This window comes from Coffea arabica, chromosome 9e, assembly GCF_036785885.1.
Source record: "Coffea arabica cultivar ET-39 chromosome 9e, Coffea Arabica ET-39 HiFi, whole genome shotgun sequence".
Taxonomy (NCBI): domain Eukaryota; kingdom Viridiplantae; phylum Streptophyta; class Magnoliopsida; order Gentianales; family Rubiaceae; genus Coffea; species Coffea arabica.
The window spans coordinates 31,214,625-31,358,803 of record NC_092327.1 but is presented as its reverse complement, the minus strand read 5'-3'; the positions used below and the strand labels follow the sequence as shown (position 1 = coordinate 31,358,803).

Here is a 144,179-nt window from a genome sequence, read left to right as displayed (position 1 = left end):
GGAGCCCCAACTCAGACCTTCTTTTCCTTTAAAACATCCAACTCAGTTGATTTGGGGTGACTCGACTAATGGTGAATGTGTTGGGAGCAGGATTTGATGGCTTATTGGTGGCCCTTTTGAGGCAAATTGTTGGTGGTGATTTTAGCTATCGAAAATTTGTGGCTGTGTTTTGAGATGGTTAGTCTCTTTAAGGACAAATGGGATTGTTTGTTGGAGGATAAACCTCTAGTTTTGACCAATGCTTATATGTGTTTCTTTGTTTTTTGGCTGATCATTGTAGGTTGCCAAATGACTCAAAACTCGAAACCTTGAAGAGGTCTAAAATTGATTTTTGGCAAGGTACTAAAATGGTTGGCTTAGGTGTCAATTTTTTAAGTGCTGAGCAAATTTGCATGCTTTGTTTAAGCCATTTAGTGCTTTTTTGTTGGTACTCTCTTTTGCTTTCATTTTGTCAGCTATTTTGCTTTCATTTCAGTAATATAGTTTGCATGTTGTTTAGGTATTAAAGTATATATATTTTCTCTATTTCGCTGCTCTGCTTTCCAGTTGCTCTATGCCAAGTTTGACGACTGTTGGTAAGTTGCTCTCTTATTTATTATTCATTATTGTTTCCGTTTGCATTTGTTTATTCGTTGTTTTCATTTGGCTATGCATTCCTTTGCTAATATTTGTGCTTCGGTTGTTTCCTTTGCTACATTTGTCCATTCCTTTGCTGATATTGGCTAATTCTGTTGTTTCCTTTGCTACATTTGTTTATTCAGCTATCTATTCATTGATATTTCTGAAAAAAGATAGCTCCCCTTTGGATGGAAGTTTTTTCAATTGAAAAATAATGTAAAGTCATCCACAGAAGTCAAAAAAATCCATGAGGAGCACAATTTAAAATGTAAAAAAAATGTCAAAACATGCTCGAAGGTCCCAAGCCAGTCCAAATTACATATCACCGAAAAAAAATCCACACGTACATTTCTTTAGCATACTTTTTCTCGCTTACAATGAACAACTTCCTATGGTTTTCTAATAACATACATGTGAAAGTATTTATGGCAAGCAAATGTGAATTTTCAATATCTGTGATAGTGGTTGCTAGGTTTCCACAATTAACCCAAGCTAGTTTTTGGTAGCTCTTAAGAAAGTAGAAAAATTCTGGCCCCTTAGCATGGAATTTCTGACCCAAAGCACTTATTAACCACTACATAATACTTGATGAACTTGATAAATGAGTATTGACTCGATAAATAAGATGGTATTAATTGCTATTTGTGCCTCCATGACACATGATGTACAAATACTATTTCCTCCATCTCACTTTGTGTCTTGCATGTTTAGTGTTGTTGTCCTAAAATTAAATGCTAAGTAAAAGTTTTCTTGATGAGTTTCAATTGGCTAGTTTATGCATGCTTTCAACTAGTTTGCTTTCATCAAACAGTTTTTGCGTGATCTTTGCATAGATAACTGGGTGAGTTTAAGATGGCATTTCACCAAAGGGACATTTCTTGTGACGGCCCCACCTCCCCCTAAGGCGAACCAAAGGGTTTAGCGGACTGCCTTTCCAGCTCTCGCCGGGACTCACTCACTTACTACATTCCTCAAGTAAATTACAAGGTACAACTCAAATAATACATCCAATTCTCCAAAAATTACATATCATAAGCGAAGCGGAAACTAGTTCTAAGCGTAGAATGTAGATATACATCCGATTCAATTCCAAATATTTATACAGGCCCAAAAGTACATAAACCAAAACCAAATCTAACCACTATCTAAGATGTACGCCATCCAGCCACACAGAGATCCAAATACAAGTTCTTCCTTTACTTCAATCCCTGTGGGGAGAAGAAGATAATAGGGGGTGAGCTAGAAGCTCAGTGAGTGACCAGTAAAATCAACAGCCAAGTATATTTCACAATAAAACATTGATATGATGTCATGATGCAGTAATCAAATGTTCATTTATTGCTCATGTGAGCCAGTGAAGTTCTTGTACTTAAATATCCAACGCTCGTTTGGATCAGGTAACCGTGAAACAGAAGTAAGGAGCCATCGTGCCCCAAAGAATGTGTAATCAATAGTGGAGACATTGGTTCTAAGCACAAGACTTTCCAGGAACTCATTGGAGCCAAATTATGTCATGGCACACACCCAAACCCAAATGATATGCAATGGAGTAATAAATGCAAGAATTAGTTCAAAAGTAACTTTGGAAATAGTTGAGGGATCACTCACCAACCATGACTCACGAACCTCATCCATCATTTATTATTGTCTTGCTCAAGTCCAAGCCCTAGATCACAAATGGAAATAAGGACTAAAACGATCAAAGAGGAAAAACAGTAAAGGAATGCATCGGGCGTGCGCGGAAATGAAAATGGTACAAAACGGGTTACACGATTTTGCCCATAACTGGAGCTGTGGTTATCAGATCAAAATGTACTAGGTAGGGTCTTGAAGCTTAGACAAAGAGTTACAACTTTCATGAAGACACCTCAACCTAGTTTTCAGTGTATCCAAGTCAAATTTGCCAAATATAGAACTAGAACTCCAAAGGCTAGTTTATCTTTCTCGTAAAAATTTGGCAGCATGCCCCTTGTGTTTACCCATTTTTTCAGCCATTTATGGCTTCATTATTTTTCCTCAGCCAATCCCAAAGTCATACATAGATTCAAGTAAATAGCCGTTCCATAGGCTCATAACAACATAAGAACAAAAATCAAAGTGATAACAAGTGCGGAAATGTAATCTAGCAAAAGACAGATTTGACATGTGGTTGCGGAAAGAACACATCCGAGGCTACGCTTATCGGATTGTGGCGCAACTTATACCGTTTCGAAGCTAAGACACAGGGATACAATTTTCATGAAGATCACTTAGTCCAGTTTCCAATGCAACCTAGTCAAATTCCCAATTTACAGAACCAAAATCCAACTAGTCGGCTAATTAACCGCACTGCACTGGAATGGTCATATCTTAGGTTACCAAGGTCCGATTAAGGTATTCTTGGAGGCGTTTAAAATCTCAGACAAAATACTAAAACTTTCATGTTTTGTCAAAAGGCTAAATCCCAACGGATTATAGTGAATAAACACAACCAAATAGACTAAACTGTTCACGCGGAACTCTGGAATGTAACCTAGAACAGCGAGGGTATTTTTGACTTTTCACAAGCTACATAGCTCAGATTGAGCTGAAATTTTTTAGACACCTATAAAATACCATTCTCTACAACTTTCATGTTTTAGGCCAAGCCTAATTTGGCCTCTAAATATGAGTTCCAAAACCGGGCAGAACTGAATTAGGAAATTTCCAGAAATCTGAAATTTTTGGTCTTCAATGAAACTTTCTTAAATTCCTTGTTCCAATCACTACCAAAGCCCCTTATATACTCTTATATACAACATCTATCAACCATACAATAAGTTTAGGCAGAAATTAATCAAACCCTAACTTGCTTAAATCATCCAAAATTCATCACAACAACTTGCATATCTTGTAATCAAGCCAAAACATGAACTAGATAGCATCTTAAACCAAAATAAAAGAATCAAAGCCATAAATCAGACTTTATACCTCAAGAACAAAGCTTGAAAGAGTGATTCTTCACCTCCTTTAGAAATCTTTTGGTTCCACAAGCTTCCCAACTCACAACCCACTCTTTAATCGGTTTGGAATTTCAATTTCTTACTTGGATGATTCAACTCAAGAAGAAGGAAATTGTTTTCTTGCTCTCTTTCTCTCCTCTCTTTGTTCGGCCAAGCTGCTGAAATAATGAAGGGAAATGAGCAAAAATTGGGCTAAAAAGGAAGACCATCTCTCTTGGTCAAGAAACCCTTAGGTGGCGACACTTGTCGCCACCACCACCTTTCATTTTTTTTCTCTTTCTTTCTTGCATTTCTAGCCTCCAATTTCGGTTAAGCTAGCTGGAAATTGAGAAGATATTTTGCTCAAATATCAAAAAGCTTGTATGGTAAAAAAAAGTTGTGGTCAAGTGGTGCGTTCAATCGGTAGTGCGCGGTACCCGTCGGTTCGCGCCGTTTTTCTTAAAAACACACGTACTAGGGTTTTTACTTCCTATTCACTAACCTTATATCATTGCTCCTAATCACATATTATTTTTCACTTAAAAGTCACTTTTAATCACCAAATTTGATCCTTGCTCCGTACCGAAAATTCATTCGGCGAAAATCGCGAAAACCCTAATTTTTCTCCAATCTTGAAACCAAAAGTGAAACCCTACTTTCTAGGTTCATTGGCACTTATTGTGGGGTGATTGAGTAGTAGGGCCATTATAAAGTGGTATTTGTCAAAGAAAAGGAAATTTTTAAGAAAAATATAAGGAATTTTGCACGGCTTCTGGCCGGATTCTCCACAAAACACTATTCACCAGAAATTTTTCCCTTTTCTTCTGCCTCAGGGCGTCACATTTCTAGCATCAAGGGGCACTAAGCCCTGCCCCCTTTTGAACCTTGCTATTAAAGGGGGCAGGGCTTAGTGCCCCTTTTGATCTTTGCATAGATAACTGGGTGTGTTTCTTTGTGTCTTTCATTTTGATTAGAACCTTGCTCTGATGTTATGCCATACTCGCACTTGCAATCAGCTCCCGAATTTGGAGCTTTATGTCTTAGCCTTGGTTTGTATAGTTTTAGGAAGTAAGTGCCCTGCTAGACCAGCAATGGCATCTACCATAAAAAGCAAACAATAATCACACTACTTTATCATCCCTTCTCTTTTTCCTTTGCTTCGCTTCGTCATGGGTGTAATTCAACCTTTTCTTGTCTAGGTCACTATTTGCTGGTTTAGTTTTGGAAGCAAGCCTTTAGATTATGTGCTCTAAATCGGTTTCGGAGACAGAGTTCAGATTTATGTGTTAAAACTAATACATTTTGCATAATTTGTATTCACACTTCCACCAACTAAAACTTACTACATGTTCTTTTGACATAGAATCAATGCAATTGCAATCAAGTCTTTACTTTTTCTACTAATGATAGTTCTATCACGAATAAAGATCTTATATTAGTTCTTTTAGCATCTTAGCTTTGCTATTAAAACATGTTGCCAAAGAGATGAAGTAAATAATGGGCCCGCTTAGTTTCATGGGATAATTGGGCCTGTTTGTAGCATTGCTTTCTTAAACTTTTAGAAGTTCAAAGTGAAACTGATACCTTAGATTGTTGGAAGAAGCAAAAAAAAAAAGAGCTCTATTTAGACAACCAGTTTTACTCCAAACTGATTAAGAACTTGTAGGGGCAGCAACTTGAAACAAGAGGGCTATATGAGGATTTGATTGCCCAAATGAAAGAGTTATGCAAATGACAAACTCCTATACAAGCTATGCAAATATGTCTAACAAATAAGTTGTTTGGAAATAATTGATGATATTCTCTTTATTTTGGCTGAAACTCTATTTTGACCGACTCTTTTACTTCTTATCTAGTTGCTAGTAGTTGGAGTCTTGTTTTGTATGACTATTCATTCAAATTCAATAGTGTAAGGTTGCAATAGCATATTTTCTTACTAAAGTCTATTCTAATGCATGTAATACTTTATTTTCAATGCAGTCCAGCTTGATATATTTTTCATGAGGAAGCTATTGGATATGATAATAGAGATGGTTGAAGTCTAACATTGGTGCTACAATCTTTGCCTTAGTTTAGAAATCTAGTACTCTGTTTTTGGGAAGGACATGTATTGGCCATTAGCGCTTGAACTGATTATGTGGGCTTTGAGATCCAATATTTTTCGTTGACTTCTATTTTGATGAATTTACAGATGTTTATGGCCATATATATAAATTTGTGGTTTCATTCTGCGTTAATTTTGCCTTTTGTCAAATTGAATGTTCTATTATAATTTGTTGGAAATGCTATGGCAATGCTATATTTGTAATGGTCAATTTCATCTCTTCAAAAGAAAGCTCAGTGACAAAGGTTATCACTGACATGCAAGTTCACTAAGTGACGACTATTGTTGTCATTGAACAATAGGATTGATAGTGACAAGCTCAGGTCGTCACTGTAGGCCTCAGGTCGTCATTGTAGGCCTCAAATTTGTGACGACTTTTGTGACAGCCCCACCTTCCCCTAAGACGTACCAAAGGGGTTAGTGAACTGCCTGCCCAACCCTCACTAGGACTACTAAGACGGTAATATCCAAACTAAAACGTTCTGAAATAGATATATTAGCGCTCCTAAATGATTCAACAATCACAAAACGGAAAAACGAAAATCGAAACTGAAAGTGAATAGCGACTGCCACGTCACAATCCGGCCGGAACTCAATCGAATACAGATAACGTTATATAACTCTAGAGAATGAACATTTCCAAACCAAATATAATGCATGAACATGATTAAACAGTTTTATATACATACGTTTGTAATTTACAAAACAAAAGGAAAATATTTGAATTAAGATACATTTAGGATTTTCCAACACCTGAGGAGCTATACAAAAGAGTATTTATACTAGCTCAATTCATTCTTCAAATGATCATTGGTCCAAATGATGGTTCCCTGTAAGGAAAACAAAGTTAACGTGGTGAGCTTTCGCCCAATGAGGTACCATCACTCAAGCATTCAAGGATCACCAAAATACAATGCTACTTATGTCAAATACACTCAGCAAATGAACAGGAACAACCATCGTTCATCATTTAGAGAGTAAAAAGATACGGACGGCTCTCAAGAGCCCTCTTCCTCTTTTGCCGCACTTGATCTCACCTCGTTGACTCTCCGTCAACGCTTAAAAGTAACCATTACTGTAGACCCCACTTTACTCCGATTTTCATCCACCACACATACCCCTTACCGGGGCCGAACACCAATCAGAACAGAAATGGTAATATTCGAGTATACCGGAATCAAGAGTCTCATACCCAAAGATCCTCAAAACAGTCCCCATGGCTTGTCAATTTCCCTCAACCAACCCCTTGCTGGCTCGAGTCAATTGACTACCAGTGAGATTGAGCTCAGAATTAACAGTAAAGGTCGTTGGATACACGTCCAAACGACACCAAATCAAGTACAATCAAGAGAATTCCAAGTGATACAGTAAATGGTCAAATAAGCCATAGAGTACGAGAGTGGTAAAGTACACTCTCGTCTCATCTAGCACAAACAGTAATCACAAGTAGTCCAATCGCACATTTCAAGTACAATAAAGCCACGGAATAACAACATGTGAGTAGTACACTCACCAAGTCAACCAAAGCAATTTCACAAGTTTTCGCCCGACGTAAGCCTCGGATCACCGGCACGCCCTATAACAATCAAGAAAGCACAATTGAGACTCGGACACGAGCCGAATACCTCTTAAATGAACTATTAAGGCAAAACCAAATATAGCTTGGAATGGAAAATACATAACATTTAGGGCTAAAAGTAGAAACTAACACCAAAATCTTTCATTTCTATCCAACCTCAACCTAAACTCACAAGAATCCAATATCCTCAACATTTGGACAGTATTTCCCCTAAAATTTCAGATTTTTCATTTTACAAACAACCATTTAAATTCATCCAAAACAACCACAAATACACAAACAATTCATAGGCCATTCAACACACTTCATTAGGGTTACAATACCCCTCAATCATAGCCAATTAGAAGCTCAACAACCAACCATAGTAAAGCCCTAATTAGAAGCCCTAAATCTGAAATTTTTTGCACAAGCTGAAATTTTTTGCAAATAACCGCAATTAAAGCACAAAAGCTCCATTTTACACAATTTAAAGCTATCATTCCAAGCCCAACCATAACCATCATATGAAAAGAGAAAAATTTCCCAAAAAATCAGAAATTTCTCTAACTCCACTCTAATCCATGAAATCTTCCATAAAACAACCTACTTAGCCACCATAAGTCACTAATTTACCATTATGAGGAACAAAGAATGAGTTTCCAAGCAAAATACCTTGACACCTCAAGAAAGGTAGTAGCTTAGGGTTTTCTCCTCCAAAACAACTCCACCAATATCTTCAAGCTTCCTTAGCAAGTCACTTTTATGGAGGAATTTGCAAATTAATCGGTTGAAACTCAAGATTTGGACAAGAATTTGAAGTTACAAGATGAAGTCTTCTTTCCTTTCTTCTCTCAAAGGGTTCGGCCAAGGGAGGAAATAAAATGAAGAAAGCTTGTTCAAAATTAATGTTTTAGTAAAGGTAAAGAAAGTTAGGCAAGTCCAACTTTGAATAGGAACGCGACACGTGGTACTTTTTTATGCTTAAAGTTATCTTCTTGTCTCCCCATGGTTAATCCATCTAGGTAACTTCTAAGTATCTCCTAACACCTAGTAATTTAATTCCTTTGTGCAAAATTTAGTCTAATTGGTCGAATTTCTCTCACTTAACGCACTAGCGGGTCCCACGTCCAATATACACTCCTAATTTCTCATGAACTAACTTATACTAGAAAAATGATTTAAAACTATATTTACTTATAAAAATATCTATAAAATGAATATAATAAAGAAAATATAGAAAACGTGTGCAAAGGAATAAAATAATGCCAAAAATAAAGAATTTTTTTCGGGTTCTCACAACTTTTGCTACATTTATGACAAAAACGTAGGTGAAACAGTGACAATAAAAGTCGTCACATAATGATATCCATTAGTGACGAATTTCTCTCCGTCATTGAATAACAAGATTCTGTAACATAGAATTCATTTGTGACATAGAATCTGTGACAATCATGTGACAATAGAAAAAGTCGTCACTATATCCATATAATGACTACTTTTTGGCTTTCAGTGACGACTTTTTATTGTCACAAAAGGCTGATTTTCTTCTTGTGGAATTTTCTCTTGTTTGGTAACACTCTTCCAAACCCACTTCTTTGATAGTTGTAGTTTTTGAAGGTGATTTTGTAGCGATTTAACTTGGTTGATATTAATGATATTATTGTTATCAAGATGTTTCAAATAGACCTGTATATTCCTATTATTGTGATAATGGAGATTTTTTTACTGGATTAGATCCCGTGATTTTTTTCAATTTGGATTTTTCACGTAAAAATCCCGGTGTCCTATACCTTTTATTTTTCTGCATTTTATTATTACTGTTGACATCGTTGCTTGGTAATTTGATTTATTCCGATTTTAACTAGTACTTGGCGAAAGAGTAATTTGTCTTGGATTAACTCTGATATTGTGTGTTTATACCAGTACCCCTTTCCCAACACATTGTTAGGGCGTAAGGGTGGTCACGTGGTATAAAATCCCGTGTTAGTAGTAGTAGTAATAGTTGTAATAGAAGTCAGCTGCATAAGCGATTAGAATTGTGGCCTTTGCATCAGTTTTGTTTTAAGAATCAGTAGCCTCCATAGTCCAGTTTCGTTTCTTAGTATATTTTGTAATGGTCGCAGCTTTGTTTGAATGGTAGAGAAAATTTCCTTTTAAGAGTCAGTAGCCTCTATAGTCCAGTTTCGTTTCTTTGTATATTTTGTAATGGTCGCAGCTTCGTTTGAATAGTAGAGAAAAATTCCTGTGAATTTACGTGTGTTTATCTATTTGGGACCATCATTCCAACATCATTTCAATTTGATTATGTCGATCTAAGATTTCTGACAAGAAAAAAAAAAAGGAAAATTGATTGTGTATAGCCCGTTGAACTATCGAGGAATGGGCTTGTTGTTTTTGACTTAAACCCTGTATTGATGTAACAATAATCTTTGTGCTAGGGATAACAGAATACAGACAAGTATAGCAAAACAACAACGAATCGCTGTCCTACCGCACCAAATGCGCTAATGTGTATGATCATTTTCCCATTCTAATTAAAAAAAAAAAAGTCTAATCCTCCTTAGAAATTGATATTAACATGGAGGTGCAAAATTGGTAAAGATTGACTTGATGAATTATATAAGGGTAACAGGAACGTTCATGTGACCATGGCTCGCCATCTCGGACTCGAACTGGAACGGGGAGGACCGTACCAATCTCCGAATTGTAGATAATTTCATATCCACGGTGACTCGTTTTGATTCCAACAAATATTGGCCGATTCGCATTCATGATATATGGAATCGGCTAAAATATCTGAGTCAACTCGGATATTTTTTTTTTCAAATTGTTCATTTTTTTATCTTTTCTATTTTTAATAAATTTTCAAAATATTTGAAAATTTTTATATTCTATAATATACGTATCACCTCAATATTTAACCGATATGTCGTGAAGGATGTGGAATGACCGCAACTGCCATACAATCGCAACCCGCGACCGCAGACCATGCATGTGACTATGTTCATGTGACTTTCACAGTTAATAAAATGCAACTCTTCCTTTCTGGTGAAAATTTATAAATCAGGTACTAAGTTCCAACAATCTCTCCCTCTTTCTCTCTTTTTCTTTTTGGGTTGGAACTGCATTGGCGTAATGAAGAAACTCTCGAGACTAAAATTGCCGTTCTCCCAGGAAAATAAATCCATGTGATGAGATATATCATAGTGGATGGTGAGATAAAAATAGGATATGAGTTATCACAGGCTACACCAAAACACATTATCAACTGAAAATTTCCTTCATAGATGCAAACATTTCATTCAATAATTCTTCAAAAATACACCATGGAGTAGTACAACAAATTGAATTAAAGAATATATAGGAACATACAATGACACTGGGGAAACCCAAGGAATAATCAATCACAGAAGCAGGGAATGAATGACGCATTTCTGAATTAATGTTTCAATAAGATTAATCTAGAATCGGGATTGTATCTGATTGATTATGTTTCCGTCAACTTGGAAGGCCTTTGCAAGAATATCACTACCAATAGCTGGTTTCGAACCAAAAACTGCATTTCCAATGGTGATGACTCCAGGATTCTGGCTGCTAAGGGCAGCAATGGCAACAGCATTCTTATACCCGACATTGTGCTGGAAATGTATGAGACCTGCTGGGAACACGAACACATCTCCCTTTTGCAAAACTTTGGTTAAGAGACGATTTTCAGGGTTCGAGGTGACAAAACCTACTAGAAGAGTACCCTCTAGGACAGTTAAAATTTCAGTAGCTCGAGGATGAGTATGTGGAGGGTTAAGACCCCAAGATGCATAATCCAATCGTGCCAAAGATATTCCTAAAGTGTTGAGCCCTGGAATTTGGGCAACACTTACAGGAGTTGCTCTTGATCCAACTGCATTTGATATGTTGCCAGCTAGGTGAAGGCCACTAAAGAAAAAATCATTTGCTTGCACAAGTTTTGGATCCTTGCAAGCAAAGCCGTTCACTATAACTGCCATAATCAATGAAATTGAAAAAGGTTAAGACAAAGAAAAAGGAAAGCATTAAGTAGTTGGTATTAACTTTTTTATTTTTGGGCAAATTATGTACAAGTTTGAAGATTATCATACCTGGGCTATTCGGGATTGAAACACAGAAGTCCTGCAGAGGGCTGGGATCTGATGCTAAAGCAACCGAAATGAGTACAAACGATATGCAAAGAACAGGAAAATACCAAGCCATGTTGGGATTATATCAAGACTAAAATGTCAGAGAGATAAGGAAATAGTGAATTAATGATTTCTGTGGAATATTGCTGGATTTGAGTTGCAAATAAGCTCCATTAGAGGCTCTTTTTATAGACCTAAAGGCTTGACAAAGTAATCCTCTTTGCCGTCCTACCACTCGAAGAGATATTGCTTAAATTTCATACCAAACCGTGTTGAACTAGTGAAGAGATATTGCTTCACGCACGACAAAAACATGCCAACATAGAATAGAGTGACAATGGACAGATGGAGGGGTTTTCTTTCGAAGGCAAATGGCTTTTGAATTTTGATATAACGAAGCTAGTTATCTCTTACAAATATAATAAGGATTTATGATCTAGTCATCCTTACATTTTTTATTTTGATTTAATAATTGTAAATTGTTTATGCCTTCCACCTTTGATTTAGCTTGGTCAACCACAATATTGATCATTTAATTTGCGCAAATCTGTATTCTTTGCCGTATCCAAATCATAATACTCCAAAACTAATTTTAGCTGGAGTTCTCCTATTTTTGTTATAGAGGATCAACAATAAAACTTCACTTGCAATTTTGATGAATGGGTTTTTCCAACTATAATGAAATGAATAATGTAACATGTATAGTAAACGGCTGTAAGTACAGCAAAGAGACAAGAAAAGAAGAAATTTATTACTGCCCAAATTCATTTTCCATGCTTTTGTTGTCTGTGTTGGTTGACACAATGATTTTCAACATAGCCATAATTCAGAACTTCTACAAGCCACTTATATTAATTTATATTGCATATGCAGGTACACAATTAAGAGGGTGGTTTGAAAGCAAAAATAAAGTTTATTCATGTGATTTGGGTACTTTCTCAAGCCAGTGACGGAAGATAATTAGTGGAGAAAGTAAAAACAATGATAGGATTTTCAATACTGAAGCAGTCTCTCTATCATATCTGGTTATTAAAATTTCAATTGAAATTAGAAAATAATAGTTTTTAGGTGAACATATTACCAATTTAAGTTACTTGTACACTATCCCCAAAACTTAGGCTTCTTGGCAAGGATATTAGTTAGGAAATTTTGATGTCCCCAAGACTTAAGTTCCTTAGTAAGGACATTAGTTAGGCAATTTTAATGTCTCTGATTCGACTTTCAAAATCTCTCATTTCCCCTTATATGATTTGGAATCTCTTCTTAGATAAAAAAAAGTAAGTTACTTGTACGTTTGAGTGATATTGGTCATTTACTTAATTTCACTGGGCTTATGATGATACATGATATTCTAAAACATGGTGGTGTAACGTGAGTGCAATGTCAAAAGCACTAAATCACAAGGAAATATAAGATATTTCCCAAGCGGAGAAAAACAGAAAGGAACTAAAAGGTTAAAACAAAAAGGTACTAGAATGTTAAATCGCCCTCAATTGTTTTCGTTTTTGGGCTTTGGCCTTTTCTAACTTTTGACTTGATCGGAGACCAAAGCATCAAGTCTTTGCAGCAGCATAATGACGCATTACGAATGGTCCAGCGGTAGCACCTCCCATCGATGACCGAGAGGTCCCAAGTTCGAGTTTCTGCTCTGCTGGATTCCTCCGCACACATATCGTGTTTGGGCTGGGCTAGGGCGCCTGGCTGGGCCGCAGGGGATTAGTCGGGCCCCGTAAAAATTGACTCGGACACTCCTGTGTAGACAAAAAAATCATCTATTTCAAAATTAACTAAATTTAAAATGAGATGATGAAATTAATGCAAAACTTGTTGGTTCGATTTCAACCCGTCCACAATACAATCTGGGTCTCCATGCAACAATAGATCGAAAAAAATGTCGTTAGATTTACAATTCAAATTACTTTCAACATTCCTGTTTGAAGTTGATAATCAAGACAAACTTGAACTCATCTATTTTACAAACAAATTAAGGCAAAAATAGTCACGTGATTATACATGAGGTCGGAAAGGAACCCTATCTCTACAATCGCACTTGAAATTACAAGGACCAATTAATTATTTAGATCCGGCTTTATTTTTTGAGAAAAAAAAAAAGAAATTTAGTAATGAAATTGCTAGAATTCGGACAGCATCAATTGTTTTATAAAGATCGGAGGATTATTCCATAGAGATTCAAATTGATTAGTAGTTTTAGCAATGTGTGCTAAGTTATACGCGACCTTGTTTGCCTCTCTAGAAATCCAAGCTACATTTAATGTATTTTGATCTAATAGAGCTAGGCGAACGTCTTCAATTACCGAACCAATATCAGAGAGTATATCTTCAGAACTGCATATTAGCTTAATAACTGAGGATGAATTGAAAAACACAAAAATATGAATTCTAGAACTAACGACTCGATTCGAACCACACTATAAATCTGAACCTAATTTCAACCACTAATTGTTGTCCGCTATAACTGGAAGCTATTTAATTCCCAAACTCTGTATCGTCGTAGGACCAAGCAATTGTTCGTGCCCTGGCGGCTCCGCCAATGAATTCAGGCGGCGAAGGCGCATACCGACTCCTTACTTCCGACCACATGTGCCCAATATCAGTCGTTATACTTCAAATGCATGGCCACTTGTAAGCTAGCCGGGCTTCATGCATGCACAGTGAAAATTCTTGAACAATCCAGTTCAACATTTTAAGTCCCACAGGTTAAAATCAAATGGTACGTAGGATTTTCTCAATCCCTTGAAGCTCATCCTCTTAATATTGAAGTAACTAAGAAGCTGAAAAATGGATGGCACTGATTTTTTCAGAGGAAAGGTATAATCCGAAGTTCTATTCAGTTCTATTTTATTTTTTTTCAATAGTTGAAAAGTATCAAATAGTTTATTCTCTTTGAATATGAATGCAAATGTTGATTAAAAGGATCGTAATACTACAATGCATATATCTCAAGAGGTTCTTAAAATCTTTTTTTTTTTTTTTTTACCAATTAAACAACATTTGATATAACTATATTAAGTTTAAGGATGTCAAAATGGTCCAGTGGAGGCATAGATGGTTGCTTCAAATTAAATTATTTCGGGAAAACAAACTTATGAGTGATAAGATTGAAAATGTCGAATATAATGACATAGTTTTACCTGCAAAGGAGAAGATCAAATGGTGAAGCAGACATTATCAAGAATAAGGTACATATGTTGTAATCTCCTTAAATTTATGTATCAAGTTCTTTTTTCTTCAATATTTTACCTTCTTTTTTCAAATACATTTCTCCTGTATGATGGGTGAACACTATGATTGAATCTTCAGTTTTTGGAGCAACAAAGTCAATTTTAAAAAATACTATTAACCCACTTCTAAATCACCATAGGTTCTAGATTGGTGGAATTAATCGTTAACTAGATTCACTTTATCTTTTGCTTTCTGATTATCACAAGAAAACTGCTTTATAGAATTTAAATTTTATCACCAATATTGGAAGTCACAGCTGGATTCACTTTCTAAATTTCTCCTGGCTGACATTTTTGTCAATTTTGTGGAGCTCAAGATTGGCTAGTCTATTTTACTGGAAATTACTGAAATTCCTTTTGTTTTTTCCTTTTGGTATGAATTAATTAAAGTTCTAGTTTTCAGATCTAATAGTTGACTTGCTATATCCACTGCTCTTAGTTTGCTCATTTGGTCTATTTTAATTGGAACTGCAATGTCTAGAGAACTTTACAAACAAAAGGGTAAATGGTTTTTTTTTAAAAAAAAGAAAAAAATGAAGTGGACCCTTAAAATGGTAAAACAAACAATTCAACCTGAACTCATAGAAATTGACTAAAAATTATCCGAATTTGAAGTCAAATTCATATTCCTGCAATATATTTTCTTGCCAGACTACGTTCGCCATGCTTATTAATCCAATCCTGCTTTTGCCTCTTTTTTAAGAAATTTCTTTTCTCTGCAAAACTGAACGAAGAGTAGCAGGATCATAAGGAGGAGGCATAGTACATGGAGGCACCCCAGAGGGACCAGCAGCAAAAGAATCCATCATGTACTTCTTACTGAATCCCTCCGCTGGGCAGGCCATACACTCTGAACACAGTTCTACAGCTTGTCGAGGAACAGTTGGCTTGTATTAGATGGTCGCTGTTTTCTTTGATCACAAGCTAATCTAATGATTAATTTAGGACAAGGCAAGGTTCTCTGATGCAGCAGATGATGATTAAAAAGATGACTACACAAAGGAAGATGATGACACGAGGGGCGAGGACGAAGACCACGATGAAGATAATGGAGAAGATGACCAACAGGACGAGGACGATGAAGATGGTTTAGATACAGAAACCAAGCAAGGGAAAATTCGACGGGTCACACATGGTAGAAGGAAACATGGGACATGACATGGAGGATTGTCTAGTAGCAGAAGGAAGGAAAATCAATGGTCATCAATTAGGCCTTTATGCAATTTTTGATGGTCACGCTGATCGTGAGGTTGCTGAATATTTGCATAACCATCTTTTTGACAATATCTTGAATGAGGTATTCATATACTGAAATAGGCGTAATAAAGTTAATTAATGAAGAAAGTGTAACTTTGAACTATAAAAATATTGCAGAGGTTGTGACTTTATTAGGGACAGATTATGACTAGTTTTCATATATCTAACGTTCTTCTATATCTTCATACCTATATTTCAAGTATTTTCACCTCTGATTCTATAACACATTTTTGCGAGTTTTTTAAAATTCCAAGTGATTCAAAGTAACAATTAGAGAGTTCTATACATGTATGTAAGTTTCAGAAGTTGCAATGTCTGTGTTGCTACTAGACTCTATGCCTTGCACAATATATATTATCTACGTTTTGTTACAGGTTTGGGCACATAATGTAGAGTTCAAAATTAATCCTCTATAATAAATAATCCTCCTGGAGCACTCTTTCCAGAAAATTTTCCTTGACATAATTGTGACAATGCTTCATTTCTTAATTATAATCTCGATCTAATCAGCCTGCTGTGTGTTGATTTGTAGCCTGATTTCTGGAAAAAATCCAATTTCATCTGTCAAGAAGGCTTGTAAAGAAACTGATGATGATATCTTAGAGAATGTGGTTGGATTTTGAGGAGGATCAACGGCAGTAACTGCAATACTGGTCAATGGGAGGAAGCTTGTGGTAGCAAATGTGGGAGATTCTCGCGCTGTGCTATGCAGGAACGGTAAAGCTAAACAAATTACAGTTGATCATGATCCTAAGAGGGAAAAAAGACTGGTTGAGAGCAAAGGTGGATTTGTATCACAAAAGCAAGGTTGGTGTCTTTTTTTAAGACCCTTTAGCACATTCGACTGATAATTTTTTTTTTAAAAAAAAAAAAAAAAGGGGTTAAATTAACTTGTGTTAGACTTCTGCGTATAAATATATTTTTGAAGCATAGAATGATCTTCCTTCCATTTATTTTTTACTGCAATATACCAAATTTTACGTTTTGTCTGTGCAATAAAAAAGTGAAGAAACTGCCCAGCTGTTAATTGTACTTGGATATCATTTATTGCAAAGAGCTGAGGTTCTTGTTTAATCAAATTACTTTGGCATTAAAACAACAGTAAATGGAATGTTGCATTTGAATCTGAGGCTTTACCATAGATTGTTCTTTCGCTGAATTTAGGTTTCTTTTTTCTTTTCTTTTTTTTATTTAAGAAGGACCATACTATCCAAACAGGCAATGTTTCACGCGTTGATGACCAGCTTGCAATGACTAGAGCATTTGGAGATGGGAGACTGAAAAATCACATTACAGCTGAGCCTGATGTGTTTATTGAGAAGATTGAAGAAGATGTTGAGTTCATAATCTTGGCAAGTGATGGCCTCTGGAAGGTACTAAACATGAGCTAATTGTAATTCTTGTATATATTGTTTGTTTGTTTTTTTAATTAGGTAATTCTTGTATATTTTGTTATCATTACTTTTCTTGTCACCTTGTTCTTTATAAATGATGCTTTGGGGATGTACAGTTTCTAGTATTAGCATCTTGAAAATTAATTATGACAAACAAGCCATACAGGATTTCTTAACCACGTGAGATCTAAAGATGTCCAATCCGAATCATGTCACACTCAGTTTAGAGTCAAAGAACTCCCTCCCCTTGTGGTTATAAACAAAAAATGAGCTGCTACAGAATCTGATTGAGTCCAAACATGCCCAAATAAGTACGAGGTAACTTGAATATTCTTCTGAAATTGAGGATGTTCTAGCTAATTTTTTTAGAATTTCTAGCACCCCTCTTGCTGCCTTTGATGTAAACTACTCAAGTTTTGTTACTGTTGACAAATGGATTTCATTCCTGATATTCTGGTTTCTGCGCTGCAGGTGATGTCTAACCAGGAGGCCTCTGATTGCATCAGAGGAGTAAAAGATGGCTGAGAAGCAGCCAAGGAACTGGTCGAAGCAGCACTTGAAAGGGGAAGTCGAGATGACCTTTCATCTATTGTCGTAATGTTTGTAGGAGTCCATAATTTCTGGTTGGACTCTAGCAGCTTGTAACATCCCATATGCTATATTAGTTGCTAGTATTTCTCCTTGAGCCAGTTTAAAATGTGCAACTTTCATGTTGTTGACAGGCTCATACTCCTTGTCACGTACATCCCAAACGGGATTGCAGATTTGCATGGTTTTCAGATCAAAAATCTTGGAATGTCTTGATTCTTAGAAGTGTCACATTGCATTCCTAACAAATCACACACCACAGACACCCTTCCCCTTGTTAATGAGGAGAAAATTGCTAAGAGGAGGAGAATTGGATCCACATTCCCTTTGGGTGACGCTCACAAGGGGAAGTTCTTGTATTTACCACGAACAGGAAGGGAAGAGAGGGGTCGAGATACCAAATTCTTAAAGCTAATCCAAGCAAATAATTCAACTGTAGAAAAGATAAAACAGATACCTTTATTGTCTCGGGACAGAAGCTACGTTATCTACTGACAACGTCAAGGCTTTTATATCAGCTCACAGAGTAAAGGATATATACATCTAATATCCAAGCAGCAAGAAAATATCCAAGCAGCAAGAAGAGGCACATCCATTAGCTTTGCTTTTGTATTATACAAGGAAATGTCTAGACAGCACATGGGCTTGGGGAAGGAGAGGCAGGGCATGTTGCATTCCCAACAGTACTCTGAAAAGCTAGTAACTTCAGAATCTTTTAATTCAATAGCGCTAGGAGTAAAATGAGAGCCACTACCTATATATATATATAAGAAGCTCTCTATCACTACAGATGTTCTCAGTAGGCTGTTATCACCCTTTTATCTCTCAATCAAACTGGTCAACAGAGGGTGATGATTTGACCAGGACAATTCACAATCAACCCCACTATTACTGCCATCAGTCTCTGCTAATCATGTTACAGTTGGCAAATGAAGAAGCCCTCGCCTATCGTCTTTTTTGCTAGATCTCACCCCTTAAGCACCACATGAAATATCATACCAACTCTACAGAATGTACACAGCCTTCTAAAACCTGTACACTGAAGCCTGCTTGAAATAGCTCCCCTGCAAAGCACAACTCGAATGGTCAAGCTGCTCAATTTGCAAATTTTCTGTTATTTATTCCGGATTCTGTGCTACATGGTTTTCCTGCTGGGGAGATCCAGTGAAAACTTGGCCCTGATCTCTTAAATCTCGAAATATAGACAGGAAAGAATTAAGGCCTTCAGAAGAAGCCCCTCCTAGAATCCATAACAACAAAGAACTGAAGGAATTCATTGACCCAGGGTTACCACCGGCTTCTGATTGGCGAAGATCCTGCTGCCCATCTAGCTGGAGAGGATTGCCCAACCTGTCTGGGTTTCCATTATCTGGACGTTCTTGAAATTCAGAAAATTCAGCTGGACCATTTACAGGCACTGCTGGGCCCACACCAGCTCGAAGCCCGGGCCCAGAAGCCAACTCCGAATTAATTGCTCCTGAGTTCCTTGTGTTTAATCTTGTGATATGAAGTGTTGAAGCAAGAATTGTGGAGGACGTAATGTGAAAGTCTGGATGCTGCTGAAAGTGTGACCTCCGGTTTTGTACAAACCTTTGCAGGGCTGGAACCTTTGCATGTTATAGTGTGGAAAAAAGTAAGGAAAAAAGAATATTACACATCTAAACCACTATAAAGTTAACATGAATTATTCATCACGAGGTTTGCAATATTTTCTGCTAAATTCATTCTGTTGTTGTTTGCATCATTATGGCTGGTGCAACAGATCCAATATGTAGCCATTCTGTTGTCCATTATTTATTTCCTTATTAAATTAAACCTATCATAATTATATGTCACCTATCACAATTTGTATATTCAAATGCACATTGTGTTGAGTAAAGCAATGTATTACACCTATTTACGGTTAAGTTGCTATTTGAATTATGAAGAATATATTACCTCAAAACGATTCCAGAAGTAGAGGATAAGGTGTTGCATAAAAGCTGCTGTTGTTGAAAGCGCTAGATATGAAAAACCTTGCAAAAAAAGATACACCAAATAAGAAGAAGTGCACTGGAGCAAAAGCCAAATCCAGTTAAATAATGCGTTCCAGCCATACCATAGGTATATGAGAAGAAGTATATGTGAAACACCAGAAAATAGAGTAGAAAGAAGCGAGGAAAGAATTTCATTGATATTGGTGTGCGGACACTGCAAGGAAAAAGAAACCAGAATTGTCTTAGAAAACGAATTTAAAGGTAGATCAAGTCAGACATGCAAATGTCTATTTGTCCAAATTATTATCTCAACTAGACATTTTAAGAATGAAAGCAAAACTAATAAAATGCTAAGCGTAATAACCTTCCATCTGTGCAAGGTTCTAACATGGTTAAATTTCTGCTAAAGAAGCTGCAATAGTACTAAACCTTCAGACATAATTGAAACTTGGACCACCATTTCATTATCACAGGATCTTATTGTACAACATGCTTAGTGATTTAACTACTTGTGCAGAGAGAGAGAGAGAGAGAAAGAGAGAGAGAGAGAGAGAAGAAGGGTGGGGAACCTGATCAAGGTGAAAAGTTCACAGAGCCAAACAAGAATCAAAACCATAAAAGCCAATAGTTGATCATCGTAAAATTCAAACAGGAAGAATAGGATGCCAATCATTATCTGCAAAAAGTAAAATGATTTCTAATTTAGCACATCAAAATTCCCAAATAAAGAATACAAAAGGAGAAATTCAACCAATAAAATAATTTCATAAGCTGCACTTACTGGTACAAAAACAAGGGATTCAATCACGTGGACAAATATCAATTGGAATGTTGGAAGCCTATGTCGAGCATGATGCTGGAGTTGCACTGCAGGATGAAAGAAAATTCATAAATGATGGAAGACGGGGACTAAAATATGAGCACTCTGACCGTTATCCATATGTTGAGGGGTTCAAAGTAATTAGAATGCTACCAAGCTTTGACATTCAACTCTTGATACAAATCCTTGGTCAACAATGAACAGGACATTATTAATTGATCAAAAGTGCAATCTGGTGCTCCAAATTGGAAAGCACCAAAGCCAACCAAGTTTTTAAGACAACAGATAATGGATCAAAAAGAAACCTGTGAACTTCAGCATGCGGGTTTGTGTCTCTCTCAATGTAAAGGAAACTGACATTGTAGTTGTGAAGAAAACAAAAAGTGACATCATCAGCACACCACATTTGGTAACAAGATAATCTGCAGGAAACAGAGAGCAGCCAACCAAAAATTTTAGATATCGGAAAGTGTGAACTGAGAATAATACTGATATTTCAAAGATTTGCAGCTTCATATATTTGATGTCTCACATCTAAGTCAACAAGATGGATATATTCTCCATTACAATTCACACCTTCAACAGGCGAGTGCTAACACAATAGCAACACCATTGACTGAAGAGCTCCAAAACAAGATTGTCAAGCTGATTTTCCTGCAGCCTAGCCTTAATTTTTAATTTTGAGGGTGATGTTCATCCCTACGAACTAACTAATCAGCTTAGAAACCTTTCAGGAAAATTTGTTGCTCATATATTATAAAGGACATGCAAATTAATTTAGCAGATCTTTAACTGTCAGAACAAGAGCAACGCATGAATTATCACAGGAGAATGGCTTAAGTAACCAACCTCCAAATCTTGCAGAACTTTCTGGTTGCTTGTGAGCATAAGTAAGATTATAGAACTCATTTGTTTGGTAATTGTAAATATATCCTGCATTAAAATTGTAAAATAATTGTCAGAATGTCCAGAAGCAATCCAGCACCTGTTATGCTTTCAATACTAAACACTGAACAAATCTCAGACAAATGAGAAAACAAGAAACATTACTTTCAGAATCTAAAGTCTACCAAGGTTTCGAAATTAAAAGGAATAAAAAATTGCAATTAAATATTTACAGAAGGAGAGTCATTTGATACACAGACCATCCACCTTAAGACAAACAGAAGATAGAAATATGACTTTTCACTTGTTTTCTTAGTCACATATCACTGAGTTAACAAGAAGCTAAAAGCCAGGATCTATAAGGTGCAGAGAACAATAAATTCTTGTGGAAAACAGAAAGAAACTGAGGAGATTTAGAGAAAACAAGTTTGAGATCATTTATTACCTTGACCAGGAGAGTTCAATAGACTATTCATTAGAATAGTATCATATCCTACCAGTCTGTTAATCAAAAGTTGCTGCCACCTGAAAGGAACAGAAAAAAAAATTACATAAAAGTATACTGGTGGGAATTTTTGTGCGCATATGCTTCACAGTACAAATCAGGCTTAACAAAATAAACAGTTGTTTATTTGTATCTAGGTCTGTTCTCTTTTTGTCCGCTCAGAGTAAGAGTATTCAAGATCTTCAAACCAAAAGTTGACTCAATATGATATACGCTCTTGACATCTTTTTCTAGCTTTTTCTACACTTAGAATAAGAAAAACAAAAATGCTCATTCTACAAGCTCTACAGGGCTACTAATACATTCAAATTTTCTTATGGACAACAGATTTTAATTTCCAGAACATTCAAAGAAAAATATCCTTTCAAATTTTGAACAGGTTTACCAAGAATCACCTGTTTTAAGTGGCTTTAGAATAGTTAAAGAAAGTTAAAGAAAAACATTTTTTTTCATAAACGCCTCATATGTTAATGCATCTAGAAAACATATTAAGCAGAGAATTTCTCACTTGTTGCACATAAATTAGTAACTTTTTAGTCAACACTACTGCATAAGGCACAGAATTAATCATATATCAGCTGCTTGTAGCATATGACATAAATTTTAGAACTGCTATATGAAATCCATCTATAAACAAGAGCAACTGACAAACCTTTCTGAGTTCCCAATAAGAGGTTCATAAATATTACAAAACAAAAGGAAAAGAAAAACAATCTATATATATATACATTTTACAGGGTTAGCATTTTCTCTCAAAAGTTTGGTGGCTTGACCCAAACCATGACTATGATTTACCAGAATTCAATACATAGATAAAACTTCATCATAAATGATATCCTTGCCCCAAAATGGCCAACCACTAGCTATTCTTCTTATGAAAAGAAAGGACTGAAAGTTCAAATGATATCACCAAAGAAGTGACCAAGGAACAAGAAGACATATTAAAGATCTTACCTGTTTCCAAAGCAGGGATGCCATGCTGAGATGCTAACATTTATGGTGCGTATGTTGTGCCTTATTCTGGCTTCTTCAGGCAGCAAAAAGTACCCCTAAAGCAACAAATCATCCAACTTTTTAAATAAAATGGGAAGGACTTTAGAACTTTAGTTAACCTCATATACAGTCAGTATATTTAATTGTGAGGAACTAAACAGTAATGAGGATTACCTTCTCCATCGTGTATAAATAAGTTGGTTCGAATACATTGCTTCTTTTTCCAAGCCAATGCACTGATATTTCAAAAACAAGCAAAAGCTAAGGCATGAAAGATATTACCAAAATGCTAGAAGACAAGAACTTCATTACAATATACATATCTGTATATATGCATATGTATGGATGTATATGCATATGCACATCCATGCATATGCATACGTACATTGTAAAAAAGAGACACATAATGGTTTAATGGTTTTAACATTTCTTAGCTTCAGTGATGTAATATCCAAACAGAATTGAGAAGCTAATAGTTGACTAAGAGAACTATTAAGACCAAGTAGGCTAAGTATAAAAAGGGATTCACTACTAAAGACTTCAGAAAACAAAGTTAACTGACTACACATGGCAAAAGACAGCCGTGTGGAATATCATAGGTATCTCTGTAGTCTATACCCAACTTGTCGTGGTGTGGATTCTGTAGTAAATTGGAAAGCATTCATCTACATAACATTGTAAATACACAATTAGGCAACTTTCCTTCTATCCATGCAGATATTATATTTTATAAATACTTCTGTCTCCCACATCCAATGAGTTTTTTCTTTCCTCAAAACCCCACAATCTCACATTTAATTTGTAGATCTTCTTGTCTACTTGATCTTACAGAATTTCTTTCATTGAAAAAATCTCTTTCTGTCCTATCACTGATCCAGTCAACCTGTTCCCCCCCCCCGGCCCCCACAATCTCTCTCCTCCTACTACTGGTGTCATCAGAAAAGGTAAACATCATATATTCGATGCATTAGGCAGTCAAATCCAGAAATCAAGCTAAAGATTCGCCCAATTACCAAACCAAGATTCATACCTGTTATGTTTTAGGTGCTTTGTCCTTGCACCTGAAAAGAAATTCTCCTAAATCACTTTACATATTAGTCACTTGGGTAAAGTGGATTCTAACATCTAAAGCATATTTTTTAATATTCTCCTGCAAAAGTAAAGTGAACTATAATCTTCACTAGTGAAGATTTATTCTCTTCAATTCACTCTCATTATTTCCTATTATTCTTTCTTCCAAGCCCTCTCTTTTCAACTTTACTTCTCTTCAAATCAGTCATACTCTTTCTACTTCTTTCCCTTCTCTTCTCTTCCCCCCTCAGTCCCTCACATACACATAAAACCCCACACACGGAGAAACGGTTAATTCCCATCCTGTTTCAGATGCATTTGTTTCTCAAGTTTTTTTGTCGATATAGTTGTACTCCAATTATAAACTTCTCAGTGAATATAAGGGTACATATATTTCACGAATCAAAATAGAATATGAATTTGATAGAATATTAGGCTTCTCCACTCTCACATTGTATTTGCATTCCCAATAAATATTGCAGGTCCTTCAAATTAAATTTCAGCTTCTTCATTTTAACAGCCTTGGAAGTTCATCTCTCTCTCTTTTCCATACCCAAGACATAGAACGCCTCAAAGAGGGAGAGCTTGATTGGTAGGAAGGGGAAAGAAAACCGATTTAGAGTGTACATGCAAGGTATTTTCTCCATTTAAATTTCTTCATAATTTATATGATGCAGTATATGTCTTACTGCTTACTAGGTCACTGTTTTTTACTAGTATTTTTCTTATCGTTTTCTTTATGGATTGGAACCACGGCAGTTGATCAAATACCAAAAGAAACAAGAAGCAACAAGTGAAAAGAAAGATAAACAAATTTGTAAGACTCCAGCCAACCTAGAGGTGCAGAAAGAAATCATGAATACCTATGTGTTTAGCTCAAGCAACAAAAGACCCCATTCTAGACTTTTAATCAAGAATTCGTAATGCATAATCTAACCCAAAAATGGCCTCATTTTCTTTTCTCTGTTTGAGTGAGATGGAGGCCAGCATAACTGTCCTTCATAATTGGAGGCGTACTTTGTGATATCCACACTAATTACATTTTCATCTTGGAGATTAATAGAAAGTTATACCAAGAAAACACTCGCTTCAGGAAGAATCTTAACTCTTCCATTATTCTCAGCAAAGGCATGCCAGATGCACCATTCCTAGCATTTTAAAACAAATGCTCTGCAACTTTGGATTGGTGACTCAAGAAGCATAGTTCTCAGGTTCATTCAGCAGGCATATTCAATCGATAGTATTTGAAGTATGTATCTTCCAGTTCCCCTTCCTTTTAAGCAATGAGGATTCCCTTTTGTCTATCCTATTGCAAGAAAGTTATACCCCACTTTTTATGTTTTTCCAAGAAATACTTTTTTTAATAGATTGCACAGACTAGCCGCAGAAAAATAAAGGCTGCCTTCCAGATGATGTGACCTTGGAATGAGCTTTCACATTTGATAATATATAAGCATCCTTGGACTATAATAATGCACAAACTAAAGAGAAAGGAAAATGTTACCTGCATACGCATTCAGCCTGTCTAAATGAAGGATTTTTAGCCACTTCGGGATATCAAGATTCAAGTTTATTCCAGATATGTCCTAAACATAGACAATGAAGCAAAGAATGTCATGTTTAGATTCAAAAAGGGGAACCTATAAATGCATTACAACATGAAGTATAACAGATATATTCAGAGTGAACCGCAGAGAGTATAGACATAATTTTTATGTCAACGCAATCAGGAACTTATGGTAAAGACAGCAACATTAAACCATAAAACTAAAAGAATTCCTATACTGTTCGTATAGCTTGACATTTCCTTCCAGTAGACTAGGATTATCACCATGCACATCTATCATAATCAGTTTAACCCCCAAATCCAACAAGTTCATCATCATCATAAGCCCAATATTAAGTTTTAGATCCCGCCTTTCAACACCCAGGGTACAAAACAGTATGACACATCTCAATAACCTTGTGCAGAAAAAATCCAACTTGACTGAGATGATACACTTGCATGCCAAACCATTGACATCCAAAACAACAGTCTTTGTAATTTAAGAGTTGGAGAGCGAACCTCCAGTGCCGCACAAGGTCAAAGCAAAAATGTAATTCATCTGACAAAAGTAATTTTGCCTTGATTATTGTCATGATGAACTGAAACTCTCAGCGCATCATACAAAGTTTTGGCAAGTAAACTCATACTGTGGACATTTTTTTCTGCCTTAAGAAAACATGAGAAAAGAAAGAGAGATTAAGGCCAAAACCTCTCTAGATCTTTACAAGACAAGACTCCCATAATTCATAACAAAGTTTCCACCAACACAAAAAATAAATAAAAAAATAAATTTTTAGTCAAAGCTCACCCATAAACCTCCAAGAATTCGTTTTACAATTCTCCAGAGGAAAGATACCCGCCCATGCCATTTTCTGCCCAGGTGAACAATTGCTGCTTTAAGTGATTCTTTTGGTGACATGTAAAACCTACTATGTGATGCATCTTTGTTGATTTTGTGGACACCATCATCTGCAGATTGTTCCAAACCTTCACCCACTGTAGAGCCTTCTGCTTGAGATTCCAAAAATTCACCATAAGTCCTCCATAACTTCAATGGAGATTTGTCCCTAATAGCACCAGAAGTAAGCCAGTCCAACCCTAACTTTGCAGATAAAATAGTAGGCTCGTCTCCATTCGCACTTTCAACTTCTGATTTTCCATCAGCATATCGGCCCTCAAGACCATTGATTTCATTGTATTCAGACTCATTCCACGTCCATAAGCCATCACTAGTGATCTGCACTAGAAACAAGAAGTGCCTTAATGATGACAACTTAACCACATATTCAACAATGGTGCACTGCCCATTAGCGGTCACAGGAGTTAACTTTATGAATATAAGTAGTGGGCAACTTCTGACTGACTCATAAATTTCATAATCCAACACTACTATGGCGAAAAATCATGCAAATGCACATGCACAAAGAGAAACACACAAAATCCAGCTTTGAGAGGGTCTCAGAATGGAGCAATATATCCTTAAACAAGCATATTAAAACCATAACTCTTTGTCAAGAAAAATGACCCTTTTCCTACAGAGTTAGTGTTGCCAAGCCAATAACCATAATCTTCCATGAAATTTTGTTCTTATATTGAAGTTTTATTTTTATGATGAATGGTGCAAATATAATGTGAATCAAGTCATCTTCCATGCTAATAAACGATTGCCAATCATTATCTTTGATTATAAATTAGATAAAAGTCAAAAACATAATCAGAATTAATAATTCTATACAATGCTGCCCCCATTTCGTTATTTTCCTATCTGTTTTAGCTTCTATTAATAAGTAGTATAAACTCATTTACTTCTGTTGACATTGGAAATTCTATTTAGTTGAGCTGCATGGCACCATTCACATGAACAACAAGCCCCAGAAAAAACAAAGTGAACTAGAAATCAAAATCCTTTCCAGCCCCTTGTAGGGCTATAGAGTCTCATGAATACTGTCTGACTGAGTTTCAAACTTAAACAATAAGGAAATAATTCCTAAGTTGATGGCTATGCAGTTACCCCTTTGCTACCTTAATTTTCATTTGAAGCAATAGGCATGCTGAAAATGCTAAACTACTCCAAACACTGCATGGTGTCTAAACACATTCTAACCAAAATAAGATTTATATATCAATCAAGATCATCAAAAAAAAATACACAATACAAAACTTTAGCTTGACCTGATCAAACCTCGAAAAACATATAATATGCTCAATGAAAGGGTATCCTAGGTCAATCCAAAGTAAGCAATATCAATCAATTTATCCACTCCAGAACCCAAAAAAAAAAAATGCAGATCAGCATTCAAGAAACTTACACATAACATTAGTGTCAGATCTCTTTTGTAGGCTTTAATCCTGTTTAGGTAAATAGAGACATTGGATTTTGTTCGGGGTTTCTAAGCTCCAACTTGGATTGCGCTTTATGAGTTATTGGAGTTTTTTTTTTCAGAAAAATAACACCAACGCTGTCTTGAGATGTAATGCGTATGAGGTAAAAAGGTGGTAGGGAAATGTGTTAAGGGAATATTCTCCCAAAAAAACCCAAAAGAACTTTCCTCCAAAAATGCAAACTATACAAGGCATATGCCTCATAAGGAATCTAGTTAGAGCAAAACAACATGGTTTAGTATTTAAACTACAATGCTTATACTATTGTTTCTACCTTATTCAGTATGCAAAAGTACCCTTGCAGCTTTAATCTTCACAAAGATGCTAAATAAATGTTACTGATTTTCATGGTACAACACTCATACTGAACCATTCAACCAAGACTGAGGTTGATTTAATTTACATATGCAAGATTTTAAGGGAAGATTTTGTTGAAAGAAAATCCACTTGAAGTGAATTTACTAGAAACACAGCCTTATATGCATAAGAGATCAACCACTCACTGTGCACCCCTTAAATAAAACAAGAGGAGCAAGATGTCCAGAAAATAGATACACCAAATTCTTAATTACAAATTGTCATTGCACCCAAATCCTTTTAAGCATATATAATTAGATTCAATAAATAAGGAAATCTGAAGACCACTTTATCTTCTTCATTTTTCTCTAGTTTAGTGGACCATCAACATGCCACTTCAACCTATTGACATCAATCCAAAAATCTAATCAGACTAGTATAAATCAAGTACTTCAAGAATCCAATGAATGAATCCTACATAGGTAGCCCCGACGAACAAGCTAGTAATCAAAAAGACCAAAGGATTAAGAAACTGCACATAAAATCCCTGGCCACAGAAAACTACATCTGCTGTCATTTTGATTATGGTGCTATCACCGTGTTACCAGGAAAACAAGTGTAGATAGAGAGAGAGTAGAAAGATCATACCTTGATCTGAATAAGCTGAGCTTCTGACACGTTCACTTTTGGAAGTTCGCTTGAGCAACCAGGCTTCATTCAGTGGCAAAAAAAAAGGAGAAATAATGTCAACTTCCACACTTTTATTACAGGACAAGGAGGCAATTCAACTAAAAAGCACCAAACAAAAACAGCAACTCCAAAACCAACAAATCCCAGAACATAAAGAACACACAAAACACAAACATGACAAACAGACATCCTGAGACATACATAAAGATCAGTTGATTAAAAGAAAAAAAAAACTCATATCATATGTAAAAATTAAGAAATTCATACAAATCCTTGAAAAAGTATATAAGAATACCTAAGAAATTCATAACAGTTCCAAATCCTAAGTATCCCACAAGTGTGACGCAGAAAAGAAAGTGTAACTCATTGGGAAAACATCCAAAATCACAATACAAACAGCATCCATAGTAGGATATGTTATGATTACTGTATCAATAGGAGGAGGATTGGAGATACAGAAGCATTGCCATGATGCAAAGTAATTCACCGTTTATATGAATCTCAGCTGAGAGGGAAAAAAAATCCAGATTGAGAACTAAGAAAAAGGAATGGCATTCAACCTAAATCAATGCCCTATAGTTCTAAATAATTTACAACAACAGGTTTATAACTGAAAATCATTATGAAGCAGTAAATGAAATAAACTAAAGTTTTAGATCATTCAGCAAAACATACCCAGTTGTCCAAGCATATCACCGAATCTATCATTCATACATGCTACGGATAAAATATTTGCTATATTAAATCTGGTATAATTGCAATGGAAATTCACAACATTAAACATAAACGTGATTCTAAAGGATCAGTACAGTAAAAAGACAGTAGATTGTACACAATTGGGTCAGTTTGTTGTAGAGAGAATAAAAATCACTTGAGTTTAATGTGAGAGTGACAGATGAGGAAACTACAGTAATTTTCTATGTGAATCATATCATAGAATGAGGATTCACTTATGATATGTTAGATATGGAATTCCCACACTTTACTAGAGAGGACTTTTCACAAAAATGGGCCTCCCTCTTCAGCTAATAATGCCAAAGAAATAATCCAAACAGTTATGCGAGAAGGGCAGCTACATTACAGATTATCCAGACATACCAAACAAACACTAACAAGGAAAAAAAGGAGGGTAACTGAGAAAAAGGGACTGAAAGTGGCAGTTGTGATTGATAGGACTACAAAGCAATCTACTAAGCAAAAGTATTCCTGAATACAGCAATCCTATGGCATCCAATTGAGCCAAGCAAGAAATGGGATTGCTTCTAGCAACACTGATGAAACATTTGATCATATGAAGGTGGCTGGCAGCCTGAAGCCCCACTCCCCATTTCCATACAGCTGCACAACCATAATTAGTCTGCTTTGATGCTACACCAACAGAGTTTTATCTAAAGTTGGTTCTGAGAGCATTTATTGCATTTTAGATTTTTTAACCCCTCACACTCGTAAATCTTTTACAGTTCTTAACAATTCCCAACTTCCATTTGAGTAATCAACAAGGCCCTTCTGCCATTTCAACACAATAAGGTAAAAAAGCAGCTGACTTAAGAATTTGTGGGAAAAAAACTAAAAACCCGGGCAATCAACCGGTGATGATGTTAAGCATCTTAAAAATTCCCCTTTTTTATACTGTTCAACATAATTGGCCTATAACAAGTAAAAACAATAACACTCTGAAAACAAAAAGCCCCTATAATTCTTTAAAAATAAACCCCTATAATTCTATTATTCAAGAAAGTGCAATCTAAGGTTAGTTCTGATCAATTCCCATAATATCACGAGATTCCTCGAGAACCTAGCTGACAAAATAAAACCCATAAGCCCAATTTCTCAAATTAGTCACACAAAAGAACAAATATTCACTTCTCCAACACTTCTTACCTAATCAAACAATCCAAAAATCAAGCAAAAGATCCCCCAAAAAAAGTTTTAAAATAAAAAAAATCATAAAATAAAAGGGTTTACCTGCTGAACATAATTGGCGTGCATGACAACGAGAATACAGAAGAGAGTGACTGCGATGAAGAGGTACAAGTACTCAAGAAAGTCTCTAATTTTGGGAGTCAGCATTTCAGAAAAGCGTTCTTGAACCCTGATAAATGTCTGCTCTGGATCCATTATTTTCCCTTTTTTCTGCTATAAATAATAGTAGCAAAAATAACAGCAGTAGTAGCAAGAATACATCACACCATAAGAATCAATTTAAATGGGAAGATTTTTGTTCGATTGATAATATGGAAGGATAATTTGTTGTGATATAGTTGGGGTTTTTGTGGGCTAGGGATTTTGGAGTTGGGATTTGATATGCTGATTTTTGGCAGTAATTTGGGAGATTTTTTTCTTTTTTCTTTTTGTTTTGGTAAACTTTTGTGGGGCTCAAAGTTCAAAGATGTCTACTTAATTTGAAAAGATTAATTTAAATAGTTTAATTGGTTGTTGGATTGATTGACCATGTTTTGTTGATGACAAAGATGACTAAGTTTTGAAGTTTTGTTTATTGAGATGATTAATTGACTTGGTTATCTGAAAAAAAACTTTTGGGCTAATTATGAATGGACCCTTGACAGCTGATTTGATTATCAGAATGTTGAAGTTGTGATTTTCAAACCGGAAATGAGTTTTTTTTTTTTTTTTTTTGGATTGGTAGGTTAGACACAATGAAAAATTCATTCCCTTATCCTCAAGATCCAGTGTAATTAATAGGGATATTTGATCAGGTAATCAGGTAATTGTGAGAATTTTTGTTGGACTCTTAAACCGGTCCTTTCCTGGATCGATTTTGTGCAAAATACACAAGATATAATTTTGTATGCACACGATATAATTCACTTTCAATAACGTGTAACTATAGAATAAAAATTTGTAGGCTCTGTACATAGTGTAAAAATGATGTATAAGATGTAATCTGAATCTTACATTTTTTTTTTTGTCAAATCTTAACCATCAATCTTTCGGAACGATTGCAGGAAACTGCCCCTCCTCCCCCTTTACTCCTTTTCCATTTGCAAGGCTTAATCAAAAAATAATAATAATAACCTTAGGAATTAAAAATCTAAACTATACCTACTCTCTCTTTTTCTGTCTTTAATAATAAGAAATGGATTAATCTTTCCTATACTATGCGAAATTTAAACTTGAAATTTAATTTTTACATACATGTCATGAATTAAATGATAATAATATATACACTATCAGTGTATATAAAATTTATTCATAAAAAATACTTAGTTCAAAAATGTTTCAAAATTTTCCCTCGAAATTTTGATTTCCCATATGAAAAGAATGGAATATTCTTTTATCAACGACTGTACTTTAACTTACCGTCAGCAAATGTAAAATGATAGCTAATCGATGGGCTGCACCCAGCCTTGCCACAAAACACCGATTATACCAGTTGTATAATGTAAAAGAAAGACAAATTGGACCTATGACAGTTGTGGAGTTTTCCTTTTATTTTTTATTTCTTTGAGCCAATTCAAGGCTTCAAGTACAAAACAAACGAAGGGACTCATCTGCTATTAGAGCCCAGAGGTACTTTTTTTTTTTTTTTTTTTGTCAATGGTAACCCTTATTCATAGTCTAATCTATATCAGGGAAAGGAAGGGCTCAATTGGACCAAAAAGGATTATAGAAAGAGAATATTACCTCTAGACTAAAAGTGTGCACTACTACACATCCTTTAGATTTTATTGTAAATGCAAAGATTATTTTATATTTGGATATTCATCTTCTCATAACATGAGTTTATTCCACTCTTTTTATTAGCAGCAGCGATTTTTAGGGAGTGCTTGGTTCATGCTCCGCAATTGGAATTGGAATTGATATCATATACAAATAATTAGTACGGGCCTATGTTATCATTACAATATGTATTGTTTGGAAAAATCATCTTAGGTTCGGGTATATGAATAAGATATTATACTTTTTTAACCGTTTTCCCTCCTTTTTCCCCTTTTTTTCCGTTCCTACACATTCCACCTACTTTGGCCGTTGACAAATAGCATTTCTTCCTTGACCACCACCAATCAAATTTCAAACTCAAGAGAAATTCAGACCTAATTACTACTTATACCTGAAATCGTATTTAATCCCAAGATCTTCAAGCTTTTCCTATCAAAGATAGGTATAAATTGAAATTAGATATCCAAAATTACAAAATGTTTATCATCTTCTTTGGTTCAAGAAGGGATACATAATTTTTACCTTCAAAATCACCCCAAACCTAATCACCAGAAATCTTGTCAACTAATGTGACTAGATCGAAATTTTTTGCTACTATTGAAGTAGGGGTGAGCATCGAATTCGAAGTTGGTAATTTGGTAGCTTCAAATTGGTAATTTTCAGGAAATGAATCTGGAAAATTCGACCTAATTCGTAATTGAAATAGAAAATTTCGAATTCAAATTCAATCTGATTTCAATTCGGAATTCGATTATTTACTGATTTAACTGAATTTCAGAAAAGCCAGTAAATTTAACCAAATTCAATACAGTAATTGGGCCACAAACATGAACTTAAAATTAGTATTGATATTCCACAATCTATAACACACATTGTAGTTGGATCACTGATCCACAAACTACAAACTGGTGAAACTAAAAATTCACACTCCACAGTCCATAATGCAAAAATAAAATTCGAAATTAACTTGTCCACAAATCATAAACTACAATCCATAATCGAAAATGAAGAGTCATTGTCCAGAAACTACAACAAGAGTTGGTTCAACCCTCAACACTCAAACTTCAGCATTTGTGACCTCTCAAAGGTCAATTATAGTTGGTTCAACTCCCACCTTCAACAACTCTGTAAGAGCAAACAAAATTCATGAAATATCATAAAGGCAATTATTAGAAATAATGAAATACTTTAAATTCTACAATAAGAAATTTGATAGCTTACCAGATTCAAAGGCTTCAAGCTCTTCTAGATTTTCTTCTACATTCAATTCTATCTTGGAGGACTGAAGCCAATCTTGAGCACATATTAAACCTTGTACAATTCTAGGAGTCAAAGAACTCCTAATGTATCAAAAACATGACCTTCGGTACTAAAAGCGGATTTGGAGGCAACGGTAGAAATTGGGACTACTAACACATTGCGAGCAGCTTTAGAAAGGATTAGGAATCTAAGGCTATTGGCCTTCCACCACAACAAGATATCAAATCTCTCATCATCTTCCTCACACTCCTCATTCAAATATTTATCTAATTCAGATTTTGCATTTCTACCCCCAAGTTCCATTTTTCTCTTCTTAAACTCCAACTTGTACCTATCAGTGATTGTTTTAGAGGCATCTCCATGAAATGTAGTTTTACTCTTTTGAGAATCATTTGAAAGTGAAGAAGCGTGATAGGCAGAATGTGAGGTAGGTGTGCTAATCATCTTGTATTCATTAAACAGCTCAAACATTGCATCTTTTGCAAGGCCAGCTAGTGTTGTACCATCGGACTCACCATACATTTGGCAAACTACAAATTCAAGGTGAAAATAAAAATCAGCATATTCATCTTTTCAATCTTTCCCCCAATACTTGTCATATTTCTCCTTCATTGATCTTGCCATTGAACTCAATTCATTATTGTCAATTGCTGCCATTTCAATAAAAATACCATGAATGTGACTAATATCAGTGAAAAAATTATTTGAAGTCACATATTTGGAACCGGAAACCTTCACAGTTAGCTAATAAAAGTTTTCCAAAAAAATTACCAAGAATCTAGCTTTTGTCCAATCAGATTTTGTTGGCAGATTTTCTAACTCTTGAAGCATATAAGGATTCTGCTCCTCAAACCTCTCAAAAGCTCGCTCAAACCTCTGAGTTGTATCTAGCATTAGATATGTAGAATTCCACCTAGTAGAGACATCCGAACTGAGCAATCTTTTACATTCAATTTTTTCAATTTCAACACACTCCTTGAATTTTTTCAATCTAGAAGGTGACTGTGTAAAATATCTAACTACTGCCCTGATACAATCAACTGAATCCCCAAATTTTTTGATGCCATCATTGACAATTAGATTCACTATGTGAGTTACACACCTCACATGAGTCCATTTCCCCCTTAACACAGCTTTTCCCCAATTTTGAAGTTTTCCTCGTAAATATTGGACAACTAAATTGTTGGAACTTGCATTGTCAACTGTAACAGTTAGAATATCATCAACTCCCCATTCTAGTAGACATTTTTCTATGGCCTTACTAATTTCATTTCCCTTGTGACTAGCAATAGGACAGAAATTTAGGATCTTTTTGTTCAGTTTCCAATCATTATCTATGAAATGGGTAGTGAGGCACATATAGTTTATCCTTTGAATGGATGTCCAAGAATCTGTTGTTAGACAAATTCTGCCACTGTCATTCTTCAAGAGATGTTTCAGCTTAATTTTTTCATCTTGAAGGAATTCTAAATGATGGACAAGCAGTCTACATCATATATTGAAAACCTCTTCCCTCTACATGTTTAAATGGCAACTCATCAACAATTACCATATAAGCTATGCTTTTTCTAATGACTTCAATATCAAATTTCCAACTTATAAGTGCCCCTTTAACCTCTCTCTCTAAGGTTTCAGTTTCACCCAAACGTAAAGTAGCATGACCAGTTGGCTTATTTTTAGGATTTAGAGGACATTTTGCTACATGAGTATTAAGGGGAGTCGTACCATTACTTTTGGGATCAACAGCTATGTCCTTCTCACAGTATTTGCAGATTGCATGACGAACTCCTTGCACATGCTTTACATGAAAATGATTCCAAGTTTTGGACCTCTTCTTGTACTCTCCTATTTTCTTGACAAAACCAGATTCCTCACAGCTTTGTGTAGTCGGACTAGGAGGAAGAGTTCCTGGCCCTTCTTATTCCAGCTCTTCACGACTTGGATTACTTTCAGCATCGGTAGACATAGTTTCAGTTTTTTCTTTTTTTTGTAAATCTGAGCAAGTAAATTATACAATTTAGTGCAACAATCAATTATCAATAAATATGAATTCAATTACAAAATTAAATAAGAGTTTAGAACTAATCAACTTAGTCGAGCAGAATCTGTTGATAATTGATGGTGCAGTAGTAATTACTAATTTACTATGCTGGTGCAATAGCAAAAAGTAGTTCGACCATAGCTTTAATTTTACTTACATAATTCCATATGAAATTAATAAACAAGTTTTAGCATTAGATCGACCGCAGCTTCATTATTCATCAAAAATTACACATGCTTCAAAAATACCCCTTTAACCTCTTCCTCTAAGGTTTCGGTTTCACCCAAAATTCACATGCTTCAAATCAATTAAAATTTGAAAATAGAGCAACTTATTAACGAAATTAGGGCAACTAAAGTATTAAACTTACCTTTAGGCTTCAACACTGGCGATCCATAGTCCTGGTGGTGCTGGAGGCTTTATGAGTGAAACTCAGATTGGAGTGAGCCAGTGAGATGTGGATTGTGGACCGTGCAATGAGAGCCGAGATGGAGAAAAAGAGAGAGGCATGGTCTATGGAGAAAGAGAGAGAGGTGTGGTCTTCTTCATAGCTTTGTCTGTGGAATCAGGTGCGGCGGCAGTGCAAAGGAATGAGAAAGCAGAAGAAACAGAACGAAGAGTTGGGGACTTAGGGTATGGAAGAGTTGTAATATTTGTTTCATATTACACTTGAATCGGAATTCGAATTTGAAAACAGTAAAATTGTACCGTTTTACGGAAATAAATTTGAATTCGATAAAGCTGAATTCAGTAACCTCAAATCCGATTTCGACCCAAATTCGATAATTACTAATTCGGTACCCCCGATTTACCGATCAAATTATCGAATTACCGACTTCAAATCATCAAATTCAAATTGATTTCGGTTGGTAATTTAGTAATTATCGTATTTGCTCACCCTCAAGTTTTTAAAAGCACTTCTTTGCTGTCTGATGGGAGAAGAGATATTGGGAGAGAGGAAGGCCTTGTTTGGACAGCAATTTTCCGTGAACATATTTTTCAATCACCTTTTACTTACATATATCAAATCGCTACAATAATTTTTCTACAAAAAATCCAGAAAAATGCAATCCAAACAAGTCATTAGTTTATATGCTTACTTTAAGCATTAGTTGAATTGCTAAGGCATCCCACAAAATTTAGTTTATCCTTCTACATTATAAATAACATTCTTTTTCTATTCCAAAATGTATAATTAGCTTTAGGTATAGAAAGTCTTTCTTGATTGGAATTTTAATTAAGCATATAAGGTTTTATTATTGTGTTCTAACTTAGCTATTAGATTTTAACATTCGAATTTTGCATCTGCGGAGTATTAATGAGAATAAGAAAGATATGGTGATTATGCTTTTTTATTTTTATTTTTTGATAGTGTAAGGTGCTAGTGTAGTTTAATTGTCTACTTAGTGAAAGACAATTCATTTGCTCCAAAACTCAAGATAAGAAAGAAGTTCACTATGACTAGTAAATTTCAATTAGAAAGTTTTCTTCTTCGTAACAAACACAATAAACGTTTCAAATATGTTATCTAACCAACTTTAATCAAGTAGTGATGAAGTTTTACTTGTTTTAAGAAGTCTTTACTTTTCTAATGTAAAACTCAAAAATGGTGTTTTTCTTATTGGACTCAATCGAGGAGTTAATTTAGAAGTGTGAAATAAGGTTGGAGGGAGTCCAGATAAAAGGCAAATTATAACTGGGGGTATACGAGAAATTTAAGGAGTTACAAGTTGTAAGGGAGGATCCAATATTCATGTTGGGCAACAGGATTGTCATGGAAACAAACTAGACACCTCGCGTTGACCGATCGTGAAAAGAATATCTCTAACTACATAAGGCGCGGAAGGCCTTGCTACAGTGATTCTGCTGGTTATTTTGTAATTTGAGCGTTGATTTTGTCTTTATTTGTCTTTGTAGGTGTGATGGAAGTCATTGTGGGGTCATCTTTGTTTCATGCTTGTCAGCCACAGGTTCTAAATTTTGGTCGCCTTATTCCAATTTTACCCTTTTACACTGGTTTCGTTGTTGTTTCTCTGCAGATTTTGGCCTTTTCCGTCTTTTTATTGCAAGTAGTGGTTGGCCCGTTGCCTGCTGCATATGCCTGCCCAGATTTCTTGGACCTCTCACGGTTTTTGCGAAATCTTTTATGGTCTGCCGTATTATGTTGGTTCATTGTGTTTGGATTTCAGAAACAAAAAAAATGCTACTGTATCCATCCATAGCTACTATATCCATCCAAATATAGCAAAAAAAAAAAAAAATGATAGGCAAACAAGTCACCAACTTTGGCTGCCAAATTACTCTTTACAAGTTTCTCGCAACTTTCGCTAGCATAAAATTAATTAGAACCAATAATCAAATCACAATTAGACAAAACATAAATATACCGTAAACAATAAAAATACCAAAAAATTGCAAAACAATTACTTACTCTACCAGTAGAAAAACATATCAAAATCATAATCATTCAAAATAATACAAAATATGACAAATCCATACTACATTACAAAAATTATTATATTACAAATCTTTACACGTGTTCCAATATAGAATACTATGTCTTCTGCTCCCAATATGTGCCCGTAAAGCTCCAGGTGTCTTTTGGCTAATTTCTTAGATTATACGTTAAAAAAAAAAACAATCCGTCAAATGTACCTCTAATAGGGGGTGTTTCTCATTCTATAGCGGCCGTGCTGACTGGGCACGTTCGCATAATTAAAAATTCCACTAGAAACTTGTCTGCAAAAAATTTTGCAAAAAATTCATGGGAGCAACAGGTGTCAGAGCGGACGTGCTGAATGGGGACGTCCGCGGCTGATTTCGGACAGAGCATGTGTCAGACGCGGACGTGCTGACTGCGCACGTCCGCGGCTGACCAAATTACATCCGACTGACACAAATATGTGTCAGTCTCAAATATGCGTTATATCTTGGCTTAACACAGCTTCACGCCAAAAAGAAAAGGCAAAAGTTTATGCAGAACCCATTCAATCCAAGAATTTATACTTTTTTAGTACAGGAGACTTTGATCCACATTTAAAAAAAAAAAAAACTTGTTTCCTGTATCTGGGGAGAAAGCAACCTGGTGTAGTTTTAAAAGAAAAAATTAAATTGAAGAATCACTAGCCAAAAATTTGGGGGGGGGGGGATGAAGAATTTTATTAGAGGAATTTAACTTTATTAAGAGCAAGACCCTTTAAAGAAATTGTCATGTAACGCTTATAACACAGGGCTTCTTGTGGGCAGAAGCTAATTTTTGCTTAGCTTTAGAATCAATGAAGAACTACATGCAAAATAAACAAATAAGAAAAGACCTCATTTATACAAAAGAAGAAATAATCCCAAAGACCAAACTTTTTCAGTTCAAGAGAACTTTGCTGCTAATGTTTATCCTTCCTAATGGTGCTCCACTTAGTTTGGCAAAAAGCAGATTGGTGTAGGATTAAAATCAGTCAAATCAGACCCTACCTTTTTTTATTCACTGTTAAAATGCTTGGCTTAGTTAGGCACAAATTAAGTTCGTTATGGGAGTACAATAAATTAAGGACTTCACAGCAGAAACATCAGAAGCAAAGACCGGATGTAATTTGGTCAGCCGCGGACGTGCGCAGTCAGCACGTCCGCGTCTGACACATGCTCATTCCCAAGTCAGCCGCAGACGTGCCCAGTCAGCACGTCCGCGCTGACACCTGCTGCTCCCCTGAATTTTTTGCAGACAAGTTTCTGGTGGAATTTTTAATTATGTGGACGTGCCCAGTCAGCACGGCCGCTATAGAATGAGAAACACCCCCTGTCAGAGGTACATTTGACGGATTGTTTTTTTTTTTTAACGTATAATCTAAGAAATTAGCCGTGTCTTTTGCTCGCAATATGTGACCGCCACAAATTTGGTTTTAATATTAATATATACTGAATTATATTAGTTTAAAGCTTCCCCTCACGCTCCAGTTACAAGTTAATTGTTTCCTTTTGCTATTATGATCGTGTTTTATTTTCTAATATGTCTATATCTAATAAATATAAATCGCAAAATAAAATATCTCCATATCTAAGAAATATAAAATATAAATCAATTATGAACCAAATATACATGTCAACAAAAATATGGATTTTTTTAAAAAAGGTACACATCAGGACAGATTGTGTGTGTATCTAATACTATTGATTTAAAGCTTTTACGTTTTAATATTGGCAAAGTGATGATTAATTCTGTGTTTTTTTATATATAACTGATTTTTAGCCAAATATAAATATTGACAAGAATATTTATTTCCAGAAATTTATATATATGTATATATATCGACACAAATTTAAATTTTGTTTGTATCTAATAAATGTTTATATATATATATGTATACATATGGACACAAATTTAAATTTCCTGTTTATCTAATAAATATTTTTTACCTTCTCAATTATTAATTTAAAGTTTTTGCGTCTGTTTAGCAAAATACATAGCAATTCCTCTACGATGCCACCGTATGCTATCAAATTTTACGTGGCTCTTCTCTGGTGATTAAAGGTTACGTGGCGCAAAATTTATTTTACGTGGTTACAGATTACACGTTACACCTGTAGGTACAGCTCATGTCGTGTACTTAAAGATAGAGATATGCTTGTTTCATTCGGTTCTTTCACATATTACATACAGTCATAGTGGACTTGCAATCGTTAGTCACATTTAATGCATGCACGTGCTTCGTTCTGCCACAAACTCTTTGTATAGTTGAAGGTTATGCATTCCTTCTGCATTAACCTTTTCGCTCTCAGTTTCTTTCATTTGGTTTTCTTCATCTACGGTCTAGCAGCTATTCTAATGCTTTAGAGATGTTTCTCTTCTCTCTTGCGCCTTTCTGTTAGCTCTTTATTTTCTATTGGCTTTCCCTGATCCCTGTGTCAAATTCTTAGCTTCGCGCCGGCTTTAATCAGGTACGTCCTTGTTTTTCTTTACTGCATTTCCTGGTTGACCTTTTCCTCGTTTGCTCTTAGTTAATCTGCAGTTACTTATTTTCTTTTCTTGTGGTTGAAGTTATGTTTCTATCATTTTTTTCCTCCCGATTAATTACCTAAGAATATCTGTTTTGTTTCCATGATTTTTGTGAAAAAACTCAGTACTTCGCGCAGAATCATTTTTCTTTGTTGCAGCTTTTTAGTCTGCATTAACTCTGAATTTTTTTACGTTAGCTGACTCCATAAACTATTAACAAATTTAAAAAATCTCCTTACTTTTCCCATTTTGGTGTATTTTGCTCATGCTCACTGTGTGTGCCTTTTCCATGATCATACCAGTTCATTTAGTGCACCCAAGTTTTCCACGATCCTATTAGCCGTTTATTATTCAGGTAAAGCAATCCTTTCTTCGCTTAATTGCTTCTCCTTTGCTTACTGCTCAGTCTATTCTGCCTTGTTCTATTTGATTTTGCATACCATGTTTGTTATCTCTTTGCCTATTGAATAGCGATCATCTATATATAAAAAAGGCACATGCTTTTTGCTTTCATATTCATGATCTGCGAAATTTCCAGAGACTTTTACATAGTATGGGCACCCCGCGACAGCCGCGGGGTCGAATGCCTAGTACAATTTGAAAGGGTTAACTTAACCTCCAATATCAGGCTCCATTTTGCACTTTGGTTCTCATAATTCATTTAATTAGCTATTTAGACCTCAATAATAGGTCAAAAAACATTTGCTTCTAAGAATTGTGCAAAGGATCACATTTTTAGCCCTTAAACAGTTAAACGTTACTAAAACATTTTAGCCCTTTAAGAATTGGGCAAAAAAAATCACCAAAAACATTTTCCCCTCTAAGAATTGGGCAAAAAACATTTTTAGCCCTTAAATTCTTTGACTGCAAGTTTCATTTAAATGCCACAATAGTTAACGGTCAACTTTGTCGTTGAAAGGAAAGAAATTTAATTTCTTATATAAAAGATTAGAACTAGGCTGTGTTAACAAACATTACAAAATAAAGGATTAATAACACTTTGCTCCCCTGAATTTAGGAGATTGTCACACTTTACCTTTCTCAACCTTAAATATATATGTATATATATATATATATATATATATATATATATATACTTTATTCCCATAAAGACTAGTCAAAGTTAAAAATAAAAAAAATTGAGTGAAATAACATTATTTCCCTTTTATTCATGAAATTATTTATAACTTAATATCATTTCCTTTCATTGCCAAAAGATTTATAACTTCTTTATCATATCATTATTAAAAAAATCAAATGAAAAAAAGTTAAAGAAGGTTAATATTTAGTTTATATCCTTGACATTTTTCCTGTTGGATTAATGTTTACTTCTATATATGTTTTGTTCAATTTATTAGACTTTAAGTCAAACAAAATTAATAAATAACATAATACTAAAAATAAGTGTAATTATCAAAATTTATATGAAAAGGTAATATCAAACTCATTTTTCTAAAACAAATTTTTATTATTTTAATTTATTTAAACTTCTAGACTAATATTGTTGTCATTTTTCTATTTATTAAATTAGTCCAATATGAAATTCGTAATCAAATTTGCTAAAAATGGTTGATATACCTCAGTTTTAAACATAAAGAAGGAAAATGGAGAATAAATGAAATTTTATTTTCTTGACAAGAAAAGGCAATAATAGTAAACTATAAATACATCAATAGAACATGACAATAGTTTGAGCCTAAAATTTCACATAAACTAAAATAATAAAAAACTACATTTTTAAACAAAAAAAGTTTAGTATTACCTCTTTTTGAAAAAGAAATTTGGTATTTGTGTTTATTTAGTATTGTGATATTTATTCTTTTTTATTTGACTTAAATTATAATAAATTGAATAAAGAATATATAAATGTGAATGCTAACCACTGATAGAAAAAATTTTAAGGATATAAACTAAATTTAAACATTATTTAACTTTTTTTAGTTTGATATTGTTGTAAGTTGATATGATAGAGAAGATGTATACTTTTTTAGCAACCAAAGGAAATAATACTAAGTTATAGATAATTTTATGAATAAATGGGCAATAATCATTATACTCACCTTTTTGTATTTTTAATTTTGACTAATTGTCATAGGGGTAAAGTATATGATAAGCGCAGGATGTGCTTGTAAGAATAATCTATTTGCTACGCCGCAAGTTTTAAATTTATAAATTTCTAAATATCCCGTATACTTCTACAAGTTTACAAGTCTCGTTTGAATATAAGGTATTAAGAGTCGTCGATTCCATAAGAAAGATTGATCAACTATCGACACTATTCAAACTTCTTTATTATTTATTATCAACAAATTGGAGAAAAGTAAAACTATGCTAGAAAATAATAACGGAAAGGTCCTCAAGTCAAGGTATCTCTAACTACTCAAGCAAATGCAATTCTTAGACAATTGAGCACTACTATCTCGACTAGTTATGGTGTAATTTCTTAAGATATGTGAAACCCGCTTTCACCAGTAAATCAATTGTACTTATAGCTAATCCATACCCACTTTCATGGACATAAAGTTAGCTATAGATTCATTTACTTCTATGAAATCACATGGAATAATATCACAAAAGGTACAAAGGTGCACCTCTACTTTCATTAGTGTACTCCTTAAATTTAGTAATTTCTTAAACTAGTGTTAAACTCCAAATTGTTGTTGCAATTCAACACCTTGTGATTATCATAATTAATGGCCAGTTGATCATAATTATATAAGCAAAAGTATTAAATAACATGCTTAAAATAATTGTTGGGCTTGGATTTTATTGGTGGGATAAAACCGAAATCCAACAATAATAGTATCAAATAACCAAGTAATCAACACAAAGCAATCATAAAAAATTCAACCAAGGCATAAACTTTAAAATAACATCATAAACATAAGATTCGTGAATTGCCAAACAATAGAATCCAAGCCAGCAAAAAGTGAAAACAACAACAAAATTATACAGACAGAATGAGATAAAGGGAAACAAAGGGCAAAACAACCTAACAACGAAGCCTAGCGTCTGCCTGAAGGAATCAAGATCTCACTCTTCATAATGATTTCTTCTTCTCTGAAAAAGCATGGTTCATCTTCATCAATTCTTCCCATTCTTCCTACACTAACACTATAACATCTAAACAAATCATCAAAAGCATCCACCTTGCTATTTCTCTGACATAATCCTCCCTTATCAGAATTATTATCCTCATTGGTCTTGGAATTCATCAATCGATGAAGCTCCTTCCATTTCTCATCATTTTTCATAGCGTTCTTCAAACTTGCTCCAAAATATTTTGGCATGTGGGATACCCGGGGAGCAGGCATGGCCATCATCATGTTGCTACCATAGACAACCCTTCCATCGAATTCAATCATGCTTTTAACGTAAAAATCTCTAGCCTTGGCTAGAAATCTCTTTGGTGCGGCAATGTATCGCCTTAGCTTACTTTGCCTACCCTCTTTGCTTCTCATCTAGCTTAGTATTTTCTTGTAGGAACTTAAAGAGCAAGAGAAAGAAGTTTTTGGTACGGTGTGGGGAGGGAGGTAAAATAGTTTATATAGATTGATTTCATTGTTTTGACTATTGACATGTTTGGTTGGTTTGAAAGAGAATTCACAAATGCTTGTTTGGAATTATCAGAAGTGAAGAAGATACTTTGAAGAATATAGAAACATACGGGAAATGGAATTTTTCGGGTCATAGTTGCTGATTGGCTGTTTTTGGCTTTGCAAAGTTTATTTTAGTCTTCGTGTTGTCATACAACAATTAAAAGCTTTCGTACAGTGAATATGTTTTACACATTTAATATAATCTAATTAACAATCAAGAATTTAAAGTTCTATCCTAGGAGAATTGGGTTCTCAGATTTTTTCTTCTCATTTTCAACTGAAAAATAAATAACGAATGAATTCTTTATGACTTTATGTCTTATGTGATTTTTTAGGTAGTTATTTTTCCCGTTTTGTTTGAATTAATATTATGATGAACAAATGAAATTCTTTTGCCTCAAAGAGATTGTTCTCATATTTTGGGGTTATGACCAAAAGAGCCAAAAAAATGGATATAGTCCGGAATATTTTGTACAATTAGAATTACTGGGAGACAACAAAAGCAAAAGACTATAAAATACTAGTAAAATATAGTTGGCTGCCAAAAGCTGCATTTGACTATTGCTTTCTCTACTTTCATGCCCATTCTTTACCATTAGACCTTCTCTTCTCGGAAAATGATGATATCAAAGTTCTTTGAATGATGCCCAGCTTTGGCATTTTCCTACTCCATACTTGGATCTTTTACACTTAAGGTAATTAATGGAGGATTTCATAATAATCATCTAGTTATATTCTTATCAAAAAACAATTTTTTAATTGTAATCCATTATCATGTGACTGGTATCAGTGATACATGATGAGATAATTGTAACCGAACCAATAAGATTTACACCTTCAAAGTCTTGTGGTGACAATTGGTTTGTGCCTTGCACTTTCAATTCTCATAACTTAGTAGCTAGCTAAATTTCAATACCGTTTTCTATTTAACCAAGTTGGTAATTAATTAAACTCGATCCTTCGGTTTGAATTGTATAATCGAAAAATAATTGATAAACATTAATGAGTTAGGTCATTGCATCAAGTATTTTTGGAATTAATTAATATACTGCTCAAGAAAGCAACTTAAAAGCATTTGTAAAAATTGCATGCAGATAGAAAATTTCAAGCAGAAACCTATAAAAAAAAAAATTGCACATCTGGGAACTGAAATCAAGTCAATTTCCTAGCAGAATAAGCCAAAACCAAGAAATTAAGTTTCAACCTAGATAGTTGTATAAGCTATTGTGTCAATACCCAAAATTTGTAGTTTAAATTTAAATTTAGATGATGTGGCATTCATCTAACTTCCCAAATGTATATATTGTCGGTATAGGAAATATTAATGGGTGGGGTTAAATCCACACCCCTCTAGTCTAAATCCACACCTTTTACACCAAAATGTCTATAAAGCCTATATTATTTATCAGGATTTCATAGGAACTTTTTCAATACCAAAATTAACCTTTTGTGGTGAGAAAAGTTGGCGCCAATTAAGTTTATTTTTTCCCCACTCAATTGCGTCCTTTCATCATTCCTATTCCTTACCTTCTGATATTCACGAACTATAACAACAACTATTATCATCAGCTAGAGAACTTCAAGCTTCTAGTTCCAAGTGAATATGAAATCATTGCCATGATCATCATTTGTTTTTTTATTATCAATAGATATTTGAAAATCAACTATCACTCTTCAATTTTGATCCTGAAATTTTTGTTTTTTTTATTATCAATAGTATTTTTCTGGTAAATTTTTGCTATGCTTTGGTATATTTTAGTTGATGATGATAGTTGCTACTATAAGTTTTCAGTATTGGAAGCTAAGGACAGGGGACGATAAAATGATGCAGTAAAGTGGGGGGAAAAAATGAACTTGATTGGCTCCATCTTTTTCCACCACAAAAGATTAGTTTTGGTATTGAAGATGTTCCTATAAAATCCTGATAAATAGTGTGGGTTTTATGGACATTTTGATGTACAGGGTGTGAATTTAGACTAGAGGGTTGTGGATATAGCCCTACCCAATGTTAATTCATATTGTTTTAGCCGACTTGCAAATTGGGATATAAAAAGATTCAGTAAGCACAACAGCTTTTACCAGATGCAAGAGGCTTTTATGCTCCAACAACTTTTTCTTACCTCAATGTCATCAAAAGTTGCCTGAAAAAAAAGTCTTCAAAAGTTTTAAAGAAGGGGTAAGAACCATTTCATTCATGATAGAAAACATTTGATGGTACATATTTTTGTCTATCCTTTTTAGCATCATTAGAAACTATTGACTGAGCTATTTTAATTTTTTTAACAAGTATACTTTTGTACCATAAAGCAGAGTGTTTAGGATATCTTGTAAACAACTCGTCATTGTAATCCACAAAGTGGATGCCAAAGCGGATTGAGTAGCCGAAAGCCCATTCGAAATTGTCCATCAATGACCATACAAAGTAGCCACTCACAGTGACTTCAAATTGCCTGTCAAATTTGATATCAATCAATCTTGATTGTGCTTGTCCATTGATAATAATATTCTTCTAAGTAGATGAATTGTTTTTGACTAAATAAAAAGTTAACAAACAAATGCATTGGGACTGTTAAATTAACTAGATTGCTGTTGATGCACTTGGGTAATTGGATTTTGACTTGATGAATACTTCTACCTCATAAACATTTATTATCATCTTCAATTTTCCTAGGAGTTTAATAAATTCTTTTTTGGAGTAAAATATTTTTTAGTATTTTTCTTATATAGTGTGGAAAAGTATAAAGTTAAAGGGAGATTATAACTTGGAAATCTCATAGATATTATGTCTGCATAGTTTTTCCTGGACAGATCAAGTATGATATGAGTCATCTAAAAAAAAATATTTGACAAAATTTATAAACTCACTTGAATATTTTGATGAAGATTAAATAAGTAAAAATACATAAAAAAAAAAGAGAAACAACAACAATTAAGAGAAACTTACTCAATTGCTTGTAGGATACAACATAGGTGGTCATGGATATAGTCTTTTCTTATGTCGTCTTTGATAGCTTCAAGAATTGTCATACTGTCATTTCTTGCCTCATTAAGCCCTAAGAAACAAGTTATGGAGAAGGTAGAAATATTAAAGTACGTAAATAGTTAATTCTACTCTATACCCCTATTTATTCAAATTTCACTTATTTCATTCATAGATATTTTTTCCCCCTTAAAATTTTTGTATGTGTCACATGTTGAACATACTATTTGCATAGCTAGCAATTATGACTCTCTCTCTTTTCTTAACATGCTACATAAAGATAGATACATAGTCATTTGTAAGCACAACTAACTAGTTTTTGTACTATATATCTTTCATGTGAATAATTTCGTTTCTAATTTGTGTAATCCAGTGAGGAATTGAAGTAAATTGGCACCATATTGATATGATATCACCAAAGGGGCATCACCAAAACAAAGTGCAATATGAAATTTGTTTTAGTTGCTAATTTTGAAATTTTAATTTTGTCCTAAATCTCCAGTTTATGAACACGAAGCAATAAACATGTATTTACTTTCAAACCGCAAATGAATTTGCTATTACCGTTTTCAGTAATGTAAATGGTGGGATTGTTGTATTTCATCTTCATGTAGTTCAACAATTCTCTGAGTCCCTTTGGGTAGATATGGAGCCAACTTCCAATTACTGATACTTCACCGATGGGCTTATTGTCTCTCTCAGCTAATACAAAAAAAAAAAAAAAAGGTCAAATTTGTGGTTACATTACAAAGATGCTAACATAACTATGGTAATTACAATAATCTCCATGAGGTTTCTCAAAATTTGAAAAGCTTCCCCTGAATTTTTGGAAGTACGTAACCTCCAATTTGAAGGCCAATAATGAGTTCAATTAGTATAGAATCAACCTTGATTACATTAACCATGAATTTCTGCCAAAATAATTTTAACTTCACAAAATAAGAAAAGCTTACTCTGATTTATAATATTCGAGCGAAGACATTGTATTCTCGACAAATCGCAGTACGGATAGTCTAAGGTTCCCTTAAAACATGTATTAATTGAATGTATATTTAAAAAAAAAAGGGGTTTGAGCTATCCATACCTACAATATCAACCTCAGAATCATTGATGTAGCTCATGCTAGATGAATTAGGCTTATCCAGAACATATCTGGAAGTGTAGTAGTTCAATCCTATGAAGTCAAATGACTGTATCAACAAATCCCTTTCAGTGTTGCTGAAATTTGGCAACCGATTGCCAGCACGAACTCTCATGCTTTGCGGATATTGTCCAGATGTTAATGGCTGCATAAACCTAAAGGTAAGAAATATTAATTGTGTGAAGTTCTTTAGGTAGATCCAAAAAGAATTAAAAGTGGGAGAAGGATATTAATTATATGTGTAAAAGCGGAAAAAATATTGATATATTTCTTAATCCCTTCAATATGGAAGTGATGACCTCAAATTGGAATTCAGGTTGTGGAAAAGTTGAAACATGAATTAAAAAAATCGATTTCTAATTATGTAACTAATCCTTTTAACTTAAATTTCTGTAAAGAGAATGGACAATGTTAATGGCACTTTAAAAAATTTTATTTACACTCCTCTCAAGTACCGTTTGGATTGAAGGAAAGGAAGGGAAAGAAAAGGAAAGAATACTAATGAAAAAGAAAGGAGAGGAGAGTAAAGGAAAGTGGTTTCCATCCATCTTATTTGGATTAAGAATGGAAGGAAAAGAAAGAAAAAAACTGAATTTTTTGTTTGTATTGAAGAAGGAAAAAAAAAGGAAAGAAAAAGATCAAGTGTCAATTTACTGAAAAATAGAAAAAAATAAATTTTCAAAAAATTTTAAATTATTTCGGTTAATTTAGTTTCATTTTTCTCTATTTTTGCTCACTTTTGGACGGAAACCATAACTCAACAAAATAACTAGATTCATTCCCTCCCTTTCCCTTTCTATCCTTTCTTTTCCCTCCTCAAAAATCTATTCAAACAATAAAGACCAAATCTCTCCAATTCCTCTACTTTCCTTTCCCACCCATTCCCTCAATCCAAACAGTGCCTCAAACTTTTTTCTCTCATGACATGACAAATTTTGGAGAGGAAAGTGGTAAGAGAAGTGTGAATAACATATTGAGAGCACCATTACTCATATAATAATGCACTATTATGGTCTAAACTGTGAAAAAACAGTTAGTCCAAATAATGCCTAAGAAAAAAAAAGATGTCCAAGTTAACATTTACATATGCAATAATGAAAAGTCTTAAAAAAAAAGATGTCAAAGTGCGCAATTATATATGCAATAATGCAAAGTCTAAAATATCATACCCAAAAAAAGTGTAATTACAACTATAGTGTTCTTTACATGTGGATATAATATCACATATCGTTGAGAAAAATATTTCTTTCTTCAGTGTATGATTTCCTGCACTAATATATGATCCAAATAGGGCCTAGAACAAAATTCCCATGAAATATTCAGGGATACCTTAAAATAAGAGTTATACCATATCACACCAGTGAAGCTTTTAGTAGGTTAAAAAAAGTCCGCACGTTGAATTTTAATAGAATGCATGTAGTAGAGGAGGTTTTAGATCCTGTTTGATAATCCAATTCAACATTTAAATTTAATGACTATAGATCTTAACATATTTAGACGCGTTTGATAATAAAAAATTAAACATCTAAATTAATTAAGTGGTACTGAATTTTTCAGGCAAAACTTGCTTACAAAATTAAGTGATGAGTTATTCACTTATCACTGAATGTGATATGCACTCAAATGTATTAAATTTAATACTTAACAATTCAATAACTTAATAGATTCAAATTTTATATTTCAAATTTCAGACTTAAGTTTCATACTTCAGTTGTATCAAACACCCCCTTAGTCTTAGTGGTTAAAGCTAAGGCTGTAGAGTTTGGAGGTCTTGAGTTTGTCCCTTTTCTTTCTCTTTGCTTTTTAAATCACATCAATCCCTTGCTTCATTTATTTAAAAAAAAAAAAAAAAAGAGTGCATGTAAGCCAAAGCCCACCAATTACTTACCATCCCAACATGAAATCAAGGGCTCTATCTGTAGCCATTAAATTTTCATCCGTTGAATTATATGGCTCAAACCATATTGCGGCAAGTGCAATTCCAATCTTTCCCTTCTGCCATATCTGCATGATTAGCATCATATTAGCCAATCCTAAAGTCTTATACCTTAATTGTGAAAAAAATTCTTGTGGGTCTCTCTTAGGTTGAGTGAGACTCTCCTTGGTTTGCGTTGAGTGTAGTTTAGTTTACCCTGTATCTATTGTTGAAAAAAAAATTGTGAAAAATATCAGCATGCATGAGTACTAGGGGATTGATGAATTGAAACCTGATATTTGGTTCTGTACAAATGTACAACTGCTGCATGAGCAAGAAGTTGATTGTGTGTGACAATATATGGTTCTGTTCCTGAATTACCACCAGTGCAATTTATTTGCTGCCATTCAGAACATCGACCAGGTGCAAATCTACCAATTGCATAGCCATGATTACTGAAAGTCCATGGCTCGTTCAAAGTAATCCAATACTTAACTCTATCACCAAATTTGCTGAACAAAATATCAGCAAAGTCTCGAAAATCAGCCCTGTTTTGCATGTCAGAATAGCTTAATCATTATCTTAGGTGTAAATTACGATCAAAATGGACTATTGCAATAGCTCATTCTATTATAGAACTGGAGAGGAGTTCTAAGGCAAATATCTTTCAAGCCTTTGAACGCTCCTTTCCTTGTTGTTTGACAGTTTGGCAAAGAGTTATCACAGTTTGATGATCTGAAAATAACGTTTATTTTCCTTCTGATTAAGTGACAGCTGAATTCAGAATTGGATTAAAACATCCTGGATGTTGAAGTGTACCATTGTTCACGATTTTTTTAATGCAAAATGCTGTATATATCCTTCTTTCTATCTTCATCTAGTTTGTTATCCACAGAGAATTTTGTAGAACACATACATACATACAATCTCTGTGTATGCATAAGTACCTAATAGTTATCTTTGCTATCTTTGTATCTTTGTTATATAAGTACTTAGATAGTTTACGTTACTTTTAAAGGATTGATTTTATGTGTACTGTTCATGTATACACTATTGGATAGCTTAAAATATAGTTATGTTATATTACATATGTTACTTTTATAGTGGTCGATTGAGCTTTTGAATGTATCAATTGACCAATTAGAGTTTTAGATGTGCACCATTTTGGTTATTGGTTAAATTGTTTGTGTTATATCAAAGAAACTATGCAAGGCAAATTAACGCAATAATGCACTCCAAGAATGACCTAAGCAAATTAAAGATGTAACCAAAATATTACACTTTTGGAAGTTCAATGGCTGAAAAGTATTAAAAAGAAAATTTCCAGTATGCAAAATGGAACTTTTCAATAGTTTTATGACTACAAGTGTATCCGAACCTTGTATTATTTAAATCTTTTTGTTTTATTTACGAATTTTATTTCCCTTACAATGACTGACTGATATTTGTATTGTAGTTTCAGCTTTGAATTAACTATTAATTCGAGAAGTTCATTCAATTCTTCCTTTGTATTTACACTAATTTTCAACTGCTTGTAATGAACATGCCATCGTTGCTTAAAGCCAAGAATGGATATAGATTGGTAAAAGAAAAAGGATTAATCTTCTATATACACTGACGGTATATATACTTTTACCATTGGATGCATGACACAAATTCAAATTTGAATTTGAAATCCAGATTTTGCAAATATGTCGTGCATCCGATTGCTATAGTGTATACACTGTCATTGCATATAAGATTTACTTAAAGAAAAAAGGCCTTAACAAGTTAATTTTTCAATATTACCTATATAAAACATTTTCGTTGAAAAACTTAAAACCATGTGATTTAATGTTCCACTGATTATATGACTCGATTAGATTTTTTATGTAATTGACATAGACACAAGCATTCCTGTGGAAACAGATCATCACAGAAAGAAGTAGGAAATCAGTTTTAATTCATGTACTTACACAATTCGAAAACTTAAGAAGCCCCCATATGCATCTTCTAGGGCTTGAGGCATATTGAAATGAAACATGGTCACAAATGGTTGTATACCTGCATATTTATACATGCAATTATAGAAATTTTGGATGTATAATATATGTATCCTAGAAATTTGTATGGTATAGTATCTATTGTAGTCACCTAGCAGTTCCTTTTATGTGACTTTGGCTGTCATGTTTTCAAAAAAAAAAAAAAAAAAATCAATTTGGTTTGTCGTGCTCTTACTTCTCAACCAACTAAACAATTGACAACGATTCATGAAATTCATCAGAAATTTTGTAAAAACAGTTGAGGACAATATTGATTGGCTTGAGGTACACATTGCCACGCAATCTATCATTTAAGTACACAATTCTATAGAATTTACACTTGAAACCCAATGAACGAGTTTTCTAAGGCACTTGTTAGACATACCCTTTTTAGTATACCAAAATTTTCATGAATTTTAGTAACCATCATTACCATTGGCTAGTAAATCATTGATGATGTTGTTATAATAGTCAATTCCTTCTTGGTTCACTCCTCCATTTCGATTTCCTCCTGGTCAGGCCCAAAGGAAAGAGAAACTATCTCAAATATAAAGCCATAAAATTGCAGAGAATATGCATGATAAGGGTACTTTTGTTAATCACACTGGGAAGGACCATAGATAATAGATAAATTTCACTCACTTGGTAATATCCTTGACCATGAGATAGAGAACCTGTATGCATCTAGCCCTAAATCTTTTGCGATTTTTATGTCCTCCTACACGGCAATAGAGGAGAACATAAACAATGGCAAATATCCATGCATAAGCCATATTGTTAACCTTAACCAAAACTTAAGTTTTGATGTTCTCTTGCATGCATAAGCCACATTTTTACCTAAAATTTTTGTTACTAGTCAGTTCAAGGATTTATTAGATTAGTTTTTCTCTGTCGGAGTAAAGATTTATATTTGCAGTTGAGACTCTAAAAATTAAAAGTTTTGAGTTCTAATCTCTCTGTCCCTCCCTACTTTTTAAATTTCACTCCTCCTCTGTTGAAAAAAAAAAAAAGGAAAAGAAAGGGTCTGCATGCATTGGTAGATAATGGCTAAAATGAAAAGAAGTGAAAAGATGTTGCTATTTTACATCTTAGAAGTGCTGATGAAGAAATTACTTTGTAAATACCTCAAAATAATGATAGGAATTCACAGCAATATCTCCATTACTTTGGTCTACAATTTTCTCTGCAATTCCAATTGTACAAAAAATTTAGAGTTTGTGGAGCAAAGGATATTCTAGCCCAAAAACAAGAAAAGCTACCATAAGAAGAACAAGAAAAATGAAACGGTGCATGTAAAATTTACATCAACAAGGTGTATTGTCAAATGCTAAGTACAATAGGAAATTAATCATTATTTCAAAGTGAGCATTTTTGCACCTAATTAATTTTAAATTTAACTAACTATCAAATTTCTCTATTCAAAAAATTGATCAAGAAGTTATCGATCTAAAAAATAGGAAAAAAAAAACATAGCTAAGCGTAGAGTCTAAATTTAGATTGTTTAATTCAGATCATCACCTATGAATTTACATAGACACAGATCCATAGCCAAACCTAATGGGTATAAATTCATGCGCTTCATTACACCAAAGCCCAAAATAGATGGGCTCCATGCCATTACTTTTCTTCTAGCTATCAATCCATTATCTAATTTAGATAACCAAAATGTCTTAAAGTTAGGTCTTTCATTCGAGGCTACTAAGCCAGGTTGTGTTAAGTCCAGGTTTGGCTCACAAAAGAAATAAGAATTTTGGGCATTGAATTTGGGCTCTTTATTATACAATTCATACTAGGTCCACAAATATTGTTTTAGCTTTGATCAAACCTCACAATTCAATACATAATTGATTATAGCAAGTGATTTTATTTGTCTATTATTATATGATTATTTATAAATTATTAATTTTTAAGTTATAATCTGCATAATTACAGATTAGATATTATTATTTATATTTTAATACTTAAATATATAATTATCTGGGCTGGACCTTAATGGACCGAGCCTACTAATGCTCTGACTTAACCCACATCTAATTTCACCATAATCTATAAGGGCAAGCTATTGCTAGCCCAATTAAACATTAGGTTATTTTTTTTTTTGTCAGCAACGATGCATTTGTATAACTTACTCTATCCTAATCTAGGGGAAAGGGGAGCCTAAGGAAGCTGTGGTAGGGGACTAGTGGGTATACAGACCCAACTAGATCAAGGGAGTGCTCTGGCACAACCCTTAGATTTTTTTCGCTGCAGGTGAGGTTTGAACCCTCACCTACAGTCCAAGGAGGGACTTAAGCCCCTCTCTGGTGGCCACTGAGCTATTGGCCCAATGGTTAATTAAACATTAGGTTCAACTTAACCCTATTGACCATCTATACAATAATAAAAGGGGAGAAGTGGTATTTTTTTATTTTATTTTTTTTTTGTGGTCAAATGGCACTTGTCTACCCTACATTTGTCTAGCCTATTCTAAGGGAGGGAGGGAGGGAGGGGGGGCCAACTGGACCTAATGGCGAACCGACGGAGATCATCAGATCAGATAAGTGCACTACGCACCCGTATGGATTTAAGCCACATATAATAGTCCAAATGGCTTTTGGTTAACAAAAGTGGTAGTTGAAGTAAATATTTTGTATCATTTTTTGAACTTTCAATTTTACCCTTAAAAAAATTAATTTTTACCATAACCACCTAATAATATTTGCTAATATAATCTCCCATAACTCCTTTAAATATTGTAAATACCAAATTAATTACAACTGTATTAAAGAAAAAATTACTTAAAAATTGTAATTTATTTCATGAAGAATTTATAAAATTTATTTTTGTAACAACAAAAATTAATATATTCATAAAAATCAATAATTATTTTTAAACTGCATACAGATTGGGTGTGCCCTTAATACTAGTGTGTATGTATGTGTGTGTGTATATTATATATTAGTATGTAATATATATACTATATATGTTATATACTGTAATATAATATATATTATATATATACTAACTAAAACAATAAAACAAAAAACACTAAAACTAAAAGAACCAACCCATTATTCTAAAAAGTGAATATCCAAATCAGAGTTATGTCTAGTTAAACCCATTATCAAGAGTTTGTAAACCCAATCCAAATAAGAGTTCTGTCTAGTTAAATCTCAAACACATCTTTTTGCCATTTCCTTCATAATGCATACTATCTCTCTTGAACCGAAAAAAATATATAAAAAGCTAAAATGTCTATAAATTTTCTAATTATATCATCTTTTATTTGGTCAAGAATATCAACGGACTTAAAAAATCGACTCTATCTAGAAATGCTTTTGTAGTGAATTTGCACGATACATTTGAATGGTGAAAAGAGAATTAAAATTTGAGTACAAGTTATGTGTCATATATTTGGATTCTTTGATATAAAATTTTTACACCTACACTGTAAGAAGCACTAATCCTTACATAATTTAGCAAATTATTTGTTTCTGATAAATAACACGCATTCAACATTCAGTTGATCAACTATAAGTATACAAGAAATTTTCACAATAGTTTGGGGATGTGATTTATTACAGGGGGAAAAAAAAGGAGTACAAACCCAAAGAGAAGTACCTGGGTATGCATGAGTGAAGTTATCCCACAAACTTGGACCTTTACCACCTTCATTATATGCACCTTCAACCTAAAACACAGAGAACATATACATATACATATATATAAAGCATAAGTTTTGTTTAATTTTGAATTGGAGTTATGTTACACAAACTTGTAATGAATATAAACGTAAACCTGAAAACATTTTCTATAAGAGGTGGCCAAATTTTCAAGATTCATGAAGTTTTGTAATCCATACAAAAACAAGCTCTACAAAATTTTTGCAAATTTTAAAGAGGTCAAAATCCCGGCTGTGTATTTGGAGTAAAATGAAACAAAAAGGGACAGAAACAAAGAGAACAGTGCATTTACCTGGTAAGCAGATGTTCCTGCACCCCACAAGAAATTTTCTGGGAAACCTCCACGGTTGATTTTTGCTTCATCACATTGACACTTTGCATCATTACTAGAAGCAAAGAGTGAGTGAGTAAGAGATAGAAGAACCAAGAAAAAATAGGCTTGATTTTGCATTTCTGATTTTGTCTTTGTATTCCTTCTTTCACTGCATAGGACTGCCTTTATAAGCTTCATCTTCTGAAAAGAACACGAGTCAAAAGTTTGACTGCATCAAAAGCAAAGACCTACAAAAGCGACTTAATAACCCTAAAATCAGAATGTTTGCCTCTTAGAAAACTACTAACTTGGTCGTATAAATTATCAAAAGAAACATATTCGTAATTGATCAAATAAGCCAAGTTGTTGGAAAGTGGTAGCTGTATAAAATTTTAAATAGTATATACGAATCCTAAACAACAGTAAATCAGACTGTAGTAAGAGCATCCACAATGCTATTACACTTTGTGGAGTGTAATCCACATGCCACGTCAGCATTCCACTTTCTCCTCTTTTATTACACTTTCACTCACAATGGATTACACTCCACAAGGTGTAATAGCATGGGTCCACAATTAATCAAATATTTATTTTAATAATGCATAACTCATATCCCATAAATAAATAAAGTAATTTTTAAAACTAATGTTGTTATTTTTAAAAAATAAAGTACTAACTTTCGTTAAATTTTGTACATTTTGAGCCTCCATAACCCATGCCAAAGTTATAATACCCCGATGTGTAATGATTTCCCATATTTGGATTAAAATAAGGAGGTGGAGGATACATGGGAATTGGATATGAAAAATTTGGCAGATTTTGAAAATTTGATGGATGATTGGAAGTGGATAAATTTGGGGGAAATGCATAATTTTGCACATTTGTAGGAATACCAGAAAATGGGTAATTTGGAAAATTTTGGGGGTTTTGATTTTGTGAGGATGATGAATTTTCTATATTTGGAGCATTTAACATATTTGTAAAACTACTCCAATTTTCATCCATAATCACAAAAAATGAATTAAATGAGTGAGAGAGTAGAAGTGTGTGAGAGAATAAAAGAAATAATAGAGTAGAATATTGGGATATATTTTAGTAAAAAGTGTTGTGTGTTTATATAGAATTCTAAAAAAATAGTGCCGTTGGAAATAATAGTGCCGTTGGAAATGTTACCGTTGCCATAGGAAATAATGTTGCCGTTGAAAATCCTCGCTGAAATTTTACCGTTGCCATAGGAAGAAAATTCAATGGATTACACGCATCACCTGTGTGATGCGTGTAATATCCATGACACGGCTCCACATTGGAGCCGTGTCATGGAGGGGTGTAATGGGGAGTGGAGCCGTGTCATGGAGGGGTGTAATGGCTCCCCATTACACCCCCATTGCAGCTGCCCTAAGAATAATCCCTTTCAATGGGACCTTTTTATATTATCTTTTTATTAGTTTAATCACCATTAGAACACTTTAGCTTTCAAGGGTTGCGCTTTGAATCTTATACTAAAGCAGCGGTCATATGGAAAAGAACTTGATGCCAAAGTAGATCTAATACTTATCTTGGCTTGAACAGTTTGAACAGTTTGAACTTTACATTGAACAGAATAGTTGCTTTACACTGTACAGTTTGAAGTGTAGATCTTTTACTTTTTGAATTGCTGCATTGGATGCTGAACATATAAATGATTTATGAACAAGATTGTGTATTCATGAGCAAAAATGTGATGTGATTGGGATATTTTGTGATATGAGAGCACATGATTTAGTTAAGCTCTGTATATGTATAGAATCTGTATGTAAAACAGTGTATATAATTCACCTTTTGCCTGTATGCACTTTACATCAACATGTTTATGCGGTATGATTGCTTCTATATATGGTTGTACAAGTTTATATTACATCTTTGTGAAACACTTTCGAAAAATAGTTTGACAGTGGTTTAGAAATGAAATTTGATTTTGAAAAATGAGAACTAGGACTATCAGCTTTTAATCAATGTTTTAAAAGGTGAAGGTGTTGAACTGGATATTTAATGTCTACCCAATCGATGCAAAAGTCCTGAGGCATGGGATGTAAGTCCCGCGTATTTTGATATTTCTATTATATAAAAAGATAAAAAATATAAGAATAATATATATATATATAATATCACTAATAAATACAAAAACTCGATAAAATGCAAGAAAATTACAGAAACATTATAAGAAAAGTCATAATCTTAAATTTTAATGCATTTTTGTTAAAAATTATGGGATTTCATGACCACAAAGTGTTCAAATTATAAGGCTAATGCTCAATTGCTTGAACCTATAACCTATGTCCGTTTCAAATTATGGGACATTTGAGGCTCTCTCCGCCCCAGGACTCCCTTGGGGCTCGCCCAGAAAACGCCTTTGAAAACATTGTTTGTAATGTTGTTTGCTGATTCCATGTGCTCATCAATCCCCTCTCCCTTTTATCCCTTAAATGAGTTGAGTTGGTAAATCCAAATTTTATTTGATGCTAGATTGTTTCTTTTGCTCTGGTAGCTACATGCATTATTTAGCCTCAAATTTGCAGTACAATAGTAATGAATCAGGTAATGTTCTTTTATCCATGCATCAAACAACTTAGGTACTTGATATGAACTCTCTGTACTGGAACATAACCTAAGTGTTTAAGGATAAAAGTGTGTGCATTATTAGTGTAGAACAAAAATATTACTCTCTTGTAAAACTATAAGTATAGATTGCAGACACATCCATGATGGAAAGCAACTTGCAACCATGTTCCTTCTTAATCTCCTTGGAAAAGTGAACATATTTACAGCCTCATCATGCACAAATAGTGGGAAAAAAATCCACAGACAAATCAGCCCTTAAATGAATAGACAAGAATCTTTTCAAGAATGTAGTAAAATGTTATTCACACTTCTGATTATCTATACAAGTCAATCAGCATCTTGGACTTTCAGAGTTATATTTTGGAAAACCTGCAATCGGTTCCTCCGTAGTAAGTTTATGCCATTTGGAGTAGCGTGATGCCCTTCAAAAGGCATAGAGTTATCACACCCAAAATCCAAGGCTCTCTTATGCACTGGAGAAGAAAAGTCGTTTGCTGATACGTCTGGGTTCTGATGGACACCAAAAGACAAGGATTGCTCCATTGTTCCATCTTTGGACACAGTATCGTGGTGAGGCTGAGTGTAATAACCATCTCTCAGACTCAATGATTCAATCTTTTGGCTCAAATTCTGAGACTTGTCCAGAAGATCAGGAGTCTGAAGAACAATGTTTGTATTGAAGTTCTCATTGGAGAAGCCTTCTCTCCCTTTGAACTCATCAGTATACTTGCTTGGTGATCTGCAAGAAACAGGTTTGTTAAATGAAAATCCCCCTGTATGAACAGGAAAATCATGTGTTCCACTTTCTGACTTCTGCTCATCTTCTTCAACCATGTCAGCCCAACTCTTCTTGCTTTTGGAGGAATCACGAGACTCTTTTGAGTTTGTTGTAGACAGTTGCTGACTTGATTTCTGTTCTTTGCAATCATTTTTAGCTGCTCCTATCAATTCCCCATTATCTGCAGTCAAAGAAGTAGAACTCTGTTCACAATCTACATTGGAGAAATGCTTAACACTCGTTCTTTCACTATCAACTATTAACTCTGGAGGCATACTGCATTTCTCCTTGCACTCATCCTTGGCGGCATTCAGTTGCTCATCAGTTTCCAATACATTCATTTTGCACTCTCCATGATCCATAGGCTTCCAAGAAAGCTCACTGCTTGTTTTAGCATGATTCGGCAACATATTTCTCCTCCAATTTTCACTAGTTGATGCTTTTGGTCTTGATGTTTTGGGTTCATTATTTGCAGATAAGGAGAAAATTTTCTCATAATTATGGAGGCTCTCAAACTGCAACTTTTCGTGATTTTTATGCTGCTCAAATGACAATTTTCTATTGCAACCACCAGCTGCTTCCTCTGCAAGTCGGCCCCTTCTCTGATCTCCATTGGATGACCATAAGCATTTTCGTGGTTGGGTAAATAAATCCTTTGGATGTCCTGCAAGAGAAACTGGAGAGGTATACATCTTAAGTTGGCCATTACTGAGCTGATTTTCATTTCTTTTGTTTCCGCCATATCCTGAACGAGGGAAACTAAGGTCACTTTCTTTGTAATTCCAAAAACCAGCTCTGCCCTTCATTTCATTGTCCATTGACATCATTTTGTTTTGATGCAGAAACGATGACCCTTGAGACATTCCACCTCCTGGATGATCACTTTGACCCCCATTACTATCTCCAGATAATCCTATGACGTCTCTTCTTACACCTGATGGGAAAGGTGTCTGAGCTTCTCCACATATGCCTTCTTCCCATGCCATAGTTCTGACACTGCTTTGCTTTTCAAGGTCTTCCAGTATCTGAGTAGCGCGCTCAAAGGATTTACCATATGATTCATCCATTTGCTCATTAATGCATGAAGCTCTTACAGATTGAAGCAAAAATTTAGCTTCTGCAGTCTTGTTTAAGTATATCAAGCAAATTGCCAGGTTGCACTGCTTGTTCTTATCGGGTTCAAGTGAAAGTGCTTTTCTGGGAACAAAGAATTAACTTGTTAGAAACAAGCTAAACTAGACACGTGTTATTTGCATGTACATGTGTGTACTCAATGCAAGAAAACGTACCTATAACTCTCTTCTGCAGATTTATAATCCTCTAGCTGCAATTGCCCCCAAGCCAAGTTACCTAACAATCTGTTCAGAAGTTTCCAAATTCCAGGAATCAGTCATATATGTATGTAAAATAAATCCTTTTAAGCAATGAATGCATTTATAGAACATAGATATTCACCTAGAGTACTCTTTCTCAATTGTGACATGTATTTTCTTCCCTTGAGATCTGGCCATCTTTGTCCTCTTCCCATCAAAAGCAATGCCATCTTCAATATTCTTGATCTTATGTTCTAACAGCTGTATCTCTTCTTCAATCCTACCAGATCTCTGAAGGTAAATGAAAATGCCCGACCAACACACACATCTTAGTCACAAGAAAAAAGGGAAAAGAACATATGCCTAATCAAACTGGCAGTACAACTCAAGCTTGGAAGATGTACACTGCCAAAAAAAGCAAAAAAGGTCCTGTTGATCAAGCAAGTGTCAACGACACTTTCCACCTTAGGTGAAATAACAGATGGTCAGTTCTCTATTTCCCTTCTCCTCATTAGATCCATTCCATTCCTTTTTTTTTTCTTTTTCTTCATTCCATTTCAAGTTAAACCTAAAAGTGAAGATATTGAAAAAAGCTACTCAAGGACATTTAAGCAATTTATAGATCCATACAAACTCTCCAGAAGTAGGACTCATGATCTTTTTATGACCTTATCCTGAATGTCATGTAAACAAACGTAGTTGGAGCCAAAAGCAGTAGATTCAGTGCACAAACAATTCGATGTAAAGAACCTTCTCTAGTTTCTCTGCAAATATTGGTTGATAGAAGAGAATATAGGGAAAGAGAAAAGCAATGAAAGAAGGGACAGAAATCTTATATTTGGTTTCATCTCACCTTGTAAAGTTCGATCAACACATTATCAAGAGATTCTTGAGATTCAAGAGGGCAAAGATGTCGGAAAGATTTAATTGCTTCAATCGCTTCATCTGACCGATTCAATTGTTTCATTACTACTGCCATGTCCTTGAGAGCACTATCAACTCGATCACCAGCATTGATTGCCGCCCAGAACAGAGAGACGGCTCTGCTAGGATCCTTGTCTATCACCTATATATGAGAATTAAAAGCACCACATTTCAAAAGGAGAAAAAATCAAGAATCTTTACATTTTCGCAATGCAATTTCAAGCTATTCTTAAGTCACCCGTCTCAGTACATAAAGAACACGGCAATTGCACGTAACTGTAGTGGTGGAATTAGCATACTAGAATTTCATCAAACATATGACAGAGAATGTCTGATTGGAAGTTTTCCCAAAATGTGACTCAACTCATTGACCTATTGAGTAGAATCTACACATTAATATAGCAAAATTGGGAAAGAGAATCCGTCCATAGCGCCTATCCAAAAATTAATTCCTTCATCAAAAATCTACATCTACGAAACTTGAAATTCAACATAGAGAAAAAAAGACAGGACAATTCCTATTCCCATAAACTGCATCCTTGCTGGAAAACAGATATTATCAGATGTTGTAAAGAACCAGGGTTCAACAAAGATAATGAACCCAGATATCAGAGTTCAAGAACAAACAATATTTGCAAAATATACCAACCAAAATTGATTCTTTCAAATTCTATACTAAATCAGCAAGAACGCAAGATTGAACCCAAATCAACGAAAATTAAAATCCACTTGGGATTTTAGAAAAACTGGGAACAAACCTGGACATGTTTGGCTTTAACATAAGGCGAGTCTCCAGCAGGAACTTTATGAATGACATGAAAAAGATCAGTCTTGAGGCCCAAATGACCATTCCCTGAACTCCATGGTTTCCTTTCTGTACGTGGCATCACTGGCACACACCGATTTGATCTCCATTTTGGCGGTGGAGTCAAGAACCCTTTTACTTGACAATTCTTCTCAGAATTACTCATCACTGATGCAGACTCAATCCACAAAATTCTTCAAAAAATGTGATCTTTGTTCAATCTTTAGAATACCCTTATCTTTTTTGCGAAAGAAAAAGGTCTCTTGATTGAAACTCCCTCAGATTTTCTTTCTGAATTTCTGGGAAAGCGATTTTATGAACCCTTTTACAATATGATCAAGAAAATGGTTTTAGTTCGACAGAACAGTATTCTGCTAGACGAATATTTGAGGATTGAAAAGTTTCAGTGAAAAACAATACAATGAAGAAAGGTGATTATGGAAAAGGAGAGAAGAATTAAGTGATTCAAAAGTTTGAAGTGCATGAGGGATGATGATTGATCAAAAGGGAAAATGTGTGGGGAAGAGAACATAATAAGCATCCAGAAAGCGGAAGGGAAAGAATTAAAAAAACTAGCCGTTATATATATGCGAATGTTATTTACAATTTGCGACTATGAAAGAAGACACGTGCGGGTCACATGAAATGTGAGACACGTACCCCCTCAAATCAATGTCGTTAAACTCGGATCGGACAGCGATTCAGTTAAACTATTGGATTAGAGAATAACTAGTCGGATCGGTTGGATCGTTTTAAAAATTCTTTGACATTAACATGATGTCATAATTATTTTATATTTTTATAAATTTCAGAAATATTGAAATTAAGTTATTGGTTATATCACCAACCAAACAAATTGTTCCAAAAATATTAGACTTGCAATCAAATATACACCTAGAAATTATATATAAAAATCTAAATTCATGGGTAAAAATATATCTATTCTCCAAAACTATTTAAAAAATTAAATTAAAACAAATTAATGTAAGTTGGAATCACTGATACTTATTTGATAAGATAATAAGGGTGAAATCTTCTTGATTTAGAAATCATTTAGAGAAGCAAGTGATTTTAGTGATTACACTAAGTAGGTTATTTTATTTTATTTTATTTCTATTAATTAATGAAAGTTTTACAATTTAGGTAACTCAAATTATGTTTGGGAAAAACCAAAAAGAAAAGTTTGAAAATCAAGTCAACCAATTAATTCGGGTCACTGTTTTAACCGATTTTTGGCCAAAGTAGTTTTGTGCTACAAATCAACAATATTGGTTCAAACCCCTAACTAGCACTTGTTCGCTTTTTTTTTTTTTTTTTTTTATGTGTAAGTGAAAATACTCGAACCCAATATCTTTCATTTATATTCTTTCCGATCGAACCATTCAATCCATCGCTGGTTCAGACTTGGTGGGCTTTATTCTCTTTTACCTCTTGGTATGTGAACGGTAATGGTTAACCCGCCCTTGAGTAGTGGAGGGCTCAATATGTCGGTGAGGGACTAGAACCCTCCAACCTAGCACCGAAGAGGGACTTAAAATTCTTGCCCGGGCTTCTTAACAATTTAAGGGATCAGAAAAGAAAAAAGTTCAATGAAAATGTAAGATGAGAACGTTGCTCTTTATGATTCGTGACACCTTCAACGGAGTTGCTAATTTATAAATATTTGTATCACGGATGTGAAATTTCAAACTCACTCGTAAATATCGACTTGTCTTGAACCACACATTTTGAATTTTAACTTTATTGGCCAAATCTAAACAGCAAAGGTAGAAATGGTTGAGTAGGTGAAAGTTTCGTTGAGTCCAGTTCTTGGAAGGAACATGGACTCAAACTTTCAATTGTTTGGGTAGGTTGCCGGTCATGATTTGGTCAAAATTTTGAAATTTGGGACAGCAACACACTCAGCAATTCATGGCATTTTAGATCGAGTTATAATTTATCACAAGATGAGTTGCACAAGTTCGCATCAGGAATGTGATATGTTCAAACTCATTGGTATATCTTAGTTTGTCTAGAATCCTACATTTTGAAGTTCCATTTTGTCGGACAAATCTTGAATACAAAAGGTAGAAATGACTAAAGATCCGTTTGGAGTTGCGGTAGTTTAGTGAAAAATATTTCATCAACGGAATTTTTGATAAAAGTATTTATTCAGTGTTTAAATATTTTTAAGTATATTGTTTAGATATATAATTCAATAAATACTTATTGTATTAGATAATATGTAATTTGAAAAATTTTAAATGTATTTATCTTTTTATTTGATTCATAATATAATATAAAATGATTAAATTTAATATTTTATTTTTTAAATCACAAAAGCTATTTTAAAAGCATCAAGTTTAAACTTCTGCTAAAAATGCTTTGAAGATCAAAAGCTCCACTCCTAATTTTATGAGATGATATTCACCGAAGCAAAAGTCTCAAAAGTACTTTTAGCACTCAATTTTGGAAGGGGCAAGATCTAGACTTGCAATTTGGCCTTCCATTTTAAAAGGGACAAGACCAAACCTAGTAATAAGGTAACATCCAAAATTTTATAGTAGCACAAGTTCTAAGTTATGACTTATAACTCTATTTATTAGTAGGTTAGTATAAAATATAATTCATTAGTAAGGATACAAAACATATAAAATTCGGTAATTTGACAGATAATCTGTAGTTCTTGAATTGAATTCCATTCCCAAACTTGTTTTACCAACTTCTCAAATTTGGATATCAACCAGTTTTACAAATATCTGATCTAAATTGCATCCCTACTTGTAGTCGATGAAATCAGGTTTTCTCCATAAATGAGAAAATTACTTCTAATCCATTTTGTGAAAATTAGCACTACACTGTGGCTGGGGAAGCAATTCCCTTGGGACAGTTTAGATTAGATATACAAATTTGGACAATAAGATTTTTCCAGTTAAGTTATTTTTTCTAAAAATCTCAATTTGACATGTATAGTGCACTTTAATACCTATTACAGCACAAACATTTCTCACTATCTTTGGAAATAAATCGCACCTATGTAAACATCACTGCCCACTATATCCATAAGAGTACTAAAATATAAGCACAAGGTTAATAGATTATCTAGTAAATCTAAGGGTCATTTTCTATGATGTAGTCAAGATTGTGATTGTAAGATCTTTCACTCACTGAGCAATAACCATCCTGAAAACTTCCTGTACCCAGTGAACTTTTTCTTGTCCTCTCCGGTTGTTCAAGTTCTGCTGCTATTTCCTTCATGGATGGCCTTTTCCGGGCATTAAGTTTTAGGCATCTTTTTGCAAGCTTAGCAACTGCTATAATCTCCTATGCTCGGCCTTCATCTGCAACTATCTTGTCTCCAATTTCAAGCAATCGATTTTCCTTCATAGATGTCCGAAATTTGATGACCAAACCTTCATCCGAATTACTTGAAGGGATAACCTTTTGCCCTGTTACTAGTTCAGCAAGAACCACCGCGAAGGAATAAACAGCCAACGGATCTTCTGTTCCACACCTTACGCCATTTTCTGTCCTACTTTTTATTATATTGCTATTTCTCCTACATAAATATCATGTTTTAGTTCTTTTTTGTTTCTTTAAGATCCAATAACTATTAACTGAGTAATACAAAAAATTTAACAAACTCAAAAAATCAAAATTCATAAAAAATGAGATTTTTTTTATGAATTTTCTGCTGTATTTTTTAATTTTCTACTATATATATTACTTTTTTGAAGCTGTTGTATTTATTTTTTATTCAATTAATAGTTATTGGATTTTAAGGAAATAAAAAAGAACTAAAACATGATATTTATATAGGAGAAATAGCAATGGAATAAAAAGTGGGACAGAGAATGACATAAAGTATGGGACAGAAGATCCGTTGCAGAATAAACATCATATTTATCATTAAGTGGCCCTGTACTGAAGTAATCAGGGTCCAAGTGTCCGATTGTGCCTCCAACCACTGTAGTTAAGTGTGTTTTATCAATGGGAACTGACCTCGAAATGTTGAAATCAGAGACAACAGCCCTGTATTTCTCATCTAACAGAATATTGCTCGACTTTATATCCCTGTGGAAAATTGCTGCAGAAGCGTAGGAGTGCAAATAAGGGAATGCTCCAGCAATTTCTGTAGCAATGACTAAACGGTTATCCCAAGAAAGCATTTCACCGTCAGGGCTGGCTGCCATTGGACACATATTCATAGACAAGTAATGGAACTTCGGTTTCCAAACAGCAACCATACAACTTTACTATGTGCCTGTGGTTTATCTTTGAAAGAAACAAGGATTTCATTGACAAATTGTGACACTTGATTCTCATCAATTTTGTTTGGTTTCTTCACAGCTGCAATAGTTCCATCAGAAGCATTCCTTTATACACAGTACCAAGTCCTCCTTTGCCAAGAACACGACTTTCATTGAAATCGTCTGTTGCCTTCTCCAGTTCCTCGACCCTGAAAATCTTAGTGCCTAATAAACTTCCCTTACTTGAAGAGAGCTGTTTTTGCAGCAGTAAACCACCGTTTCTCTTGAAGAACCTCTTTTTAGATTTGTTTTCTTCTATTTTCTTGTGTTTTTGGTGCAGCCAGAAGCAAGCTGCTGCTTTGACAGCAAAGTCAATTGCAAGTCCCACACCTTTCAAGTAAAATATATCCATGAGAAGGATTCATGAAAGAATCTGGCTACTCGAAAGAATTAAAAGGGGTGGATACTGAGAAAATTTACCTAAACAAATGAACTTAATCATTGATTGGTTTGATCTATCTTGCAAGCATGCCTGTCCGGATGGGCCTGAGCTGCTAACACTTCTGTGATAACCTGATGGACAGGTACAGAAATAGCTTCCAGGAGAATTAACGCAGATGGCACCCTTGGGGCACTTGAAACTTCCAGGATTTTCACACTCATTTATATCTTTAATCAAGTTTGGACGCACCAAAAAAAAAAAAAAAGAAATCGTTAACATTTTTTGCGACTCCTTATTTGTCCCTGACATTATGCAAATTATGGCAATAAAGTTTGATGTGCAATTGTTCCTTTCTGGAATCCGACACTCATCACTCGTTGATATTTAAGACAGAAAAGGAGTTAATTCAACTGATTGCCTGGTCTAATGTAACATAGTTTAGCAGAGAAATGTTGGGAGTGACTTATAAATGCGGACGTCAAGATTTTAATCTTGCAGAGAAAACATTTGACAAATTAGTTGTGGCTGTATAAATCGAAATATTACTTTAAAAATGCTAATTACTTTTCATCTTAAACAAAGACAAGATATGGATTACTTGGGGACATCCAAGAGTATACTCAGTGATTGGAAAACTTCTTTCTTTCTGGATCTTGATTCGGATAAAAATATGCCTACCACAACTAAGTTAGAAATTATCTTTAGCAAGTTTTGTGATGAAAAGGATATGTATGCACGGGTAACAAAGAACTTTCTGTAGTTGGATCATTGTTGCAACAGTTTCATGGCCAGATTACCTTTGCATCCATCGGGCAGATAAGGATTCCCTTGATAACCTGGCAAGCAAGTACATTGATATCCAACTCCTTTGGTTGAACTAGAGCACTTACTATTCTGGCCGCATATATAATCTCTTCTTTTCACAGCTTCATGGCAACTGACATTTAGAATTCCCCAGTCAAGTACAATTGAAACCATACAATCATCATTGCACCTGGAAAGGTTAAACTGATGGAATTCATTAAACTCCTTTTTTACAATCATGGATAAACTACAGATATTAGATCCCCACGATCTGTAATCGGTATTCATGGTATGCCCCCAAATTGATATATTGTTTAGACCTTTGGCTATTGTGGTCCAACATCCATTTCCAGAGCAAGTTGAAGGAGGACTGATTCTACTGATCTGTGAATTGTTGCAGAGAGATGGACATCCACTGACGAGCTCTTTAGTGTTTGAGTCAGTAATATAAGCATAGATATCGCATCCTATAGATACAAATTTATATCTGGTTCCTGAAAAGCTGAAATAATTCCCTGCGTCACCCCAACCATTAGGTCCTTTGTACAAGTTTTGCCCAGACGACCTGTTGTAGATGATAGGAATTGTTATGTCCGGAACAATATTGTAATTATCTTTGGTCTCATTTACCTTGGTCCCATAACATGATAGCTTAGCAGAATGCGAGGAAGTGTTGCTGGTAATTTTGAATAGTTCGTTGAGGAAGCAGCCTTTACCAATGCCAAATGGATAGGGAATGGTTAAATTGCCGCATTTTTCAGGGCAACCGTTGCTACAGAGGCAGCAGCTTCATATGGCAGGCAAGTTAATGAGATGATGAGTAAAAGATGAAGTGCACAGCTGACTATTTTTTGCATAGCTGCTGCTGATACGCCAGCAATTGTGCAAGACGGATGGATTCTGCTTGTGAAACTCTTTGTCAGGGGAAAAGATTCTTCAGTTCAAATATTGAAAAGGGGAAAAAGAAATCAGAAAAGAGAGATATAGAAGACTATGATGTCCCCTTTTCGTTTCAATCTCTTTCATTTGTCGATTGCCCACAGAACTGGAGAGGTATATAGGACTGAGTAATTTGAAGATAAGGGCCAATGGATGGCAAACACCATGAATACAACAATCAACATCAACATCATACTTAACTAATTTCTACACAGTTTAAAGATGAAACTAAGAATTAAAACGTGAACAACAAATGAGCAACCTTGCCCTCATATAAGGTTTTTAGGTACATATTGGCTGTTTCCATTTGATCATTTCACCCGATTTTAGATTCTGATTCTAAAAACAGTTTATTTGTAATATTTTTATTTTTTATTATATTTAGATCTATTGTAAGTACAAAATCCAACATCTAGCATGTTGACGAAAAAATAAACCAAGCTATTTAGAATTTTAGTTGTTTTAGAACATTTATTGTTTGGTAATTAGATTAGAAGTGGCATTAAAGTTAGTTTAGGAAATAGAGTTGTGTTTTGGAATTAGAATTAGAATAGGTTTTATGGTTATGTTTCTCTATTTAAGGACTTGAAGACCATGGTTGTAGATTGAGGAAAATTGGTTTGTCAATGAAATACTATTTCAAGTTCTCCCGTGCCTGTTGCCTTTTGTGATTAATAGATCAGTGGCTTTGTTCTTGTATTTTCCTTTTGTGATTAATAGATCTGTGGCTTTGTTCTTATATTTTCCGCTTGTTCATAGTAAGATTAGTGTCCAAACTTATATTATTTCTGGCCTCGGAAGGTCGCTTATTCTTTTCTTGGTTTGTCAAATATACTATGGTTATTACTCCAGAGTTTGATTCTAGAGTGTCTGTGGTGCCTGGAGGGTGTATAAAGTTTGTGATAGAGAACCCTGTGCCATAGAAGGGCATAGAGATTGTGGTAGAGTATTTGTATATTGTAGGTGTGCCATAGAAGGGCGTAGAGATTGTGGTACAGTATTTGTATATTGAAGGATTGAACCATGAGCGTTGCTCTTTGGCTACTGGTTTGTTGATTGAAATTAGGAAAGGCGTAATTTCAGAAACCTCCCTTGAGGTTGCTTACTGGTATTTCATTGGTCTCCCTTTTAGTTTCAAAAATTATACTAGCCTCCTTTGAGATTTATTATCTTATAACATCTAGATCCAACTAGCAATAAAAAAAAATGATATTAGGAGAGAGAAGATAACATAATTTCACCATTGCCCTTCAACTATTATATTATTTAGTTAATCTAATACCAATCCACATATTAAAGAAAAACACTAGAATTTACTATTTATTATCAGAGATTAAATCACATATAGCATAAAAAAATAGTGTATCATTATATATATTTCACCTAATATAAGATCCAAATTGCTCTTTTCAGTTACAAACCTATTGTAAAATATGATCAACAACAAATAATAAAAAAAAACTGCAACCAAAACTGAGGAACTCTGTCAAGATTGTTGGTATGGTGCATTGATCAAGGAAAAAGATATTGCCAAATTGTTGAATTGTCTACAGTGGAACTTGATCAAGCCTGAAACTTGGGAGGCCAAGAAATTTAAGAAGGAAGGAAAAAAAAAGCACTTGCGAAGGTACGTAAATGGTTTCGAGTTGAAATGGAGAGAGAATTGTCAATGGTGTAAAATTAAAATTTTGCGCATACTAAGTACTATTGAAGAAAGACGAGAATGGGAGCTAATAATGGAGAAATATCTCAAAAAGTGTGGTTGGGGTGATATTTTTAAAATAAATTCTTTCTATGGTTTGTTAAAAGAAGATAATAAAAAGAAGAGAAAGTTTTTTTTTTTTGGTCAGGATTATGCAAAAATCCATGGTTGAAGAATATTATATGAGACTCTTTATTAATTCTCAATCACCTAAATGTTTTTAGTTAAACCACTACTATATATTGATAGAACTTGATTATGAGCCTGTTCATAAGTCAAAACTTGATTTAACATGGGAGTTTAATTTGGAAAAAGTTGTGTTTGTTGATGATGCAAAAAGTATTTGTGAAATTTTTGTTACGATTAAGAATTATGATTTACATACTTTGTTTGGGTGATTGATGAAGAAGAATTAGTCAGTGCATTAATTTGATTGTGGATAAAGATGTAAAAGAAATCATTGATACTTGTTGGGTGGATGAATCCATTGACAATTATGAAATTGGAAATTGTTGATGAAAAGAAAGGCATGAAGTATTGTTTGAAAATTGTGTGGATGATTATCATGAAAATGGAGGCTTTAACAGTGAATGGGTCAACATAGATGAGTTTTTGATCAAGTGAGACTAGCTACTGAATTGTGTGCAAAGTACAAGCATGTTCTACTCTCACTAGTGAAGATGAAATATAAAAATTAAATTAGAGTTGCATGTGAGTTATACTGCTACAGAGGTTGCAATGGCAATTCAAGTTAGAGATGACATCGGAATTGACTGCATGAGGAGTTTGGTTTAAGGGAGACAATGTTGGCAGTAAATAAATAAATAAATCAAGCTATTTAGAATATTTGGGATTTTAGTTGTTTTAGAAGTTGAATTTTTATTTGGTAATTAGATTAGAATTGGTGTCATTAATTTAGGAAATAGAATTGTGTTTTAGAATTAGAATTAGAATAGGTTTTATGGTTCTGTTTCTCTATTCAAGGACTTGAAGTCCACGTTCGTAGATTGAGGAAAATTGATTTATACTATTTCAATTCCTCCCATGCCCGTTGCCTTTGTTCTTATATTTTCGGCTTGTTCATAGTAGGAATTAGCGTCCAAACCTATATTATTTTTGGCCTCGGAAGAATGCTCATTCTTTTCTTGGTTTGTCAAATATAATATGATCATTACTTTTCGCTGCATGACTTTTTGTGCTAACATAGTGTCAGGGCTTGGATTAATCAGATTTGGGAATTGGAAGGAAAGGGAGAAGAGAGAGAGAGAATCAGAGAGAGATGCGAGAAGAAAGAGAAAGGAAATGTTAACAGAATTCTGTTATTACAACTCAGATGCCCTGACCAATCACAGAGCTCCTTATTTATAACCTGATGCAACCGACTAACTAACTCCTTTAAGTAAAGCGACAACGTTTCTATAGCAATTGCATCTCCTAAAATAAAACTCACTAAACGACGACGTATACTTTGTTGTTCCTGACATTGCCTCCCTCTTCAGTTTAGACTTGTCCGCAAGTCTTAAATTCAGGAAATTGTTGCTCAATAAAATCTTTATCTTCCCAGGACGCTTCATCATACTCCAATTGTTGCCACTGGATCAGATATTGTACCACAGGCATTCCCTTCCTTAGAACAGCTCGTCTCTTCAAGATCATTTCTGGCATTAAGAGACTTTGGTCCTGCAAATTGAACTCTGGTAATGTAGTGGAGACTTGCTGGGATGGACCAATTTTCTTCTTCAGTAGAGACATGTGAAACACTGGATGTATCCTTAGCTGCGGGAGGCAATTTGAGTTTATAAGCAACCTCACCTATCTTTTCTTCCACCTCAAAAGGCCCATAAAACTTTGCTGCGAGCTTAAGCTTCTTCCAAATGGCTATGGTTTGCTGCCTATACGGCTGCAGCTTGAGGAACACCAAATCCTCAACTTCGAAACTTCTCTCAGTCCTATGCCTATCTGTAAAGTATTTTGTTCGCTGTTGAGCTTTAAGCAAATGCTCCCTAATACTGGCTGAGATTCTCATTCTGTCCTGGAGTGCTTGAGCTGCTGTAGGAATTATAGAGTCACAATAGGGACCCATTGGCAAGGGTAACACCTTGTAGCCGTAGAGAGCTTCGAAAGGGGTCACATTTAAGCTTGAGTGATAAGCGGAATTGTACCACCATTCCGCCAGGGGAAGCCATTTACTCCACTGACTTGGAAACTCTCCAGTAATGCACCTCAAATATGCCTCTGCACACTGATTAACTCTCTCACTTTGACCATCTGTCTCTAGATAGTGTGCAGAACTGTAGCACAAATTTACTCCCACCAATCGAAATAATTCCTTCCAGAAGTTGCTAGTAAAGATTTTGTCTCTATCTGTAACTATAGTTTCAGGTAATCCGTGAAGCCTGTACACTTGATCAAGTAAAACTTGTGCTACCTGCTTGGCTGAAAAAGGATGAGTAAGCAACAGGAAGTAGCTGTATTTGGTGAGTCGATCCACTACCACCAGAATGGTATCAAAGTGTTGTGAATGTGGTAGTTTCTCTATGAAATCCATAGAGATGTGTGTCTATGCTTGGCTGGGTATGGGGAGAGGTTGCAAAAGTCTAGGATACTGAATGTGCTCAGCTTTATTCCTCTGACAGTTATCACAGGTCTGCACAAATCTCCTAACATCCTATTTCAATTCAGGCCAGTAGAATATACTACTGATTCTGTGCCAGCTCACTCTCTGTCCTGAATGGCCTCCAACAGCAGAAGAGTGCAAGGCCTCTATGATCTGCTCTTTGATTCCATTACTTGACCCCACATAGAGCTTCCCCTTATACCTGAGAATACCATCACTTAGTTGGTACTGATTTGGGTATTCAAGTTCCAATATCAGCTTGGTAACCAACTCCTAACACTGAGAATCTTTCTCGTAACTTCTGATCAATTCTGTCATCCATACTGGCTTAACAGTAGTTAAAGCCAGGCAGGTTCTTGTCCTGTGTTCCTCCTCACTTCCCACTGCAGCTCTTATTGACAATGCATTAGCTACCAAGTTCTCACTGCCCCGTTTGTAATGAATCTCATAATCCAGTCCCAAGAGCTTAGTTAACCACTTGTGCTGTATTGCTGTTGTCAACTTCTGATCCAGCAAGTATTTTAAAGACTAATGGTCAGTCCTTATGATGAAATGGTAGCCTACTAGTAATGTCTCCATTTTGTCACAACCATCACTAATGCCGACAATTATTTTTCATAGGCAGACAGTCCTAAATTCCTTAGACTCAGTGATTTACTGAGAAATGCAATAGGATGCCCCTCCTGCATGAGTACAGCTCCAATTCCCCCTCCACTCACATCAGTCTCTACCACAAATGGCTGCTTAAAGTCAGGCAATTTGAGTCCTGGAGCTAAGGTCATTACCCTTTTGAGCAAGTCAAAGGCTTTCTGAGCTGTGTCAATCCAGACAAATGCATCCTCCTCAGTAGCTCTGTCAGTGGTCTACACATAATCCCATAATCTTTAATGAATCTTCTGTAGTACCCTGCGAGTCCAAGAAATCCCCTTAAGTCCTTCACTGATTGAGATGTAGGCCAGGTCACAATATTGTCCACTTTGGAAGAATCCATGCTAACTCCTTCTTCTCAGATGGTGTGTCCCAAATAATCCACTCTAGTCTGTGCAAATGAATATTTGGATCTTTTGGCAAACAACTGATTTTCTTGGAGTATAGTTAGAACTATCCTCAGGTGCCACAAGTGTAGTTCCCGTGTCTTACTGTAGATCAGAATGTCATCAAAGAAGACTAAAACAAATTTCCTCAGGTAAGGTTGGAAAACTTGATTCATTAAGGACTGAAAAGTTGCAGGAGCATTAGTTAAGCCAAAGGGCATGACTAAAAACTCATAATGGCCACAATGAGTCTGAAATGCTGTCTTGTGTACATCTTGAGGCTTAACTCTTATCTAATGGTATCCTGCTGTCCAATCCAACATAGACTTATACTTGGATCCAACTAATTCATTCAGCAGCTCGTTCACATTTGGAATGGGATAGCAATCCTTGATGGTGATCGCATTCAGTTTCCTGCAATCCACACAGAATCTCCAAGTACCTTCATTCTTCTTGACCAGTAAAACTGGTGATGCAAATGGACTGTTGCTGTTCCTTGCAATTCCATGTTGGAACATCATTGTAACTTGTTTTTCAATGTCATTCTTCTGGGAATGGAGGTATCTATAGGGCTTTAACTTGAATGGTTGAGCTCCTGGCTTCAAGGGAATTGCATGGTCACATGCCCTGGCAGGTGGTAAGGATACAGGTTGCTGAATGACAACTGAAAATTCCTCCAGTAAGTCTCTGATCTCCTGAGGTTGCTGATCCTCTCCTGTCTTTTTTGAGGCACTTGTTGAGGCCATGTCTGTCTCCATGGTTCTTATAGCAAAGTACTTTTTCTTGTACTCTATGAAGTGCCTAAGATCCTTGCCCCTGATCAGATCCAGCTCACAATCCTCTGAACTCCCTTGCAGATGAACCATTTCTCCTTGATACTTCATAGAGATTCCGAGGTTGTGAAAATCAAACGTGATAGGACTAAAATGAGTCATCCAATCCACTCCCAGCATAATATGCCAGCCACTCAGTTGCATCACCTTCAGATCAAAGCCAAATTTGTGTTGATTGACTTCCCATCTGACCCTGGGACAGATAGCCTTGCTGGTTACACATGCTCCATTCCTAACAATGACAGAGAAGGGTGAAACCATTCTATAGGGAATGTCTAGTGCAATGACCAACTCACTGTTAATGTAACTGTCAGAACTCCCTGTATCCACCAGGATTACCACTTCCTCTCCATCCAGTTGCCCTGTGATCGTGATAGTTTTCCTCTTGAGAGATTCTGACAATATATGTAAGGACATTTCCATAACAGTTCTTGGATTCCCAGTGTGCTCATCCTGTTCCCCCACTGCATCCTCAAATTCTGTGTCCTCTTCTTCATCCCCAATGAAGAAGTTTAAGTGTCCCATCTTGCACTGATGTCCTGCTCCATACTTCTCCCCACACTTAAAGCACAATCTATTGTTCCTTCTATACTGAATTTCCTGTGGTGAAATCCTCTGGTGGAGTTATTATCTGGAGTTGCCTTTCTTGCACTGGAGAACTTGTGCTGGCTAACAGGGGGAATTCTGTATAGATTTCCTGAGTTTGTATTTGGAGGCTGACTTTTATGCATGCCAAACTTATTTTCCACTAGACTTTTCTGTAATTCCTTTTCTTGTTTGTTCTGCAACTGCAAGGAGTACTCCTGCAATTGAACCATCTCATAGGCAGCAGACAGCTCTGTAGGTTTAAGCATTCTGATGATTGGTTTAATTTCTTCCTTAAGTCCACTAATAAAGCTTGACACAAAGTAGCCTTCATCTAATTGGGGATTTTTCATCAACATTAAAGGCTTGAGCTTCTCAAACTTTTCCTGATAGTCCTCAACACTCCCATTCTGCTGAATCTTGTTAAATTCTTCCACTATATCTTTGCAAATTTTGTTACCAAACCTCTTGCACAAGGATTCCTCAAATTCCTTCCAACCGAGGCTTGTCTTTTCCATTTAAGGCCTTGGAACCATCTATCTGCTTTCCTCTCTAAAAACATTTCAATTAATCTACCTTCTGGCTCTCAGGAACTTGGTAATTCAGAAAATACTTATTACATTTCCTTAGCCATTCCTGCGGATTCTCTTCATAGAAAAGAGGTAGCTCTAGTTTTGGAGGATTAGGTACACAAATCCTACCTTCTTCTCCTCTGGTGAAGCCTCCATTGCTTTCGTCTTCCTTGTTGATCCTTTGTTGAGGCGGTGGTGTCGGTAGCAGTGGCCTCTCTCTTGCCTCCTCCACAGTGCTCTTTTCTCTGTTCATCATCATCTGCAAGAAAGAGTTGAATTTCTGCTCCAATCCGCTCATCGATGCCTCCACCCTCTCCAACTTCATGTTGGAATTCTCCATTTCCACCCTAATCTCGCTACCAAAATCAGTTCAAAATTGTTACTGAGAAGAGTGAAATGCTTCCATAGCCTCTTGTAATCTCGCTTCCTGTTTCTTGACATGTTCCTCCAAGGATTTTAGGCGAGTTCCTTCTGCCATTGGAGCTACCAAGGATCGGCAGCTCTGATACCACTTTGTCAGGGCCTGGATTAATCAGATTTGGGAATTGGAGGGAAATGGAGAAGAGAGAGAGAGAATCAGAGGGAGATGCGAGAAAAAAGAGAAAGGAAATGTTAACAGAATTCTGTTATTACAACTCAGATGCCCTGACCAATCACAGAGCTCCTTATTTATAACCTGATGCAACAGACTAACTAACTCCTTTAAGTAATGCGACACCGTTTCTATAGCAATTGCATCTCCTAAAATAAAACTCACTAAACGACGACGTATACTTTGTTGTTCCTGACACATAGCATCTACCAAATAATAATTTTTACTGATTATGTTAATTAGCCATTTGTAAAGTTTAAAACAATGAAGAACAACTCCATAGTACTAGATTTCAGGAACACAACTCTCATTTATAAGTTATTTACATTGTTTGTGAGGGGACCAACAATCAATCAATTCATGCTTCTACGTGATGTTGACTAAGTATTAGTGCAAGCTATCGTAGACGGCTCAAAGAGACTGGTGAGGAAAGGAATTTCACAATTACAAATAGGGACAAATATAAGTATGCTACTACTTTAGGAAGAAGAATTAGCAAGTATGCTACTACTTTAGTGCAAGATGAGGAATATCTAAGTCCTCAGTGTCGAACAACACTACTGTAAAGCTCCATATGGGTTGTTGCTCAAGTTGTATAGTTTGTTTTGTTTCTAATACAATTCCTAACGTTTTCATAAAAAAAAAAAGAATAGAGAATGATAAGGTTAATTTGTCCAACAGGCATTGTAGGACGAGACTACATATTGGTTTAAGGTAAAGCACATGTGATCTTGATTACTGAGGACAACAAATTTATGAAACTTTTGGTCTGTTGCTATTAGGGGTGCAAACGAGGGGAGTTGAGTTGAGTTTTGACCTAATTGAACCGACCGACAAGTTAATTTTTCGAAACTCGAGTTCGACGAACTCAAAATATCAAGTTCGAACTCACGCTTGACTCAAATTTGAGTCGAGCTCGAGATTAAAAAATAAAAAATAATTATTTTATTTATTTGTCGAGCTCAAGATTAAAAAATAAAAAATAATTATTTTATTTTTAAAATTAAATAAAATAATAATTTTTCTTAACAAATAATAAAATATAAGAGATATATATGTAATTTTACTATTAAAATAAAAAATAAACAATATATAATCGATCGCGAGCTAACAAATTTAGAATTTTTGAGCTCGAGTTGGACTTGATTAGCTCGAATTCGACTGGAGTTCGATACTGACTGAACTCAACTCGAGCTTGTATTCGAGCAGCTCGAGATCGGCTCACAAGCGATTCGATTCGTTTGCAACTCTAGTTGCTATCCATGAAAGGACAGTTCTGGAACATTTTCACTTTCAACATGGTTTTATAGAATACATATCAGTGGCAAGTGTTACAGAACTGTTAAACTGAAGGAATGCTCTAAAAGTGTAAATAATTGAAGTGCTTGGATAGGAGATTATTTGAAATATTGTTTAGAACACGGAAAATTGTTCAAAAATTCATTCACAATTAGCCAAATAAATTTCTTTTCATTCACTTTTAAAATAAGGTAAATTACACTTTACCTCCCTGTGGTTTAGTGTTTTTTTTTACTTAACCCCCATATGGTTTCAAAAGTTATACATAAACCACTCATGATTTGGATTAAAATGTCAAAATAACGAAAATGATCATTCGTAACGGAGTCACCTAAAATGTCAAAAATATTCTTATGTAAAGTTGAAAATTATTTAATAATCAAAGGGGATTATTTGTATATTTTGATAATCATAAGAGGGTTATATGGTAAAGTATTAAATCATAAGAGAGTTATCTAGTAAAACATAAAATCATACGAAGTTAGTGTGCCATGTATTTATAAGGGTAATTTCGATATTTTTAAAAGTTCCGTTACGAATAATCTCATTTCCATCACTTTGATATTTTAATCCAAATCATGTGGAGGTCATGTATAACTTTTGAAACTATAGGGAGGTTATGTAGAAAATACTAAATCACAGGGGGTAAAGTATAATTTGTCCTTTAAAATATTAACTTTATATCCCTTATAAATTTAAGTTAGCAAAATTTGATTCTAACCCAAGTTTCGCCTACTTTTTATCCTGAATCCTTTATGTAACCCGTACATAATTATTTTTTTGGGGGTAAAACAATTAGATCCTATTTGTAGTTAATAAATAAGCTGATCCACATTCATTTTTGTCTCAAAAAAAGTAAGATCTAACCCATACCATATCCAATTTTTCTCCTAAACAAGTGAGAGTTGACCCAATTCATATTCGTTTTTGCCACCAAAAGTGTTAGATATGACCTTTTTGTATATAAAATAGGAAAAATCATTCAAAACATCCCTCACATTTTGTAAAATAACTTTTTTCATCCCTTACTTTTAAAAGTGTAATTTTACGTCCCTTACAAATTCACATTAATCAAATTTGATCCCTACTTAGATTTTCGACTAGTTTTTAGTCGGAATCCATCACGTACCTTGCACGTAATTATTTTTTAGGAGCAAAATTATCAAATCAAACTTTATAATCTGATCCATGGTCCCCCATATTTCGCAAAATGAATTTTTTTGTCCCTTACATTTCACAAAATGAATTTTTTCTTTTCTCATATTTTATAAAATTAATTTTTTATCCTCATTGACTATGTGTAGGAATAGTTTTTTTAATCCACGTATATATCTATTTAATTTCACATGAATAATACGAATAGCATGTAATATATCTCTATTTGATTTCACCCAAATAGGTTAATTGTAATTGTATACATGCTATTCAATAGATATATACATGAGTTTAAAACTAACAATTTTATTTTAAACCCATAAATATATTTATTTGATTTCACCATGTGAATTTGTTTAATATTTGTGGCTTTTACTCTTTTAGTAATAATTTATTTATTGAGTTGTATAATAAGACAATCTAATTAATGGGTCCTAATTCGAATTCTATAGTCATACTAACGAATTGCAGTTTAAATTTGAAATTTCTACTCGCCACCTTTAAGATCAATAATTGAATTACTTACTTTGTGATTGTCTTAAAATTTGAAAGTGCCATTTACTTACTTCTTTTTGTCATACTTTTTCTTTGATTATTTTTTTATCCAAATTTAATTCGATATAAACACTCGACAATGTCGAAATTATTTGATTTCGTCTAAATGAGCTAATTGTAGTTATACCCCGTGCTATTTGTATTATTCAAGTGAAATTAAATAGATACATATATAGATTTAGAAAAAACTATTCATACACATGATCAATGAGGGATGAAAAAAATTATTTTGTAAAATATGAGGGATGAAAAAATTCATTTTGTGAAATGTGAGGGACAAAAAAATTTATTTTGTGAAATATAAGGGACCATCGATCGAATTGTGTAAAATTAATTTGACAATTTTGCTCTTAAAAAATGATCACGTACAAGGTACGTGATGGATTCCTGCCAAAAACTAGTCGTAAGTCTAGGTAGGGATCAAATTTGACCAATATGAATTTGTAAGGGACGTAAAATTACACTTTTAAAAGTGAGGGACAAAAAAAGTTATTTTACAAAATGTGAGGGATATTTTAAACGATTTTTCCTATAAAATATGACTACATGTGGGTCACGTGTTAATTTCAGGCTAAAAATGATTGGAAACTTAGGTTAGAATCGAATTTTACTGACTTGAATTTGCAAGGAAAATGAAGTTAATATTTTAAAAGTGAAAAATGAAAAAAATTCATTTGGCGAAATGTAAGGGACGTTTTGAATGATTTTTATTTTAAAATAATTACTGTATCACTTTTTGTGAGGTAATAGACGTGAGATAAAAAAAAATGTTTGAGAAGTTAAAAAATTGATTGGAAAACGTGTTTACGATGCAAACAAAATAATATTTGGAATAAAATTGGTATCCACATAAAAATCTTTGTGGTTTAAATATATCTTGTTAAACAACATAATCTTTCGTATAAAGCAAAAAACCAAGGGAAATCACAAATTGTAATAGCTTCAACCGAAATGCTAATTATATACCCTCACCTAAACATTAAAGACTTTTCTTTCTATTTGATTTCATTGCTACAGTATTTTAGGGCTATGGAATTCCTTTCTATTCTTATAAGTGAAATTATTAGTTAATTGAATGTTATTATCTTGGTTAATTATAGTGTAATTTTCTAATATATGTGAAACCTACTCTCGTAGTGAATCAATTATACTTATAGTTAAACTATACCTACTCTCGTGGTTATGAAATTAATCATAAACTCATTTCTTCTATGAAATTATATGGAACAAGCCACTAAAGTCACAAAGGTGTATCTCTACTCTCGTGAGTGTACTCTCTAGGTTTAGCACTTTCTTGAACTAGTGTTAAATCCCAATTCTTATTGCAAACTTAACACATTAACATTATCATAATTAATGGCTAGTTAATCATTGTTAGATAAACAAAAGTGATAAATAACTTGATCAAAATAATATCATCAAATAATCAATTAAACATCACTAACAAGATATAAAAGTTTATCCATAACTCTAGGTATAAACTTTAGCAAAATATGATAAAATCCAAACTTATATTATAACTAAACATGAAATCAAATGCAAAAGAGAAAGTGATAGGAGAGAGGTCACCCTTGTCACATGAGTTTCAACTCTCCATATTTGTTTCTCAATACTTCATCCAAATCTAACTACAAGTACAATATGGATAAATTACACTAGCTATACTATATTAATGAACTAAAAAAAACTAGTGAAGACTACATTTGATAGTGTTTCTAACCTTCTAAAGTTATGAAAAAAACTCAACAAAGGCCCTATTTATAGAGACTCAAAGTGAGTTGTTTCTAGTTAGCAATTTTATCTCTTGAAATCATCAGAAGTTGTTTCTTGAAGTCACTACACTTTTCTTTACAGCTACAACCGAAATTTTGAGTTGGTGAATAGCTAAAGAAGTTGTGTGAATGCAGAACAAGTTGATGAGCAAGTTGTAGCTGCAATTGAAGAATACGTGACCTCTAAAAACGCCAGCATAAGGTCGCATATTACCCCACGTTTTGCCTCTTTTGCAGATTTTCTCACTTCTGGTTAATTTTCAACTTTACTCTGTTTTTGCACCAATTTCCACTGCTATTTTTTTGATGATGAAGGTTGAACTAACTCTTTTACAAAACATAAAAATTATAGCCCTTTTGAGTTTCCAATGCTTCAAGAATCATCGATAAATGACCAAAATACCCTTGATTAGTCAAAACTTTATTTTAGCTTTCGACAATAGAAATGACCAATTGTATTTTGACATTTTGACTAGGAAAATCATGAACTGGGTTTCTATGCTTCATAAGAATTGCAGAACTGTGTTAGTTTCAAAATAACTCAAGAATCATCTCAATCCGATGCCTGTAACTCGAGATAGTCGAAATATCAACAGGTGTCAAAGCTGTCAAACTCCCTTTCTTTTATATTTGATTGCATTTCCTCTTATGAACATATTAAACTTCATATTCTCTTTAAATCAGTTCAAATCATTAAACACTCATCCAAATATCTCCTCCGTTCATTCCATTTATGATTGAATCATTGAAACCTACAAAAACATGAAGTTTAATAAATTTAATCCATAGAAATGCAATTTGTTACACTTGGACCACAAAATGCATACTTTCACTAGAAACCTAGTTGATTAGCTATAAAAATAAATAAAACACATCAAAATTAAATAATAAAACACACTTAAAACACTCAAAATGCACACTTATCATGAATCCGTCAAGTTATTATATGTAACATGTTCAATCAGAAGCAAGTATCCATCAAAGATAAGGCTCTTTAAAGGATCTAGTTTTCTGTTCTCAAAGCTGATTTGATAAGTTTTTAACAAAATAAAGTCGATTTGATAAGTGGGGTACCGTTCTAGGAGTGAAAGGAAAAGGACTAGGATACCAACAAAACAAAACACTATTGTACCCCTTTGATTGCAAACAGGGCCCAAATGGCTACTCCACCACAGAAGTTGGAGTAACATAATGTGGATGATCAAAAGATCAAGGACTGTGGATCTCGAAGATGAAAATACACTACACCTTCTCTGTGTTAGAGACTTATGGTATTAGTTCATGTCCCCTTTTAACATGATTGCAATGCTACATATTATGCTCAAAGGTAGCAATCATTATGGTACTCAAAACAAAAAAAAAACATATATTCCTAAAACAATATATCATTTCTTAAAGATACGATGACGGTTTGAATTCTTTATTTTACTCTCGACGTGGATATTTAGGCTCCTTAAATTACATTATTTGGCACAAAAAAATTGGATATATTTTTCTAGCACAGTAAGTGTAAAATATTTTTTTATTGCACTAAAAGATTCAGATGCATGACAGCTGATTTCTATTCAAATATTAAATTTTCAAGCCATGCGTCTAGGTCTACTCATATAAAAAAATTTTACACTTAACAGTGTAAGAAAGATAAACTCAAAAAAAGTATTGTATAAGTTATGAGACTCCACAGAATGGCTGCAGTAACAGACCGTATTATTGCTGGACAGAATGATTCAAAATTAGGAAAAATAGCTCAATGATTCTTCGCTAAAAATTTTTGTACTGGATAAAGCGGCTGAGGTTTAATTGAATATATTGAGCCAATAGTTAATTGTATGTATTGTTTTTAAGGTATCGAGGATGGTTGTGTTCTCATCTTAAATTTGGGGACTTTTTCAACTTTGCCCTCCCTAATTTATTAGGGTAAATTACCTTTTACGCTCATGTGATTTGACATTTTATCACATGATTTTCTATAGTTTAGAAACCAATATATAACTCTCTCATAATTTGAACTAAAATATCATCATTAGTTTTTTTTCATTAAAATTAACGGTCAATATTGAAAAGTCAAATAAAAACTAATAAACTAATAGGTTTACCCTTTCACAACTACTTTTTTTTTTATTTTTTCTTCTTTTCTTTTTCCTTTGGAAAGAGAAGAGATGATTTTAAAAACTATGTTTTGACCTATTAAATTGTAATAAATCTTAATTTGTCCCAAATACCAAAAAGAAGAAAAAGTCATAAAAAATATAAATAAAAAAATAGAGAATTAAGTACATTAAAACTAAGAAATAAACAAAAAAGTGACATTGTGGTTAGGTGTTTTTATTTCTTAGTTTTTTATTTTTATTTTCCTTTCCTTTTCCTTTCCTGTTCTAATTATGATTCTATTGTTCGATGATCCACATTAATGAATTTGATCTCAATCTTTGTAGCATCACTAGTGTTTGTACAATTATAAATAGATCATTAGAATCTTGTGGATTTAGTTCATATCATATAAACTAAGAAATGCCATGATAATTTGGAGTTCAACGCATCAATTTTGCAAATTCATATCAATTATATTACTCTTTTTAACTCCTATCCAAAAAGTTAAATCAATTCTGTGATGATTTGTACTTTTATGCTATTAACATATAATATATTAATGCTATACTACACATTTTTTAAAGATTATTATGTTTCTGGCAGGCATTGTATTTTCTAAATTTATATGCATATATATTTTTTATTGTGCCAAAAGATCTCGATGCATGACACCTGATTTCTATTCAAATATTAAATACTGTTTTTGTACATGTGCATGCATCGAGATCCTTTCATATAATTTTTTTTTACACTAATAGTATAAGAAATATAAACTCAAAAATATTACATAGGTTCTAAGTCTCCATAGATTGGATGCGGTGACAACTCATATTATTGCCGGACAGATTGATTCAAAGTTAGCAAAAATAGCCCAATGATTCATCACTAAAAATTTTTGTAGTGGATAAAGCAGCCAAGGTTTAATTGAATATGTTGTGCCAATAGTGGCTCCTCTCCATTAATTGGAAAGGATTTCTCTCCGTTACACCTAAATAACTGTAATTACAATATTATTTTTGAAAATCAAAACCATCCATAATATATTTCTCCAATTGTTTAATGTATACAAAAAATTGAAATTAAATTGATTAAATTTTATAGTTAGACCAAAATTTAAAACTTTTATCATAATTTAACCCATTTTATACAATCAATGCCTATTGTAGATCCAAAATTTTTATGACAACAGATGAAAGCAAAACTAAGAGGTGAAATATGTCCAAGTGTTGAGGCATAAAGTGGAAAGTTTCCCACAACATTTTTTCATCCATTCCACTGAGGTGTGGTAGAGGCACACATAAAGTTCATTAATTGTCTTAATACTTTTAATGATTGGACCAAAATTGGATGGATTTAATAGTTTAGATCACGGGTTTTACAAGTTCTAGTTCAAATCAGTTGAGAGCAAAATGGTCAGTTTATAATTTTTTACACTACAATCTTGTTCGTTTGCAACTTTGTACATCATTTTATTTACACCATGCTTCTACTTATTTACACTTCAGGGACAAACTAATGTAAACTGAAACTTATGTGGCCTCTGATCCTAGAAGTTTAGGGTGTAGTTGAAAATTGGAATTGAAGGTGCAAAGTAGGAATCTGTAACAAGTTATATAAAGCACGATCGAATTATTCATAAAGTTGATATCTAAGCGTGGGAGTACTTCGTCCAAAACTTCTCTCGAACAAAAGTTTTGGACTTCTCAAGTTGATGCAAAAAATTTTTGCCTTTATATTGGTAACCTAGGTTATTATTTGGAGGGAGAAAATAGCAGAGTCAACAAAAGATAGAGCAGAAAGGTGACAGAGAGGAGCCGCAGATTTTGAATTTCCCTCGGTTCATGTTATGAATCGGATCCGATGCATACAACTGAGAGGTCTGTCCTGACTTGTTCGTTGACTTGATTTTTACTACATTATAACTGATAACCTACATATGGTGGAATGAATACCAACATTTCAGTTGAAAAACTCAAATTTACTAAGTTTTGGATTCAAAACCTCTAGTTTCTTGTTGATTTATCTAATAACATTTTTCCCGTTGTTGTGGTGACCTTGAATGCAATTTTCTTTTCGAAAACCATGTACTAATTAAATCTTTCATGAAGTAGTATAGTACTGGCAGATGATTTACTCTATTCTGCAATAAGAACAAAGATAATCTCGATATTTCTCATACTCCTTTCTAAACACGTTAAACATTTAAAAAAAAATATTACTCTTTTGGTAGGCTATGACTTATTTGTAGGATTAACTTATCATAACTTAATTTGTTGGTGTGTGTGTGTGTATGGATCAATGAGCAAAATGACATAACAAAAGAAGTGACGTCCGATTTCTATCAATCAATCTCAAACAATGCCAAATAATAATAGTAATAATAATAATAATAATAACAATAACAATAACAATAATAATATAGCAAAAACAAAGAAAACAAAAATACCTCTTGATAACTTGTGATGACAATTTTTTGTTGCATAGCACACTAGTATTTGATAATTGTAAATGAGATTTAAATATTAACTGTTTTTATTTCAAGCATTTGAAAAATCTATTGGCAACTTGGATTGGTGAAGCAACTTTAGAGACACATCAAATGACGATTATTAGATCTTTAGGTTAAAGTGATTATATAATATGACTCATTAATTAAATGAGTTGTATGGATTTTTTTCAATAAAATAAATGTACATTTTCTTAAGGGTGAAATGCAGTTGTAGTCCCTAATGTTTAGCTTATGTATCAAACTACTTAATGTTTCGATCCAAATAAATGTGGTTTCCAAAATTTTAAATTTTTGGTAGATTTGGGACAATTGACGAAAATTCAACTATGTTTAATGGTCAAAATCAAATAACTATTAGTCAATAGTTTTAATTTTGCACTTTTTGTCTGTAATTATAGGTTTCAATTATTGTAGTCTCTTAAGTTTTAAATAGTGATAATGAGGGAGGGTTTTCGGGTGAAATGGATGTTGATTAAATCTAATAATTACAATTTTAGGGTTTTAGGAATTATAAGAATTAAAAAGTGAAAAAGTTATTTCTTATTCTTTTTTTGTTTTATTTATTCGCGCCACTAATTTCTCATATATTTCTTCTATTAACATAGTTGGTCTCAAATTTAGCATAATATATGTATTTATTGTTTTTCCAATATGAATAATTCATTGATGATGAATTCTATTATTTTTTTTTACATATTTTCATGATTATAAAATCTCAACTAATTAAATAGCCCTTTTAAAAAATAAGTAATATGTACTATATATAAATTAAGTTGATTATCTAATGATTTTTTAGCTTACCACTTGGTTATCATTTAAGTTTCAAGTATGTGTATATATATATTGTAAAATTATATTGTAATATATATATATTGTAAAATTATTTGATGTATTCAATAATATCACTATTGTATATGAACATTCAATAAGGAATTTGAAACTTCATTATTGTAATGTATTTTAATAAGAAGGCAAAACAAGAAAAAAAGGAAGTATTTTCAAAAATTTGTAAAAGCACTTCATTTTAGTAATTACTTTTACTAATCATTTTAATTGCAATTACTAACTATAACCATTTGAAACCTACATCCATAAGTTATTCAAGATTTTGTGTGATAGTAATTAGAATAAAGTCATATTAAAATGAGAATTCATTCTTTTCTTCTTCCACAAAAGCTTTATTTAACTATTTCTTTTAGTGAAACAAGGAAGTTAAACTTTATTTTACAAATTATTTATGTATTGGTATTCAATTGTAACTAATTTCAGTTAGAGATTATCTTTAGGCTAAAGGATTGTGTTGTGTCATGGTGAATTATTTTTAAGGATTTTCATAGGGATTTAAGAATGCATTTGTCATGATTTACTTCAACACACAATTTATTTAATATTAAAACTTCAACAATAACTATTCGAAACTTAAGGTAGCACGTCCAAGTATTAAGGACAAAAAATGTAAAGTCAAACTTTTGATTGATGGCAAATTGATTTTGAATATTAGCTATTGTGATTTTTCTTGAATTATCCTAAATTTGCCTAAAATTAAAAATTTTAGGAACCATTTTTTTTAAACATTAAGGACAAATATAGCATAGAGTCAGAATAGTGAAAACTGCATTTCTTATTTTTGTTAATACGCCTTGTGTTGCAGAGCTAAGAATCACATGAAGGTGACTTCTTTTAATAAGGCGGAGGAGACATTTTTTAATATGAGAGAAAATCATATCTTTTTGAAAGAAAACGACTATTTTTTTACTGACTTTCAATATATATCTTTACATTATACTATACATGAAATACATGTATTATTTCTACTTGTTATGTTGTTAATTAAATCATGCTTTTAAAAATATAAAGAAGCATTCTTTTTATTGTATTTGCCCTTATTGATGCCACTACCCTTAATTATAGATTGAATTGACCGTATGTACATCTCATTAACTTTAGTAATTAAGTAAAGGAAATACTGATGTTTTAACTAATGGTATTATAGAGACTACTTTCCCTTAAACTTCTACTTATATAACATTATAGAAGAATTATGTGAATATTTTTGAAACTTTAAAAGAGTCACGTGATACTAGATGAAATCACAAGGTGGTTTGTACTAACTTACTCTAGAAACAATAAAGATATTACTCCCTCCGTCCCGTTTTGTTAGTCTTGATTTTTTTTTCACACAGATTAAGAAAGTGTAATTAATTTGGTTGGAAACATAAATTTAGATTAATAATTTCCTAAAATACCCTTATGCTAATCACGAAGAGTGCCAATTAATATCAGTTACAGCTAATGGTGCCAATAAATATACCGCCAATAGTGCACCCTGATTGTTTCAATTACCGCCAATAGTGCCAATAAATATCAATTGTGAGAATATGGATGGTTTTTCAAATTTTCACTCATGATTTTGTAAATAATGATGGCATTATTTGTTTCCCTCCTGATATAAATAAATTTCAAAGAATAACAAAGATAGACTTTTCATTTATCTATGTATTGGAAAAGCTCAATGTATTCAATGTAGTGGGTTAGTATTTAATAACAATGTATTAATAACAAGATATTTAATAAGGGTATTTTAGACAATTTGAAAGATTACTACATTCCTTAATGAGAAAGTGGACTACAATTTGGAACAGACGAAAAAGGAAAATAAGACTAACAAAACGGGACGGAGGGAGTATTGTATTAGCCCTCACCAATAATTATTCCTCGACCCCATTACAACCTTTCGATGATCGATTGAATCATTCTTTTCCTTCACTTCTTTTAATATTCTTTTATCTTCACTTTTTAATCTTTTGTGTTGTCTCTGGTGACACTTTTGACATCAACTTTGCCAAAATAAAGATGATGTTCACAATAAAGCACTTTTCTATGTCCCATTTTCCCATAAGCAAGACTCAGGCAACTACTTTAAATAATGGCTTCTCATATCCTATCTCCAATCATGCATGCACTCCACAAATCATACATTCATGAAAAAATTTTGGCAACAAGATATGCATAAGAAAATCACCTCTGGGATTCATCTGATATCCATAATCTCAACACTTTCCCTACTACATGATGCTGCAGCTTCTGTAGCAAAGCCTAATTGCCCTGACAAATGTGGTAATTTGACAGTTCCTTACCCGTTTGGCATCGGAAAAGGCTGCTATCTAAGGAGATCATTTGAAGTTAAATGCAACACCTCATCGTATCCTGCTAGCTTTCCTACAATTTTTGACACCAAGGTCTATGAGATTGCACAACACCATGTTATTGTTCATGGTGACCTTGTTATTCCCTTCGTCTATAATAAGTCATCCGGTGAAAGTGAATATATGGCAGCACCTTACTCCGTATCAAGTGATGATCTGACGGATGATTTCAGTGTTTCGCACACTGAAAACCAATTTGTAGCTATAGGATGTGATATATATGCTTATATCACTGACATCAGGACTAGTGATATTGTCAGCGGCTGTCCATCCTTGTGCAAAAATTCATCGATTAGTCCGATGGGTTCTTCTTCGTATTGCTCAGGAAAACGTTGCTGCAGGGACACTATTCCAAAGGATCTCATAGATATGGCGTTTTACGTGCAGACTATGAATACCTGGGACAGATCATGGGAATCTGATCCATGTAGCTTCGCTATGGTTGTACATAAGGATTTTTCTGACTTCAACAAGTTTAACCTTTCAGACTGTGCCGTCGATTCTCATCGTGCTCCTCTAGCTTTGGATTGGGGAATTGGAAACATTAGCTGCCATGAAGCTATCAAAAATGGTACTTGTATATGTGGGCAAAACAGCGAGTGCATAAATTCAAGTAGAGGGGTGGGATATTCATGCAGATGCCTCACAGGTTATCAAGGAAATCCTTATCTCCACGATGGATGCCAAGGTATAACATAATTATAACTTTATTTTGCAAGTATTAAGTTTACATCTAAGGTAGGATTTTTCTAATGAATAGCTTATGATAATGATAACAGGTTAGTGCACTTCATTTACATCTTATTTGCCGTATAAAAGCATGTAACAATTATTTATTGCCTTATGCAATTCAATCCTTTTCAAGTTTAACTTCACTTTTTGAGACCATTTGATTTCTTCTTTTTTTTCATTTTTTTTTTTGGTAAAGCGCAAAATAAGTTACCAAAAATTTCAAAATCTCATCTGATCGACTACTTTTGGTGTCAAATAAGACACTAAACTATTAGAATGCTCCATTGTGACTATTCAATCTAATAAATCGCTAAAGTCAAAGGGAAGATGCTGCAATTTACGAGATACTACATGCGTCGTTGCATTATTGGCATAGTACTACATTAAAATTAGAGTGCATGGAGCTAAATTGCAAAACTACGGAAAGTTGGGTTAGAAATACAAAACAAGAGAAAATTGAAAGACTTGACTTCAATTTTTGAAATACGTTGTCATCTGTCCTAAGACAAAATAATGGCTGCTGGTGTGTGGGTTTCCATTAGAAAAAAATGAAGAAAATAATCTCTTGTTTGTAACTATTGTCTTCACAACATACATGGATGCAAAGTCATTATAAATTAAAATCCTTTTTTTCATTTAACAAGCATAAAAAGCCTCAATAGTTCTTTGTTTACTTCAAGTTACAATATACCAGAAAATGTTTGGATGAAATTGAGTTTGATTCATGTTAGAAGTTTGTTTTATCATGTTGAAGTGGTGATCTTAATGTAGTAATGGATGGAATTTTAGATGGTTTAAAAAAAGAAAATAAAAAAAAAAGAAGATAGTCACTTGGACTTGACCATGTGGGAATTTACTTAATAAGGAATTTGGTTACCCAAGACCCGCTGTAGGTAGGGCCATCATCTAAACTTCTTGTCCTTGGGCTCTATACTTGGTCTTACCACTTTGTTTTTTTTTTGACAAGAAGTTCACAAGTAACACCAAAATTAACCCCACAAGATACAAGACTTTTGGTTGCACCCATAGAACTTAAGTACTACTCACACACACACTCAACAAACGATGTGGAGAATGTGCTTTTAACATAGTTATTAAACCCAACCCGGGAAGGAACCCGGCGAAGGAGGTTGGTCAATGGGTTATTGGTTCAACTGGTAGGTGAGCGGTTGAACCGGTGGGTCACTAAATATATTTAAATATTATATTTCATAATATTTTATATAAGATATATGATATAAATTGTAATAAATAATGTCATAGCAAAAACTCATTTAATTTAATTTGCTATAAAATAATTAATTCATATAAGAATCAATCAAATATAAAGTTATTTAGTAATATACCAAACTTCAAGTGTAAAATTTTATCTATATTTAGTGTAATTATCTAACTTATTTATGAATTTTAAGTGTAAAAAATTATTAAAAATAATATTTGTCTTTAAAATGAATTATGTATATGTTATTTTGAAATCCATTTTATAACTTATAGAGTTTGAAGGGTAATAAATTTTTATTAAAAGATTCCAATATATTTGTTTTAGAGAAAAAAAAAAGATAGAATTGAAAAAATATTTATATATTATAATAAAGCTAATTTATTAGCATATTTCGAAGTAGCCTGGTGGTAAGTATGTTGTAGTGTTGGGTAGAGGTCTGAGGTTCGAACTCCAACAAAAGCAATAAAATTTTTTCACAAAACCGGGTTCAGGACAAAACTGGCCGGGTTTCCGGTTTAATCCGGTCGGACCGCCGGATCGTTGACTAGTCAACAATTCCCTTGCTCAAACGATCTGATTTGAAACCCGACCCGGTCCAATGACCGGTTCACCGGTTTGACCGATTCGACCACCGGGCCGAATCAGGTTTAATAACTATGGTTTTTAGTAAATACTTGTCCTGATGGTCCCAATAAACCCCTTTGTGAAGAGATACCCCTTTTCTAAGGGTATATACAAGTTGAGCCGAGGTCAAATAGTACTACACTAGAACTCGACTCGAACACTATTGACATTTTACTCCACTTGAGTTTGAACTCAAGAGTAGAGGATCGAACTCAACTCGCTAAAGTGGTAAAAAAAAAAAAACTTGAACTTGACTCGAGTCAAAATCGAGTCATATCAAGCTCAAGTACTCGATGTTGTTTTAAAAAATAAAGTTCAATCAAACCCCATTTTTGAGCCTTTAAGCTCGAAACCTAGAGAATGAAATTGAATTGTGTTTATTTCAAAATTTATTACCTTTTTACCATTAAAGAATTTTATTAAGTATGTAAATCAACTTGAAAATTAATCTGAAAGCATAAACTCTTAGTGATAATTTTCTATTTAAAAATATATATTATTTAAATTAATAAATACTCGACAAGTAGTTCATCGAGTTCGAGTAGCACTTGAAACTCGACTTGCTTTCCAGTCGAGTAGTTTGAGCTTGGACTCGAACTTGGTTAACCCGAATTCGAACCAAGCAGTTGACTGAATTGCTGGCCACCTATTCAAAACCAGCCCTACTCCCGGAAGTTACAGGTCTATTTCACCAAGTTACTTAGAAAGAATTGTCTTGAACTCTTTTGGTATTCCCTACGTACCCACTAATCCTTGGACTTACTAATTATCTGTTGACTAGGTGAAATGGCAAACATGTCTTGTGGATGTCTTGTCTCGTCACGAGCTGAAAATTCCATCTCACTTAATAGATGTATTAAGATGGGATGGTCAAAATAGCACATCTCAGGAATTCGGTTGGCTAACACGCAAAATAGTATAGTGGGTCAAATCGAATTTGAAAAAAATTTGGTGACTCGTGATGCACTTTACCTTGCTTCTGTTTGGCCCCAAAAAATGTTAACATATTACCGATCCATCTTATGAACCAAATTATTAGTTTCAACCAACAAATTAGCATTATGCTGAGCAAATGAGGATAGCGAAATGGGAAACTAATGCTCCCCTCAACAAAATTTTTCCTAGACGTCTGCAAAGACCCATGAACTTCTGCACGCATTTGCGGCCGGATCGGTTGAAAAGCCACTCATAAGGGATGGGTTTGCATGTTGAGATCAAACAATTAAGCTGTGCTTTTATAACAATACAAAATATTTTGAAAAAGAAGAGTAAACTTTGCAGGAGCCTTATCCCATTTTACAATATATATATGTGTGTGTATGAGAAAAGTTTTGCTTATTTCATTTTTTAAAAAATTTTGTTGCTGTCCAAACTTGATTGAAGGTATCAATGAGTGTGTAATCTGCCTATGATTAAGGAATAAATAAGAGACTATATACTCCCTCCGTCCCGTTTTGTCAGTCTTGTTTTCCTTTTTCGTCTGTCCCAAATTGTAGTCCACTTTCTCATTAAGGAATGTAGTAATCTTTCAAATTGTCTAAAATACCCTTATTAAATATCTTGTTATTAATACATTGTTATTAAATACTAACCCACTACATTGAATACATTGAGCTTTTCCAATACATAGATAAATGAAAAGTCTATCTTTGTTATTCTTTGAAATTTATTTATATCAGGAGGGAAACAAATAATGCCATCATTATTTACAAAATCATGAGTGAAAATTTGAAAAACCATCCATATTCTCACAATTGATATTTATTGGCACTATTGGCGGTAATTGAAACAATCAGGGTGCACTATTGGCGGTAACTGATATTTATTGGCACCATTAGCTGTAACTGATATTAATTGGCACTCTTCGTGATTAGCATAAGGGTATTTTAGGAAATTATTAATCTAAATTTATGTTTCCAACCAAATTAATTACACTTCTTAATCTGTGTGAAAAAAAAACCAAGACTAACAAAACGGGACGGAGGGAGTATAATCTTTTCTTTTCTTTTTTTTTTTGGGTTGTGTCCAATCTTGATTGAAGATATCAATGAGTGTGGATCTCCTGAAAAGAATGAGTGCCCCCAGGAGGCTCGCTGCGTTAATACTCCAGGCAGCTACCACTGCACCTGTCCACCAGGTTACCACAAAGGGAGAAATTTTGGTCCATCATCACCACATGCATGCCTGCCAGATAGAGCGAGACGAGCAATGCTTATGTTCATTTCTTTAGGTACATTTCAACACCATTAAGTCCTCTCCTTGGTAGAGCTTTTCATTAAGACTTCATCCCAAAGATACACTTTTTTTTTTTGACAGGGATTGGACTGGCAGCTGGCTTTCTAATCTTGGTATCAATCTTCATTTGGGTGCACCGTAAACTTAAGAGAATAGAAGAAGAGAAAGCCAAAAAGAGGTTCTTCAAGACAAACGGTGGATTGTTGTTACAACAGCAACCATCTTCAAGTCAGGGAAGTTTATCAGAGACAAAGCTTTTTGTCACACAAGAGCTGGAAAAGGCAACAGACAATTTCAATGAAAGTCGTATTCTAGGCCAAGGAGGACTTGGTACCGTCTACAAAGGAATGCTATCAGATGGTACTATTGTCGCCGTGAAGAAATCAAACAAAATTGATCAGTGTAGAGTGTCACAGTTTATCAATGAAGTTGTCATTCTCTCACAGATAAATCACAGACACATAGTGAAATTATTAGGTTGCTGTTTGGAAACTGAAGTTCCATTGCTTGTTTATGAATATGTGTCAAATGGCACCCTTTCACAACACCTTCATGATGACCCTGGTGCCGGAATGATCAATTGGGAGAATCGTCTGCGTATTGCAGCGGAAGTTGCAGAAGCACTTGCTTATTTGCACTCGTATGCTTCTACAGCCATTTTCCACAGGGATATAAAGTCAAGCAACATATTGTTGGATGAGAACTATAGGGCAGTGGTCTCAGATTTCGGGCTTTCGAGGTCAGTGCCTATTGATAAAACACACTTAACTACGCTAGTCGGAGGCACATTTGGTTACTTAGACCCAGAGTACTTCCGGTCAGGGCAACTCAACGATAAAAGTGATGTTTACGCTTTTGGCGTAGTTCTTGCCGAACTTTTAACAGGGCAAAAGGCTGTTTCTTCAGATAAATCGGATGAAGGTCTGGTTATTCGGTTTAGAGAAGCAGTAAAGGAGAATCGATTATTTGAAACTCTGGATAAAATGGCTGCGGATGAAGGACTAGAAGAGGAAATTCTTGCTGTTGTTAGGCTTACCAAAAGATGCCTAAAACTCAATGCGAGGAAAAGGCCAAGCACGAGGGAAATAGCTACTGTACTTGAACAATTGAGGATAAAAGAAGGGTCAATTGCTAGAGAAAGTTTACAGGATGGTTATTGCTCCCTGAGTGAAAGATCTTATTGCTGCAATGTTGATTCCATTACTGAAGATAGCCTAGAGTAGTTTTAGATGCACTCATGGAAGTTTTCTTTGTTTCTGATTCTTGTGTAACTACAGAAAAATACTTGTGCTTTTTTTTTTTTTTTTTTTGATTAGCTTTATGTTCTGTTTGACAAATAGGTTCTCATGATCCCTCAACCCCCCTTCTCCCCCAAAAAAACTGTTAAGTCTTTCTTCCCAAAAAAAAATGAAGTTTTCTATACTAATTGGGAGTACATGCTTTGTATTTTATATCTTACTTTTTTTTTTTGTCGAAACGATAAGATGATTTCATTGCTTTAAAGGTAAAAAATTACAAGTACGAGCAACGGCTCGATCGAACTGTACACACTAGTGTTCAAAGACACTGAGGAAGCTATCGCTCCTCATCCACAATAATGCTTAAAGCATCAACACTCATTTTTTTACTGACTATCATTTCTTCTTCCCTATTCAAACCAAAAGAGCACATGCGAAACAATCTCTGTAACTGAGAGATGTCTTCAAGTACTGTTGCCATTCTGCTGTCCGCTGGACTCTGGTGTTTCAATTGTCTCCACAGTTCTTTGTTACCAACTCTCAGCTTAAGATTGCTCCACTTACGATGCACTGCTTTACACAGCACTAGTTTCAGCACCAGAGCTTCATCTAGGAGTTTGTTTCCAGAACTGATGTCTTTCATTACCCACCCTATCATCGTATTGCTTGCAAAAAACTTAACTGTGACTCCAATTCCCATGAATAGCTGCTCTTGTTTCATGGTTGTAGACACCTCCATTAGCACTTCTCCTTCCTTTACATAACTCTGATCCTGAGTTTCTTGCCTAGGGGCTGTTTCTTCTGTGCTCTCTCCTTCCCTCTTGTACTCTAGCTGCTGCTGCTCTAGCCAATCAGAATGTGCTTTCCTTATATATTTGAAGGGAGGATCAACGGTAGTGTTCTCGAATTCTCTTTTGTTTCTTTCTTTCCACACCTGCCACAGGATGTTCGCAGTTAAGCCAATGTGTTCCATCCCTTCTGTCCTGTGCCTTGCTTCTGAGATTCTTAGCCACCACATTTTGAAATCTCCCTGCTGCTCCTTTGCTCCATCCCACTGAATGGGAGAAGCCTTCCATATGTTTTCTGTGTGGGGGCAAGTCAGCAGAAGATGTTCAACTGTTTCTTGTGCTGTTCCACACATCTTACATATCGGATCCCCCATCACCGTTCGTCTATACACTGCTGCTTTCACAGGCAGAGCACCGTGAATACATTTCCATATGAAAAACTTGATTTTATGTTTGATGTTTAACCTCCAAAGTGTATTCCACATCTGAGCTAAATGCGAATCACTTACTGTATAGCTAGAGCTAGCTCCTCCCTGCCTGCACCTATCTCTCTTTCTGTGTTGCTTCATCAGAAACTTATAACCAGAATTGACAGTGTACACCCCTCCCTCCTTTGGTTGCCAGTAGAAGCTATCCTCCCTATCAGCCAGGCTCAGAGGAATAGCTAGAATTTTTTGAGCATCACTTCTATTGAAATATCTGAATATAATATTTCTGTTCCACCTATGCTGACTGATAAGCTCCTCTACCTTTTCCAGCTCACAATGATTCCCTCGACTGGTAGTTGGTTTCCCTGTTTCAGTGTCTGGGATCCACTTGTGTCTCCAAATATTTGTACTCCTTCCATTTCCTATCCTTCTAATCATTCCAGCAGTGATTAAACTTCTTGCCCCCATGAGTCCTTGCCAAATCCAGGATGCATTTTTGGAGATGTTGCACTGCAGAATGGATTCCTGTGGAGAATATCTGGATTTCAACACCTTACTAACCAACAGATTTGGTTTAGTAAGTATCCTCCAAACTTGTTTTCCTAGCAGCGCTTGATTGAAAGCTTCAATATCCTTAAATCCTATACCTCCTGCACTTTTGGCCTTTGCCAATCTTTCCCAAGACAACCAGTGCATTTTATTCTTGCCATTAGCTTCACCCCACCAAAAGTTGGCCATCAAAGCACGGATATCTTTGCACAACCTTCTGGACAGCTTAAAACAAGACATCACGTATGTAGGCATTGCCATTACAACTGCATTCAGTAGCACTTCCTTACCTGCTGGACTCAGAAGTTTGTTTTTCCAATTCTGGCATCTTTTCCTAATATTGTCCCTCACAAAGCCAAAGATCTGCTCTTTAGACCTTGACACTACCATTGGAAGTCCCAGGTATTTGCCTTGTTTAGCCTCTACCATTCCTCCTAAGGTCAGGCATACCTCCTTCTTCTGCTCATCATCCATATTTTTTGCTAAAAAAAACTGCTGATTTGTCCAGATTGACCAATTGCCCCGAGGCCTTTTCATATGTTTTCAACACCTTCATGATTTCCTCCGCCTCATTCTTATTAGCCTTACAAAATATGATAGAATCATCCGCGAAAAATAGATGTGTTAACATAGGACCATGTCTGCTGATTTTTAGTCCCTGGATTCTTTTGCTTTCCTCAGCTCTTTTTAGCAGATTTGAGAAGCCCTCTGAACAGATTAGAAACAGGTATGGAGACAAGGGATCTCCCTGTCTTATCCCTCTTTCTGGTGTCACAAAGCCTTTGATCTCACCGTTACAGTTGAAAGAGTAACTCACTGTCTTCAAACAGCTGTGGATCCAGTTAATCCATTTTGAGCAGAAACCCATCTTTTCCATCATATCCATCAAGCATTGCCACTCCACCCTATCATAAGCCTTTGCCATGTCCAGTTTGATAGCCATGTAGCCCTCTTTCCCTTGTCTTTTATTTTTAAGAAAATGCATGTACTCATGAGCAATGATCACATTGTCTAAAATCTGTCTTTCTGGGATGAAAGCAGATTGAGTTTTGCTGATACACAAGTCCAGAACAGATTTCAGTCTATTAGCCAAAATTTTTGATATGATTTTATAGAGCACACTACAGAGACTGATAGGCCTGAAATTTTTCAGATAGGTTGGGTGCAGAATTTTGGGAATAAGGGATATCACAGTATGATTAACTGATTTGAGCATGTGACCTGAGTGAAAAAACGCTTTTACAGCAGGAATGATGTCACTTTTAATAGAGTTCCAAAATTTCTGAAAAAACAAAGGTGTCATTCCATCTTGTCCAGGAGCTTTTTCTGGATTCATAGAGAACAAAGCCTCGTGGATTTCATCCTCCATTACTTCTTTGGTTAGCTTATCATTCATCTCCTGTGTGATATAGTGTGGAATTCCCTCTAAAATTTCTGTCATTTCCCCCTTCCCTCCACTCATAAAAAGGTCCTTAAAGTACTCAGAAATTTCAGTCACGACCTCCTCTTCATTAGCTGTCCAAGATCCATCTTCTCTTTGTAACCTGTTCAATCTATTACTGACTCGCCTCCCCTTGACTGAAGAGTGAAAAAATCTAGTATTTTTATCCCCATCTCTCAGCCAGCTGATTCTGGACTTCTGACTCCAGAAAGCTTCTTCCTCCTTGTAGGCATTAGCCAATTTACTCTTGAGATCCTGAAGTTCCTCTTTTTTGTTTGCAACAACAGCATTTCTAGCCTTCTCCAGATCCTGCTTAAGGCCATCAATTTTACTCCTAGAGTTAGCTTGGATAGTATTTTTCCATTTTAAGAGTTCAATTCTGCAATTTCTAACCTTTCTAGTAACTTTGAACATTTTAGATCCCTGTTCCTCTCTATTCTTACTGTGAGTCTTCACAGTTATGTTTTATCAAAGATTAAAAAAATGAAAAGTCATCGAAACCTTTCTCATAATTCATTTAGCCAACTTTCGGTATTTTCCATATCGATTGACCCACTAAATTTGCTAAGTCAAAAGAGAAGAAGTTCATGGAACGCCATTGTCACTTCATTAATGAAGACTATTATAGTGGGCTAAACGAGATTTCAGAAAAGTTTAGTGCTAGATGATACATTTGCTTAGAAAATTTCATGGAAACTGAAGAAGAACTAAGAAAAAGAAAATTTTAGCAAAAAGTTATTGCACAAATTATCCTTATGTTCCTAAACTTTTGAAAAGTAATAGAAGTAATTCAACAAGGAATAACTAGACCTATATCTTTTTTAAAAAGAGAGAGAGAAAGAAAAATTATAAAAAATAGTCTTAGCAAAACCTATAAGAAATATTATAATGGCAAATTGGTAAAGATAAATTTTAAAGAATTCACGGAAAACGTAGAATTTCTTAGAAAAGAAATTGAGTAATTCGCTTCTAATAAAAACCATTTTCTTTTGGAGGGAGGGTTGAATTGGATGGTAAGATGGGAGGGATTGTAAGTAGGTAGTCCTCAATTCAAGACCTCCTACTTATTAAAAAAAGAGAAAAGAAACGTTTTCTTTTGTACTTTGTTTCTCGTTAATCAACATAATATTTTGTTACAATTTTTGCCATGACTCTTTTTTGTAGTTTTTCTTTCTATTTCTTTTGTAATATGAATCTACTATTTATTTTTGATAAGTGCACATTTTGTGCATTTTAAGTGTATTTTGTTATTTACATGATCAATGACGGATGAAATTTATCTCTTACAAACGTTATTACTGCTAGCCGTCTAACCCTAGCCGTCTAACCCTGAGTACGAAACTGCGGCTGGTTCCGGCCACCAGTGCCGCTGATGGTTGAGGCGGCGGCCCAACCCTCTTCTGAGGGTGGGCAACCTTCTGAGTCGCCGGTCTTTTGAACGAAGACATTCTCCGAACTGTTCTCTTCTCCCCAGCAACGGGCTTCAATCACAGCGACGCTGTCGACCCACCGTGGGGAGCCAGCGGTATCCTTCTCTCCCTCTGCCATTGAAGCTGTCGCACTACCTTTCCGGTTTGCACTGGTAGGCAAGTTTTCCCGGGCCAGACCTCGCATGGAGGATATTAAGAAATTCTTTTGCTCGCTGGATTTAAAGGACGCCTTCTCCGTGGGTTTGTTGGATGCGCGGCACGTCCTGATTAAGCTGCACAATGAATCAGATTTTTTGCGAGTTTGGACGCGCAATGTGTGGTATGTATTTGGGAGCCCCATGAGGGTGTTCAAATGGTCCTCTACCTTCCATGTTGATAGGGAATCCTCATTGGTATCCGTCTGGTTCAGCCTTCCAAAGCTCCCAGTGCACTTGTTTGATAAGCAATGTCTGTTCCAGATAGTGTCTTACCTGGGGCGGCCGCTATTCATTGATTCGGAAACTGCGGCGATAAGCAGACCCAGCGTGGCTCAGGTCTGTGTTGAGGTTGATCTCCTAAAGGATTTGCCACCACGGGTCTGGATTCAGATAGGAGAGGGGCACGACTTCTGGCAGCCGCTCAATCCAGAGAGCATGCCGAAATACTGTGATCACTGGGGTGAATTCTCAGTTTATGATGGAAAAAAAAAAGAATTCTACAACGAGGGCGGTTCTTGGGTTTGTTTCCACAAAAGAGGGTCTTCGCATTCTGAAAATGCGAGCTCACTGAGCTCGCATTCCGGGAATGCGAGCTCACATTGAGCTCGCATTCTCGCACTACATACCGCCAAGACCCATTTCGAAAAAAAAAAGACAAAAGTGAGTGGGAGAAGCAGAACGCAATATCGAAACATAGCTGCCGAACATCAAAACAAAGATTTCGGAATTGTCGAACAGCAAAACAAAGAAAACAAATAACATGCACTTCATAAAAATAACTTATATAATTTTTTTAAATAACATTGCGTTATGAAATTTCTAAAATTACAGTTGAAATTGTAACAGATATTAATGACTATTAACTATTAGATTCTTATAACTAAAATTCGTCGGTGTCAACAAATAAATACGATTCATTAATAACAAAGGAAAATTAGAATTTGATAAAAAAAATTTATTTGATAAAAAATGAAAAAAAGTTAGTATTTTATTCATAAAATATAGTCAATACCTTACATGTTAACAATTTCATTCTATTTTTTCATTGATATATGAAAAAGAAAGAACTATGCATGTGTACTTTTTCCACCATTTAAATGTATTATAATAAAATAACGTATTTTCAACCGTACAATTACCAATTTTTTTTAATATAAAAGAAATATGATTTTTTTTAGAACACATATTTGATGACTTTAGGCACGTGCAAGTTTTAAAATAAAAAAATTTATTCCTCTGCTAATTACAGATTTTAAATAACATTTCTTTAACATTTCTCCGAAATATAAGATTTTAGTAGAGCTTTTAAAATAAGATTTTACTACCGACAGCATTTTAGTAAAGGCAAATTCTACAAAACAAACAACATTTTCTGAAAAAGATACATTTTGGTGGGAGCTCGTAAATTTCATTTTAAATTTTTTTTCTAGCAAGTTTGAATTTAATTTTCTGAAAGTCATACTTATAAATGCGAAATCTAACAAAAAAATTAAATACAATTTTTGGAGGTCAAATTTATCAAATGCGAGCTATTTGAAAAATTTTATTTAGCTCTTACTATTTTCTGGAAAAAATTTAATGAGAGCCCAAAAAAAAAAAAAAATATCAGGGTGAGCTCTATTGAGCTCGCATTCGTGGAATGCGAGCTCAATAAGCAGAGCTCGCATTCGCAAAATGCGAAGACCCCCCCTACGGAATACCCAATCAAAATCACCCCTTTTGTAGAATTTTTTTAAAATTCATCACAAAATTAGAAATTTCTCGTGATCACTGCTACCACCAAGGCCATGACCAAACAGAGTGCCGCATCAAGCACCCAGAATTACGACCGAAACTCTCTCACGAAGAGGTGAAGATGGTGTCACGCAAGAAGGTTGCGCTGGCTGCTGGATCTGCGAGGGAGGCTTCAGCTCTGGTAGGAGATCAGGGAGAAGCCTCACAGTTGGCTTTTGTCGTCGTTAGGGCAGGGGACAGTTCGGCGCTGGGTTCGGCAGCGGTGGGTGGAGGACCTGCTGGTGCGAAACCTGCTGCCGCTGGTGCGCATGAGCAGGCTGCGCGACCTGTTTTTGCTGCTGCTGCGCTTGGGCAGGCTGAGGCCCATGTTCAGGAGGGACTCCTGGATGGTTCTGAAATCCCTGATGCGGCTGGCGAGGTTGGTTCTGTGGAGGGGACAACGGAGCAGCCTGTTCCTTTCCTTGCTTTGGAGGTGGGTGTGACGTCTCCACCAACCTCTATTGGTGCGGTTGCTCCTGAGCCTGGATTGGGGGCTGGTGATGAGCCTATGCTGTGTGGCGTTGGCCCAGAGCCGTGTGAGGTACCAGGGGAGGACGGGAGTGTGGTGCAGCTGCCCGTTTCAGTAGGAAATCTCTCACCGCGAGGTCAGCCTACTATTGAGGTGGTGCTGCCAAGTGTCTCAAACGATACTCCGTGTGTGCGGGATGACTCACTCCAGGCGGTCCGAAAGCACAAGGGCTATCGCTCAATAGTCCCGTCAGATAGGACTCTCCGCTCTTCAATACCCAAATCGCATAATTCCTTCCAAGCATTGTCTGATGATTAGCTCGCTCTTCTGGAATATAAGAGGTTTGTCCAAACCTTCTCATTTTAGACGACTTCGCAAAATTATTTCGCAGAATCACATTCAACTCCTGGTAGTTTGTGAAACTCGAGTGAATTTTATGCTCGCGGAAGGTTTTAGGTAGAAGCTCCATTTTGACACTGAAGTTAGTAATACTTCTGGCTCTTTATGGTTGTTTTATAATGACCCGTTTAAGTTGGTGATGGTGGGTGAGAGGGTGCAGCATGCATCGTTTCTTGTTTATCATAATTGTCTTCCCATCCATTTGACTGTCTCCGTCGTCCATGCATTGTGCACGAGGGAGGAGAGACGGGCATTGTGGAGGGATCTGTTGCGGGACAAGCCTCTGCATGGGCCGTGGCTTGTTGGTGGGGACTTCAACGTTGTGATTGATGCGGGGGAAAAGAAAGGAGGTTTGCCTTTCCGTTTATCGGAAGCGCTTTGGTGATGGTGGGTGAGAGGGTGCAGCATGCATCGTTTCTTGTTTATCATAATTGTCTTCCCATCCATTTGACTGTCTCCGTCGTCCATGCATTGTGCACGAGGGAGGAGAGACGGGCATTGTGGAGGGATCTGTTGCGGGACAAGCCTCTGCATGGGCCGTGGCTTGTTGGTGGGGACTTCAACGTTGTGATTGATGCGGGGGAAAAGAAAGGAGGTTTGCCTTTCCGTTTATCGGAAGCGCTTGATTTCTTGGACTGCATGTCTTCTGCGGAGCTGTTTGATGCTGGTTTCTCTGGCTCCTCGTATACGTGGTGTAATAATCGCTTGGGTCGGGCAAGAATTTGGAAGCGACTGGACCGGCTCTTACTTAATGCCTCATGCTATGATGCTGGTCTCGCAGTGTCGGTCTCCCATCTTGCTAGGGACCCGTCAGACCACTCCCTCATCTTGTTCTCTATCACGTCACGAGTGGAGGGGAAGCCCCGCTCCTTTCGATTTATAAATGCATGGATGTCCCATTCTGGCTTTAGGGATGTTGTTCAGGCCTCCTGGCAGCAAGGGTGTTATGGCTCTCCTTTCCAAATAGTTTGTTCTAAGTTGTCCCGCCTAAAAACGGATATTAAAAGCTGGAATAAACGGTGTTTCGGGAACATTCTTGGCAACACGAGGCGGGCAGAGGAGGCCGTACTTGCAGCGGAGAAGCGGTTGGAGGAGGATGGGTCAAGTGATGCCTAGGAGACATTACAACGTGCCAATGTTGAGTGGCGGCGGTGCTTGCTAGTGGAGGAGAATTTTTGGAGGCAAAAAGCGAAGGTCCGATGGCTAGAATTGGGGGACAAGAACACTAAGTTCTTTCACTCAGTAGTTAAGCAGAGGAGATTACAATCATTTGTTCATCGGATCCAGGATGAGCAAGGCAACTAGATCGATTCGGAGGATGGCATAGGTGACGAGGCGGTTCGGTATTTCTCATCACCCTTCTCGGCGGAGCCTACCTCTTCTTGGGATTTATCACCTATTATCCCCAAGTTACTCCAGGCTTCTGATAATGAGACGTTGGAGGGGGTTCCTACGATGGAGGAGGTGCGACGCGTGATTTTTGCTATGGATGGGGATAGTGCCGCGGGACCTGATGGGTACCCAGGTAAGTTTTTCACTTTTGTTTGGGACATCATTGCTCAGGACATTTATAATGGTGTTGTCAGTTTCTTCTGTGGAGCGGAGGTGCCGAGGAGGGTCACAACAACTTTCATTGTGTTAATTCCCAAGGTGCAAAACCCAGCTTCTTTTGCACAGTTTCGGCCTATAAGCCTGTTCAACTTTCTCAACAAGGTGCTATCTCGAATTCTGGCAGAGAGGTTAGCTCCGCTGTTGCGCTGTATTATCTCTCCTAATCAGAGTGATTTTGTCCGTGGACGTCAAATCTCCGATAACTATTTACTTGCTCAGGAGGTGATTTCGGGGATTGGAAGGAAAAATAGGGGGGAAATGTTGCACTGAAATTGGACATGACAAAGGCCTATGACAGGGTCTCATGGATCTTCCTGATTAACGTCTTGCGTGCATTTGGTTTTGGCGAAGGGTGGATAGATATGGTTTGGCGTCTGATATCTAATCCATGGTTCTCGATTCTTTTTAACGGGATGCCTCGTGGCTTCTTCCCAGCTTCGTGAGGGCTCCGGCAGGGGGACCCGCTATCCCCTTCTTTGTTCATTCTAGGAGCTGAGGTCCTGTTTCGTATGTTAAACCAACTGCTGCAGTGCCCTAGTTTTTGTGGGTTCAAGGTTCCTCGGGCTTGTCCTTCTATTACTCACTTGGGGTTTGCGGACGATATCCTTATCTTTTCTAGTGCCTCGACGTCTTCCTTGAGGCTGCTTATGGAGACGCTTGCAAGGTATGAAAGTGTCTCAGGACAGAGAAAAAATGCTGCGAAGAGTGGATTTATGGTTCACTTGTCGTTGCCTCGGGGCAGGAGAGCTATAATCCAGCGTATTACGGGTTTCTCGCAAGAGGAGTTCCAGGTACGCTACCTTGGGTGTCCGCTATTTGTGGGGAGGCAAAAGAAGGCTTTCTTTCAGGACTTGAGCAATGTGGTGTACTTTAAGATCAGCTCTTGGAAGAACCGACTGTTGTCTCCAGAAGGTAAGGTTGTTCTTATCAAACATGTGCTGTCTTCGATTCCTCTTCATTTATTGGCTATGGCTCATCCCCCGAAGTCGACGTTGGTCACACTTGAGAGGCTCTTTGCTAACTTCCTTTGGGGTTCCGTTGAGGGTATAGCCAAACACCACTGGATTCGCTGGAGGGACCTTTGCGCTACTAAGGAGGAGGGTGGGGTGGGTTTTCGGTCCTTGTCAGATGTGGTTTGGGCTTTCTCTGTGAAGTTGTGTGGAGGTTTCGACAGAAGTCGTCTCTGTGGGATATTTTCATGATGGCGAAGTATGTCGCTCATGCTCACCCAGGTATGGTAGGTGGCTCAGTGGGGGTTTCTTCCACGTGGCGTAGGATGCTTCAGGTGCGGGAAGTGGCTGAGCGGCACATCACTTTTGTTATTCGATCGGGGAGCTCACATTTCTGGTTCGATAACTGGCTAGGTTTTGGGCCGCTGTCCTCGCGATTGGGAAGTGTTTCGGATCATAGGATCTCTGACTTCTTGTTAGATGGTAGATGGAACTACCAACTACTAGTGGAATGGGTGCCTGCCGACATAGTAGCCGAGATCGCCCGGTTTGCCCTCCCGCGGATAGAGGAGGGTGAGGAGGACGTTATGGTCTGGGCTCCCTCACAGTCTGGGGCTTTCATGGTGCGCACGACTTTTGAGTTAGTACGTAGTTATGTGCCGCGGTCTTTTATTTTCTCTCGGGTATGGCATCCGATTGTTCCGCTTAAAATTTCATTCTTTATGCTTCGATTATTGTGAGATCGGTTGCCACTGGACTCTACGATATGTAAATTTGGCATCTCAGGCCTCTCAAAGTGCTTCTGTTGTACTGAGGCTAGTGTTGAGACTCTAGACCATCTATTTTGTGGGGGTGAAGTAGTCGGTGCGGTATGGTAGTTTTTTGGCGCTCCTTCGGGGGTTTTGTATGTGGGTGCCTCGCTACGGGGATATATGGCTAGTTGGTGGTTTAAATCGGGTACGAATGAGTTCCTACAGTTTGCCCATCTGGTTATCCCTTCTTTGATCTGTTGGAATATTTGGAAGGCTAGGAACAAAGCACGGTTCGAAGGGGTCGCTTAAGCTCCACGTGCTATCTGTGGTTTTATTTTCGACGATGTACGGAATCTTTTCTACCTGAAGTACCCGGGACTCTCCTGGGCTCTCCCGACATGGCAAGCATTCTACGATTCTCTCGGCTCTCGTCGCGGTCAGGAGTCTTTCAGGTTGGTGAAGTGGTTGAGGCCGAGGATGGGGGAGCTTTAACTCAACACGGATGGCTGTTCCAGGGGAAATCCGGGATGGGCAAGAGGTGGTGGTGTTTTAAGGGATGGTGGGGGTAAGCTCCTGTTCGCGTTTTCCACATTTGTTGGGAGTTGTACTAGCATCCAAGCTGTGGCAAGAGCTCTTCTCTTTGGACTTAACTTGTGCATCTCTCGTGGCTTTGTGAGAGTACACGTGGAGGTGGACTCTCTGGTACTTGTTCAAATACTGCAGCAAGCATTTCGATGCCCGTGGATTATTGATATGGAAGTCCGGTCCCTCCTTCAGTTGCTGCCCCATGTCGCCAGCATCACTCACTGCTTCCGAGAGGGTAATCAAGTGGCTAATAGCTTATCTAATACTGGCTGTGACGAAGGCTGTGATAGAACCTATCACCATCTTTCGGAGCTCCCTACTCTAGCCCGAGGGGCATTTAGGTTAGACAGGCTTGGCATCCCTTCCCTAAAAAATGTTAGGTCCACCCTAGTTTAATACATGCATTGTCAGCTTGGGAGGTACGGTCTATGGCCCCCTCCGGCACTGGCTATTTGCTTCAAGGAATAAAATCAGCTACTACATCTTTAAAAAAAAAAGTGTGTTTTATTATTTGATTTTGGTATGTTTTATTTAATTTTATAGTTAATGAACTAAGTTTCCAGTGAAAATATGTATTTTGCGGTTTAAGTGTCAAAAATTGCATTTCTATGGATTTTAATGGTGAAAACTTCATGTTTTTGTAGGTTCAATGATTCAATTATCAATTGGAGTTACTTGACAAGATATTTGAATGATTATTGATGATACGAAGTGATTTAAAGAAGACATAAAGTGCCAAATGTTCAAAAGAGGAAATGCAATCAAGAATAAAAAGAACGGAGTTTTCCAAGTTTGACACCTTGTGGTATTTTGGCTATATTTTGAGTTACACGCATTGGATTGAGGTGATTTTTAAACCATTTTAAAACTAGAAGATAGATATACATTTCTTGTGAAGACCTAGAAGTTTGGTTCAGTCGTTTTCATTGTCAAAATGTCAAAATACAGAAGTATAATTTTGTTGTCAAAAGCTGAAACAGGGGATTGACCAGTCAAGGGTATTTTAGTCATTTATTGATCCACAAAACTCCAAATTGGATGATTCTAGAGCAATTGGACTATAACTTTCATATTTTGTGCAAGAGTTATTTGAGCCTGCATCATCAAGAAAAATATCAGTTGAAGTTGGACAAAAAACTAAGCAAAGAGAAGACTTGACCAGAGATGAGTAAACCTGTAAAAGAGCAAAATGTGGGTACAATACACAACCTCAAGTCACGTTTTCGAGGTCGCGTATTCTTCAATTTTGGCTGTAACTTGCTCTTCAACTTGTGCTCTATTCACACAAACTTTTTGACCCATTTTTCTGTAAGAATTCCGCTGTATTTGAGCAAGCAAGTATAGAATCATGTAAAAGTAACTTTTGGGAGTTTCAAAAGTCAAAAATGCCAACTAGAATCAACTCTTCTTGATCTTGAATCTCTCTATAAATAGCAGCCTTGGACGACATTTTTCACGACTTTGGAAGACTAGAGAAACTCCATCAAAATATAGTTTTCAGTAGTTTTTCTTAGTTCATTAATGTAGTATAGTTAGTGTAGTTTTTCCTTCTTATACTTATAACTAGATTTGGATGAAGATTTGAAAGCAAAGATGGAGAGCTTGAAACTCATGTGACAAGGGTGACTTCTCTCCTAGCATTTCTCTTTTGTATTTGATTTCATGTTTAACTATAATACAAGTTTGGTGTTTGTTTTCATATTTTGCTAAAGTTTATGCCTAGAGTTATGGATGCATTTTCTATATCTTATTAGTGATATTTACTTAGTTATGATGATATTATTTTGACTAAATTATTTCTTATTTTTTCTTTTCTAATCATTATTAACCGGCCATTAATTATGATAATTTTAAGGTGTTAAGTTTGCAAATGAAAATTGAGATTTAACACTAGTTCAAGGAAGTGATAAACTTATGAAGTACATTCATGAGAGTAGAGGTGCACCTATGTGATTTTAGTGATTTGTTTCATGTAATTTCATAGAAGAAATGAGCTTGTAATTAATTTCATAACCACAAGAGTAGGTATAACATAGCTACAATTATAGTTGATTCACTACGAGAGTAGGTTTCACATACATTAGGAAATTACGCCATAACTAGCCAATATAATAACATTCACTTAACCGGTAATTTTATTTGTAAGAGTAGTGAGAAATTCCATACCTCTAAAAGTTTTCTATTGTTATTTTTATTACTTTTATCTTATGTCTATAGTGTAGAGTTAATTTCTTGCACTTGTGATAGTCTAAATAATAAAGGAGTTCAAAAAACATCGGTAATTGGCAATCTTTTTTGTGGGTTCGATCTTTAATACCCTATACTGAATCTCAACTGGTATACTTGCGAAAAATCACGTGTGGGGTATTTAGAATTTTATAAATGTAAAATTTGACAATGAATGAGCTAATTGATATATGTATACCCCAAGCTCGTCAAATTTTTGGTACCGTTGTCGGGGAAGATTTGGCAATATCGGCGTGAAAAATAACTTTATTAGTTTAGACACTTTACTTGTCTTGTTGTGTTTGTTGTGTCTTGTATATTTCTTAAGTCTTTATTTGTATGTGTTGAGTCACCTATTCTTCGTAACTAAACTTGTTTTTGAGTTATTTTGAAGATATGTTTAGGAACTCGAGGAGAGTAGTAAACATGAGAGACAATGTATGAGAAGTGGACGATCGACAATGTATTGTTACCAAGTGCAAAACTCCATGAATAGAGGTAACCAAAAGAAATCCGAAGGTATGTCTTTTGAAAACGGTTTAAGGTGCTTAAAGGATAAACTTGATTATATAACGTTAAAAGTTCAATTGGACACCATTATGTATGAGATTGAACAAAAGAGGAATTTTAATACTTTTAATTCTAATTATATGATTTGTGACTTATGTGAAAGTTATCATGCAACTCATACATGTAGGCAAGTACAAAATGTAGATTATTATGATGAATGTGGGCATTGTAACCCTTATTTTGATAAAAATGGTCCTAATTGGGGCAATTTTTATGCTTACGTTTGGGATAATCAATGTGTATTTTATATGATTACCAATCTGAAATTATCCAATATGAATCTAAACCATCTTGGAAATTGGCAATAGAAAGGTTAGCTAATGCATCTTTATCTTGGGAATTAGAGAGTGAACAATTAGCTAATGATTCTAATCCATCTTAGGAGCTAGCAATAGAAAAATTTTATAATCAATTTGATTTAGTTATAGAAAATCTAGCTAAAGCGACCTTCAATCATTTTGCTCGGGTTGAGGATGGGTTAGATGAATTACCTTCTCATTTTGGTAGAATACAAGATCAATTGTATATTTTGTCTGAAATTATTTCTTCTAATAATATGTAAAATAACCCCAGCATGAATGGTGGTAATGTTGCGTATGAAACTGGATTGCATTTTGATCAAAATGATGTATCTAATGTGCGTTTTAATGAGAAAATGTCCATTTCATATGATAATGCCTTTAGAATAAAATTTGAACCTCAGAAGGCAAGCATGAATGATGTATATATAACTCCTCTTGAGGAGTGTATTACAAATGAAGGTTCCAAGGTCATAATCACCCAACAAGATTATATGGACGTTCTTTTGGTGAATTCTCAAGTGACACAGATTCAAAGTAATATTTATGACTCACTTGAGATTGGTAAGTCACTTCCATCTCTCTTATCATTTGAATATGTGGCTTTTGCTATCAAACCACCTTTTACTGATCTACCAGGTGGATTATTTTTTAACAAAGCCTCCTTGAAAAATGAGGTGAAATAGTCAAGTCAATAACTATAAAGAAGCGCTTGTTGGGAGTCAACCCAATGTTTGTTTAAGTTTATGTTATTTTGGTATGATTTTATGTTTAAATTATGCGTTTAAGTTGTTTTGTTATTTTTCTCTTGTAGGTTTGGGAAAAAGAAGCAAAGATGACCAAATGAGGTGAAAAAAATGAAATTTGATTAAGGAACTCCACCCCTCAATTTGAGTATTTAATATTTTTTATTTATTAAAGAAAGGTAAAATGCATTTTTTAATCATTTTACATATGGGTGCATTGATTATTTTGACAAAAGAATGATTTAGGATACATTTTGAGCAATTGGGGTAATATGTGCAAATTTGGAAAGTTAAAATTTCTGCAAAAAAAATTGCAGAAGAAAATGTAGGTTCAGAGAAAACGTGACCTAAGGTCACGTTTTCTGAAGTCGCATTTTCAATTCTGCAAGTTTCCAACAAAAATGCGAGCTTAGAGAAACGCAACCTTGGGTCACATATTCAAGAGCTTGCGTATTGTGTTCTGTGACTTTTCAACTGAAAATGTAGGATGAAAACACAGGTTTGAAGTCGCGTTTTATGCTCACATTTTTAGGGTGCTTTTTAAGTAACAAAAATGCAGGCTGCATTTTTCTTATTCTTCTTCTCCTCACCTCACGTTTTCTCACACATACTAACACACACTTTACCAATCTCCTCTTATACACTATTTTCTTGCAAGAAATCATCCAGCAAATATCATTTAACCTTCATAGAACATTTTTAACTGATTAAAATCCAAGAAAAATAACTCAAAAATCGGATTAAGGTTAGGGTTCATAGTTTCTATTTCAAGCAATTGGGGGTCAATTTAAGGGTGTTTTATAGGGGTTTTTACATCATTTGCATCACCAAATATTACTCTACCAATTTGAGATAAATTTATTGAATTTAACTTGATATTTTAATATTCATCATTTGCATATGTTTTGAGTTTAATGACATACGTTGAATGGTGAATTTGTGATGTTATTTGTTGATGAATATCAGATCCATTATGTTTATTTAACATTTTTAAGCATGTTTAGATGATCAAATGTGGGATTATGATGATCTATGCAATGTTTCACTTTATGTATATTCCAATTTTATGATCAATGTAGTAATTGCTCTTGGAATGTTGTTAAGCATAATTGGATGGTTCAAATTGCTAAAATGTAACTTGTTTATTAAGCTTACGTGTATACATTCCTTATATGGTGACATTTTAGCCAATCTGATTGCTTAGTCTTCATATAGAGCTTGACTGGATGATAAATTTTGAATATGTGAAGAATTTAGCAATTTTAGCTGTATTTTAAGGGTGAAATTGAACATGTGCATAATGTATATTTCTTAGATTGTGTTTTACTCCTAATTTTATTACTATATGGTGATGTTATAATTATCTAGAGAAGGAAACATGCTTATACTTCTTATTCTACGTAAAGAGAGTGATATTTGTGCTAAATACATGAAAAGTTTGGGAAATGTTGTGTGATGATGTGAAAAATTTTGGCAAAGAATTATTTGCAAAAACTCTTCATGTCTTTGTCACTTTTGCATCTTTTAACCCTTACCTAGTTTATTTGCCATTTTATATTTTAGGTTTTAGTACTAATTGTTACAAATGGAATTCATGAAGTTTCCTTTTTTGTAGAATTGAGGCAAATGGAACATAAACTTCATACTGTATTATGAAGCTTCATATTCGCGTACTTCAATCACATCAATAGGGGAGTATTCCTTTCTTTATTTTGGTTTACCCTTTTACACATTGAGAACAATATGTATTTTAAGTGTTTGGGGGGGAGGGGGGAGAATTGAGATTATATATGTTGGTTGTGATTGACTTGTAATGGAAATGATTTGGACTTGCCTTGAAAATATTTTTGGTGCGTTAATTTGTTGAAATTGAGTTTGTTGGCAAGGAGTTTCATTTATTTATAAGGAAAAACTCTGCCAAAATTTTTTCACAATCTTGTCCAAAATTGCAGAATTGTCCCAAAATGTTTCAATTTTTTTCAATTTTATCCAAGAGGTAACAAGTTCCATACCATTAGTAACTCAAATTCCTTCTACTTTTGAGCTAGATATATGTGATTTGACAACTTCTTTTCTCATTTAACTCGAAAATAACTATTATGTGATTATAATTTGTGCATTCATAGAAAGGTATATTATGTAAAGTGGAGAAAATTATGTCTAAATTTTACAAATTTAATGAAATTTCTTCTCTTTACTTGATTTTACATAGTTAAGTAATAAATATGGTCAATAAGTGCAATATTTTTCTCATGATTATTCTTTCAAGGGAATGATATTAGCTTTATCTTGTTTATCACAAAAAAAAAAAAGAAAGAAAAAAAAGAGAATAAAAGTTGTTCTACTCCAATGATTGTTGTACTTAGTAATCGGGAGTCTTTATCTACAAATGTCGACTTTCGCGTAAAACGGTACTTGAATTAAGAGTATGTGAAGCAACTTGAGAATGTGAAGTGTTGAGTAATCAGCGATTTTCATTTAAAAATGTCGATTTTCACGTCAAAAGACACTTTCACATCTCAAGTAAATATTTAGATATGTTATATAAATAAAATCTCTATTTAAATTGAAAAAGAAGATGATCATGGGTTTAGCTAACATTTTTATTGACCATATGAGTTACTTATGAAATTGAGTAAGGATAAGAAATTGACTTGAACAAATTACAATTATGGTATAATTGGCTGTAATTTACCTGATATTATGAGTACTTGAATTTAATTAATTAATTGCATAACGGTTCGTTACCTTATTTTGAGGAAATGAAGTTGAATTTTGCACATATGTTTATTTTTAAAATTTTGGATCATTTTTGTTTGTAATTCTTAATTGCTTGAGGATAAACAATGATTCAAGTGTGGGGGAATTTGACAAGTGCATATTTTGTGCGTTTTAAATGTGTTTTATTTTTTGATTTTGGTGTGTTTTATTTACTTTTATAGCTAATGAACTAAGTTTCTAGTGAAAATATGCATTTTGTAGTTTAAGTGTCAAAAATTGCATTTTTATGAATTTTAATGGTGAAAACTTCATGTTTTTGTAGGTTCAATGATTCAATCATCAATTGGAGTGATCTGAGAAGATATTTGAATGATTGTTGATGATTTGAAATGATTTAAAGAAGACACAAAGTGCCAAATGTTTAAAAGAGGAAATGCAATCAAGAATAAAAGGAAGGGAGTTTTCCAACTTTGACATCTTGTGGTATTGAGGAGCAAAGATGGAGAGTTTGAAATTCATGTGACAAGGGTGACTTCTCTCTTAGCACTTTCTCTTTTGTATTTGATTTCATGTTTAGTTGTAATACAAGTTTGGTATTTGTTTTTCATTTTTTGCAAAAGTTTATACCTAGAATTATAGATGAACTTTCTATATCTTGTTAGTGATATTTACTTGGTTATTTGATGATATTATTTTGAGTAAGTTATTTATCACTTTTGCTTTTCTAATCATGATTAACCGGCCATTAATCGTGATAATCTTATAGTATTAAGTTTTGCAAATGAAAATTGGGATTAACACTAATTCAATGAAGTGATAAATCTAAGGAGTACACTCACGAGAGTAGAAGTGCACCTATATGCTTTTATTGACTTGTTTCATGTAATTTCATAGAAAAAATAAAGTTGTAGTTAATTTCATAACCACGAGAGTAGGTATGGCTTAACTACAAGAATAGTTGATTCACTACAAGAGTAGATTTCATATACATTAGGAAATTACGCCATAACTAGCCAAAATAATAACATTCACTTAACCGGTAATTTCATTTGTAAGAGTAGTGAGAAATTCCATAACTCTAGGACCTTTCTATTGTTATTTTTATTACTTTTATCTTATATTTATAGTGTAGAGTTAATTTCTTACACTTGTGATAGTTTAAATAATACATAAATTCGAAAAATATCGGTAATTGACAATCTTTTCTGTGGGTTCGACTCTTAATACCCTCTACTCAATCTTAACTCGTATACTTGCGAAAAATCGAGTGTGGGGTATTTAAGATTTTATAAATGTAAAACTTGATTGTGGATGAGTTAATTGATATATGTATACCCCACGCTCGTCAATTTTCTTGGTAAGATACTTCTAATATTTTCCCAAAAGTAGTAGTAAAGAACAAAAAATCTGTGTTGTAACTTAATGATAAGATATTTGTCTTAATTTGCCCTTCTTTTAGTTAAAAGAAAACTGAAGACCCTATCATCTTTAATACATTTGTTTTGATGATCAACAAATAAATAATAAAATGTACTAATGTTTCTACTTAAATGTTGTTGGGTTTGGATTTTATCGCACCAACTGTTTATTTTGTTGGGTTTGGATTTTATCCCATAAACAAACGGTTGGTAAGATAAAATCCAAACCCAACAAAATAAACAGTTGGTGGGATAAAACTCACATCCAACAAAACAAACGATTTGTGGGATAAAACCCAAACCCAACAAGTGTGATATAAAAAGTGAATAGAATTGAAGAAAACACAATTGGAGTCGATGTGGATGCACAGCTGAAACCAATCGGACGTTTGGTTGCACAAAAAAGCAAGAAAAAAGAGTTGGCTAGACACCATCTGGATGTACATGCGAACGTCCGCATGACATATGGACTCAATGCGAATCCGATGTGGATGCGATAATGGCTAGTTATTAATAGCTAATTTTTTGACATTTGCCAGCACATTTTGGACATCTATAAAAAGCCATAACTTCAACATTTAGCTTCTGACAGGTGCCGAACCTGTGCAATAATAAGTACCTACTCTAGAAAAATACATATTTTGTATATAGCGGTGAGTAGGGTCGAATCCACAGGGACTGGGGATAATTCGTTTCTTCTAGAGTCCAAGGTATGGGGGGTTTTGGATTAAATGCTAACTAAATAAATTAAATGCAGAAAATAAATAAAAGGAATAATTATTGGAGAAACTCTAGCCAAGGGTACACTTCAGAAATGGTTCAGGCACTGATCATTGATTCACAGATAATTCCACATTTATTAATAGATTAGTTATAGTTGTCATGCACGCGATAAACAACCAACCCTTCCTTAATTTCTCGATAGCCAAGGTACGACCGTTAACTATTTCTCTAACCCAAAAACAACCCTAGGTACGACCGTAGGATTTAATTTCTAGATTGCATTAATAATTAGAAAGGCCCAATCCTAACTAACAAACACGCTACGAGGGTTTGTTTAAGTTAGATCGTATGTTCCCCTGTCATAAACCCAATTACGCCAGTTGCTACTGAGATAGGGATAACGAACAATTACGGATTCAATTACCCCTATTTAGCAAAATAGCCTATATGAATACTTAAATATTGCGCATCTATTCAATCACTCACACGAGCTATAGCAATTAAAAGCAGGAAACATATAAATACCAATAAATTAAGGAAGCAATTAAAATAAATTAGATCTCACAGTAATTGTTGAACCAAATCTTTAGTTGTCCCCTTGACTAGAAAAGCTTAACCACGCCTCATGAGAAAATCTCCTCGTTGGGGAATATTGTCGAATACCTGGCGTGTGTCAGAGGCCAGTCCAAAGAAAGAAAACTAGAACTAAACTAAAAAACTAAAACTAAAGCCCTAGATATCTCTTGCTTCTGTACGTTGTCCCCTTTTAAAGCAACAAAAGAAAGATCACTAAAAGCTATCTAGGTGGTCCCCACACATGTGGACAAAGCCTCCCAAGTACTTCTTGTTCCAAGTCTCTCTACGTTGCTTTCTTTGAAGCCCAAATGACCAAATGCCTTTCACTAGCTTGTGGTCCCCCACCAATTCAAGGGCCCAAGGATTGAAACCCTTAGAAATCTCCATATTTTTCACAAAGTCCCTCCTTTTTGGTAGTTTTCTGCTTCATTTCTGAAATTGATTCCAAATACCAAATATGAGTAAATATCAGCAATTAACACAATATTTGTCAGGGATAGAAGGGAAAATTAATAATAAAAATACCAACAATTAACACCCTATCAATTCCCCCCACACCTAAACCATGTTTGTCCTAAAGCATGAGAACAAGAAACAAACACCAATATTTGATAGTGGCTATTGTTCTATCCAACAAATTGCCAAGATACCAAGAAAAATAATATTCAAGCATCAATGGTCAAGTCCAAGAAACATCACTCCGGTTAGCTTCTAAACCACAAACTCCTCTAATTCCAGGTTAACTAATCTAAGAAAAATGAATGACACACAACATTTATCAGCAAATGATCCAACTATTAACCAAAATCTCAACATTAAATCCATAATTCGGCAAGCTGACTTTTATTACACACTAACACAACCTTCACTTTTTTCACATTTTTTTCTACTTTTCTCTCTTTTTTTTTTTGGTTTTTTTTTATTCTTTCTTTTTCTTTCAATAGTAACAAAAGACTTAGTCGCTAGCCATTTGAGCCTTTTGACGCGAACTCCAACATTGGCCAGATGAAGGAGCCCGGTTACTCAGATTCTATCGCCACGTGACCACGTACTCATAGAAATTACTACCTTTTGACGCGAGAATCAACACTTTTAGGTGCAGATCCCCGGTTACTCAGTAGTAACTAATAGCGGAGTACAGTCAAGTTTATTCATAGCTAAAAATCACAAAAACTCAATATAACACAAAAACCAAAAGAAAACTTGCATCAGCTAGCCTCATTTTCAAACATGGAGAACTAAAGTTAATAACCGGACCAATTCACACGAAAATGCCAATAATCATTCCCTATGCCTAGGAAAGTTAACCAAAAATTATAAGAGTAAAACAATCATTGATATTCACCAAAGAGATGTTTTTGGATTCAACCACATTAACTTGGTACCCTTTTATTATTAAAACTTGGCAAAAGTAGAAATAGAGGCAATAATCCAACATCAAACCTTGGCATGCACTTACGAGCCAATCACTAAAAAGAAGAAAAAAAATGAACGAGAGGTGGACAAATAACAAACTAAAAATAATTAACTAGTATAGCTGTCCCCCCCACACCTAGATCCTACATTGTCCTCAATGGAGGGATTAAAGCAATTAAAACGAAGAGGGCAACGAAACTTCCCTCACGAGTGGCGAAAGGGTAGGCGGGAATGGTGCACGGAAACTGATGTGATAGAAGTACGCGGCCAAGGTCTGAGATATCTCAACTCAATTCAACCAGCAAATGCAAAACTCTGTCCACCCAAAATCTCAACAAAGCCTCCAAGTAGACAGTTAATTTCTCAACTCAAAAGCAGCAATTCCAGTAATAGCAGTATAGAAGTTGGAGAATAACCACACAATCACAATCAGGTAGCCAACTAATTGAAAATAACAAATGCTAATCAAAATACCCCCAACCAGTATCACTGGTGCAAAACGTAGTCCAAAATCAATGAAATTGCTATAGCAGAGTAGAGCAGTAGTAAAGCAATAGCCCCAAGTGTTAATCTAATCACAAGAAAGATTCTAAATCTCTAAAGAAGAGCAACAGGCGACTGGAATTCCAATGAATAGAGCAAGTAGAGGAACCGTAGGTGGGAACCCAGTCCACCGAAGTCAATAAACAAACCCAGGAAACAAATAAGTCCTCAAATGAGTCAACAAATTGCACAAATGATCAGACCAAAATCACAGACACTGTTCCTCCAAATCAGCAATATAAACCAACATCCAGAATGTCCTCAAAAACTCGATTAAAAACTACTAATGCCAACAAGGAATGCAGTTGCCGAATTAAATCAACCAAAATTTCAACAAGCACAACACTGGCCGAGATCCTTCCCAAAATATCATAGACAATTGTTAAAATTCCAGCCCACCCAAGAACTTCAACAATTCCCCCCAAAAGTTTGAACAAATGTCCCCCCCGGCACTGTGCTAGGGCACAACCAATTTCAACGAATGTGCTAATCAAAGAGGCCAAGAGCAGGGCAACTGTCAAACACCCAATAACCCAAAACAATTGAACTCAAATCCACAAAAAACACAATAAATATTCCCAAGAAATTGGCCGACCCAAAATAGCAAGTTAGAATATAGACCGTAGTAACACAGGCATAATCCCCGCACTATCAATTAGATAGGCAATAACAGCAAATGAACAAATCCGGAGTAAAGTAACACAGCCGCTAAATGATACCAATCAACACCAAAAATTGGGGATCGAGGTTGAAATACCTCTACCGGCTACCAAATAAAGGACTGGGGTGGTAGTGGTTGGCGTGAGGTGAGGCAAAGCTGATGATGGCCGCGGGAGAGAGAGGGAAGCGAGGTGGGTGGCGTGTCTGGTGGAAAGCCGCTGGTGGCGCACGAGTGTTGCAGAGCTGGTGGCCGCTGAGGTTGACCTCACGGCGGTGGTCTTGGGCTGTGGCAGGCAGCGGCGAAATAGTGGCGGCTGGAGCGCGCAGGTGGAGATGGCGCAACGGGCTCGCTGGGGAGAGAGCTGCGCGCGAGGGCTGATGGACTGGTGGAGGTTGGCGCGCGGTGTCGGTGACGGGCCGCGGCGGACGGTGGTGGCAGATCTGGTGGTGGAAAGAGAGCTGAGGGCGGCACTGAGCTTGGAGATGTGCGGGTAGCAGGGGCGACGGACCAGCAGGGGAACAGAGTAGAAGAAAGAAAGAAAAGAGAAAGAAAGAAAGAAGAAGAAAGAAAGAAAGAAAAGAAAGAAAGAAGAAAGAAAAAGAAAGGATTTTTTTTTTTTGTTTTTACGTTGACAAGTCAAGGACTAGCTACGGTTAAGGAGAAAGAAAAATTCTTCCTTTTGATTCCGTATTACTTCCTCTTTTTTTCTTTTTTTTTTTTTTTTTTTTTATTTTTTCCAAAATTTTTTTTATTTTTTTTTTATTTTTTATTTGTTTTCTTTTGTAACAAAAAAGAAAAGAGGTAGCTACGGTTAAAAGAATTTTTTTTTTTTTTTTTTGAATCCTTACCTTTCCCGCGAACGCGACGCGGGCGCGTCATGAGGGCAAGAGAGCTCCCAGAAGTTTCAGAAGTTTCTGATCGTGAGCGTCGTGCACATCACCACGCGGGCACGTCATGAGGGCAAGAGAGCTCCCAGAAGTTTCTGATCGTGAGCGTCCTGCACATCACCACGCGGGCGCGTCATGACTGAAGGGCACCTATAAATCAGCAAAAACGAAAATTAACACCCAAAATCAGTCAAATTCAAGGAAGACAGATTTAAACTAACAAATAAAATCAAACAAACAACTAAAAGAAATTGGGTTGCCTCCCAATGAGCGCCTTTCTTTAATGTCTTTGGCTAGACATTATCATGTTTTGCTCATGGAGGATAAAATCTTGTGGCTCGCTTCAATGCTTCATCTTCAACGTGATCCTGGTAACCCTCATCGATGGAGTAATTCTTGGGCACACGAGTTACGGGCTTCCATGGACTAGTAAATGGCGCTAAACAAGTCAACAATGATCTGCATTCTCCACTCACTCCTCCATCACACACATTCATTGGTTCAAGATATTTTGCCATCTCCACTCTTAACTTATTCCTGTCATGAAATATTAAATTTTCTGGTATAATAAAATCAATTTCAGTAACAGGAGTTGAAGAATAGGAGTCAGGAAAATATTGATTAAGGAGTGGAGAAGATGTCACCGCATTTGGAGATTGTTCACTGGAATCGTTCACTTGAATGAGTTGATCCTGGAGTCTCATTTCTTGCACTTCAGCTTCCTTTTCAACTGCATCTTTAAATCCGTTTTCTTGAAACTCTTGCAGTTCCATGTCATTTGGCCGGACAATTGCACTCTCATCTTCCTCAAGATTGATATTGGTTTGTGAGGGCAATTCTTCAAGGTGAGCCTCTAATCGCTCTATCCTGGCTGTCAATTGACGCAGTTGATCCGCCAGGTCGCGACAGCTCGCTTGTGTCTTCTGATGAAATCGATTTAGGCTCGCTTGTGTCTCCTGATGAAATCGATTTGAATTAGCAATTAGTAAACCTATCATTTCTTCAAGAGACATACCTGACACGGAGGACGATTGCTGAGACTCTTGCTGTTGAAAATCCATTGGCCCGGTCGCATAATCAAAATTGGAATTATCCCACCATCCTTGATCATACCCGTTTGAATAAGGGTCATACCACGTTTGATATTGGGGTGGAAAATTTCCAAAAGTATCAATTGGAGCGCTTAGATTATCTTGAAATGCGGGGCATGTGTTAGTTGAATAACCTGAATCAAAATAAGTTCCACAATTTGCAACAGCCCATTGATCATTAGGAAAAACATGAGTCTCATAACCCCATTCAGGAACAAAGTCCAGTCTATCATCAAAATATGGAATGTTAGCAGCCATAAACTATATAAAAAAAAAGGGAAAAAAAATAAATTAAAAATGAAAACAAGGTGAACTCGAAAAGAAACAAATTAATCTGACACCAGTCCCCGGCAACGGCGCCAAAAATTGACAGGTGCCGAACCTGTGCAATAATAAGTACCTACTCTAGAAAAATACATATTTTGTATATAGCGGTGAGTAGGGTCGAATCCACAGGGACTGGGGATAATTCGTTTCTTCTAGAGTCCAAGGTATGGGGGGTTTTGGATTAAATGCTAACTAAATAAATTAAATGCAGAAAATAAATAAAAGGAATAATTATTGGAGAAACTCTAGCCAAGGGTACACTTCAGAAATGGTTCAGGCACTGATCATTGATTCACAGATAATTCCACATTTATTAATAGATTAGTTATAGTTGTCATGCACGCGATAAACAACCAACCCTTCCTTAATTTCTCGATAGCCAAGGTACGACCGTTAACTATTTCTCTAACCCAAAAACAACCCTAGGTACGACCGTAGGGTTTAATTTCTAGATTGCATTAATAATTAGAAAGGCCCAATCCTAACTAACAAACACGCTACGAGGGTTTGTTTAAGTTAGATCGTATGTTCCCCTGTCATAAACCCAATTACGCCAGTTGCTACTGAGATAGGGATAACGAACAATTACGGATTCAATTACCCCTATTTAGCAAAATAGCCTATATGAATACTTAAATATTGCGCATCTATTCAATCACTCACACGAGCTATAGCAATTAAAAGCAGGAAACATATAAATACCAATAAATTAAGGAAGCAATTAAAATAAATTAGATCTCACAGTAATTGTTGAACCAAATCTTTAGTTGTCCCCTTGACTAGAAAAGCTTAACCACGCCTCATGAGAAAATCTCCTCGTTGGGGAATATTGTCGAATACCTGGCGTGTGTCAGAGGCCAGTCCAAAGAAAGAAAACTAGAACTAAACTAAAAAACTAAAACTAAAGCCCTAGATATCTCTTGCTTCTGTACGTTGTCCCCTTTTAAAGCAACAAAAGAAAGATCACTAAAAGCTATCTAGGTGGTCCCCACACATGTGGACAAAGCCTCCCAAGTACTTCTTGTTCCAAGTCTCTCTACGTTGCTTTCTTTGAAGCCCAAATGACCAAATGCCTTTCACTAGCTTGTGGTCCCCCACCAATTCAAGGGCCCAAGGATTGAAACCCTTAGAAATCTCCATATTTTTCACAAAGTCCCTCCTTTTTGGTAGTTTTCTGCTTCATTCCTGAAATTGATTCCAAATACCAAATATGAGTAAATATCAGCAATTAACACAATATTTGTCAGGGATAGAAGGGAAAATTAATAATAAAAATACCAACAATTAACACCCTATCAGCTTCAATAAGTGGAGAAGCATATCTAGGAGTTTATATGTCGAATCTTTTCATTCTTATCACTAGTTCATAAGTTTAACTTTGTAAATTCACACCATAAAAATCGTTATTGAGCTTTCATTTGTAAAATCACACTATTAGAGTGTTGGTTCTTGTTTTACCTCAAATGAGTTGAGTGTTTGGTATAAGGTTTGAGTAAAATCTTAAAAAAGATGAGTCTCAATTGTACATTGGTGTGTTGTCTTCAAAATTGAGAGAAATGGGCAAGTAGTTGAAGGGTTTCTTGGCTAAGAGTAAAAGTCTAGGTTCAACTAGAGTTAGTGAACTTCGTGTGAGCCTCCAATGTATTTGGGTCATTATTTCACCCAATTTGCGAGCCTCCAATGTATTTGGATGCGTTTGATAAAACTGAAATCTGAAATCTGAATCCATTAAATTATTGAATTGTTAAGTATTAAATCTAATACATTTAAGTATATATCACATTCAGTGATAAGTGAATAGCTCATCACTTAATTTTTGGAGCAAGTTTTACCTAAAAAATTTAATGCCACTTAATTAATTCAGATGTTTAATTTTTGGTTATCAAATAGTCTGAATATGTTAAGATTTGAATCCATTAAATTTAAGTGCTGAATTGGGTTATCAAACAGGGTTTTATCACTTAATGTGATATGTACTTAAATGTATTAGATTTAATACTTAACAATTCAATAACTTAATGGATTAACACTTCAGAATTCAGATTTTAAATTTTAGTTTTATCAAACGCGCCCTTAGTAAAAAAATGTTGAGGCTTGGAAGAAGTTCGGGAGTGGAGGTTGCACTAGGGCCAACAAAAATTTACCAACACCGTGCATCAACGATCAATAAACTTTTTTAAAGTCTTATTCAACAACAAATTTCAATGTTTCTTCTTCTTCCTTTTCTTTTGGTTTTTTTTTTTTCTTTTTGGCAAAAAACTAAAAATTTGTATTAATAATAAGGAAAGAGAACGTGCATACAATGAGAATCTCAAAACTAAACAAAACAAGCCAAAAACTAATAACCAAATAACACTAAACAAGTCACTAATCTAAACAACTAGCTGGATTCCTTCTTACAACATTCAAGGCCCACCACAGTGGCCCTTCAGAGCTGTTCCACTAGACCAAAGGAGATTGAAAATGTTGATACGCTCTTAGCTAATTCGGAGAGTTCTCAAACTTATTGAAGTTTTTAGCAAAGTAACAAAATTCAATCTCAAACAATCAGGTTGTGCCTAACAACAAATTACTAGCTCTTGCCATATGTCAAGTAAATTAGATAAAAATCATGAGAGTTTGCACAATGAAAGTAATTATAAAACTAAACTTAGATTCTAGGGGAAATAAGTAGCCCACAAACAAAGGACAATATATATTCATAGTGGTTCAGCTGTGAAAGTTTATCTCTAATATCAAAACTCTTTTCTCTTCTTTAAATTTTGAAATAGGATCAATAGCTATGATTTGGGCCATAGTTCTTTATGGCGTCAAAAGTTTGAATAATTCTTTTACAACCTCGTCTTTATAATGATTAAAGTACAAACCACTTTACTAAGATCAACTATCTTTACCGTTGGAATCTTACTCTACTCAAAGCCTTTTTTGTTAAGGTGCTGTGCATGAAGGACTTGCACTTTCTCTCACAACAATGGAGGCTAGCCTATTGTGTTGCAACTTGACTAATTTGCTTCAATTGCGCACAAAATTGAAAAGACAGAACCCGAGTTTTTCCTTCACAATTTTGAGGGAAAAACTCAAAGAAGTTTTAGCAAAAGTCAAAAGTTTTTACTCACAGTCAGCCAAAATACTTGCTCAAAAACGACATGAATTGAGCATATAAAGGAGACATAGCTGCTATAAATAAAGAAAATGTTTGTTGGTGAAAATTTTGGAAAGAAACTTTTTTATGTTTTGAAATAAAAATGAATATGGACACAATTGATCTTAGAAGGCGTTTTTTTTTTTTTTTTAACAAACTAGACAGTCCGAAAATGAAATCTGGTCAAGGCTGATTTTCTGCCATAGTCTAAGGAGCTTACTTAAGAAAAGAAATCGTGGAGGTCAATTTATTGACAAAACTCAATTTTTCCTTTTTTTATAAAGTGTAAGTGGGAGGTTTTGAACTTGAGACCTCTCACATACATCTCCTCATCCATATCACCCAATCCATTCTTCCTCTACCCTTCCTCCCAAATTTCCCTTGGTTAAAACTGATTTTTTACGCCAGAATTGATTAGGACTGTTTAACAAAGATAAATAGATTAGGGGACTGTTCAACTACTACTGCACCTGCCAACCAGGTTACCTCGGGAAGAAAAACTTTAATCCATCCACACCACTTGCATGCCCACCAGATAGGGCGAACTAAAAATTGTTTACGTTCATTTCTTTAGGCACACATTAAAATCATGAACTCCACTCCTTAGCGGTTACTTTTCTTTGAGACTTCTTCTGATCAGAGATAAAGTTAATTTGACAGGCATCGGATTTGCAGCTGGATTTCTGATCTTAGTAATAGCCTGCATTTGGCTGCACCACAATCTTAAAATAATGGAAGAAGACAACGCTAAAAAGAGGTTCTTCAAGAGAAATGGTGTATTGCTGTTTCCAGTGTTTTAAAAGGCATATTTGGGGCAAGTCTCGGGGCGAGGTGCTCCTAAATTGCCCCTAGACCGTCAAATGGGGCGTTAGAGTCATACGGCATTCAGTGTTCAGGCGAGTTTTTTCTTTGAGGCATAAAAAATATAAGCATTTAAAATTCCAGCACTTTTTCCTTTGTTTTACGCTCCAAAAGAACATCTAAACTGGATTTTCATTTCATTTGCTTAAGGAAGTTCAGACCCTCAAGCTGAACTTGCAATTTCTGAAAACTTTTCTTATGTTAGCCTACAAATTTAAATTGGCAAATATGGATGTTAGTTTGGAATTTAATGATGCAAAGGAGGTGAACCTTCAAACTATGTGCCTCACATTAAGAATATTCTAAAGAAATAGGGGAAAGACCCTTGCTTTGATAGTCAAAGCTCACAAAGATCATTTGTTAGTGCCTTGGAAAAGAGTTTTCGCAACTGTGATTATTAGTTTGTGGGATGACATCAAGTCTTTTATGCAAACAATCATCGAAGTTTATGGTGGTTTGTTGGGCTTCTACTTATGGCATGACATTAGTCACACAAGTAGATTTTACTTTAATCACACAAACAAATTTTACTTTTCTTATGCAGATATAAGGTTATAATTTTTTTTTATTTTATCTAATCCTTCTTTTGGTATTTTTAATATTATACATATATATATACACACACACATATACACATGCATATATATATATATATATAGTATTTTTGGATTTTTATATTTTAAATATATTTAAAAATAAAAATTTGTGGGTTTTACACCCCACACCTTGGGGCTTTCGCTCCCTTTGGTGGATACAGAATGCCCTGTCCAATGCCTTTGCCTTTTAACACATTGATTGCTACAACAGCAGCTATCTTCAAGTCAAGCAACTGTATCAAAAACAAAGCTTTTTGTCACACGAGCTGGGAAAGGCAACAGACAATTTCAATGAAAGTCGTATTGTAGGCCAAGGAGGGCTTGGTACTGTCTACAAACGAATGCTATGAGATAACACTATTGTTGATGTGAAGAAATCAAACAAAATTGATCAGTGTCACGTTTCACAGTTTATCAATTAAGTTATCATTCTATCACAGATAAATCACAGATACATAGTAAAATTGTTAGGTTGCTGTTCGGAAACCGACATACCGTTGTTTGTTTATTAATATGTGTCAAATGCAACCCTTTCCCAGCACCTTCATGATGATCGTAGTGCTGGAATTATCACTTGGGAGAATCGTTTGCGGATTGCCATGGAAGTTGCCGGAGCGCTTCCTTATTTGTACTTATATGCTTCTACAGCCATTTTCCAAAGGGTTATAAAGCGAAGCAACATATTGTTAGATGAGAACTATAGGGCAGTTGTCTCGGATTTTGGACTTTCAAGATCAGCGTTCCTTGATAAAACGCACTTAACTACACTAGTCGGAGGCACATTAGGTTAATTAGACCCAGAGTACTTTCGGTCAGGGCAACTCAACGATAAAACTGATGTTTATGCCTTTGGCGTAGTTCTTGCCGAACTTCTAACCGGCCGAAAGGCTGTCTCTTCAGCTAAATCTGTTGAAGGTCTAGTTATTTGGTTTAGAACATCAACCAAGGAAAATCAGTTGTTTGAAATTGTGGACAAAATTGTTGCAGATGAAGGACTAGAAGAGGAAATTGTTGCAGCTGTTAGGCTTACCAAAAGATGTCTAAAACTCAATGCAAGGAAAAGGCCTCATATGAAAGAAATAGTTGCAGAACTTGAACAACTAAGGAGGATAAAAAATGGGTCAGTGGGTGAAGAAAGTTTGCAGGATGGTCATTGCTCTGCGAGTGAAAGATCTTATTGTTGCAATGTTGATTAAATTACTGAGGATGACCCAGAGTAGTTTTAGATCAACTCCTGGATGTTTTCTTTAGAATGCTATAATCCTTGTAATAATACTCCTATTTGTTTTCCTAAGATTAATATATGACCTCGAGCAGTTTTGGTTGCACTCTGGATTTATACTAGTTATGCTCCTTTCATTTTCATTGTCAAAGCCAAAATTAACAAAAATAGTATAGTACGCAATTCTTCAAAAGTTAAAAAGGAAAAAAAATCTTAAACATTCGTTTGCAGGCCAAAAAAGGGAATAAACTATTTTAAACATAAATAGAATTATTTATTAGTAAGAAATAAAATGAATTATTAATTAATAGGTATCAAGATATACTCCTTCTGTCCAAGAAAGATAAGCTCATTTTCTTTTTGTATTTGTCCAAATTATAGGTTCATTTTTCAAAGTGTAGTTAGTTTATCAGTTTACTATTATACCCATATTTAATGTGCATGTTTATCAACAAATATGCTACTCTCTTAGTCAAAATCCTAGTTGTAATAATAAACACAATACTTAAACTAGAATCAATGAAGAGGTACATCAGAAATCAAGAAACAACAATGTATACTTTAAGTACTTCAACTTTCTTTTCTGAATCTGTGTAAAAATAAAAGTAGACTTTTTTTGTAGGACAGACCAAATACTTGACATCCTTCTATCTTGCCATTCTTGGAAAGGATTTTTGTAACAAATGGAGAATCCATAAAAAAAGAAAGTTGGAATGGGCATTCTAAGCAGAAAAGCTTTTTAGCTGAAATGGTTTATACCCAATGTGAGAATGAAACCAATAAGTTGGAAAGGATTTTATATTCCAGTTCATTCCTGCACACTGGACGGAGAGTTTACACTGATATTGACCTAAGGCTTATGTACAACAACAAACGTTTTTTTTTTTTGACATTTTACTTTTCATTTCTGGGGAATGTTAAAACTAAATATTCTTCCTCGCAGTCTTTCTTGGTTTTATAAATCTACAATGTCAAGTCCTACATTTTCCTTGACTTTCCAGGTTTTCCATACTAAGGTACTTATTGTTATTACTAGGTGATACCCTACTCTTCGCGCAAGGTTTACCGTAATTTGTGCATAATTATTTTTTGGTTTTGTGCCTGTGTTTCTAGACTAATAGAGAGCGTGATTCAGTGAATGGGTTTGATTGTTGAATTTGATAAATGTATAGCAGAAAAAAAAAATGGAACTTGATAACTTTGACTGCGTTAAATGGACGGGATTTGAATAACTGTTTAATATATGACCATTGTTGTTGTATGAGATCCCTATCAAAGATCTAGATGTCACATAGATGGTGTGGAAGCAAGCTGAAGATAGATAAGTATCCTTCAGCTAACTGATGTTTTTCAATAAACTTAGACCAATTCATTGTGAGTTGAGCATCTTCAAGTCGAAATCTCCATTTTGCTTTACTGCAACCACAAGTGATCATTCTGTTGTAATCTTGTGTTAAATAGGACTGCACATTTCCTGGTAGTAGTTGGTCAACGTAGATAGAGTTAGTGATATGCCTAGAATGTCTTTTACGTAATTAAATAGGTTTTTTGTTGTTCAGAGTCCCACAAAATTTTCTAAAATCATTGTATGTCAGCATCATATGCATGTAAAAGAAGAATCTAGTCATTAGCTGCTCTTGCTCTGAAAGGAAGACTGAAATTGTTGATTAAGAGGGTTAGTAAATGAATCTGAACAATGACATGAATAGATGTGTTTTTTTTTGGTCCATTTTTGCATGAGAACAGTGATCTTGGGCTCATAACAATTTCTTCTTTTGAACCATTGATACTCTAATAGTAGGCCTTTTTATTTTCAGTACAACATGGATACAAGATACAGGGGAGCAATTATGATATACAGAGATAAAACAATTGAAAATAAAGTAGAACTAAATATATGAATGATGAGAATGCAGAAAAGAAGATAAGCATAGAAACAAAGAGGTTGTGATCTACATTAAAAAAAAAAAAGTAAAATGCAGTGCGATGCATATGATTATTTAACATAATAAATATAAATGTTGTATGTGGGCGGAAGGGGTTAGCATATTTGATGAAAGAACCAAATTGGAGAACAGAGTGTAATCTGTAGAACCAAAGAGAAAAAAGTATGGACCTAAGCAATAACCTAATTGGAAAAAGCGAAATGCAACTACAAAACAGCCTACTTCACGAATAAAATGGTGCAAAAGAAGCCTAAGAGAATCATCATCTAATGTAAGTCAATGAGAAATGTAGCTGGAGACACATACAGAAAGACACTAATTACAATAGGAGGGGTATTAGCAAAGCAAAAGCCGAGAAATTTCTAATTTTGTGATGAATTTTAAAAAAATTCTACAAAAGGGGTGATTTTGGTTGGGTATTCCGTAGGGGGGTTTTCGCATTTGCGAAATGCGGGCTCAGTAGAGCTCGCATTCGTGAAATGCGAGCTCTGCTTGAGCTCGCATTCCGCAAATGCGAGCTCTATAGAGCTCGCATTAATAGAGCGTATAATTTTTTTTTTTTTTGGGCTCTCATTAAATTTTTTCCAGAAAATAGTATGAGCTAAATGCGAGCTCCTAAATAAAAATTTTCAAATAGCTTGCATTTGATAAATTTGACCTCCAAAAATTGTATTTAATTTTTTTGTTACATTTCGCATTTATAAGTATGACTTTCAGAAAATTAAATTCAAAGTTGCTAGAAAAAAAATTTTAAAATGAAATTTACGAGCTCCCACCAAAATGTATCTTTTTCAGAAAATGTTGTTTATTTGTAGAATTTGCCTTTACTAAAATGCTGTCGGTAGTAAAATCTTATTTTAAAAACTCTACTAAAATCTTATATTTCGCAGAAACGTTAGAGAAATGTTATTTAAAAATCTGTAATTAGCAGAGGAATAAATTTTTTTATTTTAAAACTTGCACGTGCCTAAAGTCATCAAATTTGTGTTCTAAAAAAAATCATATTTCTTTTATATTAAAAAAATTGGTAATTGTACGGTTGAAAATACGTTATTTTATTATAATACATTTAAATGGTGAAAAAAGTACATATGCATAGTTCTTTCTATTTCATATATCAATGAAAAAATAGAATGAAATTGTTAACATGTAAGGTGTTGACTATATTTTATGAATAAAATACTAACTTTTTTTCCTTTTTTATCAAATAATTTTTTTTATCAAATTCTAATTTTCCTTTGTTATTAATGAATCGTATTTATTCGTTGACACCGACGAATATTAGTTATAAGAATCTAATAGTTAATAGTCATTAATATCTGTTACAATTTCAACTGTAATTTTAGAAATTTCATAACGCAATGTTTTTTAAAAAAATTATATAAGTTATTTTTATGAAGTGCATGTTATTTGTTTGGTAATTGAAAAGGAAAAGAAAAAAAATTAAATCAAATATGTAGCGATTAAATCTTGCGTGTTTTACCTTTTACAATTATTGGCAGGATTACTATTTTGATTAAAAAAATAAAGCGATAATCAAGGCAAATTTATTGTCATGCAAAAATCCTAAAACCCTAAGTGCTGAAGGCGTAAAACACGAAATCGTAAATCTTAGAAACCAAATCCTTGTAAACCCTAAAACATTAAATCAAGGTTGTTGGGTTTATTAAAATCCATTAAAAAATATTTTTGCGGCACGATAGGATTACTATTTTAATTAAAAATCTAAAGTCCTAATTAAGGCACACTATTGTCAAACTAAAATCCTACAACCCTAAACCCGAAAGTGCTATTCTCCTAAAATACTAAATCTTGATCTCTAAAATCCTAAAACCTTGAATCCTAAAAACCTCAAACCCTGAGTGCTATATCTAATGTAGTCGGTAGCTGAACCAAAGATAAGATGTTTAATTTTTGTCTACAACTCATTTGGTCTTCTCTTTTGTTGCAGAAACATGTGCCACCGATTTCTGTCCCTCAAAATAGTTGGAAAAGTTGGGAGAAAGGTAAAGGAAAACGGCTGTGCCACTTGCTGAAGAGATAGGCAGATCCGAACCTTGGATCCGAGGGTTGAATATAGATCTGAACTCGGATCTTTAGGATCCGAGGACTTCCCATGATGGATCCGGGGTCGAATTTTCTGACCTTGGATACACTCCTCCGGAAGTACAGACGAGGGATCAGATCTCTCTTTGCTAGCTCGGATCCGTGCCATTAAATTTCCAGTTTTTTCGCTTCTTTCCTTTTTCCTTCATTTTTCCTCCTAATTTCTTGTGTACTTTATCCTCTGGACAATCCTTACACTTGTTTCAGCTAGTGCATGAACTTCATATATCGATATCTCTCACATTTCACAAAATTAATGCATTAATCCACTCATTAATCCACTCACAATTTCACAAAATTGAACATTTTGGCCATTAACTTGAAATATTGGAAAATTTTGTAAAATTTTTTTACAGATTTTCCCCATAAAATGGACAAAACTCCCTGTCAACAACCTGAATTTCAAGAAAATTAACCACAATACAACATTTCCAAATAAAATTTCAACATTTTTAAGCTATAGACAACTCAAATCATGCATTCCAAAACACAATCCCCATAAGATAAAGTAATCCTTCCCCCACACTTGAATTTAACAATGTCCTCATTGTGAACAAGGTAATAGAAACTGAAACTTCCCTCAAAATAAGTGATGATTCAAATTGAAGCCATTAATCCTCACGATCATCCAAATTTTGTTCACAATGAAACAAAAGAGTACAAAAAATCATGAGTAGCTCAAGAGAATCCAATATGAAAACTACAAAGTTTAAACCGAACACAATAAAAGAAAAATATAGCAACAAAAGATGTAATCAGCTAAAGATCTTCATGGCTGCTGAGAACGAGGGTCTACTGCCTCCTCATTTCCATGAGGACCCTGTGATGTATCAATATGCCCCTCTTCGTGTTGAGGCGTCGGAGTAGGTGACCGGCGGATATGGAAATGATCCTCGATCGCACGAAGACGGCGATTATGTCTGTCGAGTCGCTCTGTCATCATCGTCTCGGTCTGGTCAATGCGCTCGACGACTCGTGTTTCCATACAGCATATGGCATTGAGGAGCTCTTGCCACTTGGATCGCGACGGAGGTGGTGGTCGTGAAACGGGTGGAGGAAGAGTCTGCTGTGCCTAGTGCTGTTAACGAGCCGAGTCGAGCTCGAGCATGTGATAATCGAGCTCGACTCGAACCCCTAATCGAGCCAACTCGAGCTCGCTCGATTAGTAATTCGAGCTTCACAAACTATTCGAGATCGACTCGATGTGCTCGGTAGAAAACTCGAGCTCGAGCTCGAACTCGAGTTCAAAATCGAGTCGAGCTTATCGAGCTCGAACTCGAGCTTGTCGAGCCTGTAGAATATCAAATACATAATTAAAATGACGCTAATACCCTTACTATTCAAGCAATTTCGAGTTCGAACTCGAGCCTATCGAGCTTGTAGAGTATCAAATACATAATGAAATGACACTAATACCCCTACTATTCGAGCCTATCGAGCTTAAACGAGCCGAGCATAGCTCGGCTCGTCTATTAAACGAGCATCAAGTTAAACTCGAGCTCGGCTCGTTTCTCTCAATAAACGAGCCGAGTCGAGCCCTTATCGAGCCGGGTCGAGCTCGGCTCGCGAGCTGCCCGGTTCGATTAACAGCTCTAGCTGTGCCCCTGTCTCTTGAGCTTCTGGTTCCTGCTGAGTGTGAGGTGGGGGCTGAGCAGAAGTCGAAGCTTCTCCAGTGTCTCGAACCAGAGCAGCTCCAAAATCTGTAGAGATACTCAAGGATTTGAATATCGAGGCACTGACCTCGTCGGCGGACCTAGTGACAATGGCTCGCTCGGTTGCAAGAGGAACCTTAAGCTTCTCAAAAATGAGAGATAGCAGTCGAGGGAATCCAAAGCAAGTCTCGCCAGCCCTCATGCGAGCCGTGGTCCGCATGTAACTGATGATGATGCTGGGCAAAGGAATACCAGTCAACTGCTCACTCACACCATGCATCATCTTATCCAAGAAATAGAGGTTACTATTGCGGAGCTCCCGTTTTCCACTCCTCTTGGGTACCACATTGAAGGCGAAGAGATAGAAGATCAAGTGGTACCTATGCTCGAAGGAGTCGGCATATACGGTGAGCTTCTTTGAACTTCCTCGCTCCCTATATTGACCCTTTAGACGTGCTACCGCTTCTCCCACCTGCCAAGGGTCGCGTGCCTTGAATTCCTTAGTCAATTTAACATCCACTCCTTCGTCTTTGAGTTTGGCGATTTTGGCGACTGTATCCCGGTTAAGAGCCACTCTCTTTCCTCGAACCCAGGAGACGATGAGATTGCCACTGTGACTCTGTTTGCTTTCTACATTGGCGTAGAACTCCCGGACCAGATTGGGATAGTAGTGCTTGGGCAATTGAAGGATGTTCTCCCATCCGAGTCGCTTGAATGCCGTAGAGATGTGGTAGTGCGCATCCATCTCCGGTGCCAGGTGCTTTTCAATGATAATTTCCTTATCCAAGCCTGCTTCGTACCACTGTTGATTCTCGAGTGACGTGAATGTAGAGGTGTCATAATCTGGAAGCGGCTCGTCGCGGCTAGTAGATGCAGTCTTCCGGCGAGACCGAGGTGGTGGCTCAGGCGAAGGAGATTCTTCCTCAGGCGACTTTTCATGTGAGGGAGTGCGCTCCTCGCTTGAAGAGGGTGAAGGAGTGCGAATAATAGCCCTTCTTGTGCGAACCATTGTGCCTATATTAAGAACAAGATCAATGCACATTAAAAGCAACCTAAATTCCTTGAAAATACATTCCAAAAAATATTGTTGAAAAGTAATTTGAAAACTTTCAGCAGAGTTTCCCCTTATAAAAGAACGAAACTCCCTGCCAACAATCAACAAATTGAAGCAAATACTCTGCTTAACACATTCTCAAATCCACTTTTAACATTTAGAAGATATATCTTCAATAAGGAAATCAACCCTCACATGATAAATCCAAATGTGTGAGGTTTAAAACCATTTGCAAGCATAGAATATTATCTCAAAGTAAAATGGACCATCAAAGACAATGTGCTATTAAATTAAGCCTTAATCAGCAATTGAACACAACATCTCCTTGTGCATTACGAAAAACATCCTCAATTCAAACACTTTTCAGCTTCTGTCTATTTCCCTCAATGCAATACATACAATCCACTATACTTGCTACAATTTTTCATCAACTTGCATAAAAATGAACTTCATTTCAAATTGTCAAATGCCAATTATACAAAGAACCAAGAAATTGTCAACAAAAGTATAATGTCCTTTCATGAGAAAAATTGTACAAAATTTATCACTATATTAACAAATTTATCAATTCTAAACAAACAAGCATTTCCAATGACATATACTAGCACAATATAGCAAAATTATAGTAATAAAATCCAACATATGTGCATTTCCCAAATTTGTAGAAAATTACTAAAAAATTACGAATTGAGAAATGTAAAATTTCAAAGAAAGTTGAAAATTATTACCTCAAATGTGTAGAGTGATGATAAAGGAAGATGATGATGCAAAAATTGAACCCAAAACAGCCCAAATTAGCCCCCAAATTGACAAAGTTCAGTGCAGCCCCAATTCAAGTTTTTGAAGATCAAACTCACCAAATTGATGTTTTTGATTTCAAAAAACTCAGGGTTAATGCTCACAAGAGTATTTGGGATGTTTTTGTGATGAAATTTCAGAGGACTAATGGGCAAAATGGAAGATTGGTGAAGGAGGGTTAGGGTTTCGGTGAGAGAGAAGGAGAAGACTACTGAAAAGTGAGGAATCGAGCCCGCGGTTCCATTCATATCGCGAAACGATCCGAGGTCGGATCCGTTCTGAATGCCCTCGGATCCTCACCTTCGGAAGCACAGACGAGCCGTCGGATATGTCTGGAATTTCTTGGATCCGAGCTCGGATAAAAAGATCCGAGGTCGTATCCATCTGGATTTTTAGGATCCGAGCTCGGATCTGTATTTCTCTGCACTAATTGCAGAAACTGCAATTTTTCAAACTTTTTCTCCCTTTTCTGGCCAATTCCAAAACACGCTTTGGACTAACTTTTTATCAATTCTAACCTTCCCCACACATGTAATATATCAAAAATACAATATCCAATCTCTCAAAACACATCAAACACATCTTCATTGAAAATCGAGGGGTGAGGTTCTTTGATCATTTTTTTGCATTGTTACACCAAAATGGCACTTTTAGGTATTAATGCACATCAAATGAGTCCATGAGCATTTATAAACATGTTATCACCAAAACTCACCTGAATATACTGAAAATGCAACATTGTATGTATGCTTGGCAATTCTAAACAATGTGAAGAATGAAGTTAGGTTATAAAACCTCTCTTTTTTTACATTTGTTCTTCAAATGCACCTTCAAGATGGAAGTTCCGACATATAACTAATTTACCGTGTATAAACTATAGGAGAGATTAGTACAATCCATGCCTAGTACTCATATAAAATGAGAACTCATATAACCTACATTTTTTGTTTTGTTTAAAAGAGTACTCATATAAAGTGAGAACTAAGATATGCGTGATGGCATTGTTCCACTCATATTTATGAAATTTTAGAATATATACAAAATGTCACAAAAAAGTATGTAATCCATAAGTTAGGTTATTTATACAATAACGATATAAGTAGCGTGCAATCAATGCTGCCCAAGTTTTCCATGAGTACCACATGTTGTTAGTTTGGGTATTCTTTGGTTTCGACGTGGTTGGTTTGCCACTACTGTATGGATCTGAGTAATATGTGTCAACAGTGTAGCATCTTGAATTTGAGTGCTTGTGCCTTCACCTCCTTCACATTGCTCAGAAGTATGATGATGTGAGTCCCTATCGGGCGCAAACTCTAAAAAAGTCACAGGGGACCTACCACTCCCAATCGATACACCTCTCTCATGCATGACTTCGGTCTGAGGGGTGACAAAAGTAGATGCGCCAGCTTGGTCCTCAGTAGCCATCGAACCTCCATGGAATCCAGTTTGTGTGGCGGGTTCTGGTGATCGGAGTCTGCGACGTCGTCCACTGCCATGCTGACTTCCGTGGGTATTTCTAGGAACTCGTTGAACACGACATGGATCAGCATGTAGTGGAATGTCCTGTGGTACGTGTGGAGGGCGGAATGCAAGTCGGCGTGACTCTCCTACATGATGCAAAGATGTGGATGCAAAGTCCGTCAACTCTTGAAAATATCTGCTGTGTTGTTCATCACTAACTGCAAGAGAGTCCTGTGCCATGAAATACATGCGAGACATGGCATCGCTCTGGAGAAACAAATATGAGAATAAGAAGGAGATACTGTGGTAAAAAATAGTTTAAAAAAGTGAGCAAACTCAAAGTGCTTATTAAAAGTGGGTTGGAAATAAACTTACAAGATACTGTGCCCTAGCGCTATCACCCTGAAAGCCCTCTGGGAAAGCGGGAAATCGACTCGGATTTGAAATATAAATCACCGTCCGCTCCCGATACCACTGAACATACTCATCCGATGGATATGTAGTATCTTCAATTACAGTGCCATCTTGTACATACTCACGTCGATCAGTCCAAATATCAATATATTGTCTATGCGTGGTGCTCCAGTCTTGATTCGCCCTACCACGACGATCTAGAGAATGTAGAGCTGCCTGATTATCCGTCAACCTCATATCAGGCAGGGACTAATGAAACCCAAACTGCCGCATAACCCGATGAGGGAGGTGCGGCTCTACTACATCCCAGCAAATAAGATACGTTACGGACCTCCAAATGTCCCGACCCGCAGTACAATACGCAGGAAGAGAAGCGAGAACGTCCTCCGAATATGGCTACCATATGAACTGAAAAAAATATAAAATCAAAGTTGTTTCATTTTGTCTATTAAGAAATAATAAAACTTCCCAATATTCAAATTGGACAATTTCATGAAACAACTGGTTGGCTAATAATAATAGATTGGCTAATAATAGCACAATACATGAAACATAAGCAACTGGTTGGAATTGATCAAGATGAATGGGAACTCAGGCAATATAAGCAACCTTAAATTTTTTCGAACTTTTTCTCCCTTTTTTCGGCCAATTCCCAAAACATGCGTTGGAAAAACGTTTTATCATATCTAACATCCCACGCACATGTAAAATTCCAAAAGTACAATATCCAATCTCTTAAAACACATCAAACACATCTACATTGCAAATCGAGGAGTGAGGTTCTTTGATCTTTTTTGCATTTTTACACAAAAAATGGCACTTTTGGGCATTACATGAACATCAAATGCTAGTCAACCATAATTTTGGGCATTTTGAATTTCTTAAAAAAATTCGGCAGAGTCTCCCCTATAATCGGAGGTTAACTTCCTGCCAACAAACTCAATTTCCATTCACAAAATGTAATATGACAAACTTATGCTTTGGGTTGACAAGAAATTGCCCAGAAAAGACTACTGGCACGATTTTCAAATATTTATATTGTCTGGACATATGTACAATACCTCTTCAGGACGCAGGCCTGTCAACTGATTTCGGAATGCGGGCACAACATGCCTAACCACTTTGTGTACGTCCAAGTCATTATTCCACCTATATTTAATAAGAGTAGGAGGCCGTTGGAACAAATTAAAATTGTTTCGATAAGAAATGTCATTAAAACAACCGAAATAAGGGCCAAACGCGCACCTAGCACCATATGGACCAGGGTAATGCTCCAACGGCGCGATTCGGTCCAGTCGCATAGTTGGTATATGTTCCCAAATCCAGAGCTGTTAGAAAATTAGAATCAATGTTAAAATTGCAAAATGATAAAATGGGCGAAACCCAAGACATATCATTAAACATGCAATGTACCTGTAGCAAAACTAATGGACCGGCAATAGTCGATTTGGCAGGATTCGTGGCATCGCATAGTGACCGATAGAGAGTCGCCAAACACGCATTACCCCAACTATATTGCCCAACAGTTTCCAAGTCCCGCAGTAATGGAAGATACAACAAAGAGACTTTGTTGCCGGATTTATCGGATAATAAATGTCTACCTAATATCAGTAAGAGGTAGATGCGCGCACGTTGCATACATTCGGCATCTGAAGCATCGGGTGGCAAGTCTGTATTCAAGGCTCTTGCTAAACATCCCAATTTTAGCCTCTGTCCATCAAAGTATCCAACTGCAGGAGAAAATCCAATGAACTCCTCACAAATGGCTCCCCACTCCTGAATGCTGCGGTATGTGTCTACCCCTATTACCGGTGGACCATCGATGTGCAGCCCCCACAACACCTCTACATCCTGTAATGTCACGGTAGCCTCTCCAACCGGTAAATGGAATGTATGGGTCTCGGGCCGCCATCTCTCCACTAAACTTGTGATCAAAGAATGATCAACCATCTGATATCCACTCTCAAGCACCCCCTCAAATCCAGCCAAGGCAATATATCGACAAACCCGATCAGGAATAGGCGTATGCTCCCAAAACCCTCTGTCACACCGTCTGACATCTAACTGATTGCCCTCAATATGTCCGTGAAAAATAGAATGTGTCCGGTATGTAGTTCCCGCCGATATAATGTCGTGCACGTATGGTTCTGGATGTAGGCCTGCAGGGATAAGAGTGTCGGCCATAATCCCAAGCAAATATCTGCATCGATTAAGTTACAGGAGTTATGCATAAGTAAAACCCAAAAAGTTTGTGTATACAATTTTGAACTATAAATCGCGCTCATGCCTTTTTTTTTAGCAAATTTTGACCATATGTCCCTTATAAATCGACTAAAACTCCATGCCTATCAGTTATTTTTTTAAGAAACATTTGTTATCCCTCTATGTATTCATATACAGCAGCAATCTATTTGTAGTTATATTTTAAAAGTTAAAAAAAAAAATTGGCAGAGTCTCCCCTATAAAGTGGACATAACTCCTTGTCAATCAAGTATAAAAAATACCATATCCTGCACATGCACGAGCATTAACACATATAACACACTATCCGAGCATTCGTTTAACAGATATGTCAGCAAATCAATCGATAGCGGATTTAGTGAAAAAAGAATAAAACTGTTGGGTTGTACGTTTAAACTGCTTATTTCAATACTTATCATAGTCCAGAACGAAGCATCCATTTGACAAATGAACAGTCGGCGTCACTAATGTAATTGTTTAAAATAAATCCAGAATCGAATACAAATGCAATAGAATGAACCCCACGACAAAAAAAAATGCACTGACATGAGTTTCAAATTTCTAGGAACTCGATCAAATCAAGACATATAATTCAGACAATTTCTCCTATTGTGACCCGTCTGATGACAATTTCGACAACTTCTTGGTTCGTCTGGATCCCTTTCATCCATCTCATTCCGAATTCTGCTAGCTCGAACCCGCCCTGCCCGACGTGCAACAAATTTGTTCCTGTCTGCCTGCAACTCCCACCCAGGATGGAGCCAAGTATTCTGATGCGGCAGTGGGTTAAACTTCCCTGAATACTGCACGGCCCACCTTGTTTTAGTAAACTGCTGATCCACAAGCAATCCCGGATTGTCACCCCTATTTCTGCACACCGCCAAAGCGTGTGAACAAGGAAGCTTGTAATTCTGCCACTTTTCACAAGAGCATGTCTTATGAAAAAATCTGATGGTTTGCGTATTGCCTCCTTTACCATCAACACGTCGGCCTGTGATAACCTTGTATACGCCTGATGGGCCATCGAACTTAATGACTCTGTGGGCGCCTGCCTTCAACTCAGCATTCTTAAAACGCCGCCATATCTTTGGGGGAAAAGGATTGCGACAATGTGAAGCATCTTCCCTCCTCGTCTTAAATAACTCAACTGTCCGATGAAATGTCATGTCAATGCATGCATGAATTGGCAAATGCCGTGCCCCGCGCAAGACATTATTATAATTTTCGAATATGTTGGTAGTTAGAATACCCCAACGACGGCCATCGTCGTGTGTTAGGCACCACTTTTCAGGACTAATGGCTGACAGATAATTCTAAGCATCTGGAAACATGCTTCGTAGTTCTCTTCTGAACATCCGTCACTTGCGTAATTGTCTTGCCCTTCCCATTGCCCAACACAACCTTTTAAGGTGTAAACCTTTGAAGTGTGTCATCAAATTGTTCCTAACATGTCGCAGACAAAATCTATGGTAAGCTAAAGGTTCCTCCCAATAATCAAAGTATGTCATGGTATAGATGATACCATTGTGGTGATCGGAAATGACACAGATAGGATGTCGATCAAGTGCCACATTATATCTTAATTGTTTCATGAACCACGACCAACTGGAAATCGTCTCCTCATCCACTATGGCATAACCAATTGGCAGAATCTTGTTGTTCGCATCTTGAGTGACTGCAACAAGGAGTTTGCCCTTGTATTCGCCACGCAAATGAGTGCCATCAACGCATATAACCGGCCTGCACATGTGGAATGCTTCAATAGCCGGTCCAAAGGCCCAGAATACATACTTAAAAGTCTTAACTCGATCCGAACTATCCGAATGATGTGACCACTCCACCACGGTGCCTGGATTGGATTGCACCAGGGCATCGAGATACTGTGGTAGTTCGACAAAATTCGCTTCCCAAGATCCAAACACAAGCTAAATTGCTTTACGTCTGGCATACCAGGCTTTTTTGTAAGACACATCAACCTTCAAATTTTCTCTAACGAAACTTAGTATGTTATTGACCTTTAATCCAGGGTCATCTTCAATGCTACGGAGGATGTGCATTGAAATAACGGAAGCCGTCAGGCTTGTATTGTTATTTCTAATCATGTCGCCCAAGCAGTTATGGTCATTGACCCATTTTGTAATTTGCCACATTCCATGAATCTTTTTCTTTACGGCTCTAACAAACCAGTCGCATGGTGGATACGATGGCGCGGTTGAAGTGGAAGGAGTTCTTTCAATTGATGATTTGCATTTAGCAAACCACATGTTACTCTTACTCTCAATAACTCTAAACTCCCTATTGTGATTGATGGACCACATCCTAACTGCCCAGCTGAGCTGCTGCTTACTCTCAAATCTCATATGGAGACGTATATTATTATTCTCCTCCCTGAATGTTACAATACGCTCCAATCTATCATCCTCTTCTATATCATCATCATCTATGCTCCCAAGATCGGAGAAAAATGCCATTCCCTTAGGAACATATACAGAGCTGCCAGCTGTTCTATTGCGTCTGATATTTTCGCATTCTGTGTTGGCAACCCCATACCCAACAAAGGGTTGTTGGGTATCGAGGTTTACTCTTAAACCCCCACCTTCATGCTCATCATCCGAGTCACTACCAGACACATCTTGCGACTCCGACTCTTCAACCTCTTCCGCATCAACTTCCGGGTCATCTTCTTCCGGATCATCTTCTCCAGAGGCAATGAGCTTATCATGCCCACTAGCATATACATCATCTTCAGCTGAACTGCGACAACCTTGACCAGGGTTTGTGTCGATCCCATGTGGAGACATATGGCATGATGGCCCTGGATCTCCAAAACTTGGAATCGAATCCAGGCCATGAAAATATTCCTGAGCACCCATGGACCCTGATGTGAGCCTTGGTTTTAATGAATCCATAGATCGATCATCATGCATATAGTGACATGCCGATGAAGTCTCTGGAACGACTGAACTAGAACCGAAATTAAACTTTGTTGGATCCATGAATGCATGTACAAGCGACATCATGGGACCAACATTACCTATTGGTCCAGTGAATACGGTATTAACTACAGGCATTTGGACGATTTCTTCCTTCTCGATATAAATCTCCGCCATGTATGAAACTCTTTCGATTCAAAGATCGTACATTACATCAAGAGTTTCATCATCCACCACTGCGGAAACAGTATATTTGGAATTCTCCAACGGTTGACGAAGAAATAATTTCAGCTTAAACATCCCTTTATCAACCCCAATATAGTGGTAAATCCTGTCAACCAACTCCCCGTATCCAATTCTATGCCTCAAAGTGAATGTCCGGTTGGAAGTACGAGGCAAATAACAAACAAAGTCATCCTCGTAATGTATTTCTCCTCCCCAGTATAGGTTTACCCGCAGAGGTCTTTCTACAGACATGTCTGTGAAATGAATCCCTATTTTGGGGACAATAAATTAGAAATAGTAGTCCAAGGGTCCAAACAAATAAAAGAGGGCGGACGCTTGGTCGAAATTGGAACTATTAAATAGACTAATTACGATCCAAATGTTTATGAAAAAATTGAAAACAGGTATGAAATATGCTATAAATGACGATAGGAAAAGCCTAAAACTCCGAACGAAATTTTTAGAAAATTTGGACAGAGTCTCCCCTAAAAATAGACTAAAACTCCTTGCCAACCAATCCACAAATTTCACTAAAACTCCTTGCCAACCAATCCAAACAGGGTTTATATGAAGTAGTAATGACATTTGCCACACTACATATTGTCAAGAGACCCTATAATTTTCAAAGTACAAGTATAAGAAATGTACGGGAAGTTATATATATTTGGGCTCCACATTCACACCGCATAACAAGATCCACATTCACAATGATGTGATATTCTAGCAATGAATCTTACAAAATTAATGTTTTTCCCTGTAGCAGATTTTGCCACTTTTGTAGCATTATAGATTTTGCCAATTACAAAATCTATAATGGTTTGGACTTCTGTGGATTTCTGTGGTTTGGACGACGGACTTCCCAAACCAGGTCTCTACGCTTGTGTCACCAACCTTGTAATAGTCAGTTGCCCTCACAAAGAAAACTCTATAAAAAATTCGACAGAATCTCCCCTATAAATGGGCTAAAACTCCCTGTCAAACAATCCAAATATCCATGAAATTCAAAAGCTCCAATCTATAAACTACATTATGTCAATAAAATTTCTAAACTCCAATTGCAAAACATACAATGTCCAATGTAGATAGTGTTTCGACCAAAAATAATAGCTGCGAAATAGATTTTAAAAACAAAAACTGAAAAGTGGGCAGTTGCCACCCAAATTTGGTACATAACCCTTGCTCCCACATTGAGTATTAGAGACTTTGTCTACTATGTGCTTAGCATTTTAGAGAATTATTTTGTACATTAAACTAGTCATAAATGATTAATTATTATCATTTTAAATTACACAAGACATATTAAAGTACTAATTATTGTAATTATTATCATTTCAAATTATACAGGGCGTATTAAAGTACTAATTATTGTAAATGGCTTTGATAACTACATTAGTGAAAAATAAGTATTTGTCAAATATATTTATATACACTTGTTAAAGTACGACAATGGTGTCTAAATGTATATAACAAAAAATTAAATGGCATGCTAAGACTGTTAAAGCAACGAAAATGCATCCAAGACAACTTCAATGCTCGACATCAAATTTCGGAAATTGCTAACATATATTGTAATTTCAAAAAAATTTATTTTCCCATTTTAGTTCAAGGCCCTTATTTTTCTAAAATCTTCTCTAGAAACACAACTCTAATGTACGATTTACCCAGAGCTGCCCTAGAGAAATTCGTTTCTCATTTGCATCTCATGTTTAATTCCCTTAATTAGAACCCATTTTCTATTTTAAATGGAACTTGCCCCTTTTTTCTTTTTTTTTTTTGTTTTATCTTCTTCAACGCAAAAAAAATAGACATTTTTAAAAAAATTATAATGACAGAGAAATTTCTAAAATTATGATGAATTTTAAAAGAATTCTACAAATGGGACATTTTGAGCATGGGATTCCGTCCAA

At 35.4% G+C, this 144,179-nt stretch overlaps 7 protein-coding genes, 1 long non-coding RNA gene and 3 pseudogenes across 9 annotated transcripts; 5 read left to right on the top strand and 6 right to left on the bottom strand.

The window, feature by feature from the left end:
• Positions 1-10,570: 10,570 nt before the first annotated feature.
• LOC113710184 (putative germin-like protein 2-1) lies at positions 10,571-11,486 on the bottom strand. Its single transcript, XM_027233039.2, has 2 exons — positions 11,356-11,486; positions 10,571-11,237 (listed from the first exon to the last, which is right to left on the bottom strand). Exons 1-2 carry the CDS (start codon positions 11,465-11,467, stop codon positions 10,702-10,704), a joined length of 648 nt encoding a protein of 215 aa, XP_027088840.2. The 5' UTR covers positions 11,468-11,486; the 3' UTR covers positions 10,571-10,701.
• Positions 11,487-15,402: 3,916 nt separating this feature from the next.
• On the top strand, positions 15,403-17,958 carry LOC113709877 (probable protein phosphatase 2C 28; annotated as a pseudogene).
• A 355-nt stretch (positions 17,959-18,313) lies between these two features.
• Positions 18,314-31,362, bottom strand: LOC113710386 (membralin-like protein At1g60995). Its single transcript, XM_027233358.2, has 14 exons — positions 31,006-31,362; positions 28,999-29,061; positions 26,480-26,908; positions 25,630-25,711; positions 23,229-23,290; positions 23,016-23,110; positions 22,002-22,081; positions 21,521-21,604; positions 20,977-21,093; positions 20,633-20,718; positions 20,421-20,527; positions 19,974-20,065; positions 19,814-19,890; positions 18,314-19,482 (listed from the first exon to the last, which is right to left on the bottom strand). The coding sequence occupies exons 1-14, from the start codon at positions 31,156-31,158 to the stop codon at positions 18,994-18,996; spliced, it is 2,016 nt and encodes a 671-aa protein (XP_027089159.1). The 5' UTR covers positions 31,159-31,362; the 3' UTR covers positions 18,314-18,993.
• Positions 31,363-40,665: 9,303 nt separating this feature from the next.
• LOC140014734 (uncharacterized) lies at positions 40,666-41,522 on the top strand. The gene is made up of 2 exons (XR_011821368.1): positions 40,666-40,951; positions 41,312-41,522. It is a non-coding gene; the product is annotated as an uncharacterized lncRNA (long non-coding RNA).
• A 5,249-nt stretch (positions 41,523-46,771) lies between these two features.
• LOC113709650 (beta-glucosidase 12) lies at positions 46,772-56,943 on the bottom strand. Of its 2 annotated transcripts, XM_027232463.2 has the most exons (12): positions 56,620-56,943; positions 56,266-56,335; positions 53,790-53,848; positions 53,308-53,383; positions 53,099-53,176; positions 52,600-52,687; positions 50,937-51,192; positions 50,618-50,733; positions 48,673-48,884; positions 48,153-48,290; positions 47,553-47,661; positions 46,772-47,058 (listed from the first exon to the last, which is right to left on the bottom strand). In XM_027232463.2, the coding sequence occupies exons 1-12, from the start codon at positions 56,836-56,838 to the stop codon at positions 46,797-46,799; spliced, it is 1,683 nt and encodes a 560-aa protein (XP_027088264.1). In that variant the 5' UTR covers positions 56,839-56,943; the 3' UTR covers positions 46,772-46,796. The 2 variants fall into 2 exon arrangements, with proteins under 2 accessions (XP_027088264.1, XP_027088265.1); XM_027232464.2 differs by lacking the exon at positions 53,099-53,176.
• Positions 56,944-59,565: 2,622 nt separating this feature from the next.
• On the bottom strand, positions 59,566-63,146 carry LOC113709666 (uncharacterized). Its single transcript, XM_027232489.2, has 5 exons — positions 63,012-63,146; positions 62,183-62,395; positions 61,472-61,620; positions 61,306-61,374; positions 59,566-61,213 (listed from the first exon to the last, which is right to left on the bottom strand). Exons 1-5 carry the CDS (start codon positions 63,138-63,140, stop codon positions 59,566-59,568), a joined length of 2,208 nt encoding a protein of 735 aa, XP_027088290.2. The 5' UTR covers positions 63,141-63,146.
• Positions 63,147-66,148: 3,002 nt separating this feature from the next.
• Positions 66,149-72,748, bottom strand: LOC113709878 (putative wall-associated receptor kinase-like 11; annotated as a pseudogene).
• Positions 72,749-75,118: 2,370 nt separating this feature from the next.
• On the bottom strand, positions 75,119-76,761 carry LOC113709879 (uncharacterized). Its single transcript, XM_027232725.2, has 2 exons — positions 76,251-76,761; positions 75,119-76,197 (listed from the first exon to the last, which is right to left on the bottom strand). Exons 1-2 carry the CDS (start codon positions 76,759-76,761, stop codon positions 75,119-75,121), a joined length of 1,590 nt encoding a protein of 529 aa, XP_027088526.2.
• A 12,974-nt stretch (positions 76,762-89,735) lies between these two features.
• On the top strand, positions 89,736-96,144 carry LOC113709273 (wall-associated receptor kinase 5). The gene is made up of 3 exons (XM_027231995.2): positions 89,736-90,682; positions 94,614-94,802; positions 94,889-96,144. Exons 1-3 carry the CDS (start codon positions 89,746-89,748, stop codon positions 96,028-96,030), a joined length of 2,268 nt encoding a protein of 755 aa, XP_027087796.1. The 5' UTR covers positions 89,736-89,745; the 3' UTR covers positions 96,031-96,144.
• A 7,759-nt stretch (positions 96,145-103,903) lies between these two features.
• LOC140014675 (uncharacterized) lies at positions 103,904-104,635 on the top strand. Its single transcript, XM_072065761.1, has one exon. The coding sequence runs from the start codon at positions 103,904-103,906 to the stop codon at positions 104,633-104,635; it is 732 nt and encodes a 243-aa protein (XP_071921862.1).
• Positions 104,636-106,331: 1,696 nt separating this feature from the next.
• LOC140014674 (putative wall-associated receptor kinase-like 11) lies at positions 106,332-127,480 on the top strand (annotated as a pseudogene).
• The last annotated feature ends 16,699 nt before the right edge of the window (positions 127,481-144,179 follow it).

Bases quoted from the DNA above. Each gene is read 5' to 3' on its own strand.
- LOC113710386 (XM_027233358.2), bottom strand. From the start codon at position 31,158: ATGGATCCAGAGCAGACATTTATCAGGGTTCAAGAACGCTTTTCTGAA. The intron at 26,909-28,998 runs GTATGATCTTTC...TTTCTAGTGCAG, and splicing joins CTCAGCTTATTCAGATCAAG to ATCACTAGTGATGGCTTATG. The intron at 23,111-23,228 runs GTAATCCTCATT...TTGTTGCTTTAG, and splicing joins ATTTATACACGATGGAGAAG to GGGTACTTTTTGCTGCCTGA.
- LOC113709879 (XM_027232725.2), bottom strand. From the start codon at position 76,761: ATGGAAAAGACAAGCCTCGGTTGGAAGGAATTTGAGGAATCCTTGTGC. The intron at 76,198-76,250 runs GTATAGAAGGAA...AGTATGGAGCAG, and splicing joins ATTTCACCACAGGAAATTCA to GACATCAGTGCAAGATGGGA.
- LOC113710184 (XM_027233039.2), bottom strand. From the start codon at position 11,467: ATGGCTTGGTATTTTCCTGTTCTTTGCATATCGTTTGTACTCATTTCG. The intron at 11,238-11,355 runs GTATGATAATCT...TGATTATGGCAG, and splicing joins TTCAATCCCGAATAGCCCAG to TTATAGTGAACGGCTTTGCT.
- LOC113709650 (XM_027232463.2), bottom strand. From the start codon at position 56,838: ATGAAGCTTATAAAGGCAGTCCTATGCAGTGAAAGAAGGAATACAAAG. The intron at 53,384-53,789 runs GTATTTACAAAG...ATTGCCGTGTAG, and splicing joins ATTCCTATCATTATTTTGAG to GAGGACATAAAAATCGCAAA. The intron at 53,177-53,307 runs GTGAGTGAAATT...GGGCCTGACCAG, and splicing joins ATGGTCAAGGATATTACCAA to GAGGAAATCGAAATGGAGGA.
- LOC140014675 (XM_072065761.1), top strand. From the start codon at position 103,904: ATGGTGGGTGAGAGGGTGCAGCATGCATCGTTTCTTGTTTATCATAAT.
- LOC113709273 (XM_027231995.2), top strand. From the start codon at position 89,746: ATGCACTCCACAAATCATACATTCATGAAAAAATTTTGGCAACAAGAT. The intron at 90,683-94,613 runs GTATAACATAAT...TCTTGATTGAAG, and splicing joins TCTCCACGATGGATGCCAAG to ATATCAATGAGTGTGGATCT. The intron at 94,803-94,888 runs GTACATTTCAAC...TTTTTTTGACAG, and splicing joins GCTTATGTTCATTTCTTTAG to GGATTGGACTGGCAGCTGGC.
- LOC113709666 (XM_027232489.2), bottom strand. From the start codon at position 63,140: ATGCCACGTACAGAAAGGAAACCATGGAGTTCAGGGAATGGTCATTTG. The intron at 62,396-63,011 runs GTTTGTTCCCAG...TCTCATATATAG, and splicing joins TTAAAGCCAAACATGTCCAG to GTGATAGACAAGGATCCTAG. The intron at 61,214-61,305 runs GTACGTTTTCTT...CTTTGTTCCCAG, and splicing joins TCTGCAGAAGAGAGTTATAG to AAAAGCACTTTCACTTGAAC.